General features: G+C 40.6%; 1 protein-coding gene and 1 pseudogene across 1 annotated transcript; one reads left to right on the top strand and one right to left on the bottom strand.

Annotated features, from left to right (window-relative positions):
* Nucleotides 1-46,901: 46,901 nt before the first annotated feature.
* Nucleotides 46,902-47,489, bottom strand: LOC114111709 (histone H2B-like). The gene has a single exon (XM_027963512.3). It carries the CDS (start codon nucleotides 47,487-47,489, stop codon nucleotides 46,902-46,904), a length of 588 nt encoding a protein of 195 aa, XP_027819313.3.
* A 15,058-nt stretch (nucleotides 47,490-62,547) lies between these two features.
* Nucleotides 62,548-140,887, top strand: LOC101103457 (MAGUK p55 subfamily member 7-like; annotated as a pseudogene).
* Nucleotides 140,888-144,179: the final 3,292 nt, after the last annotated feature.

Below are 144,179 nucleotides of genomic sequence, written 5' to 3'. Positions count from 1 at the left end.
AAGTCAAGCTGAGCTGGCAATGTGGCCATGAAACAGTAACAGCCTGTGCCCAATACCCAAGTGGGATGCTTGATAATCTTGCATACAAAATCTTGGTCTATATACTGCAAATAATTGCTCTTTTAGGGATTTTGATATTTAGAAGGGAACTTTATTATGTAATTAAGGTTTATGGCTTTTATCTAGGCAATTCAGAAGGGGTAACTAGCTAAATCATCAATAATTTTGTAATCTGGGTTTCAAGAAATGCTCCATAAGCATTTTAGGGGCCAACTTTGTATAAAATAAAGATAAGCAAAGAAAAGCTCATAATAAAGTTTTAACTTTAAAATTCCAGTCAAACATTTACAGCTTGAGTTAAATGATGGGTGTCAATGAGGTGGACTTCCCAAAGGTCTGGACTGGTGACAGCACTAGCAAAATTTGCTGAATGGAATTATTACCCTGAAAGGAAATAATGAGGAATGATGGCATTTGAGCCTCCTAACTGGGAATGCAAGGTATGATTATTTTCTTGGCCAATATGATAACAGGGTGATCTAAGCAGGTGTACACATTTATTCTGCAGAAGCAAATGCAAACTGGACATCTAGGGTGATTCTAGGGAAGAGATACTGGGTTCAATGAGCCAAGCCATATATATGAATAGCTCTATTCCTGCTTCTGAACTTCCTTCTTTGCTGGAGTCCTAGAGAGCATGCATGTCTAATACCCACAGTATGTCTTATTATACTACAAATCTTTACCTGTAAGGTCCTGCCTCTCACCCTCAGTATCATCTAATTTTCAGTACCACTTTCTTTGTGTTATTATTCCATTTCTGTTGTCTTTCATGTTCCAATACCTGACTGAAACTACATCTTGGACCACTATGTTGTCTCACTGTGCACCTCCTCAGCATTTCACTGTGGTTTTCTTTTTTGCCCCGATAAGCAGCATTTTATGATGAGCTTATTATTTTACAGCTGAAATTTTTGATGTCATTTTCCATCATTCACTGCAATTTTGACTATATCATGTCTCTGCTCTTATGTTTTAGATCAGCATCCTTGATTTGGTATTATAGTGTCCATCTACCTACAACATTGATATTTCCCATCTCGTCTCCCTCCCGACTTATTTCCTCTGGGATAAGTCCACCCAAATATCCAGTCTTGTCTCTTGCTTTTTGTACCACAATGCTCCCTGCCTCCGAAGATCAGTGTCCTATTTCCTTTCTTGAAAGATTAGCTTTCCTTTTTCTTCTAGCCACAGAGCCTTGCTCCACATTATTATATGGTTTACCCTCATCCTTACTCAGCCTCCCATTTCTAGTCACTGGTTATGGATCAGAGTATTCTACTAGTTTCTGATGAGTTTTTAGCCTTCCTCTCCCGTCTTCAGTTTAGATAAAGCAAAATACTCCCTAAGGATATTTTCTTTTTGTTCCAAAGTAAGAATGAACAAACATTCAATAATCTCTCACTCTATAACTGTTCTCCACTTCCCCCACTCCCATCCTCCCAATTCAGGTCTCTCTTTCCCTCTGGTGAGTTCAATCTGTCATATGTTTATTTAACATATTTTCACGTTCAAAGCATTTAAGAAGCTAATTAACCCTTGAAATGCCCTTCTAGGATGTGCATCCGGGCTACAGAGGTAGTTGACATTAAGGCTGGGGGCAAAGCCCAAGAGTTTCTGTTTTCCAAATCACTGTCCCAACTATGTTTTCTTTCACTCTGGTTCTCTACAATTGAAGTGGATACCATCATGAATAAATTACTTAGATTTAATTTACAAGGAAGCTGCCAGAAATTATGTGACCTTCCTGATATCCCAGATTTCTCTAATCAAACCCACGTTAGTCCTCTGTGAGCTGCTTGGGAGCAGCTGGGAATCAAACCACAAAACAAGACTAATGCATAGCATATGTTTTTCTTTCTCTTTCATGCAGAAAGACAGAATTATTCACCCAAATCTGTCATCATAGCAAGTCACTCCCAAGAATATGGTAAGGAGATCATGTATGGGGTTGGGGAGTGAACGTTTAAGTCTGAAAAGAGGTAGGAATATAAGAAAAAGAGGACTACATTAGGGCATAGTTTTGTATTGCTGTGGTCAACCACATTATTACAAAGACACAATGGGATAGGAGAAAGAGCTTCCTTATCCTCAACTCATACCACAGTCCCTTTTTAAAAAAATATACTGTTTTCAGCTATATGGCTTATATGCTATATGAGGCCATTTGGGATATTATTTGGCTTTTAAGGAGCAAAATGAGTTATTATTTGCTGAATCACTTTTATCAGGCTATTATTATGATGTGAACAAGAAGTAAGGCAGGGCTTTTGTATAATGAGGAAAAATTACTAGCAATTAAACAACTTTCTCCTTTCTTCAGTTCAAATGCAAAAGGTAATTGTTTAACCATTACATCTAAATTATGGAGGCCATTGGTGATCATTAATAAATAAAACTGTAAGTGCAACTTCATACTGAGGAGGCCGGCTCAGTCAACACTTCCTTGATGAAGTAAAAAATTCAACAATCTTAAACATAATGAATTCTCTTTAGTTCCTATTGCTCTGTCCTGCAATAGTGAACATTGCTGTTCAGTCTTAGGTGAAATACAGTAATAGTTCTAAGAAAAGCTTTGTAACATCCCCTGTTCATAAACACTATTTGTAGAAGATTAGACTATTTCCTTTTGATAGGTAAAGGATATATTACAGTCCTTATTGAAAGATGCAGGAAATTTACCACAGCGATTTGGGGGCAATTGTTTTAAAGTAACTTTGGTCAAATAGTCAACCCAATATATAAAAAATATGGATTTTTCTTCCTATTAGGCATCAGGTAGTATGGCGGCTCAGCGATAAAGAATCTGCCTTCTACTACAGGAGCCATGAGCTCAGTCCCTGGGTTGGGAAGTTCCTCTAGAGAAGGAAGTAGTATTCTTGCCTGGAAAATTCCATGGATAGAGTAACCTGGCAGGCTACAGTCCACGGGGTTGCAAAGAGTTGGACACGACTGAGCATGAGCATGAGTGAGTGAGTATATATAACAAATACCCTGATCTTATACCACCATCCTCGGGGTTCATTTCATATTAATAATTAGTATAAGAGGAACAACAACTACAACTAACACTCATGTGCTTAAGTATCAAGGCTAATCTTATACTTGGCACATGCTATCTCATTTAACGTTCATTTACCTGCACTTGCAGATTCGGTAACTAAAGCTGAAAAATGACGTGCCTTAGCAAAAATCATTTAGCTAATAAATGGTGGAGCTAGAAAGTAACATCAGAGAGCTCGTTCTCAATAATTTATTTAGTCTGTGTGGGCTTCTGTAATAAAATACCAGGGACTTGGTAGCTTTGACAGAAATTTTTTTGTTACAGTTCTAGAGGCTGGGAAGCCCAAGATCAAGGCACTGCCAGATATGGGCCTGGTGAGGGCTTACTTTCTGGTTCATAGATAGTACCTTTTCTCTGTATCTTCACATGGTGGAAGGGGCAGGGCAGCTCTCTGGGGTCTCTGGGACAATAATCTCATGTCCTTATAAGAGATCATGAGACCCTCATGACTTAACCATCTCTCAAAAGCCTCACATCCTAATACTACTCCCCTCAGGGGCTCTGGTTTCAGTATATGAATTTTGAGTGGACACATTCAGATCATGGCAACTATTATACTACATCACCTCATCCCAGGTTTAGGAATGGGAGAAGATCCAGAGTTTTGTTGTAAAACTTTGCTTGCTAGTAAAACTTTCTGTAAAGCATGTAATTTAATGATTTTCTCTTTAGGACACATAAAAATGTCCCCAAGTAAAACAAACACATAGAGCAACAACATGAAAAATATAATAACAAAATACCACCATTTCAAATTGCCATGAATTTAAATATTTCCTTCTCACGGTTCAAAGCTTCACATCTACCTGGTAATGATGATTGGAAAACAAATGCAGCTTAAGAAATGTTAAGTATTTCCAAAGTATTTCCTTGTTAGGAGAATTCTATTTATAAATTCAAGAAAATAGCAGTGATTTATTTATGGTTCAGTATTTACCTAAGTGAGATGAGTGTGTGCTATCTATCTTCTGTCCCCCTGGGGTGAGCTATCGAAATTTCACTATCAGTGCAAAACAAAGCAAATGGATGTCTTGTACCAATTAATGAAGCAATGACAGCTTTCACTGAATTCCACATTCCTGGAGCACAGAGGTTCCAAGGCTGTTCTCTCATTTCCTCTACCCCTTTTCATTTCCATAAAGGTAGCATTAATTATTTTTTTTTTATTTTACTCAACAAAGCTATTTGTGTGTGTGTGTATTAAATGCATAAATGAATTATTAAGAAAGTAAGGAGCATGCAGAATAGGCAAACAGAAACAGAAACCTAGAGAAGTGAGCTTGCTTTTGCTTGGAGGGCATTCACAAAACCATGAATTTGAGCTTTCAGCTTTACTACAACTTTCTGAGGTTTGGGGGACTACAGATAAAGACCAGAGTCAAGCAGGCGGGACCTCTACTATAAGATGCCTACTCTTATATAAAACTAGGATTCCAAAAAGCTCTGTTCCCAGTACAAAGGAAACTGGAAATGAAGCTACTCCTCCTCACAAACTAAGAGATTCTAAAGAAAATTGCCTGACTCAAAATTTGGTATTGGATGGTGGGGCCAAAATCTCCCCTGAAAATTAAGTTGAAAGTGGCCTTTTGAAAGAAAGGAGGAAGGAAAGAAAGAGGTCTTTTGCTGGTAGTGATTCCATGCAGGTTTTAGTGGGTCAGTTGGTTCTTCATATGGAAAAGATAAGTTTGGATTCTGTGGCCAATTATAAAGTTTGTGTTAGTTGCTCAGTCTTGTCTGACTCTTTGCGACCCTATGGACTGTAGTCCGCCAGGCTCCTTTGTCCATGGGATTTCCCAGGTAAGAATACTAGAGTGGGTAGCCATTCCCTTCTCCAGGGGATCTTCCTGACCCAGGGATCAAATACAGGTCTCCTGCATTGCAGGCAGATTCTTTGCCATCTGAGCTGCCAGGGAAGTCCCATAATAAATGATCTCAAATTCTTTGAAATTCCCTTCATCAAGAAGTAAGGTCTATTTCTCCTTCCACTGAAGTTGAGTGGCCTATATGACTTGTCTGAATAACAGAACAGAAGATGTGCTACTTTCTAGGCTTGGGCCATTTAAAAATGGCAGTCTTCACTTACTACCTCTTGGAAAACTTACCCTGGGGGAAGGTAGACTGCTCATAAAAAGTTTGACTACTCTGAGACTATTATTCTATGAAGAAGCCCAAGCCAACCACCTAGAGAGAGCATATGTAGGTGAAACGTTGATAATATGGGCAGATCCAACCCAAACTCTGTGGACCAAAATATTTTGGGGGGCCATACTGCATGGCATGCGGGATCTTAAGTTACCCCACCAGGGATTGAACCCGTGCTCCCTGCAGTGGAAATGCATAGTCTTAACCACTGGACCACCAGGGAAGTCCCTAGACAAAGTATTTTGAAATGGAATTTGTGATGCTGATCTATTCCTTCATTTAAGAGTGCTTTCTCATCCTGCAAGGCAGCTATCCAGTCATAACAGTCAAGCATGAGAAATAGAACATCCATAAGCTGGGTTTGTGATTAGTGCCTGGGTACCAGAACCTTAGGCAGGCATATATAGATGAAAAATTAAATGTATATTCTAAAAAGTGTAACAAATATTAAATTGGGGCTTATTGAGACCTAGAAGTTCCCATTGTATGGCTACTGATTGCATTTCCAAACTGAACTCACAGCCTACATTCCTTCACCTTTTTCAGCCCAACTTGCATTTTCAACCTCAGACCCACGCTGTTTCATCAGAGTACCCTTTTTTAAAATTTTTTTTTATTTTTTTTAATTTTAAATTTTATTTTATTTTACTTTACAATACTGTATTGGTTTTGCCATACATTCCCAAATATGAATCCCCCTCCCACCTCCTCCCCATAACATCTCTCTGGGTCATCACCGTGCACGAGCCCCAAGCATGCTGTATCCTGTGTCAGACATAGACTGGCAATTCGATTCTTACATGATAGTATACATGTTTCAATGCCATTCTCCAAAATCATCTCACCCTCTCCCTCTCCCTCTGAGTCCAAAAGTCCGCTATACACATCTGTGTCTTTTTTTGCTGTCTTGCATACAGGGTCATCATTGCCATCTTTCTAAATTCCATATATATGTGTTAGAATACTGTATTGGTGTACCCTTTTCTTTACTATTAGTTCCTAACAGATTGCTGAGAAACAGACACAGAACCACGAAGCAGGCAGCAATCTCAACAGTCAATGATAGACTGAGCAGGAAGGCATAAAGAACCCAAAGAATGATTTCTGAGTTGCAAATTTTCCATGAAAGCAGAAAAAATGACTGGCTGCCTCTGAAATATTTGCATTGAAAGAAATGATAAATGAAGCAAAGATTCCATCATTCATAGTTTTAAGTGAAATTTGTTTATACTACTGCTTAGGATTTATTTAACCCCCTTTAAGAAGTGCTAGCTGAATACCCCTCAGTTCAGTTCAGTTCAGTTCAGTTGCTCAGTCGTGTCCGACTCTTTGCGACCCCATGAATCGCAGCACGCCAGGCCTCCCGTGTCCATCACCAACTCCCGGAGTTCACTCAGACTCACATCCATCGACTTGGTGATGCCATCCAGCCATCTCATCCTCTGTCGTCCCCTTCTCCTCCTGCCCTCAATCCCTCCCAGCATCAGAGTCTTTTCCAATGAGTCAACTCTTCGCATGAGGTGGCCCCTCAGAATCCATCAATGAAAAGTGAGGTCACTGTTACCTAACCCACCTCAAAAGTAGAGAAATTTAGACTCCTATAGCTAGACTTCCATTATCATATCATATCACAGTGATAATGTGACCTTGGAGGGAAGGTGGTGATGTCCCTCTATATGTTTGTAATTCGGCTTCACCATTTACCTAAGATAAACTTTCATAGTTTTTGTCCCAAACTTCCCTTACTTCAATATGAAACAAGCTGTCTGGCAAATGAGAATTCATCTCTGCATCTCACTGTGGGTCCACGAGCATTCCCAAAAGACATGGTCTGAGACACAAAAGAAGAATTTGTAAAAATGATGTTTTTAAAATGCTTTGATTAGTAATGAATAAACCCTAAGAGTAAAGTCTAGATGTCCAGTTTCTAGACAGGAAGTTGGGATGATAATAGGAGGGAGGGTAAAAAACACCACAGAATGAGGAGCTCTGAGCAAGACAAACTCTGGTAGCAGCAGGTGCCTGAGACCCTACTCTGAGCCACTCTGAGTGCAGTACTCTGAGACTCTTGCAACCTACAGGATAGAGACTGTTGCTCTCTAGTCACCTACCTTTGAATATGACCAGAGTTATATGCAATACCGTTTTCTGCATGTAACCTTGCCACTTTAGCTCTTACTCAAAACACCATAAATGGAATGTAAGTAAATGAAAGTGATGTCATTAAAAGAATCACTTCTCATATATCTGTACTTTAAATACAATTTTCATTAAATACCTTGCAACACACCAGACTATTTACAGACATGCACATCAGCTAGTAAAACGTCCACTTCCCCTCTTTCTTCTTTGACAAGTTGCACCCCTTAATCTGTATGACTAGAGTCTGAGCAAGGACTGATCTCATTCTTTGAATTACTCAAATGCACCCAGGGCAGTTCCTGTGGGTAATATGCTGATAAATACTTTTGAAGGGATAGAGATTAACTAATAGTTTATACAGTGTTCTTCTTATTATTTTTTTTACAATGGAGAAAAGACAAGCTCTTATTTATTTATTTTTCTTTTGAGTCATTTTTAAGAATTTTATTTATTTTAATTGGAGGCTAATTACTCTACAATACTGTAGTGGTTTTTGCATACATTGACATGAATCAGCCATGGGTGTACATGTGTTCCCCATCCTGAACCCCCCTCCCACCTCCCTCCTCATCCCATCCCTCTGGGTCATCCCAGTGCACCAGCCCTGAGCACCCTGTCTCATGCATCGAACCTGGACTAGTAATCTGTTTCACATATGTCAATATACATGTTTCAATGCGATTCTCTGAGATCATCCTACCCACGCCTTCTCCAACAGAGTCCAAAAGCCTATTCTATACATCTGTGTCTCTTTTGATGTCTCACATATAGCATTATCGTTACCATCTTCTAAATTCCATATATATGCATTAGTATACTGTATTGGTGTTTTTCTTTCTGACTTACTCTGTATAATAGGCTCCAGTTTCATCCACCTCATTAGAACTGATTCAAATGTATTCTTTTTAATGGCTGTGTAATATTCCATTGTGTATATGTACCACTGCTTTCTTATCCATTCGTCTGCCAATGGACATCTAGGTTGCTTCCATGTCCTGGCTATTATAAACAGTGCTGTGATGAACATTGGGGTACACGTGTCTCTTTCAGTTCTGGTTTCCTCAGTGTGTATGCCCAGCAGTGGGATTGCTGGGTCATATGGCAGTTCTATTTCCAGTTTTGTTTTTTTTTTAAGGAATCTCCACACTGTTCTCCATAGTGGCTGTACTAGTTTGCATTCCCACCAACAGTGTAAGAGTGTTCCCTTTTCTCCACACCCTCTCCAGCATCTATTGTTTGTAGATTTTTGGATAGCAGCCATTCTGACCGGCATGAGATGGTACCTCATTGTGGTTTTGATTTGCATTTCTCTGATAATGAGTGATGTTGAACATCTTTTCATGTGTTTGTTAGCCATCTGTATATCTTCTTTGGAGAAATGTCTGTTTAGTTCTTTGGCCCATTTTTTTGATTCAGTCATTTATTTTTTTGGAATTGAGCTGGAGGAGTTGCTTGTACATTTTTGAGATGAAATTATTTGTCAGTTGCTTCGTCTGCTATTATTTTCTCCCATTCTGAAGGCTGTCTTTTCACTTCACTTATAGATTCCTACATTGTGCAAAAGCTTTTAAGTTTAATTAGGTCTCATTTGTTTATTTTTGCTTTTATTTCCATTACTCAGGGAGATGGGTCATAGAGGATCCTGCTGTGATTTATGTCAGAGTGTTTTGCCTATGTTTTCTTCGAATAGTTTTATAGTTTCTGGTCTTACATTTAGATCTTTAATCCATTTGGAGTTTATTTTTGTGTATGGTGTTAGAAAGTGTTCTAGTTTCATTATTTTACAAGTGGTTGACCAGTTTTCCCAACACCATTTGTTAAAGAGACTGTCTTTTTTCCATTGTATATTCTTGCCTCCTTTGTCAAAGATAAGGTGTCCATAGCTGCATCTCTGGCCTTTGTATTTTGTTCCATTGATCTATATTTCTGTCTTTGTGCCAGTACCATACTGTCTTGATGACTGTGGCTTTGTAGTAGATCCTGAAGTCAGGCAGGTTGATTCCTCCAGTTCCATTCTTCTTTTTCAAGATTGCTTTGGCTATTCAAGGTTTTTGGTATTTCCATACAAATTGTGAAATTATTTGTTCTAGTTCTGTGAAAAATACCTTTGGTAGCTTGATAGGGATTGCATATAGATTGCTTTGGGTAGTAAACTCCTTTTCACTATATTAATTCTTCCAATTCATGAACATAGTATATTTTTCCATCTATTTGTGTCCTCTTTGATTTTTTCATCAGTGTTTTATAGTTTTCTATATATAGATAGGACTTTTGTTTCTTTAGGTAGATTTATTCCTAAGTATTTTATTCTTTTCATTGCAATGGTGACTGGAATTGTTTCCTTAATTTCTCTTTCTGTTTTCTCATTGTTAGTGTATAGGAATGCAAGGGATTTCTGTGTGTTGATTTTATATCCTGCAACTTTACTATATTCATTGATTAGCTCTAGTAATTTTCTGGGGGAGTCTTTAGGGTTTTCTATGTAGAAGATCATGTCATCTGCAAACAGTGAGAGTTTTACTTCTTCTTTTCCAATTTGGATTCCTTTTATTTCTTTTTCTGCTATGATTGCTGTGGCCAAAACTTCCAAAACTATGTTGAACAATAGTGGTGAGAGTTGGCACCCTTGTTGTATTCCTGACTTTAAGGGAAATGTTTTCAATTTTTCACCACTGAGGATAATGTTTGCTGTGGGTTTGTCATATATAGCTTTTGTTATGTTGAGGAATGTTCCTTCTATTCCTGCTTTCTGGAGAGTTTTTATCATAAATGGATGTAGAATTTTGTCAAAGGCTTTCTCTGCATCTATTGAGATAATCATACACTTTTTATATTTCAGTTTGTTAATGTAGTATATTATATTGATTGCTTTGTGGATATTATAGAATCCTTGCATCCCTGGGATAAAGCCCATTTGGTCATGATGTATGATCTTTTTAATATGTTGTTGGATTCTGTTTGCAAGAATTTTGTTAAGGGTTTTTGCATCTATGTTCATCAGTGATATTGGTCTGTAGTTTTCTTCTTTTGTGGCATCTTTGTCAGGTTTTGGTATTAGGGTGATGGTGGCCTCATAGGATGAGTTTGGAAGTTTACCTTCCTCTGCAATTTCTGGAAGAGTTTGAGTGGGATAGGTGTTAGCTCTTCTCTAAATTTTTGGTAGAATTCAGCTGTGAAGCTCTCTTGTCCTGGGCTTTTGTTTGCTGGAAGATTTCTGATTACTGTTTCAATTTCTGTGCTTGTGATGGGTCTGTTAAGATTTTCTATTTCTTCCTGGTTCAGTTTTGAAAAGTTATACTTTTCTAAGAATTTGTCCATTTCTTCCAAGTTGTTCATTTTATTGGTATATAGTTGCTGATAGTAGTCTCCTATGATCCTCTGTATTTCTGTGTTGTCTGTTGTGATTTCTCCATTTTCATTTCTAATTTTGTTGATTTGATTCTTCTCCCTTTGTTTCTTGATGAATCTGGCTAATGGTTTGTCAATCTTACTTATCTTCTCAAAGAACCAGCTTTTAGCTTTGTTGATTTTTGCTATGGTCTCTTTGTTTCTTTTGCATTTATTTCTGCCTGAATTTTTAAGATTTCTTTCCTTCTACTAACCCTGGGGTTCTTCATTTCTTCCTTTTCTAGTTGCTTTAGGTGTAGAGTTAGGTTATTTATTTAACTTTTTTCTCTTTTCTTGTGGTAATCCTGTATTGCTCTGAACCTTCCCCTTAGCACTGCTTTTACAGTGTCCCATAGGTTTTGGGTTGTTGTGTTTTCATTTTCATTCCTTTCTATGCATATTTTGATTTCATTTTTTGATTTATTCTGTGATTTGTTGGTTATTCAGAAACGTGTTTGTTAGCCTCCATATGTTGGAATTTTTAAGTTTTTTTTTTTTTTTCCTGTAATTGACATCTAATCTTACTGCATTGTGGTCAGAAAAGATGATTGGAATGATTTCAGTTTTTTTGAATTTACCTAGATTTATGGACCAGGATGTAATTTATCCTGGAGAAGGTTCTGTGTGCACTTGGGAAAAAAGGTTAAATTCATTGTTTGGAGGTGAAATGTCCTATAGATATCAATTAGGTCCAGCTGGTCCATTGTGCCATTCAAAGTTTGTGTTTCCACGTTAATTTTGTGTTTATTTGATCTATCCATAGGTGTGTGAGGGGTATTAAAGTCTCCCACTATTATTGTGTTATTGTTAATTTCCCCTTTCATACTTGTTAACATTTGCCTTATATACTGTGGTGCTCCTACGTTGGGTGCATTTATATTTATAATTGTTATAGCTTCTTCTTGGATTGATCCTTTGATCATTATGTAGTGTCCTTCTTTGTCTCTTTTCACAGCCTTTATTTTAAAGTCTATATTATCTGATATGAGTATTGCTATTCCTGCTTTATTTTGGTCTCCATTTGCATGAAATATCTTTTTCCAGCCCTTCACTTTCAGTCTGTATGTGTAACTTGGTTTGAGGTGGGTCTCTTGTAGACAGCACATATAAGGGTCTTATTTTTGTATCCATTCAGCCACTCTTTGTCTTTTGGTTGAGGCATTCAACCCATTTACATTTAAGGTAATTATTGATAAGTGTGATCCTGTTTCCATTTACTTTGTTGTTTTGGGTTTGAGTTTATACACTCTTTCTGTGTTTCCTGTCTAGAGAAGATCCTTTAGCATTTGTTGAAGAGCTGGTTTGGTGGTGCTGAATTCTCTCAGCTTTTGCTTATCTGTAAAGCTTTTGATTTCTCCTTCATATGTGAATGAGATCCTTGCTGGGTACAGTAATCTGGGTTGTATGTTTTTCTCTTTCATCGCTTTAAGTATGTCCTACCATTCTCTTCTGGCCTGAAGTGTTTCTATTGAAAGATCAGCTGTTATCCTTATGGGATACCCTTGTGTATTATTTGTTGATTTTCCCTTGCTTCTTTTAGTATCTGTTCTTTGTGTTTGATCTTTGTTAATTTGATTAATATGTGTCTTGGGGTGTTTTGCCTTGGGTTTATCCTTTTGGGGACTCTCTGGATTTCTTGGACTTGTGTGACTATTTCCTTCCATATTTTAGGGAAGTTTTCAACTATTATCTCCTCAAGTAATTTCTCATAGCCTTTCTTTTTGTCTTCTTCTTCTGGGAATCCTATGATTCGAATGTTGGGGCGTTTAACATTGTCCCAGAAGTCCCTGAGGTCGTCCTCATTTCTTTTAATCCTTTTTTTCTTTTTTCCTCTCTGCTTCATTTATTTCTGCCATTCTATCTTCTACCTCACTTATCCTATCTTCTGCCTCCATTATTCTACTGTTGGTTCCCTCCAGAGTGTTTTTGATGTCATTTATTGCATTATTCATTATTGGTTGACTCTTTTTTATTTCTTCTAGGTCCTTGTTAAACATTTCTTGCATCTTCTCAATCCTTGTCTCCAGGCTATTTATCTGTAACTCCATTTTGTTTTCAAGATTTTGGATCATTTTTACAATCATTATTCTGAATTCTTTTCAGGTAGACTCCCTATCTCCTCCTCTTTTGTTTGGTTTGGTGGGCATTTACCATGTTCCTTTACCTGCTGAGTATTTCTCTGCCTTTTTATTGCTGTGTTTGGGATGGCCTTTCTTTATTCTGGCAGTTTGTGGTTCCTCTTTATTGTGGAGGTTCCTTGCTGTGGGTGGCATTGGATGAGTGGCTTGTCAAGGTTTCCTAGTTACAGAAGCTTGCATCGGTGTTCTGGTGGGTGGAGCTGGATTTCTTCTCTCTGGAGTGCAATGAAGTGCCCAGTAGTGAGTTTTGAGATGTCTATGGGTTTGCTGTGACTTTGGGCAACTTGTATATTTAAGCTCAGGTCTATGTTCCTGCATTACTGGAGAATTTGCATGGTATGTCTTGCTCTGGAACTTGTTGGCTCTTGGGTGGTGCTTGGTTTCAGTGTAGGTATGAAGGCTTTTGGACGACCTTTTATTGATTAATGTTCCCTGGAGTCAGGAGTTCTCTGGTGTTCTCAGGTTTTGTTCTTAAGCCTCCTGCCTCTGGTTTTCAGTCTTATTCTTACAGTAGCCTCAAGACTTCTCCATCCATACACCATTGATGATAAAACTTCTAGGTTAATGGTGAAAAGATTCTCCACATGGAGGGCCACCCAGAGAGGTTCACAGAATTTCATGGAGAAGAGAAGAGGGAGGAGGAAGATAGAGGTGACCAAGAGGAGAAGAGAGGGAATCAAAAGGGGAGAGAGCAATCTAGCTAGTAAACAATTCCCTATGTGCTCTCCACAGTCTGGAACCCTCATAGAGGTTCACAGAGTTACATAGAGAAGCGAAGAGGGAGGAAGGAGGTGGAGGTGAGCAGGAGGAGAAAAGGGGGAATCAAAAAGAGAGAGATAGATCTAGGCAGTACCGTGTTCCCTAAGTGTTCTCCACAGCCTGGAACACACACAGAGATTCACAGAGTTGGGTAGAGAAGAAAAGGGGGAGGGGGAGAAAAAGGAGAGTCAAGAGTCAAAAGGGGGAGAGAGTAATCAAGCCAGTAATCACACTCCTAAGAAAAAAAATGGGTACTGAAGATTGGATTCTTAAAGGTATAATATTGATAACAAATACCAAAAAGCAAAGATTAAAAATCTAGAGTAGAGGTTAGACTCTCAAAAATACAATATTTTTTTTTAAAAATCACAAAAAGTATAAGAAATATATGTGAAGTTTGCTTTAAAAATAGGGTATTATTTTTTTGCAGGGTAATATTCAAGTATGACCTAAATCAAATCCCTTATGATTAGACCGTGGAAGTGAGAAATAGATTTAAGGGCCTAGATCTGATAGATAGAGTGCCTGATGAACTATGGAATGAAGTTCGTGACATTGTGCAGGAGACAGGGATCAAGACCATCCCCATGGAAAAGAAATGCAAAAAAGCAAAATGGCTGTCTGGGGAGGCCTTACAAATAGCTGTGAAGACAAGAGAGGCAAAAAAACAAAGGAGAAAAGGAAAGATATAGGCATCTAAATGCAGAGTTCCAAAGAATAGCAAGAAGAGATAAGAAAGCCTTCTTCACAGATCAATGCAAAGAAATAGAGGAAAACAACAGAATGGGAAAGACTAGAGATCTCTTCAAGAAAATTAGAGATACCAAGGGAACATTTCATGCAAGGATGGGCTCAATAAAGGACAGAAATGGTATGGACCTAACAGAAGCAGAAGATATTAAGAAGAGGTGGCAAGAATACACGGAAGAACTGTACAAAAAGATCTTCATGACCCAGATAGTCATGATGATGTGATCACTAATGAAGAACCAGACATCTTGGAAAGTGAAGTCAAGTGAGCCTTAGAAAGCATCACTACGAACAAAGCTAGTAGAGGTGATGGAATTCCAGTTGAGCTGTTTCAAATCCTGAAAGATGATGCTGTGAATGTGCTGCACTCAATATGCCAGCAAATTTGGAAAACTCATCAGTGGCCACAGGACTGGAAAAGGTCAGTTTTCATTCCAATCCCAAAGAAAGGCAATGCCAAAGAATGCTCAAACTACTGCACAATTGCACTCATCTCACATGCTAGTAAAGTAATGCTCAAAATTCTCCAAGCCAGGCTTCAGCAATACGTGAACCATCAACTCCCTGATGTTCAAGATGGTTTTAGAATAGGCAGAGGAACCAGAGATTAAATTGCCAACATCCACTGGATCATGGAAAAAGCAAGAGAGTTCCAGAAAAACATCTATTTCTGCTTTATTGACTATGCCAAAGCCTTTGACTGTGTGGATCACAATAAACTGTGGAAAATTCTGAAAGAGATGGGAATACCAGACCACCTGACCTGCCTCTTGAGAAATCTGTATGCAGGTCAGGAAGCAACAGTTAGAACTGGACATGGAGCAACAGACTGGTTCCAAATAGGAAAAGGAGTACATCAAGGCTGTATATTGTCACCCTGCTTATTTAACTTCTATGCAGAGTACATCATGAGAAATGCTGGACTGGAAGAAACACAAGCTGGAATCAAGATTTCCGGGAGAAATATCAATAACCTCAGATATGCAGATGACACCACCCTTATGGCAGAAAGTGAAGAGGAGCTAAAAAGCTTCTTGATGAAAGTGAAAGAGGAGAGCGAAACAGTTGGCCTAAAGCTCAACATTCAGAAAACGAAGATCATGGCATCCGGTCCCATCACTTCATGGGAAATAGATGGGGAAACAGTGGAAACAGTGTCAGACTTTAGTTTTGTGGGCTCCAGAATCACTGCAGATGGTGACTGCAGCCATGAAATTAAAAGATGCTTACTCCCTGGAAGAAAAGTTATGACCAACCTAGATAGCATATTCAAAAGCAGAGACATTACTTTGCCAACTAAAGTCCATCTAGTCAAGGCTATGGTTTTTCCTGTGGTCGTGTATGGATGTGAGAGTTGGACTGTGAAGAAGGCTGAGCACCGAAGAATTGATGCTTTTGAACTGTGGTGTTAGAGAAGACTCTTGAGAGTCCCTTGGACTGCAAGGAGATCCAACCAGTCCATTCTGAAGGAGATCAGTCCTGGGTGTTCAATGGAAGCACCGATGCTAAAGCTGCCCAACTTTACTTTAAGGCGCAGATTGGGTTGGGCAGGTCTGAGCAGCTCAGGTGACCAGGTGCTTGGCGAATGCACTTTCCTCAGGCCGTGAGTGCGTCTTATCACTTCCCCGGTCCCAGCCACTCGGTTTCCTCTGTGGCAGCAGGTGTGCCATCTCTGATGTGCTGTGTGTCTCTTCTGGGGAGCTGATCTCTGGCTGCGACCCTCCCAGTGGATGTCAACCATCCAGAATCCCAGGAAGTCTTGGTTAGCAACTGGAAGCCTGTTCACAGTTTGGTAGGGGATGCTGTCTCTGGGGCCGTTTGCCCCTTTCCAGCTCTGGCTGCCACCCACCTGCCCCCTGCCTGTCAGTCCATAGCTGGGTAGCTCTCCTCTGGTATTTGTTCAGTCCTTTGTTCTGTGAGTGGGCCTGGCAGTGCCTTAGGTTAAGGCTTTTCACGGGATACTTCACTCTCTCTCTCTCTTTTTTTCCTCTCTCTCTGGCTATCCCACAGTTTAGGTTGCTATCTCATGTTAGCTCCCTCAGACTGCCCTCAGGGCATTCAGGCCAGGTTCTTACCCTGAGTAATGCAGCCCACTCCTCCCTGTTCAGCCCCCACTTACTGGTGGCGGATACGAGTGTCTGGGGTACTTCTCTGCTGGGAATTGCCTTTAGGCACGTAATCTGTGAGGTTTATTTATTTATTTTTCCTCCCAGTTATGTTGCCTCTGAGATTCCAAAACTCCCCACAGACCCACCAGTGAGAGGGTTTCCTGGTGTTTTGAAACTTCTCCTCCTTTAAGACTCCCTTCCCGGGATGGATCTCCATCCCTAACTCTTTTGTTTCTCTTTTTATCTTTTATCCTTCTGCTGCTGCTGCTGCTAAGTCACTTCAGTCGTGTCCGACTCTGCAACCCCATGGACTGCAGCCTAGCAGACTCCTCCGTCCATGGGATTTTCCAGGCAAGAGTACTGGAGTGAGTTGCCATTGCCTTCTCCTACCTCCTTTAAAAGACAACAGGCTGCTTTTCTGAGTCCCTGATGTCCTCTGCCAGCGTTCAGAAGTTGTTTTGTGGAATTTGCTCAGTGTTCAAATATTCTTTCAATGAATTTGTGGGGGAGAAAGTGGTCTCCCAGTCCTATTCCTCCACCATCTTAGGACCGCCCTATACAGTGTTCTTAGATTAAGATACTGAGGAGAAATAAACACTGCTTTTTGAAAGGTTTGCTATTCAGTAAAAGATTACAAAGAACATGCTTCACTGACTGACTCTAGACAGATTTTCAAATTGGGCTCAATAAAGGACAGAAATGGTAGGGACCTAACAGAAGCCGAAGATGTTAAGAAGAGGTAGCAAGAATGCAAAGAAGAACTGTACAAAAAAGATCTCCACAACCCAGATAATCACGATGGTGTGGTCACTCACCAAGAGCCAGACATCCTGGAATGTGAAATCAAGTGGGCCTTAGAAAGCATCACTATGAACAAAGCAAGTAGAGGTGATGGAATTCCAGTTGAGCTATTTCAAATCCTGAAATATGATGCTGTGAAAGTGCTGCACTCAATGTGCCAGCAAATTTGGAAAACTCAGCAGTGGCCACAGGACTGGAAAAGGTCAGCTTTCATTCCAATCCCAAAGAAAGGCAATGCCAAAGAATGCTCAAACTACTGCACAATTGCACTCATCTCACACGCTAGAAAAGTAACGCTCAAAATTCTCCAAGCCAGGCTTCAGCAATATGTGAACCGTGAACTTCCAGATGTTCAAGCTGGTTTTAGAAAAGGCAGAGGAACCAGAGATCAAATTGCCAACATCTGCTGGATCATTGAAAAAGCAAGAGAGTTCCAGAAAAACATCTATTTCTGCTTTATTGACTATGCCAAAGCCTTTGTTTGGATCACATTAAACTGTGGAAAATTCTGAAGGAGATGAGAATGCCAACCACCTGACCTGCCTCTTGAGAAACTTGTATGCAGGTCAGGAAGCAACAGTTAGAACTGGACATGGAACAACAGACTGGTTCCGTATAGGAAAAGGAGTACGTCAAGGCTGTGTATTGTCACTCTGCTTATTTAACTTATCTCCAGAGCACATCATGAGAAACGCTGGGCTGGAGGAAGCACAAGCTGGAATCAAGATTGCTGGGAGAAATATCAATAACCTCAGATATGCAGATGACACCACCCTTATGGAAGAAAGTGAAGAGGAGCTAAAAGCCTCTTGATGAAAGTGAAAGTGGAGAGTGAAAGAGTTGGCTTAAAGCTCAACATTCAGAAAACAAAGATCATGGCATCTGGTCCCATCACTTCATGGGAAATAGATGGGAAACAGTGGAAACAGTGTCAGACTATATTTTGGGGGGCTCCCAAATCACTGCATATGGTGATTGCAGCCATGAAATTAAAAGACGCTTGCTCCTTGGAAGGAAAGTTGTGACCAACATAGATAACATATTAAAAAGCAGAGACATTACTTTGTCAACCAAGATCTGTCTAGCCAAGGCTATCATTTTTCCTGTGGTCATGTTTGGATGTGAGAGTTGTACTATGAAGAAAGCTGAGCACCGAAGAATTGATGCTTTTGAACTGTGGTATTGGAGAAGACTCTTGAGAGTCCTTTGAACTGCAAGGAGATCCAACCAGTCCATCCTAAAGGAGATCAGTCCTGGGCGTTCATTAGTAAGACTGATTTTGAAGCTGAACCTCCAATACTTTGGCCACCTGATGCAAAGAGCTGACTCATTGGAAAAGACCCTGATTCTGGGAAAGACTGAGGGCAGGAGGAGAAGGGGACGACAGAGGATGAGATGGTTGGATGGCATCACCAACACAATGGACATGGGTTTGGATGGACTCCGGGAGTTGGTGATGGACAGGGAGGCCTGGCGTGCTGAGGTTCATGGGTTCACAATGAGCTGGACACAACTGAGCAATTGAACTGAACTGTTATTAAATATTTTGTTCTATTCAATGAGGAGGTTTTCTGTTGAATCATTGTGATCTATTAGTATGTCTTCAAAATCACTGAAATACTGTGAGTCTGGGAATTTCTTACATGTACACAATATGTTGTGACATATGGAGAATCTAGGTGACAGGCAATTTGGATAGTGGTCACCCTCACTAATCAGAGGACAGACTTCACATATGCTTAGTTTGGAAGATACTATTGATCCCACTGTGACCTTTCAGTTACACTCACACACAGTTCATAATGGGTTTTCAAGTAGTGTCAATGCATAGAAACATTAACTGAGGTTTTACCACTCCAATGGCCAATGGCTGATGATTAGAAACCTCACTGGCTAAGCTTGTGACTAGCCACCAATGGGACTGTCTGTCCCCTTTAAAGTTGTTCAGCTCTGTTCCTTTGCTATGTCAATTCAGTAAATATTATCACTAATTGTAATGACAGCTATAATAATGATATTTTCCAGGCACTATGCTAAGAAGGAAATGTAGTCCCCATTTTATAAGTGAGGAAACTGACTAATAGAATGCTTAAAATAGGAGTAGAAAAAACTGGAGTCTGAACTCTGTTGTCTTATGCTCTTAATTAAATGAAATATTCCTTCCCCAGTAAATGTAGTTGCTAAGCCAAGGGACTAAGTCTTGGGAGTTAATTAATAATAAAGCAACTAGCTGGATTACATGATCTACTTTACCAAAAAGCCATTGATATTGAATGTATGATAAATGATATTTTGTTGGTCTTAGTTGTAGTAAACATATCTAATTACTCAGATTTGTGATTAGGCTGGTCAGGTCTACAAAAATGAAGAAAAACTTTCAGTGCCATTCTTGTCACTTGAGATCATTGGCTGTGACATGATGTAATTGGACTGGAATCAAAGTCTGAATGTCTGACTGGTACATTCATTGAACTCATTCAATGCTTGTAAATATTTCAAGTAGTTTTCAGTTATCCTGAATGTTTTTTTTTTGCACAGGGCAGGGCTAGTTGGCCCTTTTGCAGACATAGTCGCTGATCTATAAATGGGTTGAGGTGGTGGTTTAGTCGCTAAGTCATGTTCAACTCTTTGTGACACCATGGACTGTAGCTTATCAGGCTCCTCTATCCATGAGATTTCCCACACAAGAATACTGGAGTGGGTTTCCATTTCCTTCTCCAGGGGGGTCTTCCTGACCCAGGGATCATACCCCTCTTTCCTGTACTGCAGGCGGATTCCTTCACTGAGCCACCAGGGACTCTGTATAAATGGGTTAGTTTTAGCCTATGGATAGCTAGGAGAAGACAATGGCAACCTACTCCAGTACTCTTGCCTGGAAAATCCCATGGATGGAGGAGTCTAGTTAATCTCAATCTGTGAAAGGTCTAAATTATATATTTAAAAGATTAGGTGTAGTTTTATTATTTGCAATAACACCTAATAACAAACTAACTGGTAACCAAATGTTTCCAAATGAAGTCAAGTTATAAGAGTTTTAATGACAAGACTCATTCGGAATGAGCAGCACTCATTTGCATGTAAATAATTAATGTGTCAAAGCCCTTAAAAATAGATCAGTCCCTCCTAGGTGAAACATGCCCCTTTGCAATCTTCTTTACACCAATACTTTGCTTAACTAACCATTCATTCAGAGACAGTACAATGGTATTTTGAACAGGAAGTGGGTAGAAATTTAATCACAAGTTGTGAATTACTGGGGCCCAAAATAATGATGATTATTCACATCAATGAATGTAACACTGATACTTTTGAAATCATTTCTGTTTTACCTTGTATATTATTTCAGGGAAAGTTACCTTCCCAATTATATTTTGCTTAGGCTCCTGTTAAACTTAAATTTGCATTCCCTCAGCACACATAAATGGGTAGTCACAGAGATAGTCGAGGAGCATGTAATAGAGAGTTGTATGAAGCCTGTCTGGGATGAATGATTAAGCATGGTTAATCCACAGTTTGAGAATCATCCTTATTAGAGATTTCTTCATTTTTAAAGATATACACAACAAACCTCCCCAAACTAATAAGAATTCTTAGTTCCTAAGAAAAGCCCTATATTTCATGCTAGGAGAACCTAATGACCCCAGAACTGAATAGTGTCCTTAACAGAAAATGGTGCTTTGTCCTTTGCCCTCGTTTTGCCTTTCTGCTGTCTGGAAAGGTGACACCATAGCCAGAGTTTAAGTAATCATTTTAGCCTATAAGCATGAGAGTCACACCCTAGGGATGGTGGACCTAAAAACTGGGAGAAGACCATGACCTGGTAACTTCATGGAACTGCCAGTCCTGCCCTGGATTGTCAACTTTTAGATTTCTCATATGAGAGGATTAAATCTTGTGTCTTTAAACTACTGCTAATTTGGGCTTTCTGCCACTCACACTCATAGCTGTACTTAATCCTAACTGATACAGCATTTAATCAGGTTCTTTCCTTCTAGAAGGAATCCTTTCCATGGACAAAGGGCAGAGAAAGCCTTTTGGAAGAGGATTATTTGTTGGTACTGTTCTTGCCACCAGGTCAGAAGCAGCCCTGTGTCCAAGAACCATCCCCTGGGCTATGGAAATCACTGTGTATATCACTCTGTATGTCAGTCAAGGGCTTCATGCTGACAAAATTTTGTCTCTGTGTTTATCTTTTTTTGTTGGATTGCAACAAGAAATCCCACTATTAATCCTTCCGTACCCATGTACTAACTGCCTGAATGCTAACAATACAAATATGCTCATTCTCTCATGATCGTAGTCAAGATGGGATGAGGGAGGAACAGTGGATTCTCAGCAACATGCTCTGAGTGTGCAAAAGACCCCATGATTGCCTATGTCAGCAGCACACAGAGGAAATGGCCTGTAAGGGAATAGACAATCTGCTTTCTGGAAATTGCTAAACTCCCCTCCACACATCACCATTCTGGAAATGTTGAATTTCAAGTTCAGACTGTACACTATGTTTAATGGGGTTGACAATTGACTGTGCTTAAATGATATTAAGGTACTGCATTGAAACATCAAAAGTTTACAACCCAAAATTGGTCACCTTGGCCAATTTACACAAAAAGGATCAATATAACTAGCTCCCCCTCTTTAAGTGTTAATAAATGCTTTAAGACAACATGTCTGACCATGGGATGCAGATTAAAATCAGATACAGAATTAAGTTCCTTCTACACAGTAGAAGAGTCAGTTTGAAGATCCTGATAATCAGCCAGAGCTGCCCACAAGGCTTGGCTTTATAGCATTTAACAAGAAAGGAAGCTTGTTCCCCACACACCTAATGATTTTTTTCTTTTAATTCAGCCACAGGAAACACAGGGACAATAGTAGGGTTTGAGATTTTTCAGTAATGGTTCACCATTCAGTCTAGGGGAGGAAAAGCTTTGAATTGTGCCTGGTGGATCCCTGCTTCCATCCACCAAGAAACAGCTGCAAAGGAGAGCAGGAAGATCGCTGTGCCTCTTCCCCATTCATATAATCAAGAGCAGGCTGGACTTGGAAAAGTCCCTTTTATATATACTGTAGGGTTCACAACAGGCCTCCCCAGCATATGCTACTTTGGCTCATGGGTTATTTTGAGCTAAAGCCAGTAGAGACCTTATTGGCTTAAGAGAAGCTTCTGCCCCTCAGCTACCTAGAAGAATTTAAATTGGAGATTTTTCCCAGAAAGAGAGTTATTACTAGAGATAGTTTATTTTGTTGTTGTTTAGTCGCTTATACATGTCTAACTCTTTTGCGATCCCATGGCCTATAACCCACCAGGCTCCTGTCCATGGGATTTCCCCAGGCAAGAATGCTGGAGTGGGTTTTCATTTCCTCCTCCAGGGGATCTTCCCTACCCAGTTTGGAATCCTGCTTGGCAGGTGCATTCTTTACCACTGAGTCACCAGGGAAAATCTAATTACCAAATACCTGCTCTTGTCATCCTGTAAATATTCCTCCTGTCCTTGTAAGCCCCAAGCCCCTCTTCCATTTCTCAGCTCAGGATGGTCTGTACACCTCATACTCCCTTTCTGTCTCTGACCCTTTCATGTATGTGGGGTTCCTTTATGTATGAAAATCTATTTAATTTTCTATCAATCTATCTCATGTCAACTGAATTCTTACCTAGCCAGAAAAACCTTGAAGGATAAAGGAAAGTTTTCTTCCTCCCTGACAATACACACAGAAAAGATTACAATCATCCTCAGCAGTAGGCTTGCCTGTCAGGTAGGCATGACCCAAACTAAAGAGCAACTTCTGATGGAAGGACACCTCATATCCAAGAGCTTCCACATATGGCTTATCTACTTCATGGAGGCTGTGGAAAAGTGGAAACAGTGGCTGACTTTATTTTTCTGGGCTCCAAAATCACTGTGGATGGTGATTGCAGCCATGAAATAAAAAGACACTTGCTCCTTGGGAGGAAAGTTATGACCAACCTAGGCAGCATATTAAAAAGCAGAGACATTACTTTGTCAACAAAGGTCCATCTAGTCAAGGCTATGGTTTTTCCAGTAGTCATGTATGGATGTGAGAGTTGGACTATAAAGAAAGCTGAGTGCCAAAGAATTGATGCTTTTGAACTGTGGTGCTGGAGAAGACTCTTGGGAGTCCCTTGGACTGCAAGGCGATCCAACCAGTCAATTCTAAAGGAAATCAGTCCTGAATATTCATTGGAAAGATTGATGCTGAAGCTTAAACTCCAATAATTTGGCCCCCTGATGAGAAGAAATGAGTCATTTGTAAAGACCCTGATGCTGGGAAAGATTGAAGGCAGGAGAAAGGGACTACAGAGGATGAGATGGTTGGATGGCATCACTGACTCAATGGACATAAGTTTAAGTAAACCCCGGGAGTTGGTCATGGACAGGGAGGCCTGGCATGCTGCAGTCCATGGGTTCGCAAAGAGTCAGACACAACTCAGCGACTGAACTAAACTGAACTGATACCCTTCTAGAGCACTTTATTTCCTGTTGCTCTAGCTGCCAAATCCCCTGAGAACCTGGTGCTTCCAGGACCCCTGCAACCCAAGCAGCTGTACCACCTACACACCTGGCCCTTAGAGGGGAAACCCAACTCCTCCAGGGCAGCCTCAGCTGCAAACCCCAGTGGACAACCCACATGCAGAGGTGGAAATGAAACCACAATTGAAACCCAGGGGCAGTATAGCTAAGGAAGAAGATCCCAAACCTTCCCACCAGCTGTACAAGCTGCAGATTTAATCCACATGATCCACTAGACAGATTCTGTGTCTATGGACTATATAAAAGGTCATTGAGAGCTCCCACAAAAGAAAATGCACTAGTTATGATAGCTGTGGACATTGGAGATAAGAACACAGAGAATTAGGACCAGACTGGAACCTGAGCTGCCCCCACAGCAGGTCCAGAGATCAGCACACGGTTAGAGGGGTTTCTGGGGAGGGGAGGTGAGGTGAACTATGATTCCCAGCGAGGGAAAGGACTCTGACAGCAATGACTCAAGAAAAACACTTATTCCTATGTTTTGACTTGTTCTATAGATTCTTTAGGACTTTTTCCTTTTTTTCCCTTTGCCCTGCCCCCTGTTGTAGTTGTCAATTTTATTGCCACCATTAAGTCTAATTAAGCTTTTGAACTTTTTTTTTCTTTCTTTTTTTTTTCCTCAGTCACACTTTTTATTGTTGTTATAACCTGTCTCTACATTGGGCTTTTGCAGTTCTGGGGAGATTTCTTTTTTTTTCCTTTTCTCTCTCTTTTTTTTTAATTTTATTTTTATTTTTTTTTTAAAATTTTAAAATCTTTAATTCTTACATGCGTTCCCAAACATGACCCCCCCACCTCCCTCCCCACAACATCTCTCTGGGTCATCCCCATGCACCAGCCCCAAAAATGCTGCACCCTACGTCAGACATGAACTGGCGATTCAATTCTTACATGATTTAAAATTTTAAACCTATTATTATTTTTTCTACACTTATTCCTTTGTTTGCTTTTCCTACTGTTCTTTTCCCCTTGCAGTTAATCTTTAATATATATAAATCTTTATCTACCTCTATTTAACTTTGCATATCTATATTTCTTTTCTTTCTTTCCTTTCCTCTCTATTTGTTAGTTTTATTTTCATTGCTTTATTCCCCAATGGCACCTTGCTTTAGTTTTGCTGTCTAGTTTGTGCTTTAATAAGGTTTCTTCTGGTAGACATGATTTTTGCTTCCTTTTGTTCACCGGTTCTACCTATACTACTTTCTTTTTGTTGGACTATTTTGATTTTGCTTATGGGTATATATGTATAGGTGTATATTCAGTCACACCTTTTATTGTTGTCATAAACCTCTGCCTTTATGTTGGGCTTTTGCAGTTCTGAGGAAATTTCCTTTTTTTCCCTTTTTTCTTTCTTCTTCCAAGTTTTTTACTTTTCTCTTTTAATCTTTAAATTTTAATCTTTAATTTTTTAAACCTATTATATTTTTCTACATTTATTCTTTTGTTTGCTTTTCCTGCTGCTTTTTTTCCCTTGCAGTTACTCTTTAATGTATATAAATCTTCATCTACCTCTTTAACTTTGCATATTCTATTCTTTCTTTCTTTTCTTTCTTTCCTTTCCTCTGAACATATTTGTTAGTTTTGTTTTCATTGCTTTATTCCCAACTTGGCATCTTGCTTTTTTGTTTGTTTGTTTGTTTGTTTGTTTGTTTCCAGTTTGTGCTTTTCCTAGTTTTGTTCTTAACTGGTAAATATAATTTTGATTTCCTTTGTTTGCTGGGAATTGCTGGGTCAATCTATTGTACTTTATTTTTGTTGGACTGTTTTGACTTTGCTCATGGGTATATATGTATATGTGTATATTCCATTATTTTTGTTATTATTTGCCTAATTTTGTAACTGCCATTTGTGTGGGGTTCATCTTTGGTTTCTCGTTTTTTTACATTTGTTTTAATCTCACTTAATGCCATAACAAACCACTTGTGGAATCTTCATTCTTGACCAGAGATCAAGTGCTGAGCCTTTGGACTGAGAGCACTGATTCCAAGACCCTAGACTACCAGAGAACTAACCATATGGAGTATCAAATAGAACTCACATGAAGGAAACCACTGGAATACAAGACCTGGCATCACCCAACCACCAGTAGCACCCTGTGTGGGACACCTCATCTAAACAACAAATAAAACAAAAATACAAACCCAAACATCAGCAGACAGGATTAGCACCTCACTCAGCCTTGCCCATCAGAGGAAAAACAAACAAACAAAAACTCAGCACAAATCTCACCCTCTATGAAGCTCACACAAACCACTGGACCAACCTTAGGAAGGCAGAAACCACAACGAAGAAAGAATCCAACTTTGAAGCATGGGAAGGAGACCTCAAACACAATAAATTAAAGAAAATAATGAAAAGGCAGAGAAATACTAGACAAGTGAAGGAACAAACTAGAAACACATAAGTCCAAACAAATGAAGAAGAAATAGGCAAACTACCTGAAAAAGAATTCAGAATAATGATAGTAAAGATGATCAAAAACCTTGAAAAGAAAATGGAGAAAATGCAAGAATCAATTAACAAAGAAGACCTAGAAGAATTAAAGAATAAACATGCAGATACAAATAACACAATTACTGAAATTAAAAATACTCTGGAAGAAATTAATAGAATATCTGAAGCAGAAGAATGACTCAGTGAGCTGGAAGATAAAAATGGTGGAAATAACTTCTGAAGAGCAGAATAAAAATAATAAAAAGAACTGAGGACAGTCTCAGAGACTTCTGGGACCATATCAAATACATCAGCATTTGAATTATAGAGGTCTCAGAAGAAGAAGAGAAAAAGAAAGGGTATGAGAAAATTTTTGAAGAGATTATAGTTGAAATTTTCCCAACATAGGAAAGGAAATAGTCAATCAAGTTCAAGAGGCACAAAGAGTCCCATACAGGATAAACCCAAGGAGAAACACGTCAAGACACACACTATTCAAACTAACAAAGACTAAATACAAAAAAGAATATTAAAAGCAGCAAGGTAGAAGGAACAAGTAACATACAAGGGAAACCCCATAAGCTTAATAGCTGATCTTTTAGCAGAACTCTGCAGGCCAGAAGGGAATGGCAGGATATATTTAAAGTACTGAATGGTACAAATCTACAACCAAGATTACTGTAGCCGGCAAGGATCTTATTCAAAATTGATGGAGAAATAAAAAGCTTTTCAGACAAGCAAGAGTTAAGAGAATTCAGTACCACCAAACCAGCTTTACAACAAATGTTAAAGGGACTAATATAGTCAAGAAATCCAAGAGAAGAAAAAAGATCTACAAAATCAACCCCAAAGAATTAAGAAAATGGCAATAAGAACATATATATCAATAATTACTTTAAATATAAATGGATTAAATGCTCCAACCAAAAGACACAGACTGGCTGAATGGATACTAAAACAAGACCCATATATATGCTGTCTATGAGAAACCCTCTTCAGATCTCAAGACACATATAGACTGAAAGTGAGAGGATGGAAAAATATATTCTATGCAAATGGAAAGCAAAAGAAAGCTGGAGTAACAATCCTTATATCAGACAAAATAGATCTTAAAGATTACAAGAAATAAGGAAGGGCACTGCATAATGATCATGGGATCAATCCAAGAGGAAGACATAACAATTGTAAATATCTATGCACCCTACATAGGCGTACCTCAATACATAAGACAAACACTAACAGACATAAAAGGAGAAATTGACAGTAAGACAATAGTAGTAGGAGACTTTAACACCCCACTCACACCAATGGACAGATCATCAAAGGAGAAAATCAATAAAGAAACACAAGTCTTAAATGATACATTCAAGGAGATGGATCTCATTGATATCTTCAGGACATCCCATCCAAATGCAGAAGAATACACCATTCTTCTCAAGTGCACATGGACCATTCTCCAGGATAGACTGCATCTTGAATCACAAATCAAACTTCAGGAAATTTAAGAAAATTGAAATCCTATCCAGCATCTTCTCTGACCACAATGCTATGAGACTAAATATCAATTACAAGAAAAAAACTGTAAGAAACACCAACACATGGAGATTAAAAAATGTGTTTCTAAATAACCAACAGGTTACTGAAGAAATCAAAAGGGAAACAGACACATACACACATACACAAAGATAAACTCAAAATGGATTTAAAGATCTAAATGTAAGACCGGAAACTATAAAACCCTTAGAGGAAAACATAGGCAAGACACTCAATGACATAAATCAAAGCCAAATCCTCTATGACCCACCTCCTAGAGTAATAGAAATAAGAACAAAAGTAAACAAATGGGACCTGATCAAACTTACAAGCTTTTGCACAGCAAAGGAAACTATAAGCAAGGTGAAAAGACAACCCTAGGAATGGGAGAAAATAATAGCAAATGAAACAACTGACAAAGGATTAATTTCCAAAATATACAAGCAGCTAATTCAACTCAATGCCAGAAAAAGAAATAACCCAATCAAGAAGTGGAGAAAAGACCTAAACAGACTTTTCTCCAAAGAAGACATACAGATGGCTAACAAACACATGAAAAGATACTCAACATCACTCATTATCAGAAAAATGTAAACCAAAGTGAGATATCACCTCACACTGGTCAGAATGGCCATCATCAAAAAGTCTACAAACAATAAATGCTGGATAGGGTGTGGAGAAAAGGGAATGCTCTTGCATTGTTGGTGGGAATGTAAATTGATACAGCTACAATGGAAGAAGGTATGGAGAATCCTTAAAAAACTAGGAATAAAACTACCATATGACCTAGCAATCCCACTCCTAGCATATACACGAGGAAACCAAAATTGAAAAAGACGCATATATCCCATTGTTCATTGCAGCACTACCTACAATAGCTAGAACATGGAAGCAAGACAGATGAATGGATAAAGAAGTGGTACATATACACAGTGGAATATTACTTAGCCATAAAAAGGAATGCCTTTGAGTCAGTTCTGGTGAGATGGATGAACCTAGAATCTGTTATATAGAGTGAAGTGAGTCAGAAAGAGAAAGATAAATATCATATTCTAACTCTCATATAGGGAATCTAAAAAAATGGAAGAATTTATTTACAGGGCAGGAATGGAGAAACAGACATAAAGAATAGACTTATGGACATGCGGAGAGGGGAAGAGAGGGTGAGATGTATGGAAAGAGTAACATAGAGACTTATATTCAGTTTAGTTCAGTTCAGTCGCTCAGTCGTGTCCGACTCTTCCACCCCATGAACCACAGCACGCCAGGCCTCCCTGTCCATCACCAACTCCCAGAGTCCACCCAAACCCATGTCCATTGAGTCAGTGATGCCATCCAACTGTCTCATCCTCTGTCATCCCCTTCTCCTCCTGTCCTCAATCTTTCGCAGCATCAGGGTCTTTTCCAATGAGTCAGCTCTTTGCATCAGGTGGCCAAAGTATTGGAGTTTCAGCTTCAACATCATTCCTTCCAATGAACACCCAGGCCTGATCTCCTTTACAATGGACTGGTTGGATCTCCTTGCAGTCCAAGGGACTCTCAAGAGTCTTCTCCAACACCACAGTTCAAAGGCATCAATTCTTTGTCACTCAGATTTCTTTATAGTCCAGCTCTCACATCCATACATGACTACTGGAAAAACCATAGCTTTGACTAGACGGACCTTTGTTGGCAAAGTAATGTCTCTTTTTAATATGCTATCTAGGTTGGTCATAACTTTCCTCCCAAGGAGCAAGTGTCTTTTAATTTCATTGCTGCAATCACCATCTGCAGTGGTTTTGGAGCCCAGAAAAATAGTTAGCCACTGTTTCCACTACCATAAGCAATGGGAATTTGCTGTATAGCTCAGGAAACTCAAACACGGGCTCTGTGTCAACCTAGAGGAGTGGGATGGGGAAGGAGGTGGGACAGGGGTTCAAAAGGGAGGGGATATATGTATGGCTGATTCATGATGAGGTTTGACAGAAAGCAACACAATTCTGTAAAACAATTATCCTTCAATAAAATAATAAAAAGAAAAAAATCATACAGATGTATCTAATCAGTTATTTTCTAATAGAGAATCTTTTGATCTTGAAAACAACAACTTTCATGACCTGCAATTTTATGTCCATTAGAGTGTCCAGGGAAAGCATTTCAAACATCTATCTCCACTGGTATGCCAGTAGTGGACTGGCAGCCTGTGAGTCACAGCTGTTGACTCAAAGTGTGGTCGAGTGACCAGAGCTCAAGAGATAATAGCCTTTCTATGAAAATCAGGCTGGAGATTAAGGGGGAAGGAACTGTGGTACTTGGCCAGTTCTTTTTTGGTTCTTTATTTATATTTAGTTATGGAGATTTAAGGACATGAATCCAGAGCAGGTCATGTCTTCAGGCCCTTACAGCAATGTAGAGGAGAATTATCAGCAATATAAAACCTACAGTATCTCCTTTTACTTCAAGATGTTTGAATGGCCAGGTTCATGTTGAAGTTCACGGCTTTTCTTGTCCATTCCCTTTTCTTTGTGGTCCAGGAAGATTTTTATTTTAATTTCATTTGTGTAAATTTCCTATATATGGAGTGATGAATTTTAATAGTGTGGCTAATTTTCTATTAGTTTCCTTGATAAACAAGTTTCTAGCTCATGACATCTGTTGAGAGAGAACAGTCTGTGGGATTTCAATTCTTTACAGTTTATTATGATTTTCTTTGAAGCTCATTATGACATCCTATTGTGAAATATTTCATTTGAATATTTAAAATAAGCTGTAAGTAACCCTTTTGACTAGGATGATGAAATGTGTGGAGGATATCTCTGTTATGCAAAATGAGACAAAAGCAATATAAGCTACAAAATTCAAAAATTTCAGTGCTCATTCTTTGCAGCCAGTGTTCTTGCCGGGAGAATCCCAGGGAAGGGGAGCCTCGTGGGCTGCTGTGTATGGGGTCGCACAGAGTTGAACACGACTGAAGTAACTTAGCAGCAGCAGCAGCAGCAGCAGCAGCATTCTTCACATAAATCAAAAACAAATTATTATACCTCAGACAGAGCACCACCTCCTGAAGAGTAAAATGGGGGCAAGATTTGATTCCAGAGAGAGTTAATGGACTATTGCAAACATGAATGGGGCCAGTATCACCTCCAGACCTCTCTTTGAGATCAATAGTAAAAGAATTTAAGCAATAGGCCCCCTCGAGAAGTTCATTTCTTCTTCTTATTCTGTAATGTTGAAAATTAAAACTAAGGATTTTGAAGGGAAAAAAAGAGTTTATTATGCAAGCTACATTAAAATCAACCATGAAATCCAGTGCATACCTTACTGTTGCAGCAATTAGAAATTGGTAAACCCATTGGGAAAAAAATTTAAGAAGTGGAAATTCTGTGCAGGTTCAGGTGCATTCACTGAGAAACAAGTGTGAACCATTTGAAAAGAGTGACTTCAGAAAATGGCTTAATGTCTATGTTGCTAATAGCTGCTGCTTCAAATAATCAGTTTTTCTTCCTATGAGTCAGGAATGCATTACCAAGGTAGATTTAGAAAAGGAAGAGGAACAAGAGATCATAATGCCAACATCTGCTGGATCATCGAAAAAGTAAGAGAGGTCCAAAAAAAAAAATCTACTTTTGCTTTATTGACTATGCCAAAGCCTTTGACTGTGTGGATCACAGCAGACTGTGGAGAATTCTTTCAGAGATGGGAACACCAGAACCCCTTGCCTGCCTCCTGAGAAACTTGTATAGAGGTCAAGAAGCAACAAATAGAAATGGACATGAACAATAGACTGGTTCCAAAAAGGAAAAGGAGTACGTCAAGGGTGTGTATTGTCACCCTGCTTATTTAACTTGTATGCAGAGTACATCATGCGAAATGCTGGACTAGATGAAGCACAAGCTGGAATCAAGACTGCCGGGAGAAATATCAATAACCTCAGATATGCAGATGACACCACCATTATGTCAGAAATGGAAGAGAAACTAAAGAGCCTCCTGATGAAAGTGAAAGAGGAGAGTGAAAATGTTGGCTTGAAACTAAACATTCAGAAAATGAAGATCATGGCATCCGGTCCCATCACTTCATGGCAAATAGATGGGGAAAAAGTGGAAACAGTGTCACACTTTATTTTGGGGGGCTCCAAAATTACTGCAGATCATGATTGCAGCCATGAAATTAAAAGATGCTTACTCCTTGGAAGGAAAGTTATGACTAACCTAGACAGCATATTAAAAAGCAGAGACATTACTTTGCCAACAAACGTCCATCTAGTCAAGGCTATGGTTCTTCCAGTAGTCATGTATGGACCTGAGAGTCGCACTTTAAAGAAAGCTGAGCACTGAAAAATTGATGCTTTTGAACTGTGGTGGTGGAGAAGACTCTTGAGACAGCGAGGAGATCCAACCAGGCCATACTAAAGGAAATCAGTCCTGAACATTCATTGGAAGGACAGATGCTAAAGCTGAAACTCCAATACTTTGGCCACCTGATGTGAAGAATTGACTCACTTGAAAAGACCCTGATGCTGGGGAAATTGAAGGTGGGAGGAGAAGGGAACAACAGAGGATGAGATGGTTGGATGGCTTTACCAACTCAATGGCCATGAGTTAGAGTAAGCTCCAGGAGTTGGTGATGGACAGGAAAGCCTGGCATGCTGCAGTCATTGAAGTTGCTCAGCCTTCTTTATAGTCCAACTGTCACATCCATACATGACTACTGGAAAAACCATAGCTTTGACTAGACAGATCTTTGTTGGCAAAGTAATGTCTCTGCTTTTTAATATGCTGTCCAGCTTGGTCATAGCTTTTCTTCCAAGGAACAATCGTCTTTAATTTCATGGTTGCAGTCACAATCTGCAGTGATTTTAGAGCCTTCCACTAAGAAAACTCCCTCACTGTTCCCACTGTTTCCCCATCTATTTGCTGTGAAGTGGTGGGATAGGTGACATGATCTTCGTTTTCTGAATTTTGAATTTTAAACCAACTTTTTCACTCTCCTCTGTCACTTTCATCTAGTCTTTGCTTTCTGCCATGAGGGTGGTGTCATCTGCATATCTCACGTTATTGGTATTTCTCCCAGCAATCTTGATTCCAGCTTGTGCTTCTTCTACACCAGCGTTTCTCATGATGTACTCTGCATATAAGTTATATAAGCAGGGTGACAACATACAACCTTGATGTACTCCTTTCCCAATTTGGAACCAGTCTGTTGTTCCATGTCCAGTTCTAACTGTTGCTTGTTGACCTGCATACAGGTCTCTTAAGAGACAGGTCAGGTGCTCTGGTATTCCCATCTCTTTCAGAATTTTCCAGTTTGTTGTGATCCACACAGTCAAAAGATTTGGCATAGTCGATAAAGCTGAAATAGATGTTTTTCTGGAACACTCTTGCTTTTCCGATGATCCAACAGATGTTGGCAATTTGATATCTGGTTCCTCTGACTTTTCTAAATACAACTTGAACATCTGGAAGTTCAAGGTTCATGTACTGTTGAAGCCTGGATTGGAGAATTCTGAGCATTACTCTGCCAGCATGAGTGCAATTCTGTGGTAATTTAAGCATTCTTTGGCATTGCCTTTCTTTGGGATTGGAATGAAAATTGACCTTTTCCAGTCCTGTGGCCACTGGTGAGTTTTCCAAATTTTCTGGCATATTGAGTGCAGCACTTTCACAGCATCATCTTTTAGGATTTTAAATAGTGCAATTGGAATTCCATCACCTTGACTAGCTTTGTTCATAGTGATGCTTCCCAAGGCCCAGTTGACTTCACATTCCAGGATGTCTGGCTCTAGGTGAGTGATCATGCCATCATGATTACCTAGGTCATGAAGATCCTTTTTGTATGGTTCTTCTGGGTATTCTTGCTACCTCTTCTTAATATCTTTGGCTTCTGTTACTGCTTCTGTTAGGTCTATACCATTTTTGTCCTTTACTGTGCCTATATTTGCATGAAATGTTCCCTTGTTATCTCTAATTTTCTTGAAGAGATCTCTACTCTTTCCCATTCTATTGTTTTCCTCTATTTCTTTGCACTGATCACTAAGGGTGGCTTTCTTAACTCTCCTTGCTATTCCTTGGAACTCTGCATTCAAATGGGTATATCGTTCCTTGTTTCCTTTGTTTTTCACTTCTCTTCTTTTCACAGCTATTTGTAAGGCCTCCTCAAACAGCCATTTTGTTTTTTTGCATTTCTTTTTCTTGGGGATGGTCTTGTTCCCTGTCTCCTGTACAATGTCATGAACTCTGTCCATAGTTCTTCAGGCACTTTGTCTATCAGATCTAATCCCTTGAATCTATTTGTCATTTCTACCATATAAATGTAAGGGATTTGATTTAGATCATAACTGAATGGTCTAATGGTTTTCCCTTCTTTCTTCCATATAAGTCTGAATTTTGCAATAAAGAGTTCATGATCTGAGCCACAGTCAGCTCCTGGCCTAGTTTTTTTGACTGTATAGAGCTTCTCCATCTTTGGCTGCAAAGAATAAAATCAATCTGATTTTGGTGTTGACCATCTGGTGATGTCCATGTGTAGAGTCTTCTCTTATGTTGTTGGAAGAAGGTGTTTGCTATGACAAGTGCAGTCTCTTTGCCAAACTCTATTAGCCTTTGCCCTACTTCATTCTGTACTCCAAGGCCAAATTTGCCTGTTACTCCAGGTGTTTCTTGACTTCCTACTTTTGCATTCCAGTCCCCTATAATGAAAAGGACATCTCTTTTGGGTGTTAGTTCTAGAAGGTCTTGTAGGTCTTCATAGAACCGTTCAACTTCAGCTTCTTCAGCATTACTGGTCAGGGCACAGACTTGGATTACTTTGATATTGAATGGTTGCCTTGGAAAGAAACAGAAATCATTCTGCATCCAAGTACTGCATTTCAGACTCTTTTGTTGACTATGATGGCTACTCCATTTCTTCTCAGGGATTCTTGCCCACAGTAGTAGATATAATGTTCATCTGAGTTAAATTCAACCATCCCGGTCCACTTTAGTTCACTGATTCCTTAAATGTTGACGTTCACACTTGCCATCTCCTATTTGACCACTTCCAATTTGCCTTGATTCACGGACCTAACATTCCAGGTTCCTATGCAATATTGCTCTTTACAGCATCAGACTTCCCTTCCATCACCAGTCATATCGACAACTGGGTGTTGTTTTTGCTTTGGCTCCATCTCTTTATTCTTTCTGGAGTTATTTCTCCACTGATCTCTAGTAGCATATTGGGCACCTACCCACCTGGGGAGTTCATCTTTCAATGTCCTATGTTTTTGCCTTTTCATACCGTTCATGGGGTTCTCAAGGCAAGAATACTGAAGTAGTTTGCCATTCCCTTCTTCAGTGGATCACATTTTGTCTGAACTCTCCGTCATGACCTGTCTGTCTTGGGTGGCCCTACATGGAATGGCTCAGTTTCACTGAGTTGGACAAGGCTGTGGTCCATGTGATCAGGTTGGTTAGTTTTCTGTGATTGTGGTTTCAGTCTGTCTGCCCTCTGATGGAAAAGGATAAGAGGCTTATGGAAACTTCCTGATGGGAGAGGCTGACTGAGGGGGAACCTGGGTCTTGTTCTGATGGGTAGGGCCATGCTCAATAAATCTTTAATCCAATTTTCTGTTGATGAGTGGAGCTGTGTTCCTTCCCTCTTATTTACCTTGGGGCCAAACTATGGTGGAGGTAATGAAGATAATGGCAACCTCCTTCAAAAGGCCCCATGCATGTACTGCTACACTTTACGCCCCCAATCCTGCAGCAGGCCACCACCGACCTACGTCTCCACTGGAGATTCCTGGACACTCCCAGGCAAGTCTGGGTCAGTCTCTTGTGGGGTCACTGCTCCTTTCTCCTGGGTCCTGGTGCGCACAAGTTTCTGTTTGTGCCCTTCAAGAGTCTATTTCCCAGTCCTGTGTAAGTCCTGGCCACTCTATGGTGGGGTTAATGGCAACCTCCTCCAAGAGGGCTTATACCATACCCAAGTCTGCTGCACCCAGGGCCCCTGCCCCTGCGGCAGTCCATTGCTGACCCGTACCTACACAAGAAACACCCAAACCCAGTTCTGTCTCAGTCTATGTGGAGTCTCTGCGTCCTGGTGCACACAAGGTTTGTTTGAGCCCTCTGAATGTGTCTGGTGGAGATGGGGTGTGATTCTAAAGGCGAATTCACCCCTCCTACTGTCTTGCTGGGGCTTCTCTGCCCTTGAACATAGGATATCTCCTCAAAGTCGCTCCAGCACCACCATCTTGCTGGGCTTCTCTGACCTTGGACATGGGGTATCTCCTCAGGGCCGCTCCAGCGCCACACGGCCATGGAAACCAGTATTTGCCAACATGCTCCTGTATTCTTGCCTGGAGAACCCTGCTCCCTGACAGAGAAGCCTGGCAGGCCACAGTCTCCAGGGGCGCAAAGAATAGGACACTACTGAAGTGACCCCGCATGCAGAGGCGCAAGACGTTTTTAGCCTGTGGCAGCTTTGCCCCAGTGAGAGTTGAGGGTGAAGGTGGCACAGCTGCTTGGCTTGTGGGGACCCTGGAAGCACCAAGTGTGCAGGGACACAGACTGCCTCCACCGCAGGAGTTATGGCCCTATCAGAGGCTTTTTTCGAGCCTCTTGTAGCTGGCGATCAGAAGGCCTCTTTGGCCAGACCTTTTCCGTAGCTCCAACCGTTCAGGCACTTAGAGGGCTTCCTTGCCCAGAGACCTCTGTTGTTTGGCACATCAGGCACATATAAGGGCCCCCCTAGCTGAGGTCCTACTCTGGAGATTGGCACATCAGGCGCTTAAAGGGGCACCCTGGGTGGGGTCCTACTCTGTAATTCAGTGTGTCAGGTGCTTGCTGGGCCAGCCTCTCTATTGTTCAGCTGCCAATGCTGGCACTGTGGGGAGAGAGAGGCTATGGTGATGGCTCCATCCCCAAACGTGACTCAGCAGTATCGCCTAGCTTCCATGGCTGCCTGGCTTTCCTCCAAAGGCATTTCCCACCACAGTCTCCTCCCTCACATCCCCTTGACAAGTCTCTCCACAGTCAACAACAGCCCTCACTTTGGGATTGCTCCACAATCCCTAAACTCCAGCTACCAGCCGCTGCACCTTTCAGGGGATCTGCATCCCCGTCTTGGGTATGTATGGTTGCAAGGACTGTCTGATTCTCATTCCATTTAGGCTGCCACAGATCAGCTGTTTCACTCTCAGCCTTAAATGTTTCTCCTCTTCCTCAGACAATTGTCCTGATGTGGGGATCGGACCCTTGCTTCAGTTCCCCCACCTGCCGAGGGCAAGTCGAATCCTACTAACAGTCCTGTTTTTCCCCCTAGTTCCTTCATCCTACCAAGGTTTGGGTGGGTCTATATATTATTTTCTGCTGGTCAATGACTCCTGTCCACTGTCAGCTGGTGTTCTGCATGCACTTCTGTGTCTGAAGGTGTATTCCTGATGTATGCATGGAGAGAGATGTACTCCACATCCACCTATTCCTCTGCCATCTTCTTCTCCTGTATGAATGTTTAAAACAATTTCAAAAACCAGGAAATTAGAAACTTGAAATGTGTGTGAAATTTTTGTTTTGCCGGTTCTGTACTATATATCAGTCCTCATTTATATATTTCAATGTTTGATTAACTAGGATATGTGGAAAATAGTAAATGAACTGGGATATGTGGGGGAAATATACTAGAGGTAGTGGATGGGTGTATCAGTTTCTTCACTCTGTCTATTGCATATCACACATAAACTGCTTCTGAAGAACTCCATAGTACACTTTGGGAGAATGAGGATAAACTGGGAAATGAAATTGCTAGGAAAATAATTCATAACTTACTGAACTCTGTCATGACTAACCTAGAGAAAACACTATAGCTGGGGTCAAGAGGTTGGAATTTTTAGATCCTCCTAGCTTTTCTCTCATTGTTTTGCTTAGAGTCACATCCTTCCCAGATTTCTACATCCAATAACAGTGGTGCTGATAAATTCTTTTTAACTGTAAAATTTTGTATGATTATATTCATGAGTTGCAATATTATATTTGTTCAGGTTTACAGTATAGTGATTCAGTTGTTTTATATATTATACTCTGTTTACATTTATTATTAGATAATTGGTATATTTCTCTGTGCTATACAGCATATCCTTGTTGCTTAAAGTTCAAAATGAATAATTTAAAATATAATGAATTATTAAATTCTAATGAAAACCATTGTAAATTAAAAAGGACTGAAATCTCAGAGTGCTTTCTCTCTTTCCAAGGATGCAGTAAGCTTGAAATCAATCTTTTAAAAAAGAAATAGGAGAATAGAATTATGGACAGGGGGAGAGGGGAGGAGAGGGTGAGATACATGGAAAGAGTAACATGGAAATTTAAATTACCATATGTAAAATAGATAGCCAACAGGAATTTGCTGTATGGCTCAGGAAACTCAAACCATGGCTCTGTATCAACCTAGAGGGGTGGGATGGGGAGGGAGATGGAAGGGAGCCCCAAAAGGGAGGGGATATATGTATACCCTAGGCTGATTCATGTTGAGGTTTGACAGAAAACAGCAAAATTCTATAAAGCAATAATCCTTCAATAAAAAAAATAATTAAAAAAATAAAAAAACATCTCAAAACAAACAAAAATAAAAGGAATAGGAAAATCACCAACTACTTTGAAATTCAGCAATATACTTATAGAAATAAAAATGGCAATGCAGCAAGAAGAAAACACATAGACATTAAATTCAGTAAATACTATCATAAGCAATAGCAGTCAAATACATGAGGTAGAAGAAGTCATCTCATTTCTCTTAACTGCTGAACATCCTCTTCCTCCTTATTTTGATGCAAGGAGCTAGAGGCATGTCCCTCAACAAGAAATGGGTGCATGCATGTGCGCTAAGTCTCTTCAGTTGTGTCCCGCTCTTCATGGCTCTATGAACTGTGGCCCGCCAGGCTCCTCTGTCCCTGGGAATTATCCAGGAAAGAATACTGGAGGGGGTTTCCATGCCCTCCTCCAGGGAACCTTCTCCATCTAGGGACAGAACCTGGGTCTCCTGTGTCTCCTGCATTGCAGGCAGGGTCTTTACTGCCGGCACCACCTGGGAAGACCCAAGAAATGGATGCGTGCATGCGAGGCTGCTTCAGTCGTGTCTGACTCTTTGAGACCCAATGGATTGTAACCCGCTAGGCTCCTCTGTCCATGGGACCTTCCAGCAAGAATACTGGAGTGGGTTGCCATGCCTTTCTCCAGGGCATCTTCCCACTCCAGGGATTGAATCCATGGCTCTTCCATTCCCACATAAGAAGGCAGGATCTTTACCACTAGCACCACCTGGGAAGCCCCAAGAAATGGATGCCTGTACTTAAATCACCATGGTTAAAAGCAGGTGCTTGAATGGAAAAACATCAGGGAAACTATCACCCCATGTTCCCACTCCACTCTAGGCAGAGTGTCACAGGAAGGTGGTTTTGTTCATCTCTCCTTACTCCACCATACGTTTGGCCAATTGCTTTGGCTCATGGGCTGCCAGTCCCTCATTGGCTGCTACTATGGAGATTGTGGCTATGTTCACTGTCACTGGACTATCCCATCATCCCTGCAAGTGTGCAATTCAGTCAGGATTTCTTTTTTTAAACAAAATGTTCTAGATTGCAAACAAAAAATAGGATCAGAGAAATCTGGATAAGGTAATTTCAGAAGATATGGTGCTTGATTCCAGAAATTTACAATTTTCTTATTTTATACTGTGTTTGAGTCCTATTTTACACATGGAAGTGAACTGAGATTGAAGGAATAGAATGGGTAAATGTGATTTTTATATCTGCTAGTGCTGGTGCAGTGGTCAAGAATCTGACTGCCAATGCAGGAGACAAAAGAGACACAGCTTCTATCCCTTGGTCAGAAAGATCCCCTGGAGTAGGAAATGACAACCCAGTTCAGTATTCGTGCTTGGACAATATCAAGGAGATAGGAGCCTGACGGGCTCCTGTCCATGGGGTCAGAAAGAGTCATACATGACGGAGTGAGCACACACACACACACTCACACACTCACTCACACACTCACACACACACACTGCTCTTAGTGAGCCTGCGGGCTACCTTGCTTCAGTGGTGCTCGACTCTTTGCAGACCGTATGGACTGTAGCCCACCAGGCTCCTCTCTCCATGGGATTCTCCAGGAAAGAATACTGGAGAGGGTTACCGTGCTCTCCTCTGGGGATCTTTATGATGCACACATACAAACACACACACACACACGCTCACTCACAGACACATGCTGCTCTTTGTGAGCCTGCGTGCTACCTTGCTTCAGTGGTGCTCAACTCTTTGCAGACCGTATGGACTGGAGCCCACCAGGCTCCTCTCTCCATGGGATTCTCCAGGAAGGAATACTGGAGAGGGTTACCATGCCCTCCTCCTGGGATCTTTATGACTCGTGCACACACACACACACACACTCACACACACACACACTGCTCTTTGTGAGCCTGCGTGCTCGCTTGCTTCAGTGGTGCTCGACACTTTGCAGACCCTATGGACTGGAGCCCACCAGGCGCCTCTCTCCATGGGATTCTCCAGGAAAGGATACTGGAGAGGGTTACCATGCTCTCCTCCGGGGATCTTTATGATGCACACACACACACACACGCTCACTCACAGACACATGCTGCTCTTTGTGAGCCTGCGTGCTACCTTGCTTCAGTGGTGCTCGACTCTTTGCAGACACCATGGACTTTATCCAACCAGGCTTGTCTCTCCATGGGATTCTCCAGGAAAGAATACTGGAGAGGGTTACCATGCTCTCCTCCGGGGATCTTTATGGCGTGGGCTCACACACACACACACAAACACACACTCACACACACACACACACACACTGCTCTTTGTGAGCCTGCATGCTACGTTGCTTCAGTGATGCTCGACTCTTTGCAGATTCTATGGACTGTAGTTCACCAGGCTCCTCTCTCCATGGGATTCTCCAGGAAAGAATACTAGAGAGGGTTACCATGCCCTCTTCCGGGGATCTTTATGATGCACGTGTTCACACACACGCACACACACACTGCTCATTTTAGGCCAGCGTGCTACTTTGCTTCAGTGTTGGTCTACTGTTTGCAGACCCTATGGATTGTAGCCCACCAGGCTCCACTCCCCATGGGATTCTCCAGGAAGAATACTGGAGAGGGTTACCATGACCTCTTCCGGAAATCTTTATGACACGCCCACACACACACACACACACACACACACACACACTGCTCTTTGTGAGCCTGCGTGCTGCCTTGCTTCAGTGGTACTCGACTCTTTGCAGACCCTAGGACTGTTCCCACCAGGCTCCTCTCTCCATGGGATTCTCCAGGAAAGAATACTGGAGAGGGTTACCATGCCCTCCTCCTGGGATCTTTATGACACACACACAGAGACACACACAGACACACACACTCACACACACACAGACACACACACTGCTTTAGTGAGCCAGCATGCTCCCTTGCTTCAGTGGTGCTCGACTTTTTGCAGACCCTATGGACTCTAGCCTACCAGGTTCCTCTCTCCATGGGATTCTCCAGGAAAGGATACTGGAGAGGGTTACCATGCCCTCCTCCGGGGATCTTTATGATGCACGCACACACACACACACACACACACACACACACACACACACACACTGCTCATTGTGAGCCAGCATGCTACCTTGCTTCAGTGTTGGTCGACTGTTTGCAGACCCTATGGACTGTAGTACACCAGGCCACTCTCTCCATTGGATTCTCCAGGAAGAATACTGGAGAGGGTTACCATGACCTCCTCCGGAAATCTTGCCACACACACACACACACACACACACACACACTGCTCTTTGTGAGCCTGCGTGCTGCCTGGCTTCAGTGGTGGTCGACTCTTTGCAGACCCTATGGACTATTCCCACCAGGCTCCTCTCTCCATGGGATTCTCCAGGGAAGAATACTGGAAAGGGTTACCATGCCCTCCTCCAGGGATGTTTATGATGCACTGACACACACTCACAGACACACACACACACACACACACACACACATACACAAACACTGCTCTTATTGAGCCAGCATGCTCCCTTACTTCAGTGGTGCTCGACTCTTTGCAGACCCTATGGCCGTAGCCCAACAGGCTCCTCTCTCCATAGGATTCTCCAGGAAAGAATACTGGAGAGGGTTGCCATGCCCTCCTTCGAGGATCTTTATGATGTACACACACACACACACACACACACAGAATCACACATACACACTGCTCTTCCTGAGCCTGCGTGCTACCTTGCTTCAGTGGTGCCCGACTGTTTGCGGACCTTATGGACTGTAGCCCACCAGGTTCCTCTCTCCATAGGATTCTCCAGGAAAAAATACTGGACAGGGTTACCGTGCCCTCCTCCTGGGATCTTTATGACGTGTGCACACACACACACACACACACACACACACACTGCTTTTTGTGAGCCTGTGTACTACCTTATTTCAGTGGTGCTTGACTCTTTGCAGACCATATGGACTGTAGCCCACCAGGCTCCTCTCTCCATGGGATTCTCCAGGAAAGAATACTGGAGAGCGTTACCATGCCCTCCTCCTGGGATCTTTATGACTCATGCACACACACACACACACACACACACTCACTGTTCTTTGTGAGCCTGGGTTCTACCTTGCTTCAGTGGTGCTCGACTCTTTACAGAGCCTATGGACTATAGCCCACCAGGCTCCTCTCTCCATGGGATTCTCCAGGAAAGAATATTGGAGAGGGTTTCCATGCCCTCCTCCGGGAATCTTTATGATGCACACACACACACACTCACACACTCACGCACACACATACACACACACTGCTCTTTGTGAGCCTCCTGCTACCTTGCTTCAGTGGTGCTTGACTCTTTGCAGACCCTATGGACTGTAGCCCACCATCATCGTCTCTCCATGGGATTTTCCAGGAAAGAATACTGGAAGGGTTACCGTGCCCTCCTCTGGGATCTTTATGACGTGAGCACACACACACATACATACACACACACACACACACACAGACACTGCTCTTTGTGAACCTGCGTGCTACCTTGCTTCAGTGGTGCTCAACTCTTTGCAGACCCTAACACTGTTCCCACCAGGCTCCTCTCTCCGTGGGATTCTCCAGGAAAGAATACTGGAGAGGGTTACCGTGCCCTCCTCTGGGATCTTTATGACGCGAGCACACACACACATACATACACACACACACACTGACACACACACTCTGCTTTTTGCGAGCCTGTGTGCTACCTTGCTTCAGTGGTGCTCGACTTTTTGCAGACCCTATGGACTGTAGCCCACCATGCTCCTCTCTCCATGGGATTCTCCAGGAAAGAATACTGGAGAGGGTTACCGTGCCCTCCTCCTGGGATCTTTATGATGTGCGCACACACACACACACACACACACACTCAAACACACTCATTGTTCTTTGTGAGCCTGGGTTCTACCTTGCTTCAGTGGTGCTCGACTCTTTACAGAGCCTATGGACTTTAGCCCACCAGGCTCCTCTCTCCATGGGATTCTCCAGGAAAGAATATTGGAGAGGGTTTCCATGCCCTCCTCCGGGAATCTTTATGATGCACACACACACACACACACACACACTCTGCTCTTTGTGAGCCTCATGCTACCTTGCTTCAGTGGTGCTTGACTCTTTGCAGACCCTATGGACTGTAACCCACCATCATCGTCTCTCCATGGGATTTTCCAGGAAAGAATACTGGAGAGGGTTACCGTGCCCTCCTCTGGGATCTTTATGACGCGAGCACACACACACACACACACACACACACACACACACACACACACACACACACTGCTCATCGTGAGCCAGCGTGCTACCTTGCTTCAGTGTTGGTCGACTGTTTGCAGACCCTATGGATTGTAGCCCACCAGGCTCCCCTCTCCATGGGATTCTCCAGGAAAGAATACTGGAGAGGGTTACCATGACCTCCTCCGGAAATCTTTAAGACGCGCGCACACACACACACACACACACACACACACACACTGCTCTTTGTGAGCCTGCGTGCTGCCTTGCTTCTGTGGTGGTTGACTCTTTGCAGACCCTATGGACTATTCCCACCAGGCTCCTCTCTCCATGGGATTCTCCAGGGAAGAATACTGGAAAGGGTTACCATGCCCTCCTCCAGGGATCTTTATGATGCACTGACACACTCACAGACACACACACACACACACACACACACACACATACACAAACACTCCTCTTATTGAGCCAGCATGCTCCCTTACTTCAGTGGTGCTCGACTCTTTGCAGACCCTATGGCCGTAGCCCAACAGGCTCCTCTCTCCATAGGATTCTCCAGGAAAGAATACTGGAGAGGGTTGCCATGCCCTCCTTCGAGGATCTTTATGATGTACACACACACGCACACACACACACACACACACACACAGAATCACACATACACACTGCTCTTCCTGAGCCTGCGTGCTACCTTGCTTCAGTGGTGCCCGACTGTTTGCAGACCTTATGGACTGTAGCCCACCAGGTTCCTCTCTCCATAGGATTCTCCAGGAAAAAATACTGGACAGGGTTACTGAGCCCTCCTCCTGGGATCTTTATGACGTGCGCACACACACACACACACATGTACGCACACACACTCACACACACACTCTGGTTTTTGTGAGCCTGTGTACTACCTTATTTCAGTGGTGCTTGACTCTTTGCAGACCATATGGACTGTAGCCCACCAGGCTCCTCTCTCCATGGGATTCTCCAGGAAAGAATACTGGAGAGCGTTACCATGCCCTCCTCCTGGGATCTTTATGACTCATGCACACACACACACACACACACTCACTGTTCTTTGTGAGCCTGGGTTCTACCTTGCTTCAGTGGTGCTCGACTCTTTACAGAGCCTATGGACTTTAGCCCACCAGGCTCCTCTCTCCATGGGATTCTCCAGGAAAGAATATTGGAGAGGGTTTCCATGCCCTCCTCCGGGATCTTTATGATGCACACACACACACACACACACACACACTGCTCTTTGTGAGCCTCGTGCTACCTTGCTTCAGTGGTGCTTGACTCTTTGCAGACCCTATGGACTGTAACCCACCGTGCTCCTCTCTCCATGGGATTTTCCAGGAAAGAATACTGGAAGGGTTACCGTGCCCTCCTCTGGGATCTTTATGACGTGAGCACACACACACATACATACACACACACACACTCACACACAGACACTGCTCTTTGTGAACCTGCGTGCTACCTTGCTTCAGTGGTGCTCAACTCTTTGCAGACCCTAACACTGTTCCCACCAGGCTCCTCTCTCCGTGGGATTCTCCAGGAAAGAATACTGGAGAGGGTTACCGTGCCCTCCTCCTGGGATCTTTATGACGTGCGCACACACACACACACACACACACACACACACACACTCAAACACACTCACTGTTCTTTGTGAGCCTGGGTTCTACCTTGCTTCAGTGGTGCTCGACTCTTTACAGACCCTATGGACTTTAGCCCACCAGGCTCCTCTCTCCATGGGATTCTCCAGGAAAGAATATTTGAGTGGGTTTCCATGCCCTCCTCCGGGAATCTTTATGATGCACACACACACACACACTCACACACTCACACACGCACACACACAAACACACACACTGCTCTTTGTGAGCCTCATGCTACCTTGCTTCAGTGGTGCTTGACTCTTTGCAGACCCTATGGACTGTAGCCCACCGTGCTCCTCTCTCCATGGGATTTTCCAGGAAAGAATACTGGAGAGGGTTACCGTGCCCTCCTCTGGGATCTTTATGACACGAGCACACACACACACACACACACACACACTCACACACACACACTCACACACACACTCTGCTTTTTGTGAGCCTGTGTGCTACCTTGCTGCAGTGGTGCTCAACTCTTTGCAGACCCTATGGACTCTAGCCCACCATACTCCTCTCTCCATGGGATTCTCCAGGAAAGAATACTGGAGAGGGTTACCATGCCCTCCTCTGGGGATCTTTATGACGCATACGCGCTCACACACACACACACTCACACACACACTCACACACACACACTGCTCCTTGTGGGCGTGCGTGCTACCTTGCTTCAGTTGTGCTCCACTGTTTGCAGAGCCTATGGACTGTAACCCACCAGGTTCCTCTCTCCATGGGATTCTCTAGGAAAGAATACTGAAGACATTTACCAAGCCCTCTTCCAAGGATCTTTATGACGTGCACACACACACACACACACAGACTCACACACAGACACTGCTCTTTGTGAGCCTGCATGCTACCTTGCTTCAGTGGTGCTCAACTCTTTGCAGACCCTATGGACTGTAGCCCATCAGGCTCCTCTCTCCATGGGATTCTCCAGGAAAGAATACTGGAGCGGGTTGCCATGCCCTCCTCCGGGGATCTTTATGACGCGAGCACACACACACACACACACACACACACACTCACACATACAACGCTGTTTGTGAGCCTGCGTGCTACCTTGCTTCAGTGGTGCGCGACTCTTTGCAGACCGTATGGACTGTAGCCCACCAGGCTCCTCTTTCCACGGGATTCTCTAGGAAAGAGTACTGGAGTGGGTTTCCATGCCCTCTTCCTGGGATCTTTATGACCCAGGGCTGGAACCTGTCTCTCCTGCGACTCCTGCATTGCAGGCGGAACCTTTATTGCTAATCCGCCTGGGAAGACCACAGTGTTCTTTATCGGTTGCTATAACCCGTATAAATATATCTGGATGATACCTAAATATAGATGGCAGAATGAAATAGAAAAGGCCAATGAGACTTTTACGGAAAGAATTTTGACCATAAAAATCCCTAAAGTCCCCGAGAAACCACGAATAGAAATAACCATTTAGGAAAGTGACGAGTTGCAATACGTTAAGAAAAAAGTACGCGATTTTCCATTGAACAAACGACACAACCGACACATATTGCAGCAGTTAATGAGGTTTTTAATGTTTTCTTTGGGGTATAAATGTTTTAAAATCTAATGCAGGGCCTAAGGGGAGAACCCTTAAGTCTGGTTTGCGATGGTCAGACAGTCCTGGGGCAGTTCATCTGCTGGTGCGGTATCTGGCAACCGCCTTGCTGGCCTCGGACACGGCGTACTTGCCGAGCTCCCCAGGCAACAGAAGACGCACGGCTGTCTGGATGTCTTCGGTCATGATGGTGCAGCGCCTGCTGCAGTGGGCCAGGCGCCCGGCCTCTTCGGCAATCCGCTCGAACATATCTTTCACGAACGAGTCCAGGACGTTCACGGACTCACGGGAAAGACTCAGGCCTGTATGTACTTGCTTCAGCACCCTAGGGAAATAGGTAGCAAAGCTTGAGAAGTTGCCCTGACGGTAGCGACGGCAACTGCAACGGCGGCCCTTAGCTGTCTTCCGCTTTGCCTTTTTTGGTTCCGCATCACACGGGTCTGGATTGGAGGGCCCTGCTTCCGCCATCTCCGTATCAGAGGGCTCAATTTCAGAGGTGCCCATTTCTTTGGTGATCACGTCTTCCTCCGAGGTGTCAGGGGTTGGTTCAGACATGGCAGCGCCACCACTCCCCCAGCTCAGCTGGAAGAAGAGTGAGGGCGTTGAAGGCCGTTGGCCGAATTTATAGGCCCTGCTTTCCCTGACGTCACAGACACTGTCCATATCTGATTGGATGCAAGGCAGGGAGGCCTGTTACTATGGCAGCCCATGTCACGTGACACCAGACGTCGCACCCCCCCTCATTTCCTGCTGCGCCCCTCCCCCACATTTAACCCCTAGTCAGCCAAACTCCCCTGTTGGCTCTGACTGTAAAGTGTCTGTCTACAATGTGGGAGACGTGGGTTCGATCCCTGGGTCGGGAAGATTCCATGGAGAAGGAAATAGCAACCCACTCAAGTATTCTTGCCTGGAAAATCGCATGGACAGAGGAGCCTGGTGTCCATGGGGTCACAAAGAGTCGGGCACCATGGAGCGACTGCACTTTCACTTTCAGCCAAACTCAGTGAAAGTCACCTAAGATGAAAAATGACATAATCAGTTAGAGCTTCCTGAGAGAGATGACAGACCTCCATAACTCCAGCTCTTTCAGGCATCAGGTCACATCTTTCAGATTCAGGTCACTTGGTGGACATTTTACTTCAACACAGAATCTTCTCCTGATTGACCTACAGTGGCATGAGCAGAACGTCCTGGCTTCCTCAGCGGAGTGCTCCTGAAAATCATAGGAGTTAAGTGAACAGCTATTATCTCCAGAATTTACCAAAACCAATGATCAGTATGAAAAGAATGACAAAATCCCATTCTCCAAATACAGAACACAAACAGAAATAGGAATACTTTACACTTACACACTAAAAATATCTAACATTTTTCAAATTATAAATTGTTTTCTTAAACATTATTTAGGTCCCCCAAATACCACACATACTGGAATTGATTAATGGTTTATAGTGGTTATTTCTCAAAAAATGATCACTCTTATTGCTGAGAAGCCACCAGGGTGAGAGAAAATGAATACAAAAAGAGAGAAATAAAACACCTAGAAATAAACATACCTAAGGTGGTGAAAGACCTGTACTTAGAAAAAATAAGACCCTGATCAAAGAAAGTGAAGATACAAACAGAGGGAAAATTTTACCTTGTTTATGGATTGGAAGAATTGATATTGTTAAAATAAACATGCTATCCAAGGCAATCCACATACTCAGTGCAATTGCTATGAAAATACCAGGGCATTTTCTACAGAACTAAAACAGACAATTTTAAAATTTGTATGCAAAGATGAAAGACCATGAATCGCCAAAACCATCTTAAGGAAGAAGATCAGAACTGGAGGAATCAGGTTCCCTGACTTTGAACTGTATCAGAAAGCTACATTAATCCAATCAGTATAGTATTGGCACAGAAACAGACATGTGGAACAGAAGAGAGAGCCCAGAAATAAACATATGTGCTTATGGTCAATTAATCTATAATAAAAAAGACAAGAATATACAGTGGAGAGAAGACAGTTTCTTCAATAAGTGATGCTGGGATAATTGGATAGCTACATGCAATAAAGTAGAATTAGAACATTCTCTAACAGCATATACAAAAATAAACTCAAAATGGACTAAAGACCTAAATATAATACATATATTATGTAGGAAGTCATTTTAAGAAACAAAAACCTTTAGATATTTTAATGAGCTGTGTTTCTTTCACATTTGTAAATTCAGAAATTAAGTGAACATATCAGTTATAAAAAAATTAAAAATACAAAACAATTGGGTTTTAAAGAGATAACTGGGACCTCAAAGGTCTCTGATACAGAGGAGATCTAGGATGGAGAAGGGAAAAGCAGTCTGATGTTGAAGACTGGAAGGGGGAGTAACACTAGTAATTATTCACTTCAGTTGATGATTGAGGAAATAAGAGAGCCTAATGAGCAATTACCGTGCAATGTTGTGGTTCACTGTGAAGGCAAAATAAGGGAAATGGCTTCACAGCTGAGTTAACAATTGCAAGTCTCAACTCATGGATGATGGTGTTGATAGGATAGGCATACCTCATTCAGAAACCTTTTCAACATTACCATTGTTTCTGGATTCACTTATAAAGAGGACCCCAACACAGCATAGAATTTAAGTGCAACAAAAAATTCAGGGAAAAAACTTATTTCACACTGCCTAGAATCAGAAGTTTCTACCCTAACTCATTCAGATGATCTAATGTCATTCTTTTCCAGCCCTTATTCTCTTGTTTTTGAAGTGGCAAACCTTCATGATTTTCAGCTTAACATCATAGGGATGGTGAGGGCATTCAGTCAGAGAAGCTAAAAAGTTCATGTTGACTCCATGTCAGCCAAGAAGGGACTCAAACTGGTAGCCACAGTCACTGAGCCACACTACAGCGAGGTTATCCTGACTAAAGCAATAACGGTCTTTCTGGGGTGTTCGGGTCTGGTGACAGTAGTGTAAGAAGTATGATTATTTATCTCTTTTATTGTTCATTTTATAAAACTAATTAAGATCATTTAAATATTATATAAGTATTAGAAAATGGCCAAATAGTAAAGAATCCACTTGCAATGCAGGAGACTCAGGTTCAATCCCTGGGTCCAGAAGATCCCCTAGAGCAGGAAATGGAGTGGGAACTCCAGTGTTCTTGCCTGGAAAATTCCATGGACAGAAGAGCGAGACAGGCTACAGTCCATGGAGTCATAAAGAGTCGGACACGACTGAGCAACTAATAGTTTCAACACTTTCAAGTATTCTAGAGCTCCTGTACAAAATGCTAGTGATTGGGTCAATTAAACACATTCATTTATTGTCTCATACTTGTGGAGGCTTTAAGTCCAAATCAAAGTTTCATCTGAGTTGGATCTTATGCAAGGTGTGAATGCATAAGGGGCCTCCATTCGTGGCCACTTTCCTTGGCTTGTAAATAGCTGAAATCTCCCTATCATTCTCCAAATTTTCTTCCCGATATGTATGTTATCTATGTCTTATTTTCCCTTTTTCAGTTCAGTTCAGTTCATTGCAGTCACTCAGTCGTGTCTGACTCTTTGCAACCCCATGAACCACAGCACACCAGGCCTCCCTGTCCATCATCAACTTCCAGAGTCCACCCAAACCCATGTCCATTGTGTCAGTGATGCCATCCAACCATCTCATCCTCTGTCGTCCCCTTCTCTTCCTGCTCTTAATCTTTCCTAGCATCAGGGTCTTTTCAAAAAGTCAGCTCTCTGCATCAGGTGGCCAAAGTATTGGAGTTTCACCTTCAACATCAGTCCCTCCAGTGAACACCCAGGACTGATCTCCTTTAGAATGGAGTCGTTGGATCTCCTTGCAGTCCAAGGGACTCTCAAGAGTCTTCTCCAAAACCACAGTTCAAAAGCATCAATTCTTTGGCACTCAGCTTTTTTGATAGTCCAACTCTCACATCCATACGTGACTACTGGAAAAACCATAGCCTTGACTAGACAGACATTTGTTGGCAAAGTAATGTCTATTCTTTTTAATCTGCTAAGTTGGTCATAACTTTCCTTCCAAGGAGCAAGCGTCTTTTAATTTAATTACTATAATCACCATCTGCAGTGATTTTGGAGCCCAGAAAAATAAAGTCAGCCACTGTTTCCCCACCTATTTGCCATGAAGTGATGGGACCGGATGCCATGATCTTAGTTTTCTGAATGTTGAGCTTTAAGCTAACTTTTTCACTCTCCTCTGTCACTTTCATCAAGAGGCTCTTCCCTTTTTATATAGATATAACTCATTTGGATTAAGACCTACTCGGTTTTTCCAGTAGTCATGTATGGATGTGAGAGTTGGACTGTGAAGAAGGCTGAGTGCCGAAGAATTGATGCTTTTGAACTGTGGTTTTGGAGAAGACTCTCGAGAGTCCCTTGGATTGCAAGGAGATCCAACCAGTCCATTCTGAAGGAGATCAACCCTGGGATTTCTTTGGAAGGAGTGATGCTAAAGCTGAAACTCCAGTACTTCGGCCACCTCATGCGAAGAGTTGACTCATTGGAAAGGACTTTGATGCTGGGAGGGATTGGGGGCAGGAGGAAAGGGGGACGACAGAGGATGAGATGGCTGGATGGCATCACGGACTCGATGGACATGAGTCTGAGTGAACTCCGGGAGTTGGTGATGGACAGGGAGGCCTGGCGTGCTGCGATTCATGGAGTAGCAAAGAGTCGGACACAACTGAGTGACTGAACTGAACTGAATGAACATATTTTAACTTGATTACTTGGTAAATACTCTATCTCCAAATATGATCACATATGAATATGAGTGTTTATGGCATAGATACATTAATTTTAGAGGCACAAAATCAACCCATAGGAGGTCTGCATTTTGAACTAATTGTGGGCATATCTCCTGCCTCTTCCATCTTATTAAGAGAACACTGGTGACCACTTACGAGAAACAAGGTGGCCCCACCACAGTCATTGTCACAATTCTGTGAATGTTCAGTAATTTAATTTTAGTATTTTATTTCTTCTTCCCTCTTTGAGGGAGAAGATAGTCTGTCATTCTCAATTGTTACAAAGTATTTTTTACACCTACAGTTGTAATTATTTGCTATTGTGTAGGATATAAGAGCCTGTGAAGTACACCACTTTCAGCCAAACATTGAGATAAAATTCTGATAATCCATGAAATCAAACTTTTCCTGAGCCCTTCAGGAAAGGGACAGGGCTCTACAGGACAGAAAAAACAGAAGACTTTCTTTAAACTGGCAGAACCTCATGAGATAAAGAAAAAGAACTGAGGTCCTCATTTCACTCCAGTCAGAATGGCTGCTATCAAAAAGTCTACAAGCAATAAATGCTGGAGAGGGTGTGGAGAAAAGGGAACCATCTTACACTGTTGGTGGGATGCAAACTCATAGAGCCGCTATGGAGAACAGTGTGGAGATTCCTTAAAAAGCTGGAAATAGAACTGTCATATGACCCAGCAATCCCATTGCTGGGCATACACACCAAGGAAACCAGAATTGAAAGAGACACGTGTACCCCAATGTTCATCACAGCGCTATTTATAACAGCCAGGACATAGAAGCAACCTAGATGTCCATCAGCAGACGGATGGATAAGAAAGCTGTGGTACATATACATAATGTAATATTACTCAGCCATTAAAAAGAATATATTTGAATCAGTTCTAATGAGGTGGATGAAACTGGAGCCTATTATACAGAGTGAAGTAAGCCAGGAAGAAAAACACCAATACAGTATACTAACACATATATATGGAATTTAGAAAGATGGTAATGATAACCCTGTATGCGAGACAGCAAAAGAGACATAGATGTATAGAACAGTCTTTTGGACTCTGTGGGAGAGGGCGAGGGTGGGATGATACGGGAGAATGGCATTGAAACATGTAAATCATCATATGTGAAACAGATCGCCAGCCCAGGTTCGATGCATGATACAGGGTGCTCGGAGCTGGTGCACTGGGATGACCCAGAGGGGTGGGACGGGGAGGGGGGTTCAGGATGGGGAACACATGCACATCTATGGTGGATTCAAGTCAATGTATGGCAAAACCAATACAATATTGTAAAGTAAAATAAATAGATAAAGCTGAAAAGATAAAAAAAAAGATTAGAATTTTTTAAAAAAAGTGAGGTCTTGGGGCAAGATACTAGAGAGCACCTCCCTTAGTAGTACAGGTTTGAAGTGGACAGTACCTATTCCAAAATGGGCAATGAAGGTCTGTATTTTTCAGTCCAATATGGAAGAATTCTGATGGACTATTATACCTCCATGGCTCTCTTTGGTCAATGCAGTAAATGTTTAGGATAAATGAGCCTCATTGTCAAGAATATTATTTAGTATTTTGTGGAAAATTAGAGAAATCTTATGAGAGAATTTTTTTTTTTAATATGATTCCCAAGGAGGCCAGGAAAATCTTCCACTAAAGCAATGTTAAGAAAATATCTCTAGGTGGGATCTTGAGATGATCGTAGAAAACCTGATATAATTTTGGAAATGAAAAGCTAATTTTAGAGCTATTGCATTTTTGAAAAGGGAACTCTAGACCCATAGGAAAGAGACAGTATTTCACAGAATTACTTCATTTCTATTGTGCTTATTGTTGTTGCTTTCAATATCCCTATGTTTACCCATATGACATACAACTATTTTTTCCAAGCAATTCTTATCCATTGCTATTATGTGTGAATTCCTGTAAGAAATCTAACCCACTAGCATATTTTTATTGGGCTAGGTGTGTTTTGCATTTAGTGAATCCAGTAATCAAATACAGGCAATAGGAAACCAGTTTTACAACTGCACCATGTAGGCCATGAAGGCAGAAGTGCATGGGAGACTGACACTTGATATCTAGGAAGAAGGGAGGGACAATGGGGCTCAATGTTGAAGACCAAGAGGGGAAATGAGCATATATAATTGTTCACTTCAGAGGGTGATTGAAGAACACAGCCACCTAATGAATAATCATAATCTAATGGTGTTGGCTATTGCAAATACAAGTTAGGACAGGGTTTTCTGCTTAAATAACAAACTATAAGTTTAAACCCTAGGAAGACAGTTCAAATTTTTTTCAACATAATCTGTATGATAGAATTTATTGTGAAATATACACGAGAGCTGAAACTCATCCAGTTCAAGCTACTGCAGAAATAACTGCAGTATTCCTCTATACAGAGGCATTGTGAAATTCATCAATCTTTAAGAAGTGAAGATAAGCAGAAATCATATAGCGTGGTGGGCCTGATGCTTGAGCAGGTATTTTGTCATGCACCTGAGGGAAATTTGTTTTAAGTAGGAGTAATATATAAGGTTACTGTGCTTGTGGAAGTAAATACCCTGGCTTGTGTAATATATCTGTCTGAAAAATCAGAGTCCTTTACCATATTCTGGTAGGTGAAGGGCATTGCCCAGAGCCACATGGCTACCGAATTAGAACTGACACCAGGATCCAGTTGATTCCGTGAATCTCACTTCAGTGTATGATCCATTAGGCATGGTTTTGCCTTTGAGTGATTCTATCAGAGGATAACAGAAACCATGCGTCTTTTGATGAACCTGCTTAATAGGAAATATCTCAATATAAAAGAATAACCTTCAATGATCTCAAATCTCCATTTGGAAATTAATTCAAGTGAAGAATGTTTAATGAAGTATTTCCCTTAACCATACTCCAATATCATGCAAGGACAGCTTCTTGTGTTTTTCACTCCCCCTAAATGTTTTCCTTAAACCTGCCCCATTTATGATTCTGTGGAAATGCACTTTTCACAATTGAGAAGGATGGATTACAGCTATAATGTCAGATGTTGGAGGACCGAAAAAGAAGAGGACCATGAGGTATATGAGAAAACTCTGTGTCCCTAAGTCAGGAAAAAAAAAAAAAAAGATATTCAGACCAGGTTTGTCTGAGTTCCTTTCACCAAGAAATCTGTACTTACATTCTCCTTGCTGCCTACCTGTGTGTTTCTTTGTCTATATAAATGGCCCTACAAGTGGGAGAGGATGTCTATAATGGTTAGAATTTTCAGTCCACTTTGGTGTGAAAGCTGTGGCATGCAGTAGAAGATTCCACTAAATAGTAGGTGCTCCTCTGTTGGAGAAGACTCTTGAGAGTCCCTTGGACTGCAAGGAGATCCAACCAGTTCATTCTGAAGGAGATCAACCCTGGGATTTCTTTGGAAGGAATGATGCTAAAGCTGAAGCTCCAGTACTTTGGCCACCTCATGTGAAGAATTGACTCACTGGAAAAGACTCTGATGCTGGGAGGGATTGAGGGCAGGAGGAGAAGGGACGACAGAGGATGAGATGGCTGGATGGCATCATGGACTCGATGGACGCGAGTCTGAGTAAACTCCAGGAGATGGTGATGGACAGGGAGGCCTGGCGTGCTGTGATTCATGGGGTCGCAAAGAGTCGGACACGACTGAGTGACTGAACTGAACTGAAAGAGCAAAGACAATCACCATAGTATAGTGAACAAAACAATTATTCCTATGGCCATACCCTGTGTATGGCACCCAAAAACATCTCAAGAAGCTTGTCTTTGATTTCAGTGGCTATTAGATTGAGGAGTATAGCTCATCCCTGAATACTCCTTCCAGTGAGGGGTCCTGTCTGTTTCCCCCTCCTCTTGAGTTGATGAAGCCTGTGATTGATTATTTTGAGCAATGAATAGAATACAGTGGAAATTATATTATACCAATAACAGGGCTGAGTTTTAAGAAGAAAAGTCCTTCTGCCTTGCTGTTTGAGGACATAGGGCTACCATGGAAAGATTAGTCTGTCCTGCTGGACTGCTCCACAAGAAAAGAGGCCCCTTTCAGCACCAGGTGTGTGTGTGAAGGTTATCTGGAACTTTGCAGTGTAGCTTAGGTATCGGATGAAGATCACTGAGTGGTCTTAGGATGCTTTATGTTTTTAAGGGATATTTACATTTCATATTTGGAAATTGTGTAAAAAATTTAAAATCTTCCCATTATAAATTGTAATATAAAAAGTTATGTTAAACAGTATTTTAAATACTCAGATGTGCTTGAAAAGTGGCTCAAATCAATAGACAGTTGACACACACACATAATTCTAAATGATCAATTGACTATACTCATAGTGAAAAACTGGACTTTCTTTCTCATAAGAAAGGAAGGACCAAAGAAAATTCTAATTTTTGTCCTTAGTGGACATGGAACAACGACTAGTTCCAAATAGGAAAAGGAGTACGTCAAGGCTGTATATTGTCACCCTGTTTATTTAACTTCTATGCAGAGCACATCATGAGAAACACTGGAAGAAGCACAAGCTGGAATCAAGATTGCTAGGAGAAATATCAATAACCTCAGATATGCAGATGATACCACCCTTATGACAGAAAGTGAAGAGGAGCTAAAAAGCCTCTTGATGAAAGAGGAGAGTGAAAAAGTTGGCTTAAAGCTCAACATTCAGAAAATGAAGATCATGGAATCTGGTCCCATCACTTCATGGGAAACAGATGGGGAAACAGTGGAAAAAGTGTCAGATTTTATTTTGGGGGGCTCCAAAATCACTGCAGATGGTGATTGCAGCCATGAAATTAAAAGATGCTTACTCCTTGGAAGGAAAGTTATGACCAACCTAGATAGCACATTCAAAAGCAGAGACATTACTTTGCCAACAAAGGTCCGTCTAGTCAAGGCTATGGTTTTTCCAGTGGTCATGTATGGATGTGAGAGTTGGACTCTGAAGAAAGCTGAGTGCCAAAGAATTGATGCTTTTCAACTGTGGTGTTGGTGAAGACTCTTGAAAGTCCCTTGGACTGCAGGGAGATCCAACCAGTCCATTCTAAAGGGGATCAGCCCTGGGTGTTCTTTGGAAGGAATGATACTGAAGCTGAAACTCCAATACTTTGGCCACCTCATGAGAAGACTTGACTCACTGGAAAAGACTCTGATGCTGGGAGGGATTGGGCGCAGGAGGAGAAGGGGATGACAGAGGATGAGATGGCTGGATGGCATCACCGACTTGATGGATGTGAGTCTGAGTGAACTCCGGGAGTTGGTGATGGACAGGGAGGCCTGGTGTGTTGCAGTTCATGGGGTCACAAAGAGTCGGACATGACTGAGTGACTGAACTGAACTAAATTGATGGGTGAGGAATAAAATGTTGCCTAAAGAATTTGTAACCAAAAGAGTGCCCTGATGTATCTTTGGTATTCTAATTAATACTGTCAACATGGCCCAAGTAATTTCTATTTGCAAACTCATATATATGGCAAATGCAAATCTAATTGCGTCTAGAGGAGCTGAACCCTAACTGAGGCTTCTACAAGTATTCCTACAGTTAAAGCCCCCCTAAACAAATATAACTTTTCCTTCCAAAATGACAGCATCAGTATAAATAATAAACCAAATGGAAACCTGTAAAGACTTATAATCAGATACAAAGTACAAAAAATGTACTTAACATATTTAAATAGATGATAAGATAAATAAAACATGAGTAATAAATAGCTAATTATCAAAAAGCAAATAAGCTTTCTAGTACTGAACACTCACAGTGGTTATGAACCACTGGAATAGAAGAGTAAAGGAATTTTAAACATCTGAGACACAAATGGACAGAGAATATATGACCTAGAAGATCGATGAAAGAAATACTACAAAATACTTCATAAAGAGTATAAAAGGATTAAATGGAGGTCAAGAAACATAAGAAATGGACTAAGAAAATACATCTCCTTGGCATACCAGAAGTGACAAACATTCCTTGGATGTTCCTTTACCATAGTTCTTTTGTCATAAATTTTCAGTTTCATCTCTGGTTCAAAGGATTTGTTAACAAATTAGCCACTTGTTATGCACAAATAAATAATAAATAAATAATACAAGTATTTATTAGAGAATAATCTAACTTACTTGCAATACAACTAACATTTAAAAAAGAGAGAGAAATAGAGCAGAGGATACCAAATCAGAGTTGGGAAGGCCGGTGACACAGCACATCTGGAGCTCCAACTGGGAAAAGGTCCCTGGTAGCACTTCCACTCCATGAGTGAGACTTCAAAGATTGCACTGCCAGCTTCCCCCCTTATAATCCAAGGCTGCAAATGAATTATCATCATCAATATGTGAGCAAAACTACAGCTCTGGTATTTTGCAAATGTTTTCCAGTACTGTTTGCTTTGTTCTACCAATCTTGGAATGTTGCTAAATCCAGGGAGTGGTTGGTCAGACCTCCTCCAGGGACTTAAATTCCAAGATCATCTTCTTATCTATTACACAATAGATAATAGATTCTCTTCCACATTCTCAGCAGGTGTGGCTGACACCCACAGCAGTAGTCAGGACAGTGTCCTGGTAGATCAGAAGCAAGGTCAGAGGCCTGTTCTGCTTTGTCTCTGAAGCCTAAACAAGACTTAATATAATTTCCCTAACAATAGTGTCTATTGTTATAAATATGATTTTTCATGTTGTCTCCAATGTCTTTTTTTTTTACAAATTAAGTTCTAAGAATGATGTGGTCTTTCGTGTGCAGGACATTTATGCACTCTCATTGCCCGAGAAAGGGATGGGAAGAAGACAGGTGTGGGCAGAGGAAGAAGTGCATATCTAATGCTGACTCTCCAAAATTATTTTCTGATCCCATACTGAATTCTGAAGGGAAAATGAGCCTTTAAAGTCACTTCACACTGGCCCAACAGAGTCAGAACTTTATACCACCTCCTTGACCAGTCCTTAGAAGTGGGCCGACTCGAGAAGTTCAATGCAGCTCTGTGCAGCTGAGGTACACCTGAAGTGGCTTATGACTAAGGAACAGTCATAAGCTGTGGTGTTCTGAGTGGTCCATCTTTGAATCTATCAAAGCCTTATCATGATACTTAGGCTAGGAATGCAACACTATGTGTGTGGTTGCTTACTCTCACTACTTGCTTTCTGCTTCCATTTGTTTATGAAAGGAGATTTACGGCCATAGTCTTTGGCACGGCACTGTAGACAATGTGTCTTTTGTTTGCTAGTATGATCTATACGATGTGTCCAGCTGTGTTTCCTGAGTCTATGGAAATATAGCCTTCCTAAATTCTGGAAAGTATCAACTGTTTCTCTGTGAATATTATTATTCTAAAATTTAGCCAGGTTACCACTTCTGGCATGCCTACAAGATGTACTTAATACCTCCTTAGCATTAAGTCCATTTCTTAAGTCTCTTGCCATCTCTTTAATCTTTTATACTTCATGTGTCTTTCTATGAGGTAGTCTATATAATTTCTTTCATCTATATTCTAAATCAACAATTCTCCATCCAGCTATGTATCTTCTGCTGCTTAAAATTTCTTGGAAGAAATTTATAAGAATACAATAATGTTAGGGAACTTCAACACCACACTTACAGCAATAGACAGATAATTTAGATGGAAAATCAGTAACAAGACAGCACTGGCTTTCAATGACATGTTAGTCCAGTTGGATGGAATAAATATGTATAGAAATATATTCCATCCAAATTATATTCCATCCAAAAGCAGCAGAATATACATTCTTTTCAAGTGCACATGGAACGTTGTCCAGGATAGACCACATGCTATGCCACAAAAAACCCAAGTCTCAACAAACTTAAGAGAACAGTAATTGTACCAAGCATTTTCTCTAACCACACTGTATGAAATTAGAAAATAATTACATAAAGAAAATGCAAAAACCACAAACACATGGAGAGAAAAGAATATGATAGGAAAAAAACCAATGGATCAGTGAAGAAATCAAAGAGGAAGTTAGAAAATACCTGGAGACAAATGAAAATAAACACAGATCTTTCCAAAACCTATGGGATGCAGCAAAAGCAGTTCTAAGAGCAAAGCTTATAGCCATACAGGCCTACCTCAAAAACCAAGGAACATCTCCAATAAAGAACCTAACCTACCATCTAAAGGAATTAGAGAGAGAACAACCCAAGCCCAGGGTCAGCAGAAGGAAGGAAATAATAAAGATCAAAGAGGAAATCAATACAATAGAGACAGGAGAGAAGCAGTAATTTGAAAGGAGCCTAGGTCAGACCCACCTACTGATCTTGGAGTGTCTCTTGGAGAGGTAGGAGAAATCTGGAGCTCACTCTGGGGGCATAGATACTGGTGGAAGCAATTTTGGAAAGCTTTTTCTGCCCCATGGACACTGGTGCTGGCAAGTATCATTTTGACATCTTCCTCCTGGCTTATAAGTCTCAGGACCAAGCCTTGCTCCTGACCACCAGCCTATGGGCACCAGGATTGGATGTCTCACATCAGGTAACTAGCCAGGCAGAGACACAGGCCCATCCACCAGCATCCAGTGTGCCTTATGATGCCCTGAGCCCACAGGTGCCACTGGATACAACCCTGCCCACCAGAGTGCCTAGGATCTGCCCCACACATGAGAACACAGGCGCTAAACCTGGGACACCCAGGGCCCTGCAGCCAGAGCCCCAGGACCCAGCTCTGCCCACCATGGAGCTGCTAGTAGCCCTAGGACAGCCTGGGACTCAGTCCCACCCACCAGCAGGTCAGCACCAGCTCTGTGATACCTTGGACTCCTCAGCCAGCTGTGCCAGGACCCAGCCCCACTTGCCAGTGAACCAGTGTTAGTTTTTGGATACACTAGACCTTGCAGCCAGCTCTATCAGGAAAGGGCCCCATCCAACAGAAGGTCGAATCTAGATCTAGGCTGCTTTTGGATCCTATCCAGCAGCTGCTTGAGTACCTTTGTGTGTGAGACAGCCCCAAGGACTTGTCATTGAACAGATATTGATGTGCCATGGATGAGACGCACAGTCAGGGTTGCTGTCCAATCTGGGTTACGAAAACTGTTACCAAACCAAACTCGGGTCTGCAAGCCTGCACACAGTTAAGCCAATCTACTGACCGCAATAGATTTTCTTTTAAATGTGGTGAGAAATAGAAGGTGAAAAATTGGAATTGGATAAATCTGAGCATATAGGAATACTAAGTTCAGAATTCAGGGATCCGGGGAAGTAAACTGATATTTTTGTACTATTTTTGGTTTCTCATTTATGTATATTAAATAATTCTGAATATGGGATATGTTGAAAGAAGTTTGATTGAGGTAATTGTGATTTTTCTTATCAGTTTTTTCACTTTACTTTTTCATCATTTCCCACATATAAATTCTGAATTACTGTACCCTGGATTACTTTACTGTACTCTTAGAGAATAAAAGAGGTATATAAAATGATAATGACCCTAGAAATCACCAGAAAGGCTGAAACAGGAATTATTTCTTCAACTTTCAAATTCAGCTATTTCTGCAAAGTGTTTCAATTAACACTTATGCTTTACAAGGATTTCTATAATACAGACAATGTCGAAGAAAGTTTGAATGGGGTATGCTTGTCAAATTAATACTATTTTCCTAAGGTTGGAACGTATAGTTTGTAATTTAAGCTGTAAAGTCCTTGCTCTAATTTGAATTTTCAGTAGCTAACACTGTTAGATCATGATTACTCTTTAGGTGTCCGCGTTCCTCAGTCGCCCTCTAAAGTGAATAATTACATATTCTCATTTCCCCTCCAGGTCTTTAACATCGAACCCCACTTTCCCTCCCTCCTTCCTAGATGTCGTGTGTGTCACTCGCCCTTGCATTTCTGCTTCATGGCCCATATGGTGCAGTTGTAACACTCGTTTATTAATGCCTGTATTTGGTTATTGGATTCACTAGATGGAAAACACACCTAGCACAATAAAAAAGTATCCTAGTTCATTCACAGGAATTCACACATGGTTTATATTTCTGACCAGCATGCCAGAAAAGTTCCGAAAAATATTTGTATATCATGTGGGCAGACACTGAGATACTGAAGGAGCAACAATGAACACAACAGAAATTATGTCATTTTGTAAAACACTAGTTTTCTTATGGGTCCACAGTCCTGTTTTGAATCTGTGATGGCTCTGCAGTGAGCTTTTCACTCCCAAAACTATATTCTGCTTGTTTAAGACCATGTCAAGGTCCCATCCAGAAAAATTTAATTGCAGTTGATTTGATGGAAGTTTCTCCTGATATCATTGTGAACCATATCATTTTTTCTCATTCTTTCTTCAAATTTTTCTAGGGGATGTCCCCGGTGGTCCAGTGGCAGAGACTCTGCACTCCCAGTGAGGGGTCCTGGGTTCAATCCCAGATTGGGGAACTGAATCCTATATGCCACAACTAAGACGTGGTGCAGCCAAATAAATGAAGATAAAAAATGATTTTTCTAATATTCTACAAACATAATAAATAACCCTGATAAGGGGACTCATTTAGCCTAAATCTGTACTCCAATGACCCCAAGGAGCTGTGGAGTGTGTAGCTGTAGGCCTGGGAGTCCTAGATGCAGTATTCACTTGCTGGTGGGGGGAAACATGGCCTGGGGGGTGTCCTGAAGCTGGTCTCAGCCCATAGGTAGGTACAGCCAAATTCTAGTTCTCAGCACTGGCTGAGCAGCCCAAGTTATCCTCGGGGTCCCGGGGCAGGCACCAGCCAGCTTTGTTGTGGGACGGGTCCTGATATGGCAGGATGAATGGCTCTAATGGTTCTGGGGCTGGTGTCTCCCCACTGGTGAGTGGTGGTACCACCCTGACAGGTAGAGGTGGGTCCTGGGGTCTCTGGCTGCAGCACCCATGGGTCACAGAGCTTGTGTTCTTGGCCTGCTTGTGGGGAGGGTGAGGCCCAGGGATTCCCAGGACTAGCACAAACTCACTGATAGATGGAGATGGGTCCTGGGAACATGGGCTGCATAGCCCTGAATGTCCTGGAGCTGGTGTTTCAACCTATCGGTAAGCTGGACTAGGGTCCAGAGTATCATGGGATGGTAGCTACCCCTTGATGGGTGAGGTTGGTGCTGCAGCTGGTTCTGGACCACTGGTATGTGGGGCCAGGTCCTGGGGTGGCCAAAGCTGGTTCCAGCGTAACTGCAGGCTTCAGGGGTCTCAAGGTGGGTCTGTATCTCTGCCTGGGTTTTTGCTTGGCCTAAGGAATCCCAGTACTGGTTCTGATAGGCTTGTTGGTCAGGTCTGGGTTATAGCATGAATAAGCTAGAAGGATTACAAAATGGCACTCTAGCACCAGGGTCCACGTGGTAGAACCAGCTCCCCCAAATGGCTGCCACCTATGTCTATATCCCCATGATGAGCTCCAGTTGCCTTCTACCTCTCCAGGAGGCTCTCCAAGATCAGCAGATGGGTTTAACCCAGGCTTCTTTCAAATTGCTGCTTCTGTCCTAGGTTCCCAAGCTTGTTAAGATTTTCTGTGCACCTTGTAAGGGTAGAGTCTCTATTTCCCACAGCCCTCTGGCTCTCCTGAAATTAAGCCTCACTGACCTACAAAGCCAAGCATTCTGGGGGCTCATCTTCCTGGTACAGGGCCCCCAGTCTGGAAAGACTTATGTGGGGCTTGGACCACTTATTCTTTGAGGAAAGCTTCTTCAATTGCTGTTATATTCCCATTATTAGGTTGCCCACCTTAGAGTATGGGTTGACCATGTCTCCACCTCCTTAATCATGTACAAAGTTTAATATTGTTTTCTTAATAATACTTAGATTCTAAAAATACTCCAAAGGCTAGAACTGATGAACCCCTATGGGTGGAAAATATATATGCACCTAATTCTCTAAGAAACCTCCTTAGGGACAGAAAACATAAATAAAGTGTAAAATAATTTAAAAACAAAATCTTTTCAATAATCTTTGGTAATACATGCAAAAATATTTATACACATAAGAATGTAAAATCATATAGAAATGAGCCAAACAAATTATAGAAATTGATCCAACAAGGACTTAAACAACAACTCAAGAAATGGAGGTGATCAATGAGCTACCATCTGCCAAATGGCAATCTTCCAAGGGTGCATCTGCTTAAACTTTCAAGGAAGAGTTAATTTTGCTTCTAACAAAATATTAATAGTTCCACAATGTGAAGGAAAGCATATTTTATTTCAAGAGATATAATATGATGCCACTCAAGATAGATCTTCAAGGTGGGGTGTTTGACAAAATGTGGTCCACTTGAGAAGGAAAGATCATGTCATCTGGTCCCATCATTTCATGGGAAATAGATGGGGAAACAGTAGAAACAGTGCCAGACTTTATTTTTTAGGGCTCCAAAATCACTGCAGATGGTGATTGCAGCCATGAAATTAAAAGACGCTCACTCCTTGGAAGAAAAGTTATGACCAACCTAGATAGCATATTCAAAAGCAGAGACATTACTTTGCCGACTAAGGTCCATCTAGTCAAGGCTATGGTTTTTCCTGTGGTCATGTATGGATGTGAGAGTTGGACTGTGAAGAAGGCTGAGTGCCGAAGAATTGATGCATTTGAACTGTGGTGTTGGAGAAGACTCTTGAGAGTCCCTTGGACTGCAAGGAGATCCAACCAGTCCCTTCTGAAGGAGATCACCCTGGGATTTCTTTGGAAGGAATGATGCTAAAGCTGAAGCTCCAGTACTTTGGACACCTCATGTGAAGGGTTGACTCATTGGAAAAGACTCTGATGCTGGGAGGGATTGGGGGCAGGAGGAGAAGGGGACGACCCAGGATGAGATGGCTGGATGGCATCACTGACTCGATGGACGTGAGTCTGAGTGATCTCCGGGAGATGGTGATGGACAGGGAGGCCTGGTGTACTGCGATTCATGGGGTCGCAAAGAGTCGGACACGACTGAGCAACTGAACTGAACTGAGAAGGAAATGGCAAACCACTTCAGCACTCTTCCTTTGAGAACCCCACTAACAGGATGAAAAGGCAAAAAGATATTACACTGACACTAACAGGATGAAAAGGCAAAAAGATATTACACTGAAAGATGAAACCCGCAGGTCAGTAGAGATCTAATATACTACTGGAGAACAGCAGAAAAATAGCTCCAGAAGGAATGAAGAGGCTGAGCCAAAGTGGAAATGACACCCAGTTGTGGATGTGGCTGGTGGTGAAAGTAAAAGTCCGATGCTGTAAAAACCAATATTGCATAGGAACCTGAAAAGTTAGGTCCATGAATCTAGGTAAATTGTAAGTGGTCAAACAGGAGATGCCAAGAGTGAACATATTCATTTAGGAATTAGTGAATTAAAATGGACAAGAATGGGTGAATTTAATTCAGATGACCATTATATCTACTACTGTGGGTCATCTAAATTAAATGGAGTAGCCCTCATAGTCAACAAAAGAGTCTGAAATGCAGTACTTGTGTGTAATTTCAAAAACAACAGTGATCTCGGTTCATTCCAAGACAAACCATTCAATATCAGTCATCTCAGTCTATGCTCCAACTACTAATGCCTAAGAAGCTGAAGTTGAACGGTTTTATAATGATCTACAAGACCTTTTATAACTAACCCCCCAAAAATATGTCCTTTTCATCATAGGGGACTGGAATGCAAAAGTAGGAAGTCAAGAGATACCTGGAGTATTAGGCAAGTTTGGCCTTGGAGTACAAAATGAAGCAGGGAAAAGGCTAACAGAGTTTTGCCAAGAGAAGCCTTTAGCTTCTCTTTTTTTCTCAGCTATTTGTAAGGCCTCGTCAGACAATCATTTAGCCTTTTTGCATTTCGTTTTCTTGGAGATGGTCTTGATCCCTGCCTCCTGTTCAATGTCACAAACTTCCATTCATAGTTCTTCAGGCATTCTGTCTATCAGATTTTTCCCTTGAATTTATTTGTCACTTCTACTGTATACTTGTAAGGGATTTGATTTAGGTCATACCTGAATGGTCTAGTGGTTTTCCCTATTTTCTTCAATTTAAGTCTGCATTTGGCAATAAGGAGTTCATGATCTGAGCCACAGTCAGCTCCCGGTCTTGCTTTTGCTGACTGTATAGAGCTTCTCTATCTTTGACTGCAAAGAATATAATCAATCTGATTTTGGTATTGGCCATCTGATGATGTCCATGTGTAGAGTCTTTGCTTGTGTTGTTGGAAGAGGGTGATTGGTATGACCAGTGCATTTTCTTGGCAAAACTCTGTTAGCTTTTGACCTGCTTCATTTTGTACTCCAAGGCCAAATTTGCCTGTTACTCCATGTAGCCCTTACTTTTGCATTCCAGTGCATTAAAAGCAGAGACATCACAGTGTCAGCAAAGGTCAGTCTAGTCAAAGCTACGGATTTTCTAGTAGTCATGTATGGATGTTAGATTTGGACCATAAAGAAGTCTGAACACCAAAGAATTGATGCTTTTGAACTGTGCTGCTGGAGAAAACTCTTGAGATTCCTTTGGACTGTAAGATCAAACCAGTCAATTGTACATGAAATCAACACTGAATGTTCATTGGAAGGACTGATGCTGAAATTGAAGTTCCAATACTTTGGCCACCTGATCTGAAGAGCCGACTCATTGATAAAAACCCTGATGCCGGGAAAGATTGAAGGCAAAAGGAGAAGGAGGTGGCAGAGGATGGAGATGGTTAGATGGCATCACCAACTCCATGGACATGAATTTGAGCATACTCTAGCAGACAGTAGAGGACAGATGAGCCTACCATGCTATTGTCCATGGGTCACAAGGAATCAGACTCAACTTAGCAACTGAACAACAACTCTAAGACCTGTGATTGTGTCACCTCATTGATATTTGAGTAGAAGTGACCCCCCAAGCCCTTTTATGCTTAGGAACATTTATGCTATTGCAGAGATCATAGTTGTTTTCACTTCCTGTAAACCCATTTATTATTCAAGAATGTCACCTCTTAGAAGGGAGTGGTAAGGTAATACTCCAGGTTGCAAATAGCAACAGCATAATCCCCTTTAGTCAGAAAATATGTGAATATTAATACATCACAGTATGGATGCTTATACACTTAAATGCTAACATGTCTAATTGATAGGATTATAGGTGATTGGTTCTTATAAATTTCAAGTGATAAATGTATCATTTTAGGGCCGTGATCTGGGCTCATCTATTTATATGTATTCCTGATTATATTCATCAGCTAGGCTTGCCATAACAAAATACTGTAGACTAGATGACATAAACAACAAAAGTTAATTTTCTCACAGTTCTGGAGGATAGAAGTGCCAAAATCAAGATCTAGCAGTGTCAGTTTCTGGTGAAACCTCTCTTTCTGTATTACTAGTGATCATCTTCTTGTTGGGTCTTCACAGGTAGGGGAAAGATCTGGTATCTCTTCCTCTTCCCATATGGCCACAGTCCTATCCAATTATTCTCCTCCCCCATCTCAATTAATTTCCTAAATACCCTATCTCCAGATCCAGTCACACTTGGGGTTAGGGCTTCAACATATTAATTTTTTGGAGGGGAGCCAATTAGGTTCATAGCACCTGTGCTCACCACAAATACCAAAAATACTTGGTTCATAAAACAGTGAATTCTGTTCAGGACAAGAACCAGACCAGAAGTTCTGTGCTGCAGCTCATTAACAGGCATTAGATATCCGAGCTGATGCCCAATGAAACATGTGATGTGCTTAGCAAAGTGGATGTTAGCAAGAGACTCTTGTCCCTCCCCATCCAACCCCAGCCTTTCATGTCCCCTGACCTTAGTTGAAAAATACTTTCCAAAAAGCAAGAAGAGTGCATCTAAAATTCCAGCCCTTATACACCTTAGAACATCAAGTCAGACCCTTTGTTTTCATTTCCTCATTTCTGAGACAAAGGGGCTAGTCTATGTGACCTCTTCTCCCAAGGCTCTCTATCTTTATAATTCCAACTTTCAGGAAAAGCACTTAGCATCCCTGTTGGGAGGCACATATCCTGAATGACATCCTGCAAACTGAGATGGAACTTTGAGACCAAAAAAAAAAACAAAAAAACCAAAGGGAGCAATGCCATGGAGTGCAATTATGAAGTTCACTGTGGGTAAATCACATACAAGCACAAAGGATAGAGTCAACAGATAATTCAGAGGCATTCGAGGTTGTACTGCACACTGACTGCCAAAAAGGGTACAAAAGAATTGAAAGGGGCCAAGGCCAAAAGTAGAATCTGACTGCCAAGACAGAAGCACAGGTGCAGCACCTGGAATCGGGGTTCCTCCCCTCAGGGGTTTCATGACCATTAACCATTTGTGTCAGCAAAAGTACTCTTGCAGGTCTCACATCAGATGAAGGCAAGGGCAAAAGTTGATAGGGTATTCATCTGGCTTGGACTCACTCCTTGTAAATTAGGCTAAAGTTTAGTCATGTAGAAAGGGAGAAGCTAGCACTGTGAGGACTAAAATGGAGCTGACAAAATGGAGTTGGTGTGGTTCAGCCATACAATCCCCAAGTTAGGACCCACTTGATCTGGACAGAAGGGGCCTTTCCTGTCAGCCAAATCTGCTAAAATAGCTTTCCTGCACTCATTTTATTTGGCTGAAAAGTACCCTTGTGTACTTTCTTTCCTTAGAAGACCACCAGAAATGAACCACAGGAGCCCATGATAAACATATTGGTTATATTATTAATTTGCTGCTTCATTAGAAATGAAAATAAATTGTGAGAAGATGCAAGACCATGCAACTTAATGATTATACACAATAGAGGCAATCATTGTAGAAAGTGAAAAGCAGCTTATCCTATGGGGTAGTACAGACTACACACACAAAGATCATCAATTGTGAGATTATTGACAGCATCTGCCTACTGGAATTTATGCACCAATGGAAGTTTTAAGATGAGGGGAGGGGATATTGACTAGCCCTGACCTCTTAGCCAGGGATTATGGGTGAGAAGACATCAGAAGATACCTAAAATCTCTACAAAGATTTGCCAAAAGCAAGACACTTAATGTTGAAATTTGCTCTTGCGAGGAGGACCCCATTTTATGATGTTTGAGGACACTCGTTCTCCTGCAGGATAGCTGAGGGAAAATCAAACACAAAAAAAATTATGAGGGTATTTTCCCAAGATTAACCTCAATTTCTTCCAAAAGAGCTCATTGCCAAATCATTGGAGGCTGCCATAAGAAAGAAAGTGTTGGTCACTCAGTCATGTACAACTGTTTGCAGTCGCATGGCCTGCAGCCCTCCAGGCTCTTCTGAACATGGGATTTCCCAGGCAAGAATACTGGAATGGATTGCCATTCCCTTCTCCAGGTGATCTTCCCAAACCAGGGATCGAACCTGAGTCTCCCCACTGCAGGCAGATTCTTTACTCTCTGAGCCACCAGGGAGGCTGCCATACCTTCTTTAAATTTAGAATGCCAAGGCACTAACCAGAAATCCTCAGTGAGTTATGTGTATGTGCAATGTAATGAACAAAATGTTTGATAGACTCAACTGTAGATTTTTTCCCCCCATTTGAGAGGTAGATATATGCTATTTTCAATTTTTTTCCACAGATTGCTCTGAGACTGAGGGGCAAGTGAGGCATTTTCTTCAGAATTATATATCACTATTGCACCCATGGAAAAGAAATGCAAAAAGCAAAATGGCTGTCTGGGGAGGCCTAACAAACAGCTATGAAAAGAAGAGAAGTGAAAAGCAAAGGAGAAAAGGAAAGATATAAGCATCTGAATGCAGAATTCCAAAGAATAGCAAGAAGAGATAAGAAAGCCTTCCTCAGTGATCAATGCAAAGAAATAGAGGAAAACAACAGAATGGGAAAGACTAGAGATCTCTTCAAGAAAATTAGAGATACCAAGGGAACATATCATGCAAAGATGGGCTCGATAAAGGACAGAAATGGTCTGGACCTAACAGAAGCAGAAGATATTAAGAAGAGGTGGCAAGAATACACAGAAGAACTGTACAAAAAAGATCTTCATGACCAAGACAGATAATCACAATGGTATGATCACTCATCTAGAGCCAGACATCCTGGAATGTGAAGTCAACTGGGCCTTAGAAAGCATCACTATGAACAAAGCTAGTGGAGGTGATGGAATTCCGTGGAGCTATTTCAAATCCTGAAAGATGATGCTGTGAAAGTGCTGCACTCAATATGCCAGCAAATTTGGAAAATTCAGCAGTGGCCACAGGACTGGAAAAGGTCAGTTTTCATTCCAATCCCAAAGAAAGGCAATGCCGAAGAATGCTCAAACTACCGCACAATTGCACTCATCTCACATGCTAGTAAAGTAATGCTCAAAATTCTCCAAGCCAAGCTTCAGCAATACATGAACCATGAAATTCCAGATGTTCAAGCTGGTTTTAGAAAAGGAAGAAAACAAGAGATCAAATTGCCAACATCTGCTGGATCATGGAAAAGCAAGAGAGTTCCAGAAAGACATCTCTTTCTGCTTCATTGTCTATGCCAAAGCCTTTGACTGTGTGGATCACAATAAACTGTGGAAAATTCTGAAAGAGATGAGATCTCACCAGACCACCTAACCAGATCACCTGACCTGCTTCTTGAGAAGCCTATATGCAGGTCAGGAAGCAACAGTTAGAACTGGACATGGAACAACAGACTGGTTCCAAATAGGAAAAGGAGTACGTCAAGGCTGTATATTGTCACCCTGCTTATTTAACTTATATGCAGAGTACATCATGAGAAATGCTGGGCTGAAAGAAGCACAAGCTGGAATCAAGATTGCAGGGAGAAATATCAATAACCTCAGATATGCAGATGACACCCCCTTTATGGCAGAAAGTGAAGAGGAACTAAAAAGCCTCTTGATGAAAGTAAAAGAGGAGAGTGAAAAAGCTGGCTTAAAGCTCAACATTCAGAAAACGAAGATCATGGCATCCGGTCCCATCACTTCATGGGAAATAGATGGGGAAACAGTGGAAACAGTGTCAGATTTTATTTTTGGGGGCTCCAAAATCACTGCAGATGGTGACTGCAGCCATGAAATTAAAAGACGTTTACTCCTTGGAAGAAAAGTTATAACCAACCTAGATAGCATATTCAAAAGCAGAGACATTACTTTGCCAACAAATGTCTGTCTAGTCAAGGCTATGGTTTTTCAGTGATCATGTATGAACGTGAAAGTTGGACTGTGAAGAAAGCTGAGTGCTGAAGAATTGATGCTTTTGAACTGTGGTATTGGAGAAGACTCCTGAGAGTCCCTTGGACTGCAAGGAGATCCAACCAGTCCACTCTAAAGGATATCAGCCCTGGGTGTTCTTTGGAAGGAATGATGCTAAGGCTGAAACTCCAGTACTTTGGCCACCTCATTCGAAGAGTTGACTCATTGGAAAAGATGCTGGGTGGGATTGGGGGCATGAAGAAAAGGGGATGACAGAGGATGAGATGGCTGGATGGCATGACCAACTCGATGGAGTTGAGTTTGAGTGAACTCTGGGAGTTGGTGATGGATGGGGGGCCTGGCGTGCTGCGATTCATGGGGTCGCAAAGAGTTGGCCACGAATGAGCGACTGAACTGAACTGAACTGCTTGCCATGAAATTAAAATACACTTACTCCTTGGAAGGAAAATTATGACCAACCTAGAGAGCATATTTAAAAGCAGAGATATTACTTTGCCAACAAAGATCTGTCTAGTCAAGGCTTTGGTATGGATGTGAGAGTTGGTCTGTGAAGAAAGCTGAGTGCCGAAGAATTGATGCTTTTGAACTGTGATGTTGGAGAAGACTCTTGAGAGTCCCTTGGACTGCAAGGAGATCCAATGAGTCCATCCTAAAGGAGATCAGTCCTGGGTGTTCTTTGGAAGGACTGATGTTGAAGCTGAACCTCCAATACTTTGGCCACCTGATGTGAAGAGCTGACTCATTTGAAAAGAACCTGATGCTGGGAAAGATTGAGGGTAAGAGGAGAAGCGGATGACGGAGGATGAGATGGCTGGATGGCATCACCGACTCGATGGACATGGGTTTGGATGGACTCCGGGAGTTGGTGATGGACAGGGAGTCCTGACTTGCTGCGGTTCATGGGGCCGCAAAGAGTCAGATACGGAGGCAGAATGGATCTGTGGAAAACAGTAAAGTTCTCTCCACCCTTTCTTCCTCTGGCGATACCAGGAGTCAGTGCCTTGCTGATCCCTCATTCTCTCCCCATTCCAGTCATCCTTTCTGTGAACTTTGATGTTGGTTCCGTTCAGTTCAGTCACTCAGTCGTGTCTGACTCTTTGCGACCCCATGAATTGCAGGTCGCCAGACCTCCCTGTCCATCACCAAGTCCCGGAGTTCACTCAAACTCATGTCCATCGAGTTGGTGATGCCATCCAGCCATCTCATCCTATGTCGTTTCCTTCTCCTGCCCTCAATCTTTCCCAGCATCAGGTTCTTTTCAAATGAGTCAGCTCTTCACATCAGGTGGCCAAAGTATTGGAATTTCAGCATTAGCATCAGTCCTTTGATGTTGGTTGCTGCTGCTGCTGCTAAGTTGCTTAGCTGGACACAGTAACTTATTCATTATATTCACATATGTGTCATCTTTTCTAGAAATAGTTATGATTTATGCTAAAGCCTAAAACCAAAGAATTTTTGAATAAGATAAAAAATGGTTTATCTTCAGTCTTTTATATATTAAGCTAATTCACATTCTGATGATGTTCAAGTTTATATTTTGTGGGCACCACTGAGTAACCCATTGATATCATTAGCCTTGTGTCATGAGAGGATGAGGTTTGTGTTATAGAATTAAGCAGATTAGCATAGCTCAGTAAATGTTTCTGTAGAATAAAAAAGATAAAAAGAAACCCAGAATCTTCTGGGATGGTGGCATTTCAGGTTTATGATTCTCAAGCTTAGCAAGCTTTGCAATCACAACAGAAGCTTGCTATCATCACAGATTTGTAGGTCCTGTCAACAGAGAATCTGATTCAAAGGATCTGTTAAGGGAATCCCAGCCATCTACTTTCTCAATGAACCCTCATATGATGCCAGTGCAGCTGACCCACAGATCATTTTGGTCTAGGAGGTTGCCTACATCTTTAGTTCATTCTGTGAAATATTAATACTTTAAGAAAATTCTTAAAAGGAAAAGTCTTTGTAGGTTTCTTCAAAATAAGCTTATTTTCTTTAGAACCAGTTCCGGCCCATCTCTTTGACGTTTCTTTCTGTAAATAGTTATGAGGTTGGCTATAATAAGGTTTGTTCTGTTGGGCAGATAGAAATCATCTAGGGATATATGGGCCCCAAACACAGCAACTACCCACTGTTGTAGAGAGAAACTTAGGAAAGTTATGATGCTAGCTCACTCTTCCTCTCCTCACTCCTTTCTGCTGGGGAGGGTAAGAAAGAGTAAGAACATAAATGAATCACAAGGGTAGGAAGGCAGACTGATAGTGATGAATGACAAGTACTTTCTGGATTACAAAGTTCAAAGATACAAAGGATTCTAACCTCTGCAGTCTCTGTACCAACCCTGTCTATATTTGGTCTCCTCCATGAGCCTTCTCCTGGCTCTAGCCTTTGTTTCTTTTCAGCTTCTGCTTTCAACCATCACCATCATATATTGCTAGAGAGTCTGCATATATGTATTCCATTTAATCATTAAATGAATGCAGATAAAGTTAATTTGTATCAGGACCCAGAAAATGGATGCCACCCTTGTAGGCTGGCCCATGTCACAAATCTAAATGTAGGTCAACCTGTGCTTAGAGAAAACCCCTCACTGTCAAGGAAATCTAACACCAATCATAATTGTTCAACTCAGCTTTCGCTGGCTAACCTTCCCCTAGAAAACAGAATTTATCAGCATTGTAAGAAAATCCTATACCTCCTAGCCAATCATACCCTGTTTCTTGGAGGGTTCTTCTAACACTCTAGAAAACTCACTCTTGCCCCTACACTCCCTGGGAAGAGTGCTCCACTTATGTGCTTATGAGGCACCACAGTCCTCACATCCATGGATTGTTTTCCCTTGAATTAAAGGACATTAAACTAGTTACTAAAGTGTTTTTGTTTTTTCATTTGATAACCTGAATGAGATGAAAACTATTTTATGTCTTTTTTTCCAAATGGGAATAATGAGAAAAGAAAGGCAAGAAAATTGAGCCAAATATCTAAAATATGAACTCTACAAGGACAGTTTTAGTTTTCATCTTTCACAACTGAATTTGGAGCTTCAAGAACAATGTTTGTAACATAACAGTCTCTCAATAAATATTATACCTATACGTATTTTTTAAATTTAAATTTATTTATTTTAATTGGAGGCTAATTACTTTACAATATTGTATTGGTTTTGCCATACATCAACATGAATCCGTGACGGATGTACACATGTTCCCCATCCTGAACCCACCTCCCACCTCCCTCCCCGTAGTCATCCCAGTGCACCAGCCCTGAGCATTCTGTATCCTGCATCGAACCTGGACTGGCGATTCATTTCTTATATGATATTGTACATGTTTCAATGCCATTCTCCCAAATCATCCCACCCTCACCCTCTCCCACAGAGTCCAAAAGACTGTTCTATACATCTGTGTCTCTTTTGCTGTCTCGCATACAGGGTCATCATTACCATCTTTCTAAATTCCATATATATGCATTAGTATACTGTATTGGTGTTTTTCTTTCTGGCTTACTTCACTCTCTATAATAGGCTCCAGTTTCATCCACCTCATTAGAACTGATTCAAATGTATTCTTTTTAATGGCTGAGTAATACTCCATTGTGTATATGTACCACAGCTTTCTTATCCATTCATCTGCTGATGGACATCTAGGTTGCTTCCATGTCCTGGCTATTATAAACAGTGCTGCGATGAACATTGGGGTACATGTGTCTCTTTAAATTCTGGTTTCCTCAGTGTGTATGCCCAGCAATGGGATTGCTGAGTCATAAGGCAGTTCTATTTCCAGTTTTTTCAGGAATCTCCACACTGTTCTCCATAGTGGCTGTACTAGTTTGCATTCCCACCAACAGTGTAAGAGGGTTCCCTTTTCTCCACACCCTCTCCAGCATTTATTACTTGTAGACTTTTGTATCGCAGCCATTCTGACTGGGATGAAATGGTGCCTCACACGTATGTTTATCTAGAGTTTCAATTATTTATTTTAAAAAAGAACTGTTAGAGGAAACACTGACTGAAACCACCCACCCTGGCAGGCACCATAGTAACTATTTGCATGAGTTATTTTACAACAGGAGGTTCTGGTAAAGAACATTGAACTAACAAGCCACCACCAATTGGAAGAATTTGGGAAAGGTCAAAAGGAAACGCCTCATGTCCTACTGACCTCTGAAAATCCTCCTCACTGGAATCCATCCTAGCTGAGCTATGTGTGCACCACCAGGAAGGACCCCGAGTCAGAATGATTGGCCAGAGGCAACCCGGAAACTAACCCTATCACCATAAAACCTGAAACTGTGAGCAGCCACGTGGCAGAGCAGTCCTTCTGGATTCCCTTACCCTCCTGCTTTCCACCTGGGCGCCCATTTCCAAAAAAAGTCTCTCACTTTGTCAGCAACGTGTGTCACCTTGGACAATTCATTTACAAATGTTAGACTAGAGTCCAATCGTGGGCCCTGGAAAGGGTCCCTCTTCGTGCAACAGAACCATAAATACATTCAGACTAGGTTAGGCAAAAAGGATTTAGGCTAAGAAATACAGGAAATCCCGCAGGCCCCAAATGACAGGAAATACAGCCAGATCACATGGGTCTTAGAAAGTGCTGAGATAGATGGTATGTTTCTTCTGTCTCTGCAGCCCTGGAGTCTCTCATATGTCTGCTCCCAGTTTTCTTTCTTCAGATAGAAGCTTCACTGCAAAGTTTATAGCTCCTTTTCCCTCTTCTCATAAGCTTGCACATTCGTTTGGTTGGCCATAATAGTGACTCTGGCTTTAACTTCATAGATACCAGGGAAAACAATTTATCTTGCCAATTGTCATGGACAGTTGGCCTAGATTTCCAGCCTGGACCCTATTAGCTGTGATCAAAAGATAGAGCCACATGAGCTACCCCTTCTGACCAGTGTTTGGATCAGATTCCCTAAAGAAGTTATATAGGCAAGGAGGATATGACTGACATCTCTAGACTAGGTCAGGAGCCAGAGACACAGAAAAGAACTGTGCTATATGCCAGAGGCAACTAGGGCAGAGGTCAGGCCACTTTCTCTATAAAGTGCCAGGTGGTAAATATTTTAGTGTTTTAGGACCAGACAATCTGTTCGGGCAATTACTTAACTCGGTGATTATAGTGCAAAAGAAACCATAGAAAGTAAGTGAAAGAATGGGTGTGGTGGTTTTCCAATATAATATAAATTCAAAAATAATCAGCAAGCTGGCCTTGGCCTGAGGGTTGTACCTTGAAGACCCTTCCTCTTAGACAAGGGTCTCACTAGAAAATATGTTAATTGTGTGAATTCCCATTTATCTAGCTTCTGGTTCTCTGGACCAATGACATTTTTCTGTTTTTTTAACTGATATCTTCCTTTTTCATTTTTTTTTTTTTTGAGCAATCAGTGATCTACAATGGTCTAATTGTTAAGATGCCGAACCTCCTGTTAAACAGAGAATGTAAGTGTTTTGCTCTACTACAAGAAGGGTACTTTAGGGATGTCCCTGGTGGTCCAATGGCTATACCTCCATGTTCCCAATACAAGGAGGCCTGGGTTTGATCCCTGGTCATGAGGCAGGAGATAGATGGGCCCCAGACTAGGCATTTACAACTGGCCTCCTGTTTACATTTCTTGGGGCAGGAAAAAATGTGGGCTTCAGACTGGACACTTACAACTGGCCTTCTGTTTATATTTCCTGAAACAGAGGTTAGGTGGGCTTCAGGTTAGATATCTGCAACCAGCCTTCTGTTTTCTCTCTGAAATAAAAGAAACAACTGAAACAGGCTTACTAGCCAGGCGTTGTCTCCTTAAGATAACAGTTACAGCAGGAACAGAGAGGGGCTAAAACTTATCACTAAAGAATCAGAAGGTCATATATTCCCTGTCCTTGGGGCAAGAGAGACATTTCACATGTGCAGAAAGGCTCCTTGGCGGTCAAAAGGAGAGGGGACCACCCCATAATATGTGATGCTGATATGTAATCCCATAGGCCTCTGATCTGGAATCCATCTTCGAAAAAATTGTACATGCATGTCGAGCAGGTTCCTAGGGTAGGTCAGGTGTGGAAAAGAAACCAGATAATTGGCTGAAGGAAAAACAAAGATCTGGAACAACTGCCCTATATCAATGACTAAATCACCTATTTACTGCACTCCTCCTCACTAGGGGTGCACCCCCACTCTTCCTCTCTGGGTGTGTATCTCTGCCTTGCTTCTATCTTAACTAAACATACCGTTTCTCTGTGTGTGCTCCCACTTGTTGTTATGTTATGTCTCTAATAATACACTTTGTACCTGCGTTTACAGTTTTTGCCTCCATGATATATGCATTTTTCACTGGGGACAAAGATCCAGGGAAAAATGACTTCTAGCCTCTAGCCCTTGCTGGTCTGGTGGCGAGGACTGTTGGTTCTCATCCAGGCTATCCAGGTTCAATTCCTGGGCAGGGAATTAAGATCTCGCTTCACACCACTGCTCACTGCTGCCTTTCCAAGATCAATCAGGCAACTAGATCCTGCATGCTGCAATGAAGATCAAAGATCCCCCATACTGCAACCAAGATCTAGAGCAGCAAGAAAGAGAGAAAAGAAGGCACTTTAAGGATCAAGTCATACTCACCTGAGTTACTTAAGTGAGAGTGAGTGATTGTGCTAGGATGGTATAATTAACCAAGTTCAAAGACTGGTTAAATGAGAATTGTTTCATTTTGATAGAAACAATTGTTGTGTTCCTCCTCCCGCCCTTGCCAACCCTGGACCAACATTTTAACTGGGAAAGATTTTAGCAGGTGCTGTTGTCTCTCTCTTTACAGGATACCTTTTCTTAAGCTCCTTAATATAGTATGAGAAAGAAAACATGGGTCCAAAAAATGAGAGGAACTGGAACCAATGTGTGCTACCATCAACTGCATGGATTGTTTGTCAAGTAGAGAGGCAGAGAGTTTTAAATGTACTTTTATTTTAAAGAGTCTGTGTTTGTAGATGCAGCCCATGTGGCTGGGGCTAAGCTTGTAATAACTTCACAAGTGCTATGAAGAAACCCCAATTTCTCTCTGAAAGTGGTTTTGTCATACTGTAATATAAAAGGATAAGGAAGTAATTTGACCGTGTGTGGTTGGGTGGATGTTGTTGCCTGCAGTTTATTATATTTAGGTAATGCTTAACTGCACACTTGATAGACATTATTTTTATGTTGTGGCTCCTGGACTGTTTTATACTCCCTGGTCATTATGCTAAGAAATGAGGCTCACTTACCTTTCCGAGTTAAAGTCCCCTGCTCTTACCCTATGTCCTAATAAATGATTCTGGCAGTGTTAACTATAAAGCTAAGCTCCCTCTTTCTCAACTAAAAAGAGTAAGAGTCTACTCTGAACAGACTTTGGGGCCCTGAAAATGGACAGATTTGTTAAGAAGATAGCCAGGTGCTAGTCAAGTCAACACATTAATTAAGGGCTGTTAGAGCTGTGCTCAAAGTGTGGGGCAATCATCCAGCCACTGTGGGGAGGAGAAGGCAATGAGGAGAGCCGTGGTAAGCACTAGCTCCTAATCATCCACTTCTTCAAAGCCAGGGTTGAAGAGTTAGGCCACCCTCTTCCACATAGCTCCTCCTGTAACAGAGTAGGACCCTATGGGGCCTTTCCAGTACAGACCCCTCCCCCATATCCTCTGCTTTAGCTCTTCTCTGAGGTACCTAGCTAAAAGATTTTGATGTACTTTTCCAAGTTGTTTTACAGATGCTAAAATCCCCACCCAAACGAAGTCATTAACTACTTGATGATCATTAGCATATAGCTCCCAGACCTCCTGGAGCCTGAGGATTGATAATGTTAACCCCTGTGACACAGTCCTATGACCTCACTGTCAATCAGTCAGAGAATTGTGCATGAGCGGATCACATACTCTGCAACTCCCATCCCTTACTTGGCCTTTTAAAGTACATTCTGGGCCAGGTCTTGGTGCTGGGAACCGAAGTAAGATGTCTTCCCCTAGTTAGAGTTTGCATGGATGGGCATACTTCTGCCATCAGCTTTTAGGACCCCAGGGTGAGCTACTGGGGCCATCCCCCACCCCCATCTCCCTGGGAGACAGTCCAACACCAGCAGATTCTGCTCACACTAAAGGATGAACCACAAATATTTGAAGGTAGAAGCTATTCACTACTCTACTACTCTTGGGTGAGTCATAGCCAGTGAAGTATCTACCAGTGCAGCAGAGAATTCAGAGTATTTTTGCTGCCTTGATGCCTAATACTTTCAAGCAGAAATGGCAACAGCTTGTTGCATACCAGCCAATCCAGGCTTTTCCTGAGACGACAGGAAAACAAATCAGCTGGGTTTCAGTGGAACTTGGCACATTCAGCTGATGCAATATACACTCCAGCAAAATAAGGCAGTAGATAGACGGGCCTCAGACTGAACAGCTGGAGTTTGTCTCCTGTGGACAGATACTCCAAGATGAAGATAATAGCAGGAGGGAGGAGAAGCTGAGCCCGGCCCAGATAAGAGTTAAAGAGATCACACATTTCTCATTCTTGAGGTCAAGGAGACCTTCCCAACTACACATGTGCAGAAAGGGACCTTGGGGTCAAAAAAAGGAGGGGGCTCCACTCCATAGGAAGTGATGTCAACCTACCCATGGGGCTCTTCACTAGAAACTATCTGGTTGAAAGATGAACATGCACACTGGGGAAGACCCAGAGTAAAACCAAATATGGACTCCAAGCCAGGCAGACAAGATGATTGGCCAGAGGAAGCCATAAAGAAATGTGCAACATAAATGATTCAAACTACCGTGAGCACGTGGTTCTCTCTGAGTCTGCCCATGTGAGTCTATTCACACATACTGTTTTTCCTCCTAATAAACACTTTACTTGTTTCACTACATTCCATCTCTATGTGGAAATTCATTTCTACAAAGCCATTAGGCCAGGTCCTTGTCACTGGCTATTGGTCCCTGGCAGTCTTAGAAGCTAGGACTCAGTGCTCTCACTGCTTCAGCCTGACTTCAATCTCTGGCCAAGAACCAAAATCCTGCTTTAAGCTGTGGCAGGCTGGGGCCACTCAAGATCAAAAACACACTTGTGTCTTTTACCCTTTCACCCCATCCACCATCTGCTTAGGTCTTCTCTGTCCCTCTCCTGCTACCACATAAAGATGATATAAAAGTGTCTCTTCGGCTATTTGCAGAAATAAGTTAGTAAATAAATAAATACTTCCTTGAAACCCATGGGGAGTTTTTGAGCACTAGCTGTCCCAGACTCCCTGTTTGGCACCTTTCAATAAACATTGCACCCTCCTTCACCATACCCTGGTGATAGTAGATCAGCTTTACAAAGTGCAGGTGAGCAGACCTGAGTTTGGTTCAGTAACAATTCCATAGGCAGTGTCATGCTTCCCTGGCTTCTCTTTTCAACCATCCCCCATCTTGGTAATGAGCTATGTCATGGGTAACTTATTCCAAGGAAAAAAAGATTAAGATAAATGATAGAACTAAACTTTTCAAGCCACAGACAAAAGAGTCACTGCAATCTGATTCTCACATGTTAGATGGTATAGGATGACATTTTGTGTACCTAGTCAGAATAGTACCTTTTTACTAAACTGCTTAGCTTCTTGCTCTTTGTTTTTAGTAACCTCAAACTTACAGAAAAAGTTGTAATTACAGTACAAATAATGTTTTTGTCTTGAACCATTTAACAGTCAGTGGATGCCCCATCATCCCATAGTACTAGTTCAGTGTATATTTCCTACAAAGTCATTCTCCCATGTAGCCACAATATTACCACCCAAACCAGGACATTCATTACTACCATCACTCTGTAGGGAGCAGTTTGCCACCCTAAAATATGTCTTTTGGCATGTTGTTTTAAGCATGGTATTTTCTAGGGATGTTCTTTTATTTATTTATTTATTTATTTTCTTTCCATGGGGTATGCAGGATCTTAATTTCCTGACCAGGGATTGAACCTGTGCCCCTTACAGTAAGTAGAAGCATAGAGTTTTAACTACTGGACTGCCAAGGAAGTCACTAACCTGGTTATTTTCTAAGAAGCAGCAGACATGGAAGTTGCTCAGTTTTTCTGGGCTTTCCCATGTATGCATGCTATTAAACTGATTTTCTCCCATTTACCTATTGCATCAAGAGTTGACTCATTGGAAAAGACTCTGATGCTGGGAGGGATTGGGGGCAGGAGGAGAAGGGGACGACCGAGGATGGCTGGATGGCATCATGGACTCGATGGATGCGAGTCTGAGTGAACTCCAGGAGATGGTGATGGACAGGGAGGCCTGGCGTGCTGCGATTCATGGGGTCGCAAAGGGTCAGACACTACTGAGCGACAGAATTGAACTGAACTGAACTGAACTGAACTGTCCATTTAATTCTTAGACCAGTCAGAAGAATCAAGAAGGGTAGAGGAAAATTTCTTCCTCTTTGACAGCTTCCTAAGAGCTCATTCAAGTTTTGCCAGTTGTCCTAATAATGTCTTGTAAATCAAGAGGATCCAGTTCAAAATAGAGACTTAGATTTAGTTTTCACAACTCTTTCTCTGCCTTGAGTCTGGGAAGTTGCCTTAGTTTGACTTTCTAGACCTTGACACTATCAAAGATTACAGGCCAAGTTATTCTGTCATTTGTCTCCCAGCCTGGGTTGTCTTATGTTATATTCTAATGAGGATCAGGTTACAGGCCTTTGGCAGGAATATTACAGAAGTGATGACACATTCTTCTCACTACATCCTATCGCATGCCATGTAATTTCTATTTGTTCCATTATTAGTGGTGTTCACTTTGATAACTTGATTAACTTAATATCTGCCAGGCCTCCCTATTGTAAATTTAATCTTCTTTCCTTTAGCATATTATAACATTTTTTAGAAAGTTATTTTAGATTTACAGCAAATATATATTATAGGCCAATCTCATGCATCTGTCTCTCACTTTCCCCTAATGTAAGCATCTTGAATTACCATGTTAATATTTTATGAGAGGGTACATGGAAGCCACGTAGATATTCATTCCTTATCAAACTTTCAATTCATTCAGTTTTAAAATTTATGTCATCATAGGCTCAGGACTTCCTATTTTATTGAAAGGAGAATAATCCATTACTATTACTATTGATTTCTATTGAGGTGAAAGTCATATGATATAAATTTTGCTATTATAAAGTCAGCAGGTCAGTGGAATTTAGTACATTCACAGTGCTGTGTAATCATTATCTTTACCTAGTTCCAAAACACTCCCATAATCTCCAGATAAAATCTTGTACTATTATCCACAGTGGCTGAAATATTTTCCACTTCCAACAGCAGTGTGTAAGGGTTTTGATTTCTCCACATCGTCACCAACACTGGCTATTTTCTGTTGCTTTGATTCTAGCTAACTTAGTGGGTATAAAGTAATATTTCATTGAAATTTTCATGTGTGTTTCCCTAATGACTAATGACATTGAGTATCTTTGCATATGCTTGTTGACTATTTGAATATCTTCTTTACAGACCTGTCTATTAAAGTTTTTTTTTTTTACCTGTTTTCAAATTGAATTGTATTCTTTTGAGGTTGAGTTCTTTATATTTTCTATAAGAAAAGTCTGTGTGAGTTCTTTATATATTCTGGATAACAGGCCCTTACCAGATATTATAATTTGCAAATATTATCCCCTTTTCTTGATTTTACTTTCTTGATAATGTCCTTTGATGCAAAAAAGTTTTTAATTTTGAAGAATTCTATTATCAAACACAACATCATGAAGATTTACCCCTATGTTCACTTCTAACAGTTTTATTCTTTTAGATGTTTAATTAAATTGTTGATCCATTTTGGGTTAATGTTTGTATTGTTGCATGGTAGGGGTTCAACATTATTCCTTAGCTTGTGGATATCCAATTGTTTCAGCACCATTTCTTAAAAAGACTATCCTTTCCTCCACTGAATGGTCTTGGTACCCTTGCTGAAAATCAGTTGGCCATAAGGGTATGGTTTTATTGCAGGATTTTCAATTCTATTCCATTGGCCTATATATCAATGACAATGCCAGCACCACAGTATTTTGATAGCTGTAGATTTGTAGTTAAGCTTTGAAACTGGGAATTATGAGTACTTTCATTTTGTTCTCCTTTTACAATTTTGTTAGTGTGTTTTTGGCTATTTAAATTCCATATAGATTTAAGACAGTTTTTTTTTTTTCCATTTGTGGGGAGGGGGGAGGCCTTTGATAATCTGGTAGGGAACACACACAATCTATAGATTGATTTGAGGAATATTGCCATCTTAACAATATCAAGTTTTCCAATTCATGGACATAGAATGTATTTCCACTTATTTACACCTTCTTTAATCTCTTTCAATTATATTATATAGTTTCTAGTGTACAAGTCTTGCTCCTACTTGGTTAAATTTATTCCTAGGTAATTTATTCTTTTGGAAAAGGGTAGTGTTAGTCATTCAGTCATGTCCGACTCTTTGTGACTCCATGGACTGTAGCCCACCAGGCTCCTCAATCCATGGAATTCTCCAGGCAAGAATACTGGAGTGGGTAGCAATTCCTATCTCCAGGGGATCTTCTCAACCCAGGGATCAAACCTAGATGTTGCAGGCAGATTCTTTACCATGTGAGCCTTCAGGGAAGCCTTTTCTTTTGGATATTACCATAAACAGAGTTGTTTTCTACAGTTCCTTTTCAGATTATTCATTGCTATTGTATATAAAAAAATAATTATCTTTGATGTGTTTATCTTATATTTTACAACATTTTTGAATTCTTTTATTAGCACAAAAAGTTCTTTTGGTGGGTTCATTGGCATGTTCTATATATATAGATACGTGTCATCCATAAATTTAGTATTTACTTTGATGCTTACATTGTCCCAGATTTGGCTAGTGAGAGAGTCATTCAAACTGGCTCCTCTGTCTTTTGGATATATCCTCATTATCCTTTAGGCACCCTCTTACTTTCTACCTTACACTGTTTTATAATCATTTTGTATTTTCCTTGCACTAGCCTCCAAATCATCCATTTCTCCAAAGAGTCATTGTTCCTTTTAGTGAAGAAGGGTATTGATGAGTGAAGATCTGAGTGGTAGATGTGCTCATTGTCACTTTTTCCAGGCCTTTTGCATGAATAGAACTAGGGGACATGTGTATTATTTACTGTACATACATATATACACAGGTTAACATCTACATTTAATTTCATCAAATTATGTATATTTATAGCTATAAGTCAGAGAAGGCAATGGCACCCCTCTCCAGTACTCTTGCCTGGAAAGTCACATGGATGGAGGAGCCTGGTAGGCTGTAGTCCATGGGGTCGCTAAGAGTCGAACACGACTGAGCGACTTCACTCTCACTTTTCACTTTCATGCATTGGAGAAGGAAATGGCAACCCACTCCAGTGTTCTTGCCTGGAGAATCCCAGAGACAGGGGAGCCTGGTGGGCTGCCGTCTATGGGGTCGCACAGAGTCAGACATGACTGAAACAACTTAGCAGCGTAGCGCAGGGTAGCTATAAGTTGACACCAATAACTCTAATTCCAATCCCCCATCACAGGGTTCATTCTAGTTTTTCCTTTCCCATATTTTAAGTTTTCTCAGATACTGAGAAACCTTGCTTTCATTATTCTTAGTGCATTTGATTATTTGACAAATCCTCCTACATGTAACTTCCCATTGTTGATGTCACACCCTCCCCTGAGCAAATATTCATGTCTTACTTAGGCTCTGAACTCCATGCTACACAGCTGTCACTGTCCCCAATGTGGATTCCTTCTAATCCTGCTTGTGCTCCCCCAGACCTTACCAGGCCATCCCCAACATGGGCTCAGGCTCTGACACTTCTCCCTGTTGTTGTTGTTGTTGTTTAGTCACTCAGTCATGACTGACTCCTCCAACCCCATGGACTGTAGCCCCCAGCCCCCTCTGTCTATGAAATTCTCTAGGCAAGAATATTAGAGTAGGTTGCCATTCTCTTCTCCAGGGGATCTTCCCGACCCAGGGATAGAACCTGTGTCTCCTGCTTGGCAGATGGATCCTTTTCTGCTGAGCCACCAGGGAAGCCTGGACACTCCTCCTAGGCTACCTCTTTCTGGGCTGTCCCTCTGCAGGACACCCTCTTCACTCTTGTTTTTTTTTTTGTTTGTTTGTTTTCTCACCCTTACTTGGTCACCCATATGTGTGGATGCTTCCCTCACCCTGTTTTGCCTCCAACACCTTTCTCTGCCCATTAGCCCATTAGCTATGCATGTCTCTCACAGTATGGACACCTACCTAGCTTGGCCTCTTCAAATGACTTTAGGACCAAATAGTTCTGGAAATAAAGGGAAGGGAAATGTAAGTAGACTGGTTTGTTTGTTGCTTTGCTGAAGCAAACAAACTGAACAATTAAGATGCTCTTTTTTTTTTAATGACTCTTGTTAATATAACCTATGTTGAAAGTGGGGATGGGACTATTTAGTCTCATTTACCACCCAACGTTGAGTTCCTTAGTTAGCATGTCTGACAAAGAGTTATCTAATTGCTGCCTGAACACTTTATAACTATTATACTAGAAAACAGCTACACAACATACACTATATTTCGGCTTCCCTGGTAGCTTAGATAGTTAAAGACTATGAGAACCAGGTTCGACCCATGGGTCTGGAAGATCCCCTGGAGAAGCAAATGGCTACCCACTCCAGTATTCTTGCCTGGAGAATTTCATGCACAGATGAGCCTGGTGGGCTACAGTCCTGGGAGTCGCAAAGAGTTGGACATGACTTTCACTTTCACTTTTCATATGCATATTTAACAGGCAAATTCAACTGTGAACATAGATCAGAATGGAAGAATAGAGGTGAGGAGGGAGAGGGAGAGTGAGGGAAAAGAAGAAAAGAGAAACAGAGGAGAAAAAAAACACCACGAAAACAGGGCAGTTGATTTTAATTACCTTTGCACTCAATAGGTACATGCCTTAGTCATCATAGCATTCCTATAATTTTAGCCACTATTAGCCCCATTTTATATGTGAGAAAATTGAGACTTGAAGAGACTAAATCATGCCCCAGGTCATAAAGTTAGTGTGTATGCAGAGCTGAAGTTCTAACCTGTATGTCTGACTCAAGAGACATGCATTCCTGCACCCAGGGATGTGAAGGCTACTTCCTGCTATGGCAGCCCATTCCAGCCTTGAGTCACCTTGACTATTAGAATGCTTTGTCCTTTAATAGAATTGAAAATCTGTCTCCTTGAAGTTTTTCCACCCATTGGTCTTGGTTTCGTTCTTTTGGGATGTGTAAAACAATTCTAATTGCTCTTCCACATGACAGCCCTTAAAGTATTTGTAGACAGCTATCATATCCCCTGAGTTTTCTACTCTCTAGGTTGGACAATTCTAGTTCCTTCAACCATTTCTTTTATGAATGAGAAAATGACTTTCCTCTAGCTTGTTATACTGCACTAATCTTCCAAGGTAAGAAGGATTCGATTCATGCCCCAAACATATTCCATTGAATCCAGGGCAAAAGGAGACTTAGACATTTACTTCTGAAGTTAGGTTCTGAGACATGTGTGCTAAATTATCTTTTTCACTTGAGTCTTTCTGTATATAAGGCCAGGTCATTGATCTAGATCCAATTCTTCTGTTGAAGAAGGTCCAAGAATTTCCATGAAAGAATACTACTAACTGTCACTCAGTTCAGTTCAGTCACGTCTGACTCTTTGTGACCCCATGAACTGCAGCACTAGGAAAGCATAATATTATAGCTAATTCAGTTCATTTCAAAATTATTGATACCTGGATATATGATAAAGGGCTAATATCCAGAATATATAAAGAGCTCTTATAACTCAACAACATAAAGACAAACAACTCATGAAAAAGTGGACAAAGGATTTGAATAGACATTTCTTCAAAGAAGATATGCAACTGGCTAATAAACAAATGAAAAGATGCTCAACATTATTAGTGGTCAGGGAACTGCAAATCCAAACCATAATGAGTTATTATTTCACACTCAACAGGGTGGCTAGAATTTTTTCAAAAGGTGTTAGTGAGGATGTGGAGAAATTGGAACCCATGTACATTGCTGGTAGGAATGTAAAATGATTCAGCCACTGGAAAATGGTTCAGTGGTTGCTCAAAACATTAAACGTGGAAATACCATATGACTCAGCAATTATACTCCCATATACCCAAAGGAGGGGCTTTCCATGCAGTGCTGGTGGTAAAGAACCCACCTGGCAATTCAGGACACATGATAGATGCTGGTTCAATCCCTGGATCAGGAAGATCCCCTGGAGTAGGGCATGGCAACCCATGCCAGTATTCTTGCCTGGAGAATCCCATGGACAGAGGAGCCTTGGTGGCTCCATAGGGTCGCAAAGAGTCAGACATGACTGAAGCGACTTAGCATGCATACACTCATACCCAAAAGAATTGAAAACAAAACAAAACAAAAAAACCCTCATACACAAATGTTCGTAGCATGACTATTACATTCACATGAAATATCCAGAATGGATAAATCCACAGAGTCAGAACACAGGTTAGTGTTTGCTATGGCTTCTGGGAGATGGGAATGGGGAATTACTACTTAATGAGTATGGATTTTCCCTTTAGAGTGATGAAAATGTTTTGGAACTAAATAGAATTGATAGTCATACAACACTGTGAATGTACTAAATACCACTTAATTTTATATTTTAAAATGGTCAGTTTTATGCTATGTGAATGTCACCTCAATAAACACAATTACCTGGAGCCCTCTCTCTGGCAGGTTAAGAGGATGGTGGTGGGGGGTGGCACCCACAGTGGTTTTTTTTTTAAATTTTTTTGCCTATTTCTGTCATTCAAGGCTGAGTTACTTATTTCAATAGACATTCTTAAGAAATAAATGAAGCCGAAAAGAAATCATGCTGGCCTAGGAATACAGTAACTGTACATTATCAGAGCCAAGGCATCTGTTTTCTAGCCAGATTATTCTTAAAACTATGCTAATTCAATAAAATAATGATGATTATAATGAAATGACCACAAACATCAGGCTAGGTAGATGAGTATATTTATCACTAAATATATAGTTGTTAAGTCAGGGCATTTTTCTATTATGTACTGTTTCGGATGGAACCAATCCTTATTTCCTGGAAGAAAATAACTTTTTAAAAATTTATTTATTTAATTTGAGGGTAATTACTTTATATATTGTACTGGATTTGGCCATACATTGACATGAATCAGCCGTGGGTATATATGTGTTTCCCATCCTGAAGTAAGTAAGTAAAGTAAAGTAAAGTAAAGTCACTTTTCCGACTCTTTGTGACCCTGTGGACTGCAGCCCACCAGGCTCCTCAGTCCATGGGATTCTCCAGGCAAAAATACTGGAGTGGGTTGCCATTTCCTTCTCCAGGGGATCTTCCCAACCCAGGGATCGAACCTGGGTCTCCCACATTGGAGGCAGACGTTTTAACCTCTGAGCCATCAGGGAAGCCCCATCCTGAACCCCTTCCCAACTCCCTCCCATCCCATCCCTCAGGGTTATCCCAGTGCACCAGCCCTGAGCACCCTGTCTTTTGCATTGAACCTGGACTGGCGATCTATTACATATATGATAATAAACATGTTTCAATGCTATTCTCTCAAATCATCCCACCCTCGCCTTCTCCCACAGAGTCCAAAAGTCTGTTCTTTATATCTATGTCTCCCTTGCTGTCTTGCATATAGGGTCATCGTTGCTGCGGCTGCTGCTAAATCGCTTCAGTTGCGTCCGACTCTGTGCGACCCCAGAGATGGCAGCCCACCAGGCTCCCCTGTCCCTGGGATTCTCCAGGCAAGAACAGTGGAGTGGATTGCCATTTCCTTCTTCAGTGCATGAAAATGAAGTTGTTCAATCGTGTCTGTCTCTTAGCGACCCCATGGACTACAGCCTACCAGGCTCCTCCGCCCATGAATTTTCCAGGCGAGAGTACTGGAGTGGGGTGTCATTGCCTTCTCTGAGGGCCATTGTTACCATCTTTCTAAATTCCATGTATATGCATTAATATACTGTATTGATGTTTTTCTTTCTGACTTACTTCACTCTGTATAATAAACTCCAGTTTCATCCACCTTATTAGAATGGATTCAAATGCATTCTTTCTAATGGCCGAGTAATATTCCATTGTGTATATGTACCACAGCTTTCTTATCCATTCATCTGCCAATGGACATCTAGGTTGCTTCCATGTCCTGGCTATTGTAATCAGTGCTGCGATGAACATGGGAATACATGTGTCTCTTTCAATTCTGGTTTCCTCAGTGTGTATGCCCAGCAGTGGGATTGCTGGGTCATGTGGGAGTTGTATTTCTAGGTTTTTAAGGAATCTCCACACTGTTCTCCATAGTGGCTGTACTAGTTTGCATTCCCACCAACAATGTAAGAGGATTCCCTTTTCTCCACACCGTCTCCAGCATTTATTGTTTGTAGGCTTTTGGATAGCAGCCATTCTGACCAGCGTGAGATGGTACCTCATTGTGGTTTTGATTTGCATTTCTCTGATAATGAGTGATGTTGAGCATCTTTTCACATGTTTGTTAGTCATCTGTATGTCTTCTTTGGAGAAATGTCCATTTAGTTCTTTGGCCCATTTTTTGATTGGGTCATTTATTTTTCTGGAATTGAGCTGCAGGAGCTGCTTGTGTATTTTTGAGATTAATTCTTTGTCAGTTGCTTCATTTGCTATTATTTTCTCCCATTCTGAAGGCTGTCTTTTCACCTTGCTTATAGTTTTCTTTGTTGTACAAAAGCTTTTAAGTTTAATTAGGTCCCATTTTTTTAATTTTTGCTTTTATTTCCATTACTCAGGGAGATGGGTCATAGAGAATCCTGATGTGATTTATGTCAGAGAGTGTTTTGCCTAAGTTTTCCTCAAGGAGTTTTATAGTTTCTGGTCTTACATTTAGATCTTTAATCCATTTTCAGTTTATTTTTGTGTATGGTGTTATAAAGTGTTCTAGTTTCATTCTTTTACAAGTGGTTGACCAGTTTTCCCAGCATCATTTGTTAAAGAGATTCTCTTTTCTCCCATTGTATATTCTTGCCTCCTTTGTCAAAGATAAGGTGTCCATAGGTGTGCGGATTTATCCCTGGGCTTTCTATTTTGTTCCATTGATCTATATTTCTGTCTTTGTGCCAGTACCATACTGTCTTGGTGACTGTAGCTTTGCAGTATAGTCTGAAGTCAGGCAGGTTGATTCCTCCAGTTCCATTCTTCTTTCTCAAGATTGCTTCAGCTATTTGAGGTTTTTGGTATCTCCATACAAATTGTGAAATTATTTGTTCTAGTTCTGTGAAAAATACCATTGGTAGCTTGATAGAGATTGCATTGAATCTATAGATTGCTTTGGGTAGTATACTCATTTTCACTATATCGATTCTTCCAATCCATGAACTTGGACTATTTCTCCATCTATTTGTGTCATCTTAGATTTCTTTCATCAGTTTTATAGTTTTCTATATATAGGTCGTTTGTTTCTTTAGGTAGATTTATTCCTAAGTATTTTATTCTTTTCATTGCAATGGTCACTGGAATTGTTTCCTTAATTTCTGTTTCTGTTTTCTCATTGTTAGTATATAGGAATGAAAGGGACTTCTGTGTGTTAATTTTATATCCTGCCAGTTTACTATATTCATTGATTAGCTCTAGTAATTTTCTGGTCAAGTCTTTAGGGTTTTCTACGTAGAGGATCATGTCATCTTCAAACAGTGAGAGTTTTACTACTTCTTTTCCAATCTCGATTCCTTTTATTTCTTTTTCTGCTCTGATTGCTGCGGCTCAAACCTCCAAAACTATGTTAAATAGTAATGGTGAGAGTGGGCATCCTTGTCTTATTCCTGACTTTAGAGGAAATGCTTTCAATTTTTTACTATTGAGGATGATGATTGCTGTGGATTTATTATATATATAGTTTTTATTATGTTGAGGTATGTTCTTTCTATGCCTGCTTTCTGGAGGGTTTTTATTATAAATGGATGTTGAATTTTGTCAAAGGCTTTCTCTGCATCTATTCAGATAGTCATATAGGTTTATCTTTCAATTTGTTAATATGGTATACCACATTGACTGATTTGTGAATATTGAAGAATCCTTGTATCACTGGAATAAAGCCCACTTGGTCATGGTGTATGATCTTTGAAAAACGTTGTTGGATTCTGTTTGCTAGAATTTTGTTAAGGATTTTTGCATCTATGTTCATCAGTGATATTGGTCTGTAGTTTTCTTTTTTTATGGCATCTTTGTCTGGTTTTGGTATTAGGGTGATGGTGGCCTCATAGAATTAGTTTGGCAGTTAACCTTCCTCTGCAATTTTCTGGAAGAGTTTGAGTAGGATAGGTGTTAGCTCTTCTCTAAATTTTGGTAGAATTCAGCTGTGAAGCTGTCTGGTCTTGGGATTTTGTTTGTTGGAAGATTCCTGATTACTGTTTCAATTTCTGTGCTTGTGATGGGTCTGTTAAGATTTTCTATTTCTTCCTGGTTCAGTTTTGGGAAGTTAAACTTTTCTAAGAATTCATGCATTTATTCCAAGTTGCCCATTTTATTGGCATATGGATGCTGAGAGTAGTCTCTTATGACCCTTTGTATTTCTGTGTTGTCTGTTGTGATTTCTCCATTTTCATTTCTAATTTTGTTGATTTGATTCTTCTCCCTTTGTTTCTTGATGAGTCTGGCTGATGGTATGTCTATCTTATTTATCTTCTTAAAGAACCAGCCTTTAGCTTTGTTGACTTTTGCTATGGTCTCTTTTGTTTCTTTTGCATTTATTTCTACCCTAATTTTAAAGATTTTTTTCCTTCTACTAACCCTGGGGTTCTTCATTTCTTCTTTTTCTAGTTGCTTTAGGTATGGAGTTAGGTTATTTATTTGATTTTTCTCTTGTTTCTTGAGGTAAGCTTGTATTGCTCTGAACCTTCCCCTTAGCACTGCTTTTACTGAATTCCATAGGTTTTGGGTTGTTTTGTTTTCATTTTCATTCATTTCTATGCATATTTTGATTTCTTTTTTTACTTCCTCTGTGATTTGTTGGTTATTCAGAAGTGTGTTGTTTAGCCTCCATATATTTGTATTTCTAATAGTGTTTTTTTCTTCCTTAGTTGACATCTAATCTTTCTTCATTGTGATCAGAAAAGATGCTTGAGATTATTTCAATTTTTTTAATTTACCAAGGCTAGATTTATGGACCAGGATGTGATCTATCCTGGAGAAGGTTCTGGGTGCACTTGAGAAAAAGGTGAAATTGATTATTTTGGGGTGAAATGTCTTATAGATATCAATTAGGTCTAACTGGTCCATTTTGTCATTTAAAGTTTGTGTTTCCTTGCAAATTTTCTGTTTAATTGATCTGTCCATAGGTGTGAGTGGGGTATTAAAGTCTCCTACTATTATTGTGTTACTGTTAATTTGTCCTTTTATACTTGTTAGCATTTGCCTTACATATTGTGGTACTCCTATGTTGGGTGCATATGCAATTGCATTTATAATTGTTATATCTTGTTCTTGGATTGATCCTTTGATCATTATGTAGTATCTTTGTCTCTTTTCACAGCCTTTATTTCAAAGTCTAGTTTATCTGATATGAGTATTGCTACTCCTGCTTTCTTTTGGTCTCCATTTGCATGAAATTTATTTTTCCAGCCCTTCACTTTCAGTCTGTATGTGTCTTTTGTTTTGAGATGGGTCTCTTGTAGACAGCATATATAGAGGTCTTGTTTTTGTATCCATTCAGCCAGTCTTTGTCTTTTGGTTGAGGCATTCAAACTATTTACATTTAAGGTAATTATTGATAAGTATGATCCCATTGCCATTTACTTTGTTGTTTTGGGTTCGAGTTTATACACCTTTTCTGTGCTTCCTGTCTAGAGAAGATCCTTTAGCATTTGTTGAAGAGCTGGATTGGCAGTGCTGAATTCTCTCATCTTTTGCTTGTCTGTAAAACTTTTGTCTGTCATATTTAAATGAGATCCTTGCTGAGTACAGAAATTGATTTTAACTAGAACTATTGCATTTTAAATTTCCATGCAGTGCAGGACTAACTTAGTATTCATAAACATTTGCCATACATGTTTCACTTGCAAGGTGCTTTCTTTCCAATCTCAATAGTCTGTTAGAGAGTAGTGAAAAGGGATCGTCAGAGACAAAAATCTCAAACTGCCTCTAAAAGAGCCATATTTTACCACTGCTCCACATTCATTGAGTAAACCTCACATATATTTCACTGTTAATGAGGCCAAATCTCCAAGGGCTTCTACTTGTCCCCGTGGGGAAGTTAGACACTTGAGGAAGCTGCATCAACTTACAGACCACAAGGGTGCCATTTGGCAAATTACAGCTTCCACGTTCTGGGAACCAAGAGAAAAATAATATAGTTTCCTAGACTGTCAAAGTTCTTCTCACATGTAGTTGGGAAAAGCAATTAAAATTCTGAGTAAAACCTACATATACTATTCTGATATACTGAGTTAAACAGGCAAAATTAGATTGCTGTCTTGGAAATTAGTGGATAAAATATTCACTGCTTTCTCTGAGTGCTAAAGCTAGGGTAGGTAACTGCATTTTATTGCTAAAGTGTCAGGAAGAAACATTTTTTTTTATCTTAAAGTTGGAAGTTTGCATAGGAATTCTTTTAAGTATAACATTACCTACAGCAAAGCCACAGTTTCATCCACAGAGTCCATCATCAACATTTCTCCAGTCCATCATGTTTCCCTGGTTACATAGTGCATGTTATATGGTATCCTACAAAGAAGGATGACAATGACCTGCATGGGTAATTTGCTATCTGAGTCAATCATTTTGTAAGGGGCATCAGAAGAACTTACAGTAACTATTAAGTCAGTTAGTAAATAAGAAGAATAAGCTATTATACCTAAATTGATTTTTCTCTTCTTTCTTTTCCTTCCCTTCAATTGTCTATAAGCACATTCTTTGTGATTATACATCACTACAGATTGACATTGAGTAACCAAAGCAATTTCACCACCAAATCCATCATCCGGCACATTATCACCACATTTCACATATGGGAGCAATGGATACAGAAATCATTAAATAAAATGGTGTTGCTCTAAAGAAAGGTTAAATTTATTTATTTTTAAGAAGTCTCATTTTGAAGAGAAAACAGATTCAGCTAACAATAATACATTTTCCCATCCCTTCTGATGAGGGTTTGACCCTCAAATGTTTTTGTTTGATTATTTGTCAATGACCCTTATATGACTGTAGAAAGCTGTAGTTAGGATGGATTTGCTACTACATTTCCCATCTATAATCTATTAATTATGCTTTCCTAACTCACTATCTTATTGGAGAGATGAATAAATAGCATTCCTCTAGAGGCCAGATATTCTTTGGAGTTACTTGTGCAGTCCATATTCTAACTCCCATTCTGTAGGTTTGAGGTAACTATTCTAGTTACTATTGTTTTGTACGAAATCACTTCAAAATATCAGGTTGAAAATCTCAACAATTACGTTATCACCTCTGATAGTTTCTGTGGGTCAGGAAGTCAGGAAGGATTTATATGGGACATTCTAGCTTGGAGTCACTCATGTGATTGCAGCCAGACAGTGGCTAGAGCCAGAGAGTGGTGGGCTGGAGCAGAGGATGTTGGCCAGGCATCTCTCTCTCTCTTCTTGCAATTTCAGTACTTCTCCACATGGAGAGTTAACCTAGGCTAATTTTGGTTTCCTAACAGTATGGCAGCCTTGTAGCTGTTAGACTGCTTTATGGAGTGTCTAATGATTCAGCAATCCCACTTGGTATATATTTGATAAAAAGAAAAGGCACTAATTTGGAAAGATACACGCATGCTGATATTCATAGCAACATTATTTACAATTGCCAAGATATGGGTGCAACCCAAGTGACCATCAACAGATGACTAGATAAACAAGATGTGGTGGAATACACAATGGAATACTACTCAGCCATTAAAAAAGAATGAAATTTTGCCATGTGCAACAACATGGATGAACTTGGAGAGTATTATGCTAAGTAAAATAAGTCAGATAGAGAAAGACAAATACTGTATGAGATCACTTATATGTGAAATCTAAAAAATACAATAAACTAGTGAAGCAGAATCATAGATAAAAGGACTAGTGGTTACCAGCGGGGAGAGGGATGTGTCAAGGGACAATATAGGGATGTTAAAAAAATAAAAGGATTATTATGCGATCTTATGAAATCATGTGTGTGAAACTTTTGAAAATTGTTAAGTGCCATACAACTTGAAGAAACTTTCATTCAATTAAAAAAATTAAATAAAATAAGAATGATTTTTAATGAATAAGAATGATTAAATAAAACAAGAAAAAAAATGGCATTATCTTTTAAGAATCTAGCCTCAGAAATCTTACTGGACTATTTCTGCTTTGTTACTTGTTGCAAGCAAGTCACAAACTCAGGCAGATTTATGGAGGGAGAGGAACTAGACTGTACATCTTGATGGAGAAGTGGCAATTTTCTAAAGAGAATGAGGATTGGGAGCTCTCATTGCAATCATCTTTGGAAAATACTATCTACTAAACCTCCTTTGATCACAACTTTTCTTCTCTTTTATTCTTCTCTAAGTACTTGGTCTTTTCATACTATTCATGGAAATGCAAAAGGGCAAAATTGTTGTCTGAGGAGACCTTACAAATAGCTGAGAAAAGACGAGAAACAAAAGGCAAAGGAGAAAAGGAAAGGCATATCCATTTGAATGCAAAACTCCAAAGAATAGCAAGGAGAGATAAGAAAACCTTCCTCAGTGATCAATGCAAAGAAATAGAGGAAAGCAATAGAATGGGAAAGACTAGAGATCTCATCAAGAAAATTAGAGATACCAAGGGAATATTTCTTGCAAAGATGGGCACAATAAAGGACAGAAATTGTATGGACCTTGCAAAAACAGAAGATAATAAGAAGAGGTGGCAAGAATACACAGAACAACTATACAAAAAAGATCTTCATGACCCAGATAACCACAATGGTGTGATCACTCACCTAGAGCCAGACATCCTGAATGTGAAGTCAAGTGGGCCTTAGGCAGCATCTCTATGAACAAAGCTAGTGGAGGTGATGGAATTCCAGTTGAACTATTTCAAATCCTAAAAGATGATGCTGTGAAAGTGCTGCACTCAATATGCCAGCAAATTTGGAAAACTCAGCAGTGGCCACAGGACTGGAAAAGGTCAGTTTTCATCCCAATCCCAAGACAGGCAATGCCAAAGAATATTCAAACTACCACACAATTGCACTCATCTCACACGCTAGCAAAGTAATGCTCAAAATCCTCCAAAAGTAATGCCAGGCTTCAACAGTACATGAACCGTTAACTTTCTGATATTCAAGCTGGATTTAGAAAAGATAGAAGAACCAGAGATCAAGCTACCAACATCCATTGGATCATAGAAAAGGCAAGAGAGTTTCAGAAAAACATCCACTTCTGCTTTAATGATTATGCCAAAGCCTTTGACTGTGTGGATCACAAACTGTGGAAAATTCTTAAAGAGATAGGAATACCAGACCTCCTTACCTGCCTCCTGAGAAAGAGGGATGGGATGGGGAGGGAGGAGGAAGGGGGACTCAGGATGGGGAACACATGTACACCCATGGCTGATTCATGTCAATGTATGGCAAAACCACTACAATATTGTAAAGTAAATAGTCTCCAATTAAAATAAATTAATTTTAAAAATAAATAAATAAAATAAAAAAGAAGCAAAAGTTAGAACTGAACATGGAACAACAGCTGCTGCTGCTGCTAAGTCGCTTCAGTCATGTCCGACTCTGTGCGACCCCATAGACAGCAGCCCACCAGGCTCCCCCGTCCCTGGGATTCTCCAGGCAAGAACACTGGAGTGGGTTGCCATTTCCTTCTCCAAAGCATGAAAGTGAAAAGTCAAAGTGAAGTTGTTCAGTCGTGTCTGACTCTTAGCGACCCCATGGACTGCAGCCTACTAGGCTCCTCCATCCATGGGATTTTCCAGGCAAGAGTACTGGAGTGGATGGAACAACAGAGTGGTTACAAATTGGGAAAGGAGTATGTCAAGGCTGTATATTGTCACCCTGCTTATTTAACTCATATGCAGAGTACATCATGCAAAATGCCTGGCTGGATGAAGCACAAGCTGGAATCAGGATTGCCGAGAGAAATATCAATAACCTCAGATATGCAGATGACACCACCCTTATGGCAGAAAGTGTAGAGGAACTAAAGAGCCTCTTCATGAAAGTGAAAGAGGAGAGTGAAAAAGTTGGCTTAAAGCTCAACATTCAGAAAACGAAGATCATGGCATCCGGTCTCATCACTTCATGGCAAATAGATGGGGAAACAATGGAAACAGTGAGACTTTATTTTTTCAGGCTCCAAAGTCATTGTAGTTGGTAACTGCAGTCATGAAATTAAAAGACGCTTACTCCTTGGAAGAAAAGCTATGACCAACCTAGACAGCATATTACAAAGCAGAGACATTACTTTGCTGACAAAGGTCCATCTAGTCAAACTATGGTTTTTCCAGTAGTCATATATGGATGTGAGAGTTGGACCATAAAGAAACCTGAGAGCCAAAGAATTGATGCTTTTGAACTGTGGTGTTGGAGAAGACTCTTGAGAGTCCCTTGGACTGCAAGGAGATCCAACCAGTCCATCCTAAAGCATATCAGTCCTGAATATTCATTGGAGGGACTGATGCTAAAGCTGAGACTCCAATTTTTTGGCCACCTGATGCGAAGAACCAACTCTTTTGAAAAGACCCTGATGTTGGGAAAGATTGAAGGTGGTAGGCGAAGGGGACACAGAGGATGAGACGGTTGGATGGCATCACTGACTCAATGGAAATGAGTTTGAGTCAGTCCTGGGAGTTGGTGATGGACAGGGAGACCTGGCGTGGTGCAGTCCATGGGGTCACAACGAGTCGGACATGACCTAGCAAAGGAACTGAACTGAACCCAAAGAAGAGAAAGTCACCTTGCTATTTGGAGCAACAGTTTGTCCTCTTCACCATGTTATTTGCCATATTTTCCTGGTAACATTTAGTTTCTCTTTCTCTTTCTCAATGGGAAAAGAAGGGAGAAATACATTATATATGCTATAAATAAATAAATATATATATATGTAAGTTAGAATTTATAAAATAAGATTATTTCCACCTACTTAATACACTATTTAACTGCTTTGATTAAAACTTCAGGGTGGGACGAATTGAGAGAATAGCATGGAAACAAATACATTACCATATGTAAAATAGATAGTAAGTGGGAATTTGCTCTCTGACACAGGGAGCTCAACCTAGTGCTCTGTGACAACCAAGAGGGGTGAAATGGGGAGGGAGATGGGAGGGGAGTTCAGGAGGAAGGGAACATATGTATACCTGTGGCTGATTCATGTTGATGTATGGCAGAAACCAACACAATATTGTAAAGCAATTATCCTCTAATTTAAAACAAACAAACAAACTACAGGTTCCTTGATTTATAGAAAAGTTCCCTCATTTTGCTTTTAGCTATTCAGCATAATGCTTTTAGCTATTTTTTCTTTTTTTTCAGAATACTGGCCAGGATGATTTTCCAAAGCTGAATTTTTAAAAGGCCAGTATTTCATGCATAAAACACAGCATTAGGCATTAAAAAATAGATTGGCAGAAAAAAAATTATATTTTCTCCTGTGTCCAAGACTTATGGTTGGAATATATGAGATTAAGATCATCCTCATCACCATCCATCATTCTCTGTTATTTCTTGAGCAATTAGTACCCACCAGGTTCCATGCTAGGTGCTGCCTACTTTTGTTACAGCAGAACTCAGCCCAAGATATCCTGTTGTTCACAATGCCCTGTCAGCCACAAGCTTCTTTGTGTTTCAGATCTCATGCAGTGTACTTTCACTACAGCTTTCCAAGAACAGATGCTATTATAAAGATCCCTCAAAGGCAAATCAGAAGAATCAGTCTTTATACTGTAGTGTATAGTGGCACATTCAGGATTCTAGAACTGGCCATGGGAAGCTCTGTTTGGGGTGAATCAAACTTATCTGGAGCCTTGGTTTCATGGCCCTATTTTTTTTTTTTTTTGCCACTTTTTTGTATATTTTGTATAGGCAATTTGTGTAAAATGCTCCTCTTTCCTCATGTGACATTTGTTTCAAAGACCATTTCTCTCTGTGGTATAACATAGTGACCAGCATGATGGTGTGATGTACATCTGTTTGGGTACTGATCTGAACACTGTGAACCTTTTGCAGAGAGTTTATCCCAAAGCAATGGCTTTTGCCATCAGACATTTATCTGTTCTTCCTGGGTAGCTCTGCAAGAGATGATGCTATCATGATAAAGAAAATATATCCATAAGCACAAGTCACTTAGCAGGATGACAGGTGTTATCTGGGCCTTGTTCTCTGTCTTTGGGGGTTTTGATGATCAGACCAAAGCAAAGTGAAAAGTGAAGTTGCTCAGTCGTGTCTGACTCTTTATGACCCCATGGACTGTAGCCTATCAGGCTCCTCCGTCCATGGGATTTTCCAGGCAAGAGTGCTGGAGTGGATTGTCATTTACTTCTCCAGGGGATCTTCCCGCTTCAGGAATTGAACCCGGGTCTTCCACATTGCAGGCAGACACTTTACCGTCTGAGCCACCAGGGAAGCCAAGCAAAGTGAAGCTTGAGAAATTCAACTGAGCAACTGCTACAGAATTTCCTGCCTGAACCAGTTTTTCAGTCATCAACCTTTGGAATCTTAGTTCTTTTGTTTTTGTCACCAAAAAGTATTATAGTGTGGAGAGTTATATTCAATTTTTAAAAGTATTAAAAAAAAAGATCACAGATCTTATGAGTTACAATCTTTGAATGTCAACTTAGGCTATTGCTGAAAAGAAGATAAGCAATAGAATTCAAGAATCTAGTCAGAATCAGTTCTAGCAAATGTACACTTCACCAACCCTCAACACTACCCACCTCCAACTCTTGGTATGACTACATAGAGGTGGGGATAAAATTGCACATATAACTAAACTTTTGAAAAATTTCCTACATATCAGCTCACTTATGGGAATCAACATCTTTAATAAGTCCATGAACATGACAGCAAAGTCACACCTATTGTTGACTCTGACATAAAGAGCTAAATAGAATAACCAATGAGTATCAGTTGCACAATGAATTATGTTGGAAATATTGTTGTGAATTCTCTGAGTCTTACATGGACTAACAACTCTTTTGAATTAAGTACAATATTGTACCTCTAGGGTTAGCATCGGAGAAGGCAATGGCAATCCACTTCAGAATTCTTGCCTGGAGAATCTCATGGAGAGGGGAGCCTGGTGGGATGCTGTCTATGGGGCCGCAAAGAGTTGGACACAACTGAAGCGACTTAGCAGCAGCAGGGTTAGCATAACATATACGATTTCTTTCAAAATAGACTACCATTACTGCAGATGATTCTGGATATTCCATGAAAAGTAGATTACTTCTGCCTGAAGTTAGAGCTTTACCTACTGATTGTTAAGACCTGTTGGATTTCATATGGTTGATTTCTGGGACTCTTGATGAATACTCTTTCCTACACACTCTCTGACAACCCCAATAATTTTAGGCAAATAGTGGCAGTACCAGTTCATGTTTTTCATCTTGAATTTTAGGTTATATGTAAGATATGGGGCTCAGCTTGGTGTTTAATTATACTCTTTACTTAAGCAACCAACCTAATATCCACAATATCAAAGCATAGTGGCGAATCACAAACTGGACTCATTTTAATGTATTATAGTCTACGTCAGAGATCTAGCCAGTAGAGTTTATGGGTAAGGAATCAAACAGACCACTGCAGAATGAGAAAATAAAAATTCTGCCGCTTTAGGGACAAAAAGAATTGGAACTATAGAAGACATATTGGGTAAGATGCAAAGACATATAGGACTCTTAACAGATTTATTTCTTCTACAGTCTGAAGTAGGCAAGGAAGAGAAAAAAGATCTGATCCAACATCACAGTACCTGAGGGCAGGTGTAGTACTTGAGGGTTGTTAAGGTAGAGCTTGTTGGTGACATTTTGAAAATTATTTAAGATAAAAATAAATTAAAATTGAAGTAACTTCAAAAGAATGCAATTAGAGCAACATTAACATTTGTTCTTATTTCCCTCTCTCAATCTAAAGTGTTTTATTTTATTACAGACAAAAATTCAATGCAATAAGAGAATCACTTAATTCTATCTAGTATCATTTATTACACAGAGGATTTGGCTACCTTTCCTTATCCAGGAATTATTGCCTCACTGTGTACCACCACTACACAGTGGATAGGATGGCAGATGTTACCATGGCAGCTTGGGATTTGCAGAAATTTCTCACAAAAGAGAAAAATGGGTTAGAGATTCAGGGGAGGAAGTGTTTCATATACTTTTTGTATCTGAAAAATCAATGATGTTCCACAAAAACACAGAAGAATGGCAAGTAGGATTTCAAGTTAAAGATGGCAGATTGCAAAAAATATAGCCTTTGATACCTCCGAAAAGCTAAAGGGATATTTTAAAAGGCATAAACATCCCCTGGAGAAGGGAAAGGCTACCCACTCCAGTATTCTAGCCTAGAGAATTCCATGGACTATACCCATGGTGTCGCAAAATGTTGGCACAACTGAGCGACTTTCACTTTCACTTTCTTTCTATGGTCAAAAGTAAACATGAACGGTTCCCAGAGCAGTAAATTTTGAGAAGCTGGAAAGCTTATGAGTAAGTAATACTTGATCTAGAAACCCCAAGAAAAGCTAATCCTAAACTGACAATGGAGAAAGAGAAACAATGAACTTGCATGATCAAATTTTACATTAAAAAAACAGATCTAATAAATCCCCTTTTCTTCTCCATGTACTGGAAAACCAGTCTTTCCATACTTTGACAGAAGATTAGGAATTTATATTCTGTAGAGGGTAAAATAGAGGCTCTGGGCAGGGGTCACCTGTCACAATTGATGGTTGCATACTATACTGAAAACAAAAGCATTAGTTAGATATTGAGATCCCCAGTGCTCTCTTGCCACTTATTTCTCATGACATCATTATCCAGGCAGCAAATCTGAAGTGCTTTTGGTGAATCTAACCAACATAACAGGAAGACCTAAGAAATACTGAAATGAAGGCTTCTCTAAAGAAATGATTCAGCCAGAATACCCTACAATGAAACATGCAGGCTCAGAGTTTATAGCTGGCTTTTCAATTTCTCATCCTTCAACATAAACAGAGAGCAAATGATGACTGGAGATTTGAGGAAAGTCTCATATGAATGATAGAGACCAAAACAACCAACAAACCCATATACAAAAGTTGAACAAAAGGAACTGGGGAAAAATAGACTATGCAGTTGAGATATTAAAAAAAAAAAGATCCATGAAACAATAACAAATCTTAAACACATATCCCATTTATAGATTAAGAAAGATATCTCAGGAATTTAAAAACATAGCAAAAATGAAAACGATCAAAAGAGTAGAATGCTTTAAAGACAATGTCACTAGAACTCTTTAGAATATAGAGCAAAAAGACAAAGTGATAGGAAAGGGAGAGAAAGGATAAGTGGAATTAGAGAATCACATGAACCTGGGCAAACTCTGAGAGATGATGAGGGGCAGGGAGGCCTGGAATGCTGTAGTACATGGGGTTGCAGAGCCGGACACAACTGGGTGACTGAAACAGTATAAGAAGTCCAACATTAAAATACTAATGAGTTTCAGAAAAATAACAGAGAAAATGTAGTGAAGAAAATCAAAGTAATTATTCAAGAAAAAAATCCCATTTCCAAAGACATCAATCCACAGATACTTAGGACAAGAAGAAGATCTTACTTGCTTTCAGAGAGAATAAACTGGATTTGGAATGGCAAAATTTTTCTCAGTTGCAGTATTGGAAACCAGAAGGCAATAGAACAAAGTTTCAATATGTTACAAAGAAAATATTTTCAACCTGGAATGCTATACATAACCAAACAAATGTGAAAACACATTTTCAAACTTGAAAAATCTCAAAAAATACCTCTCTTTCCATGTACATTTTTCCAGAAAATAACTGGGACATATCTTCTACCAAAATGGAGGAATAAACCAAGAAGGAGGAAGGCTGGTAATAAAAGTTACATGGGTTCCAACTTAGAAGAGAGGCGTAGGGAATTCCTAGGATGATGGTGACAGGCAGACTCAGCACACTCTACTCTAAAGGCCATAGGAGATGTGTTGGCCAAGAACATGAAATTAATAGAAAACTTGATGTATCCAAATGTATTAAAGGACATTTTTATACACACATATATATATACACAAAAGCTAAGGGGGAAAAAGATAACTATTAAGTTTGATTTATCAAATGATGTAACTAGGGAAGGATGGGAAGATAGGAAGAGAGTATGCATCTATGTCTGTGAGAGGCTGAGGATGATGAAAAAGTTGTCTAATTTTCAATAGCAGGATGCTAGTAGATTACATCAAAAACTAAAATCTAACAAAGAAACAATATAGTCATATCATTTAGACCTGCAACATCCAACAAAATAGGAACTGTCCGTATGTGGATATGGAGCACCTGAAGTATGGCTAGACCAATTGAGGAATTGAATTTTTAAACTGATTTAATTTTTACCAATTAAAATTTAAAGATCTTAATAAACTCAATTCAGTTATTAGAAAGCTTCTAAGTGTATCTAGAATAACATGGGTATGTGAATTTCCTTTTTCAAACTATAGGGAGCTTAAACACAGATCAAACATTTCTAATGAAAATTTAACATCCAAACAGAGATGTGCTGTAAATGTAAACTATGTATTGGATTTCAGAAGCTTAGTATGGAAAAAATGTAAACTTTTTTTCTACATTGAATACATCTTGAAAGATAATATTTTGGCCATAGTGGGTTAAATGAAAAATTTTTAACTTTTTAAATGCTTCTACTAGAACATTTACAACTGACATATGGGTTCTAATATTTTTACTGGCCAATGCTGATTTCGATTGATGGCATTAAATAGAAAGAAAAGAGCACTAAAATAAATGAAAGTTATCTCCTGGTAAAGGATCTGCCTGCAATGTAGGAGACCTGTGTTCAATCCCTGGGTCGGGAAAAATCCCCTGAAGAAGGAAATGGCAACCCACTACAGTCTTCTTCCCTGGAGAATCCTATGGGCAGAGGAGCCTGATGGGCTACAGTCCATAGGGTCACAAAGAGTCGGACATGACGGAGCAACTAACACTTTTACTTCACTATCTCCACAGAGCAAGATACAGGATATAGGGAAGGTCAAGGGACCACTGTTTTTCATATGTCATAGAATTATATTATAAAATTATGATTTTATTACTACAGAACTCTGTTGCATATTTGACTCTTTAATCTTTGTGTATGTATAATGTTGACAAAGAAAAAAACAAGAAGGAAAAAGCAATTTCTCAATATTTTTGCAGCTTCACAGGACTACACCTATTTTCATTTCCACTTGATGTTATTCTCTGGAGCCAGGGAAATATTGGAAATGTTTTCAAAAGAAGCAGGATGGCAAGAAACTACCCGTACTGACAGGCTATGTGTCCACTCTGCCTTCTCAGTGTGTGCTTCAGCTAGCAAACTGCTTTCTGTAATATTTTTTTCACCATAGGAATGAGATGAGGCTTAGGAACTAAAGGTATAAAAACATAATAAAAATTCAATTTTCTGGAGCATTCAAGCTGTATAAATAAACAAAACCCCATGATGATTTATCATTAAGGTCTGAAACGTCCTTTATCATCTCCTCTAGTGTACCTACAGTCTACAGTCCTGTTCTGGGAAACCATGGCATATTCTTAAAAATCAACTACTGTTGCTAATCAGGAAAGCAGCCAGCAACACAGACTCCGCTGCTCATGTGAAAAATAAGGTTGGATCTGAATTGTTTCTGGTCAGCTTCAATACTGCAGTAATTAGATGCAGCCAAATAAAAATCAGACATAAAAAAAAAGAAATGATTTTCTTGATCTTTCTTTAGTCTTATTAGGCGTTAGAACTCCCAAGAGAGAGAGGTGACAATTTGCAGTTCAGTTAACAGGCAGGACGATGCATTTGAAATAGCAGTCCCCTAGAGAATTATCAAGCACAGACGGTAAGGGGAACTGAAAAAATTCATCAGGGAAAATGGGGGAAAACATAAAAAAAATCTCTTCTTGACTCTTCTCTACTTGCCAAACCTAGTTCCCATTGGAAAGTACCATTAAAAGAAAGAGAAAGGCTTATCCTTACATTTTAGTGTGTATTTGCATTTGAAATAGATTTTATCTAAATCCCATTTACATTTTTTTAATCATTTTCATATTTGACCTCTGTACATTCAGAGCATTTTAGTTCTTAAGAGGGACAAGAAAAACTTAGAGGTTCTAAATGAGAACTAAGGAGATTACTAACAGAGTCAAAATGGTAAAGGCTATTCAGGCTAGAGAAACAGCGACAGAGGGGCAACTGAATGTTGGTTTTCAAAGAAACAATCAACTTGGGAATGCTGCAAACCAGGAACAGAGAAGCTATCAGAGAGATTTCTGATCAGCGAAGGTCATTAGCATTTGGAATATTTCACTACAGAGGTTGTGCAATTTCTTTCTTTTATAGCCTTCAGCAACATGATGAGTGTGCACTTTATAGAAGATTTCACATGGCTTTTGGGTTTCTCTGGTGACTCAGATGGTAGAGAGTCTGCCTGCAATGAAGGAGACCTGGGTTAGAACCATCCCCTGGAGAAGAGAATGGCAACCCACTCCAGTATTTTTGCCTGGAGAATTCCATGGACAGAGGAGCCTGGTGGGCTACAGTCCTTTGGGTCACAAAGAATCAGACATGACTGAGTGACTAACACAGTTTTTAGTAAGTTAGGGAAATTAATTATATGGCTTTTCTTAAGGTCTTTTTCAGGACTTCCCTGGTGGCTCAGACAGTTAAGCGTCTGTCTACAATGTGGGAGACCCGGGTTCAATCACTGGGTCAGGAAGATCCCCTGGAGAAGGAAATGGCAATCCACTCCAGTACTATTGCCTGGAAAATCCCATGGACAGAGGAGCCTGGTAGGCTACAGTCTGTAGGGTCGCAAAGAGTCAGGCACGACTGAGCGACTTGACTTTCTTTCACAAGAGTTTCTAAGTGTTTCCCCATTTTAAATTATTTATTGAATACCTATCATAGGCCAAATACTGTCCTAGGCTCTGGAGAAGACAACAGTGAACAAGAAAAACCGTCTCCATACCCCTGAAGCTAATTTAATGATTCCACCATGCTCTACGAAGGAGCTGGGCTATGTAATCTCTGATATTCTTTGAATTTGAAAATTCAAGAATAGATTGGCAAGATCATTTCTTGTCAATGGCAGAGGGAGAAGCATAATCCACAGTCAGTTCTGAAGCTAACCAATAGGTAGATTTTTTATTCACTGTAATACTATGTTTTGGGCTGAATTGTCTCTCCCTTCCCTCAAAATTCATTAGGCAAGGTTCTAACCCCCAGTACCTCAGGATGCAACCTTATTTGGAGATAAGATCTTTAAAGAGGTAATTAAGTTAAAATGAGCCCAGTAGAATGGGGTCCTATTCCAATATGACTTTTGGCCTTCTAAGAAGAGGAGGAAACACCAGGGATGCACATGCATAGAGGAGAGGCAGCAAGAAGGCGGCCTTCAATAAGCCAAGGAGAGAGCTGCAGAGGAAACCAACACTACCAGGACCTAGAACTCGGACTTCTAGTCTCCAGAACTTCAAGAAAATTAATTTCTATTGCTTTAGCCACCCACTCTCTTGTGTTTTGTCATGGGAGCCCTAACAAACTACTATGTAGTTCTTATTCTTGTAAGGGTGCTATGAGAATTAAATTAGTTAATCCACGTGAAATGCCCCAAATTAAGGCTGGCACCTAGTTAACACTTGTGATGAGAAAAAGAACTTTTGAGAAAAAAACCAAACAAACAACTTTTGTTTTTCTGACTTGCTGCACAGGAATTTTACAGTAGGCAATCCTGTTCACACCCAGAGTCTGGACATTTAGATAAGGACTTGAGTTTAGGATGGATGCCATAAGTCCCCTCTTTGCTTTTCCTGTGCTTTAAAATAACCACACTTAAAGCTAAGCCTGCAAAAAGATAGTGAGCTCTGCCCCCAAGCACCTTATAAGTAATAGGTACTTGCTGCCTTGCTCTCTATCGCCTACTGGCTGTGACCTGAGTTGGAAGACTGCCCTTCCCCTGGCTCATTGTGCTGCCAACAACCCCCAACCCCGGATCTGCAAGCAATAATAAATCTTGTGATTTGACTTGCTTTGTGTTGACTTCCTTTGTGTTTGTATTGATTGAAACTGTGCCTTCAATCAAACTGACCCCATGGGTTTCAGGTCTCCAAAGTGAGAGGTAGGATGCAGAAGGCGCTCCCTGGAGCCCCCATGTGATAGCTGGTGCCTCCTCATCCAGCAGGTCACAATCTGCATATTCTTCATGCAATACACCAGCTCTGACTTCTCAACATAACTGTATGTTAGCTACTGCGTGGAACAACAAAAGGGGACTATCTTTGTTGTTGAGGATAATTCAAAGCCACCTGCACATTGGCCTCTGACCTTACTTGGGACAGGAGTCATGCCCCTTCCTGTTCATTTTGCTAAAGACCTGGATGAAAATAGACCCCAGATTCTATCCTGAAGGGAATTCCAGATTCTAGGGATCCTAATAGGTATGTTGTGATTGACTCTCTGATGGGTATAGGAAGACATACTTAACATTTCCTTAAGAAGAAGATTATTTCACTAAGAAATTTGCTGTTTTTCTCCTAGGGTTGCGAATCATTCCTGTAAACGTTGGTTTAACTTTATTATGCACCATCACAACCTATCAGTTTGTAATAACACAAGTTTTATAGATTCTATATATCAGACACTGTTGAATATAAAAATGTAATGATTTGAGCACATGAGAATTAATTTTTTCTAGCTCTATTAGATTAGAAATGTACTGGGCTAAGCAAAAAATAGGTTGGAGTTTTACAGGAGAGTATTCATTTTAATGAATGAGTATTGCTTATTATTCAGGAGCAAGTGATGCACACATTCAACTAACCTAATGAAGATGCTTTATACCTACTGTATTTAGCATTACTGATCCCTTATAACAGAGAAGGCAATGGCACCCCACTCCAGTACTCTTGCCTGGAAAATTCCATGGACAGAGGAGCCTGGTAGGCTGCAGTCCATGGGGTTGCTAAGAGTTGGACACAACTGGGAGACTTCACTTTCACTTTTCAGTTTCATGCATTGGAGAAGGAAATGGCAACCCACTCCAGTGTTGTTGCCTGGAGCATCCCAGGGATGGGGGAGCCTGGTGGGCTGCCGTCTATGGGGTCGCACAGAGTCAGACATGACTGAAGTGACTTAGCAGCAGCAGATCCCTTATAATGCTTCCTTTCTAAAAACCATTATAATGGTTGCTTCATACCCCTCTAGAAGTCTGAGAATGGGATAGCAAGCCCTGTTCTGGTTTGAATAGCATAAAATGGTTGGCTGTCACCAAGTCTCCCTTTGGTCTTTAACCTGCCAAAGTATCTCAAAGATATCATTGCTGGTAGAACTCTCTGTTTAACTGCAAATAGACAACCTGGGCAAGTTATCATCACATTGGGTAACTTATTATCATTTCACCTCTATAAATCTCAATTTCCTTACATGGACATGGACATGGTTTCACTTAACCATGGATAAGCACACACTAATCTTTGTTGGGCACTGATCTATGTAGTGAACTTTGTGCGCAATTTGCTGCATACATGAGCTCAACTAAATCCTCGAAATGATACCTTGAAGTAGATTTTATTATACTACTATATATAATTCATGTTCTACAGAAGAATACACTACCATTGATCCTTGTCTAAGGTGGATTTGAATGGTGTGGGTCCACTCATATGCAGATTTTTTTCAACAGTAAACACTACAGAACTACAAGATTTGCAGCTGGTTGAATCTATAGATGTGAAAGAATGGTAGATATGGATGGCCAACTCTGTTATAGGCAGATTAACCCCCTGTGTTGTTCAAGAGTCAATTGTAATGCTTTCAGATATAAAGAACAGACTTTCGGACTGTGTGGGAGAAGGCAAGGGTGGGATGATTTGAGAGTATAGCATTGAAACATGTATACTACCACATGTAAAATAGATGACCAGAGCAAGTTTGATGCATGAGGCAGGGCACTCAAAGATGGTGCACCGGGACAACCCAGAGGGATGAGGTGGGGATGGAGGTGGGAGAGGGGCTCAGGACGGGAGGGACACATGTACATCCATGGCTAATTCATGCTGATGTATGGCCAAAACCACCACAATATAAAGTAATTAGCCTCCAATTAAAATAAATAAATTAGTTTTAAAAAAGAGTGAACTGTAATACTTAAAGAGGTTAATGAACATGCCTGAGGTTCACACAGCGAGCAAATAGCACAGCTCCAGGAGTAGAATTCAATTCTTAGCTCAAAGCTTACCTCTTCAGTCTTCTTGACTCCTCTAAAGTAGTCAGCACCCTCCATGAGTAATTCTCTGTATCATCTCCCATCATTGTTTTTTTCCTTTCTTTATAGCATTGACCATCATCTAAAATCTGTATTCTTTTTTTTTCTTTGTCTTCCCCCCACCCCCAGTGGAATGTAAGCTCCAAGAGAGCAGGGAGCTTGCCTGTTTCCTGTCCCCAGTGTCTGTAACAGTGCCCGACACAGAGCAGGATGGAATATTTGTTGAATGAATTGATGCTTGCTTAAAGAGGAAGCTGTGTTGTAAACCGGAAAACTCAAGTTTAATGGCGAAGCATTGTCATTATTACCTGAGTTTGGTTAATCATAAGAGCTGGGCCTGGGAAAATCTAGAGAATGTATTAGAGAAAGGGGTCAGGTGCCATACCATAGTGGGTGATCCAAGTAGGATTTTGCAGGCAGGGTCAAGAGGCCTCCTAAGAGAAGTGCTGAGAAAAAATATTTGACAATATTTCAATTTTACCCATGAAATGTGCAAAGCATTCTTAGAAGTACTTTTACTTTGGTGAAAAATGTAATTATGGGACAAACCATAACCTCTCTGAACCTCAGAAACCATTTAATTAGGGGAAAATACCTGCCCTGCAGAAGTTCACAGAATCAATATAAAGATCAAATGAGATAATGCATACAAAAGTGCTTTGTAAAATTTAAAGTCTTGTGATACAATGTAAGGTGGTATTAGGGTGCTAATTTGATCTACTTGTTTCCATTTCAAATGGTTAACATACAATTTATTTCCTGGAAAGTCTTTCCATAATAATATGATTATGGAAACTCTCCAAACGCTATAGGCTTATTGCATCAAACTCAGAGCTAGAAACCATGGTCTTTGCAAAGTACAAGTGCAAGAGACCTTGGTATCTTTGTGTGCATTTAGTCACTCAGTCGTGTCTGACTTTTTGCAACCCCATGGACTGGAGCCTGCCACTCTCCTCTGTCCATGGAGATTCTCCAGGCAAGAATACTGGAGTGGGTTGCCATGCCCTTCTCCAGGGGATCTTCTTGACCCAGGAATTGAACCTGGGTCTCCTGCATTAGAGGTGGATTCTTTATCAGCTGAGCTACCAGGGGATCTGAAAAGACTGTGGGGTGGATAGCCTAGAGTGGAACGCAGACTTACTTTTCATTGTAAGTTTTTTACTGTTTTTTTTTTTTCTTACTGTTATAGATTTTATTTAAAAAATTAACCATTTACAAAATACCTAAAAGGAAACAAATGAAACCAAAGAGGAGCAGATTTTACAGTACCACAATACATCTCTTTGGCTTGAGGATTACTTGGAGATAAAGGCAAGCAAAATCCATCTGATTCAGGAAAAGCTTACTGCCTCAACATGAAAAGGGAGCCTGGACCAGGAAGACAGACTGCACTAGAGGTACCTTCTTACCTATGAAACTTATCTGCACAACAGAGTAAACTTTGTCTTCCAAACATCTTTTCTGCCTTCCTGTGAATGGCTTTCCTCTCCTTTGCATCCCCAGACCCCAATAACCTGTCCTTAGCTCAGGATGTTATGTAAGCCTCAATTGCCTAGCTGCTCTTTGGGTCTCATTTTTATGGGCCTTCTGTATATATAAAATGTGTTTGTTTCTCTCTTGTTAATTGGTCTTATATCAATTTAACTACTAGACCAGCCAAAGAACCTAGAGGAGAAGAAGGAAAATTTTTTCCACACCTTCAAAACAAAGAAGAAATAAGATTACATATGAATATGATCATGGTTATCTAAACCAAAAAGCTTTCGACTGAAAGGAGGTATCAACTCTATGTTTTCATCTGAGTGCTTCCTCCATGCTCGTTTTCGCCCTGGTGGGTATAGTACTGGTTGTAGGGCAGCTGCCTCATTCATTTCCCCTTCTCTGAAAATGACTCTGAATATAAAGTAATCATTCTGTCTCCTTCTACCCAAAGCTGATTGCATTTAGTGGTAGATATTAAAACTGAGACACACTGCTCTAGGAGGATTCAAGAAATATGCCTCATATTTCTATGTAGCTAACAATTCCTGGACAGCTTGAGTTGTTCTTCACTAATTCCAGGAAACATTCTAGTGACATTTCAATGAACTCACCCTCTTCAGTGTACACTATTTAAACTAGCTTCAGGTCAGTGGGAGTATTGTTTGTTTCTAAAGTTCCCCAGGTGATCCCAATATTAAAATTCAATACAATATGGAGAGCAGACTTGAGAATTTCTTGAGCAGACAAACCATCTAAGCCACATAAACAAAACTGAATCTATCTTACTTCATGAACATAAATGAAACTTAAGCTATTTATTGTAAATGTCTCTGACAATCATAAAAGAAACTCAAGTCATCTTAAAAATGGTATGAGATAATCACTTCTAACCAATTCTCCCTCCCCTGTCTGGAAACCTCCAATGTAGTAACCAATCATTATAAAGGATAAACAACTTGCTCACTTTCACTTTATGAGCCATTCTGTAACTTCATGCCCCTGAGCTTCATACCAGTCTTTTAACTTGAAAGCTGTCAGTTTGTGAAATATTCTTATATGTATAATAAATTCTTACTAAATACTATGTATCGATTTGGTAGTTCTAATTTAGTTCTTTCTGGATTTTGGACACCAATATGCGTTCAAGGCTGAGAACAGTTATATTACTCCAATGTTAGGCAAGTTTAGCTTGCATGTGGCTCACTTGAAGATCTGGTTAAATTGAACATCCTCACTCAGTAGGTCTGTCTGTGGTGGGGCCCAAGATACTTTGCTTCCAATAATTCCTCAGATGATGTCAATGCTACTACTTTAGGATGACATTTGAGTAGCAAAGCTCTGCATGGTTTCTGTGGCTTGAAACCAAAAGAACCTTAATTTAATACAGTATCTTTTCTCAGATTGCAACCCCGTTCTGTAAGGCCTTCCTGCTTTTCAGATCCTGCTCATCATTTGAGTCAATTATAACCCATTTCCTTGATGAAGTCTTCCTTAAATCATTACAGCTTCCTCTCTCCTTGTTGATGGCCCATTGATCATACAGCTTCCATTACATAATATGACATTCGATTGTCTTGGACATCCCACTTACAAATGGTAGCCCATATACAACTATTTCCTGTGTAAATCTCATCTCTCCAATATGTGTGTATATGTGTACAATAATATAAATGTAAAACGCATAAATATTATATATATATACACACTCAACCCACCATGACCTCTAGTCCAGTAGTGAGAACTGGGCAGATGTTTAATTAATATTTGTAGAATTGAAGGTGTATGAAAAAGGAAAGTGTAACCATCACCACTGCATGATCAGTCACTTCAGTCATGTCTGACTCTCTGTGACTCTATTGACTATAGCCTGTCAGGCTCCTCTGTCCATGTAACTCTGCAGGCAAGCATACAGGAGGGGGTAGTCATGCCCTCCTCCAGGGGATCTTCTTGATCCAGAGACTGAACCTGTGTGTCCTGTATCTCCTGCACTGCAGGCAGATTCTTTTACTGATGGGTCACTGGGGAAGCCTCCAACCATCACCATTACCTAGCCAAAAAAAAAGCAGAAGAGATCATAAACCAAAATAGTAGAGTGACCCAATGTGGCTTATAGCCCTGGATCCCAGAGGACAGATATTGAATACATTTACATAGAGTTTGGGTGAGGTTAGTGGTTCATTGCCTAGGAAATGAAGATGGATCTAGCCATGAATATGCTCAGGTCATGTGTGCAGAGCCCCAGTGCCTCACGTATCCCAGAGGTCCTTTGACAAGGGCGTTGAATCAGCCAGTCCCTGGCTCAGTGGTTTGCTTTAAACCAAAAGAGGAAGAGGAGGAGAAGGGAAAGATCAGAGAATGCTGGAGTTAAAAGCTATTACAGAGATAATCTTTTTCCAACCTTCTCATTTTAAAGATGAGGAGGCTGAAGCTCATAAATACCCAGGTTAGAGATGAACAAATCTTACCCTAGAACTCAGGTCTCTGTAGGACAATGCTATCCCATAGTTTGAACTGATCTGGCAAAAATTCTTAATCTATATAAGAACCTCTGCATGCATGCTAAATTGCTTCAGTTGTATCTGATTCTTTGTGACCCCGTGGACTATAGCCTTATGGAGAAGGCAATGGCAACCCACTCCAGTACTCTTGCCTGGAAAATCCCATCCTGCCAGGCTCCTCTGTCCATGGGATTCTCTAGGCAAGAATACTTGAGTGGGTTATCATACCCTCCTTCAGGGGAATCTTCCCGACCCAGGGATCCAACCCACATCTCATATCTCTTGCATTGGCAGGCAGGTTCTTTACCACTAGCACCACCTGGGAAGCCCATAAGAATCCCTAGTGTCATACTATCCCCTGTGTTGTTTTTGTTAGGGATGGGAAACTTTGGCATCTTAGTGAAAGAGGCATGATATGCAAAGGTTGCCAGGCCCTGCAATGTTTGGATAAGAGAGGGCTGCACAAATAAATGTGGTCTATTGAATACTACCTTCTTTCTCCTGAGTCCAATTCTCTTTGGTAGCAGTGGAGCCCCATGATCTTAAATGGATTTAATTCAACATAACTCTTTTGCTATCCTCTATTTTGGTATGAGTCGATTATAGGTATTCCCAAGGATGAAATGTTATATAAATGAAAAATGAAATGAGCAAACTCTTCTTGAATGTTGACTCCTTTCTTCTGGGGACCCCTACAGACTCTTCACCATGCTCTTTGCAGTGTAAAGTTAAGTGGGGTTTAACTAAAATGGGTTCAGTTCAGTTCAGTTCAGTTCATTCGCTCAGTCGTGTCCGACTCTTTGCAACCCCATGAATCACAGCACACCAGGCCTCCCTGTCCATCACCATCTCCTGGAGTTCACTCAGACTCACGTCCATCGAGTCCGTGATGCCATCTAGCCATCTCATCCTCAGTCGTCCCCTTCTCCTGCCCCCAATTCCTCCCAGGATCAGAGTCTTTTCCAACGAGTCAACTCTTCGCATGAAGTGGCCAAAGTATTGGAGCTTCAGCTTTAGCATCATTCCTTCCAAAGAAATCACAGGGCTGATCTCCTTCAGAATGGACTGGTTGGATTTCCTTGCAGTCCAAGGGACTCTCAAGAGTCTTCTCCAAACACCACAGTTCAAAAGCATTAATTTTTCGGCACTCAGCCTTCCTCACAGTCCAACTTTCACATCCATACATGACCACCGGAAAAACCATAGCCTTGACTAGATGGACCTTAGTCGGCAAAGTAATGTCTCTGCTTTTGAATATGCTATCTAGATTGGTCATAACTTTTCTTCCAAGGAGTAAGCGTCTTTTAATTTCATGGCTGCAGTCACCATCTGCAGTGATTTTGGAGCCCCCAAAAATAAAGTCTGACACTGTTTCTACTGTTTTCCCATCTATTTCCCACGAAGTGATGAGGCTAGATGCCATGATCTTCGTTTTCTGAATGTTGAGCTTTAAGCCAACTTTTTCACTCTCCTCTTTCACTTTTATCAAGAGGCTTTTTAGCTCCTCTTCACTTTCTGCCATAGGGGTGGTGTCATCTGCGTATCTGAGGTTATTGATATTTCTCCAAGCAATCTTGATTCCAGCTTGTGTTTCTTCCAGTCCAGCGTTTCTCATGATGTACTCTGCGTATAAGTTAAATAAGCAGAGTGACAATATACAGCCTTGATGTACTCCTTTTCCTATTTGGAACCATGGGTACCAAAGCCTGATTCCACGTTATGACTCAAAGAAATCTCAGAGCAACTGATTCTACCCCCTCGTGAAATAGGTATATAAAGCCCTTCTAGAAAATCTGTCTGTGGTTAACAAAAACAAAAAAGTAACACAAAAAAATTTTATCTGTAGATTCATTTCCAAGTGTGGAGTAGAAATAACACCTGATAATTAAGAGATGGTCATCTTATTTGAGAGCCACACTTTAGCAGGAAAAAAAATAAAAGGGCAATCAAGAATGACCCAAAGAGAAATAAAATTCTGGTTTTCCAATAGACATGAGTCGAAGGATAAAAGGTCAACAAACTTTCTTTTCCTACACTTGCATTTGTCTTGTTCTCATTTTAACCTATGCATTGCTGTGTTCCCACTTAACCCCTGGATAAGTAGGACAGATGTTGATTAATATATCAATGATTTCCATGGAAAAAAGAATCATTACAGCAATAGTTAATGCAATTTCCCTAAAAATAAGACTTGGTCTCTTAAAAAAAAAAAAAAGATGGAACTCAAGGTTTAAAACCCAGAATAATCTTACATTCTGTCTTTATAAAACAAAACAAAATAAAACCAAACAAAAACACTTGCTGTCCTCTAGAATTGTTATTTATGTAATAAACACATCTTTGTCACAGTGAGGCATGTTATAGAATAAACTCACTGGGTCATCTCCATTTTGAAGCCACCATAATTTGATGCTGCACAGAGAAGTAATTAGGTGAATTTGAAAGCATAGTCTTAGGGGAGGAAAATAGGGCAGAATATATTCCAAGAAGGGATTGCAGGCTGCCTTAGCCACCACTATTACACACAAAAGAATCTAAAAATAAAGATGGAGAACAGGCTGTTGAGGACTCTGTACTCAGTAGCTTGTAGCTTGCCTTGTCAGTCTAGTGTTTCTGCTTTCAAATTCTGGAAACTCTCTACCCTCAGACTGGGGAAATACTTTGTCAAAAGCTCAATTCTCAGTTTCCACAGCCGAGACAGACTGTAAACTTAGCTTTATAGGGGAATGAGGCTTTCATCTTTTTCTTTCTTCTTTTTTTTTTTTTTTAAATTGCCTTCTCCAGTGTCCCTTATGCCCACACTCCTAACTCAAATTTGGAATGTGTAAATGGAAGGATAAAAAAAAAAATTCCACTGGAAGGTTCACCTTCCCAAAGTAAAATAAGATCTTAAGTGTATGGAAACAGGTCCTGAATTCAGGTCCTGAAATCAAATAGAGCTGAATCTGTGTCCCGTCATCTACTGTGTGCCACTTGGAGTAAGCACCTGGTTCAGCTCCCCATTTAGCTCCTGTCTAACCCCATGGAGCGGAGAAGGCAATGCACCCCACTCCAGTACTCTTGCCTGGAAAATCCCATGGAAGGAGGAGCATGGTAGGCTGCAGTCCATGGGGTCGCTAAGAGTCGGACACGACTGAGCAACTTCACTTTCACTTTTCAGTTTCATGCATTGGAGAAGGAAATGGCAACCCACTCCAGTGTTCTTGCCTGGAGAATCCCAGGGACGGGGGAGCCTGGTGGGCTACCGTCTAGGGGGTCGCACAGAGTTGGACACGACTGAAGCGGCTTAGCAGCAGCAGCAGGAATCCCACAGAGAACAGGGCCTGGTCTATAAGTAAAAACTTGCAAGTGCCTTTTTGCTGAAAACGATTAACTTTATTGGCACAGAGCCTGCAGTTCCTACAACAGCAGGAGGGCAGAGGCTGTGGAGAACCAGGTCATTGCCATTAAGTGGCCTCATCTGTACTTGTAGTTCCCGAGGCTGGGGAAAATTCAAATTTGGGAAACAATTCTTTACAGCTCTCTCTCCTCTTTGAGGCTGTGTCTAAGGGTCTTATTTTTTTTTTTTTCTTCATAGCCGTGATGATGCTTTCCTACAGAGCCTGGATCAGAGTGGGCCCTCAACACATGAATGAATGGAGCATAGCATCCAAGGCAGGGAACCAGGATCATCTGAGACTCGGGCTTTGGTACCCAAGTTCTCCAGACATAACAACTGAGAAGTGTGGGGCAGTCATGGTGGGGAAATACTCCAGGAGGTCAGAACAGGATCAACTTGGATGATAAAAATGCAGGTGCATCATGCCACTGACTACTAATGCATGTGCTCCTAAGTCAAGTGGATTTTAATGCCCATGGGACAAAGTTCAATGTGTTATAGGGAACATGAGGAAGAGACACGAGGCCTTCTTGAGGATCCACTACCACCTTGGATTCTCTGCAGCATTATTTTCCTGTTTGGCACACTCCTCCCTCCTGGTGCATTTTCATCAAGACTCCAGAAAGCTTTCCTGTTTGCATCACTTCCTTGTCCAGGAGAATGGCTTGGTTGACCTGCAGAACTCACCCTGACTGCAGAGTCTCTGGACTCCTCTGAGGAAGATAATGGTGTTTCAAAGGACAGGTGCTGAATCAATCTTGGCATGCCAGGCTAGAATCAGCAAGAACAGCCATCAAGGATGGGACTATGCAGGATTCTTTTTTTTTTTTTTTTTTTACGGTTTTGCGCACCTGCTACTAACCACTTATTCACCTGCTCAGCGTCTTGGCAGGATTTTTTTTTTTTTTTAATGAGACATTCACTAGGTGTATTTGGCAAATGATCTGTAGAAGCTATTTATTCTCTGCCTCCAAGGACTCTCAGGCTCCCATCAAATCATCCAGGCCTTTGCTGTTCCCTTCCTTATTTCTTGCCACCTGGTGTCCTGTCAGGCCAATTTTTGACTGCGGTGGTTTTTATCTGCAGAGTTGTGCCTGGCAGAATCACCTCTCCTGGCAAAGCTATGCTCTAGAGACAGTGACAGACATTTGGGCAATGGACGGCAGGGCCATGGCCCTGGGCTTGAGTGTCCTGCAAAACTGCTGTGTACATACAACTGACCTGCAACACAGCACGCCTGGGGCTGTCTTCAGCAGTAGCAATCCTGCATGAGTTGTCCCTCCAGGCCACCCGTCGCCCACACTGCTTGTGTACATGCCAAGTCTCTTCAGTTGTGTCCAACTTTGTGCAACCCTATGGACTACAAGCTTGCCAGGTTCCTCTGTCCATGGGATTCTCCAGGCAAGAATACTGGAGTGGGTTGCCATGCCCTCCTCCAGGGGAGCTTCCCTACCCAGGGACTGAACCCATGTCTCCTGTGGCTCCTGCATTGCAGGCGGATTCTTTACTGCTGAGCCACCTGGGAAGCCTGTTTCTCCCTCCTCCCCCACTACACCCAGCATAATGTAGAGGTTAGGAACCTGGGCCCCCCTATCAGGCTGTTTGACTCCAAATTCTAGTTCCATCCCTTATTACCTCTGGGACCTTAGGCAAGACTCTTAACTTCCCTCAGCCTGAGTTTTTCTCTGTTGGTATCCTGTGAGGAAATCACACTGTCTCCCCTCCTTGACTACTGTGGGGGATTAAATTAAATAATTCCAGTAAAGCATTTGGCACAGTGTCTGGCAAATCAGAAGTGCTCTACAAATGTTAACTCTTCTTTTAAAATTCATGGAAGTGTTTTTAGAACTATGGGGATTTCACTTCTGTTGCTTTGAGTTTGTACTTCCCTGTGGGGTTTTCTTGGCCTTAGTCTCTGAGGGATGGAGCATTTCAGGCGGAGGTTTGGGAGGAGTGAGGCAATGCTACTGGAAGGTACTTTGAGACCTGAAATAAAATTCCCCAAGCTGGAGGCATAATGTTGGGGGATTAGGCAGTTTACAAGCTAGGAAATGATGGTCTCTGGGCTCTGCCAGCATCTCCTGTAGTCTGAGTACTCTGTTCTGCCTAAGGCCTCCCCTGGCTGTTCAAGCATCTGCTTAGACTGTATTTGTTTGTCTAACTGCCAGATCCCGGGGCACTCAGATGCTTATGTTCGTCTTGAAGCTGCTTTAGTATTTACTAGCTTAAACAAACAAACAAACAAACAAACAAACAAACAAACAAAACTCCTCAGAATTGAAATATGATAACCAACAGTAAAATAAGGGTAATGATCCAAAATCAGGCAGGTGAAATCAGGAGGCCATCACACTTATAACTGTGGACCCAAACAACCATTTAGAAGTTCAGGCAGCAATAGAAAATTCTTTAGAATGAGCCAATTAACTTTGCAGCACATTGTAATTTTTGACATGCCTTTAGCATAGCTTTGTCAGCACTACCGAATACAAAGCTTTTAAAGGCTGGCTTTTGTGGAGAATGGGTTGATGTATCACTACCTTTCTTGGGAGTGAATCAGAAGCTCTCTCTTACTTTGGTCACTGTTTCTGAAAAATGTATTAAGAATGAAGAAATGAAGAATTAAGAATGAAGAAAAATGTATTACCATGAAGACAATTAGTTTTATATGCATATTGTCACCCTGCTGATTTAACTTAGATGCATTATATAAGCATATAAGCTATAACTATATAGCATTTCATACATCATGCAAAATGCTGGGCTGGATGAAACACAAGCCGAAATCAAGATTGCTGGGAGAAATATCAATAACCTCAGATAAGCAGATGACACCACCCTTATGGCAGAAAGCAAAGAACTAAAGAGCCTCTTGATGAAAGTGGAAAAAAAAAACAAAAAAACAAAAAGAGGAGAGTGAAAAAGTTGCCTTAAAGCTCAATATTCAGAAAACTAAGGTCATGACATGCGGTCCCATTATTTTATGGCAAATAGATGGGGAAACAATGGAAACACTGAGAGACTTTATCTTGGGGGGCTCCAAAATCACTGCAGATGGTGACTGCAGCCATGGAGTTAAAAGACACTTGCTCCTTGGAAGAAAAGCTATGACCAACCTAGAAAGCATATTAAAAAGCAAAGACATTATCAACAAAGGTCCATTTAGTAAAAGCTATGGTTTTTCCAGCAGTCATGTATGGATGTGAGAGTTGGACTATAAAGAAAGCTGAGCACCAAAGAATTGATGCTTTGAACTGTGGTATTGAAGAAGACTCTTGAGATTCCCTTGGACTGCAAGGAGATCCAACCAGTCCATCCTAAAGGAAATCAGTCCTGAATATTCATTGGAAGAACTGATGCTGAAGCTGAAACTCCAATACTTTGGCCACCTCATGTGAAGAACTGACTCATTGGAAAAGACCCTGATGTTGGGAAAGATTGAAGGTGGTAGGAGAAGGGGACGACAGAGGATGAGATGGTTGGATGGCATCACGAACCCGATGGACATGTGTTTGAGTAGGCTCCAGGAGTTGGTGATGGACAGGGAAGCCTGGCATGCTGCAGTCCATGGGGATGCAAAGAGTTGGACATGACTGAGCAACTGAAGTGACTGACTGACTTAAAATTATGACTTCCCTTTTCATACTCAATGATCTACAAATTTTCCACAGTCAAAGATATTTTCTGGATCACTCTTTGACACCTAAGAGGCTCTAACGTATGTCCCTACATCACAAAGCCTTTGAGAGGGCGTGTGTGCATGCTAAGTTGCTTCAGTTGTGTCTGACTCTTTGCGACCCCATGGACTGTAGCCCTCCAGCCTCCTCTGTCCATGGGATTCTTCAGGTAAGAATACAGGAGTAGTTTGCCATTCCTTCCTCCAGGGGATCTTCCTGATCCAGGCATCAAACTGGCATCTCTTATGTGTCCTGCATTGGTAGGCGGGTTCTTTACTGCTAGCTCCACCTGGGAAGCTCCTTTGAGGTGGCAGCATCCTCTAAAGCAGAATGGCCTAAGAGTTAAGAGAAGAGAGAGTTGGTACACCAAGCCTATAACTGCCTTAGGAAGCCCTACAGACCTCCAGATGAACCCATGAGGGAGTGATGCTACTTTTGCAACACTGGAGACACAGTTACTAACACCAAAAAGAGATGTTCAAGAGTGCTAGACACAAAGAGGGGATCAGAATTTTTTGGAAGGGGGTTAGAAATTAAACAGCATGAGTCTGAATGGTCCTTAAGAGAAGAATGAATCTAGGAGGCCCTTGTTTACTTGCTAAGCCATGTCTGACTTTTATGACCGCATGGACTGTAGCCCGCCTGGCTCCTCTGTTCATGAGATTCTTCAGGCAAGAATACCTGAATGGGTTGGTATTCCCTCCTCCAGGGGATCTTCCTGACTCAGGGATCAAACCTGCATCTCCCGCATTGGCAGGCAGATTCTTTTACCACTAAGCCGCCTTCCTTGGGTCTGGTGTTTTATTCAACCGGCAATCAAGAAGTAGGCTAAGCTTGGCAAGCATCCAGCTTCATCAGTCTGATGACGACTATGTTGTCTTCAGCGGCTTCAACATAGCCCTTAGCAAGATCCGTATAGATTTTGGTTCCTACAGTTGCATATACAAGAAGGTGAGCTTAGGGTTTTTTTGTTTTTGTTTTTTGCTATCATTTTAATTCTAAATCTTGACCTTCACCCTGTCTGGAAACTTAATGTCACATGGTCCAAGCCTCTGTATTTTATAGATGGGGAAATGCAGTGGAGAGGAGGGGTGATTTGCTCAAGGTCGCACAGCTAGTGTGCAGGGGGCCTGGGGTACAATCCAGTGTCCTAACTCCCTATTCAGTGTTCTCTGAAAGTGAAGTGAAGTGAAGTAGCTAAGTCGTGTCCGACTCTTTGCGACCCCGTGGACTGTAGCCCTTCAGGCTCCTCCGTCCATGGGATTCTCCAAGTATCCCCCAAAGTAAGCTTTTCTTGCCTCACCAACCCAGACTCTTGTTTAGATCTATGCAAACAAAGCATGTGGTAATGATTTTGAGGAGCTATCAAGAGTCCTGAATACACTGCAGTGTGGAAATGAAGTCTACAGCATTTTGATAAAGTTGCCACTTTTGTTCTTCCACTAAGGATTTGCCTCTGGAAACCTCTCAAGGAGTTAAAATTCTCTACAGTTGTCAGTAATTGTGTGTATGCATAAATAGGCAGAGCAATTCAATAGAGGAGTTAAATAAGTGATTAAGAGATATCTTGAAATCAATGAGAAATTGTCTTAGCTTAGCATAAAAGAAGGCATTTTGTTGTTGTTATTGTCGTTGTCAAGAGAAGCTTATTTTCCCTACGTCTTTTGATGCTTTATTAATTGTGATAAGGATGGTTAAAAATTATATTTTCCTCTTAGGAATGGCATATATTTAGAAAATTTCAGCTTGCCTGACGGTCAGTGATTTTAAGAATATTACACACAATATTGAGATCTATATTTTTTTCTCCTCATAACCTTGGTATGAATTCCAAGTCCAGTAATATCTAGTTCACTGGGATGTTAGTAGAGTATGTCCCTGGAAAAATCTCAAATATCCTATGCTTTGTAAATAAAAAAGAAAGCAAATAAAGTGTAGACCCTTAAGAAATCATACGTTTTTTAAGCTTGGCAGGAGAGAACAGTTCTCACACTTCAGCCCAGGGCTTGTGAAAACACAGATTGCTGGGCACCTCTCCTGGAGTTTCTGATCTACCAAGTTCCCAGGTGATGCTGATGCTGCTGATTCAAGGACTACACTGTGAGAATCACTAGTTAAAAAGCAAAATCCAGGAGAGGGGCCCAGCAATCTGTGTTTTCACAAGCCCTGGGGATATATGCATATGTATGGGTGAGTCACTTCACTGCTCACCTGAAACTATCACAACATTTTTAATTGGCTACATCCCAATACAAAACGTTTTTTGTGTTAAAAAAATTAAATATTAAATTTTTTTTCAAAAAGGAGAAAAAAAATAAACTAAACCTTCTACTTTACAGCATCCCTAGAGAATTACACTGTGCTTAGAGAGCTGATGGAAATATATGGCCTGGAGTCAAAGAAATGGGGTCCCAGTGGGCAGTGAACTCAGGCTCATGACCTAGGCCACAAACCCAAGCAGTGGGTTACGAGCAGAGACCACACTTTGAGTATGATTGGTGGAGAGACTGCAGAGGTGAAAAGCTTCTCAGGGAGCTCCTAGCCCAGTAAAGGGCATGAGTACAGAAACAGGTGGTTTATAATACAGTGTGATAAACTTTAGATATGGACTATATTATAAAGGTGGGCTTCCCTGGTAGCTCAGTGGTAAAGAATCTGCCTTCATTGCAGGACATGGGTTGAATCCCTGGGTTGGGAAGAGCCTCTAGAGAAGGAAATACCAAACCATTTCAGTATTCCTGCCTGGGAAATCTCATGGACAGAGGATCCTGGAAGGCAACAGTCCATGGGGTTGCAAAGAGTCAGACATGACTTAGTGACTAAACAGCAACAATATAAAGATAGTATGAAGAGAATCATACCTACTATTGAGTATTTTCTGTATATCACAGTGAATGCATGGTGCATGCTGTTGTGTCTGACTCTTTGCCACCCCATGGACTGTAGCCCACCAGGCTCCTCTGTCCATGGAATTCTTCAGGCAAGAATACTGGAGTGGATTGCAATTTCCTTCTCCAGGGGATCTTTCTGAGCCAGGGTAGGAACCCAAGTCTCCTGCATTGGCAGGTGGATTCTTTATCATTGCTCAACCTGGGAAACCCATATCAGAGTATATATCCTCTAAATTGTATTAGGTATTTTCCACAAATAAGCTAATTCAGTCCTCAACAATCCAAAGGTAAGCACCATTAGTATCAGCATTTTAGAGATGAGGAGACTAAAGCCCAGAGAGGTTAAGTAACTTGCTCGAGGAAAGGACAGATAGTAAGGAGCAGAGGTAGGCTTAGAATTAAAATCCAGTCCTGTACTCTTATTCACTATGCTACATCCTCAGAAAAGACTACAATCAACTCTTAGGTTGAGAGAGAGGGATGGAGAGAGAGAAAAAAAGAGCAATGTGGGGAGGAGAAAGAGAGAGAAAGGGAGGGGAGAGAGAAGGAAAGAAATGATTAGGCAACAGATTCTAAAGATGACATCTGAGCTATGTATTGATGAAAAATAGAAAATAGCATACATTTGTATTGGGGGGCATTCTAGATATAGACTGTGATGACTTGGAAAATACTCCTTGATTGGGATTAACAGATGAAGAAGATAAAGGGTGGGGGTTGATAGAGAAGAATAAACAGACATTTCAAAAGGTCTAGTGCAGCCTAGCAAGCAGAATGTTTCCTTGGTGCTACCAAACAGACCACCACAAAAGTACCTGGGGCAGTGTCAAGGCCCTACTGAGATGGAAGGCACTACCAGACTGGAGCCGTCAGCTACATAATCTCTAGAGTCAGTCTGAGTTAATTTGCATCTCTTCCATTTATAAGCTATGAGGTCTCGGTCAATTTCCCCAACTACTTTGGGTATTCATTGTTCCTCTCGATCATTTGCTGGTCAGAGCATCTTCTCAGATTGCTGTTGTAATGCCTAAGTGAGGCAATACACATAGTCTCCACAGTACTGGACAAGCAGTAAATTCTTAATAAATTGTAATTTTATAAAACAGTAATTTCTAATATACCACATGTCAAGCATCATTCTAATATGGTGGTTTACAAAATGTGGTTCCCCAGACCAGCGGATTCAGAATCATTTGGAAACTTGTTAGAAGGGTGCTGTCTCTGGCCCCATCCCAGAGCCATTGAATCTGAAAGTCAGGGGATGGGAATCAGCACTCTGTTTTAGCAAGTCCCTCCAGGTGATTGTGATGCCCACAAAAGATTGAGAATCATTGTTGTAAGCATTTCATGTGAATTGACTTCATTACTTTCTCATGGCAACCCAATGAGGTAGGTACTATTTTCTCTATTTTAAACATGAAGAAACTGAGGCATCAAAAAGGAAAGTAAGTGACAAAGGTGAGATAGCCAATAAGAAGTGGAAACAAAGTTTTTAACCTCATTTTAAAATTTTCAAAATTTCAAAAAATTTCTTCAGACAAGCCTTTCTGTCTCTTTTTACTTCCTCCCCTTTTCTGATATCATAGCCTGTTCCCATGTCTTTGTGCCTTTAGTGTTCTGCGCTAAAGCAAAACTACCACCTATTGCTTTATCTACACCTTTCTTGGCCCCAGTTGCTCTCGAACATCCATAATGCTTGGCATGAGGCTAGTCAGAGATGAAGGGGTGGGTGTACTGGCCATACCACTGGAGTGATTCTTTGTGTATTGCTTGCTGAGGTAGAGAAGTCTGACATAGAAAACCCCATTGTCAGCAGTGTCAACTTAGATTACAAAGGACAGTGACTGTTTGGGGAACCATTAGACAAATTATTTTGACCTGCTCTAACAATTTAAATATCTTTCATTTTATTTTGCAAATAAAAAAATTTGAATTTCATCACTTGACCACACCATGAAACCATCTCTGGGCAGAAAGTACAATCCCGAGTGACCTTGAGCGATCAGATTTTTATCAATATGCTCTTAATCAGCAAGCATATTAAAGTCTGAATAGCATGAACTCTGCAGCCTGAAATGGTAATGGTGCCTGTTCTCCTTTCCTTAGTAAGCATACCTAACCTTCTTTATTTCTTAGCCACTTTGACGGATTCTTTTCAGGGCTGGCCAATATGTCATTAAAAAACACAGAATAAGCACTTTGAGCCAGATCTGAAGATTCTGATCATTTTGACCCCTACTAAAACTGGCTCCTCTTGAACAATTATAACAAATACTCTGCTAACTTTGGCTCTTAAATATTCAGATGGCAGCCATGCCTTATCTCTATACAAAAGGAAAAGGGAAAACCTAATGATCATCAGGGAGTGGATGTTTGTCAGAGTTTCTTGCTGATTATGACCTTTCTGGAGAGAAAGTTAAAATATGTAAGTATGTAGGAAAATATCCGATATTGTCATAGCACTACAAAGGAAGATGGAGATTATAGTTAAAAGAAAGCAATTCCTAAAGAACCATATTATATTCTAAAATGTATTTTTGTACCTTAAATAAATATTTCAAAATATCCTACAAGCTCCCTCTTGACAGATTTTTAGAAAGAGGTGTGGTAGTCATTAGTTCTTGTTGTAAACACTTTTTTTTTATTGAGGGGAAATTCATGTAACAAAATTAATCATTTAAAGTGAATAATTCAGTGGCATTTAGTACATTTCAGTGTTGTGCAACCATGACCTCTATCTAGTTTGAAAACACTTTCATCACCTCAAAAGGAAACCCTTTACCAATTAAGTCATTATTCTCCACTCTCTTATCCCCCAAGCATCTGACAACAATCGATCTGCTTTCTATATCTTGTGAATTTATTTATCCTTGATATTTCATAAAAATGGAATAATACATATAAAAGGAACAACATAATAGGTGACCCTTTGTGTCTGGCTTATTTCACTTTGCATGTTTTCAAGGTTCATCCATGTTGCCTCATGTATCAGTACTTTATTCCTTTTTTATGGCTAAATAATATTTCATTATATATATTTACCAGAATTTGTTTACCCATCATCTGATGGATATTCGGCTTATTGTGAACGGTGCTGCTGTGAATTCATGTGTATTGTATTTGAATATCTGTTTTAAATTCTTTGGAGTATGAAACCCAAGAGTGAAATTGCTGGGTGATGTGGTAATCCTATATTTAACTTGTTGAGGAACAACAGTAGCTAAGTCAGTTTATGTTCCCACCTGGAGTGTATGAGGGCTCCAATTTCTCCAAATCCCCACCAACACTAGTTATTTTCCAATAATTTTTTTTTAGCTATCTTGGTGGTGGTTTAGTCACTAAGTTGTGTCCGACTCTGTCACCCCATGGACTGTAGCCTGCCGGTTCCTCTGTCCATGGGATTCTCTAGGCAAGAATGTTGGAGTGGGTTGCCATTTCCTTCTCCAGGGGATCTTCCTGACCCAGGGACTGAACCCAAGTCTCCTGCATTGCAGGCAGATTCTTTACCAGCTTAGCTACGAGGGAAGCCCTTTAGCTATCTTAGTGGGTGTGAAATAGTAACTCATTGTGGTTTGTTTTGCATTCCCTAGTGACTAATGTTGTTGAGTATCTTTTCACGTTTTTGTTGGCCATTTGTATATCTTCTTTGTAAATGTGTCTACTAAAGTCCTTAGCCCATTTTTGAACTGAGTAGTCTCTTTTATTGTTGAGTTTTGATATATATATATATATATATATATATATATATATACACTACATACTAGACTCAACAGATACATGATTTGCAATTTTTTTCTCATTCTGTAGATTGTCTTTTGATCACAATAATTTCATTCTCCTCTTTTAAATCATGTTATTGTACTACATTTCTCCTTGATAAGAGAAGTAATGTGTGGAAGAGCTTCTAGGTGGAATTTCTAGGAGGTAGTGTGCTATATGATGTAAGTAAACCCTAGTGAATGTCCCAGAAATAGGTAACACTCTAGATCACTTCTGTCAGCTTGAGTTCTGGAATGAAGACGACCTGTAGTACAGTCTACCAGTTAAGATCAGTTCAGTTCAGTTCAGTCCTTAGTTGTGTCTGACTCTTTGTGACCCCATGGGTTGCACCACGCCAGGCTTCCCTGTCCATCACCAACCCCCGGAGTTTACTCAAACTCATGTCCATTGAGTTGGTGATGCCATGTAACCATCTCATCCTCTGTTGACCCCTTCTCCTTCTGCCTTCAATCTTTCCCAGCATCAGGCTCTTTTCCAATGAGTCAGTTCTTTGCATCAGATCACCAAAGAGTTTAGGCTTCAGTATTAGTCCTTCCAATAAATATTCAGGACTGATTTCCTTTAGGATGACCTGGTTGGACCTCATTGCTGTCCAAGGGACTCTCAAGAGTCTTCTCCAACTCCACAGTTCAAAAACATCAGTTCGTTGGTGCTAAGCTTTCTGTCCAACTCTCACATACATACATGACTACTGGAAAAACCATTGCTTTGACTAGATGGGCCTTTGTTGGCAAGGTAATGTCTCTGTTTTTTAATATGCTGTCTAGGTTGGTCATAGATTTTCTTTCAAGGAGTAAATGTCTTTTAATTTCATGGCTGCAGTCACCATCTGCAGTGATTTTGGAGCCCCCCAAAATAAAGTCTGTCACTGTTTCCCCATCTATTTGCCATGAAGTAATTTACATATAAGCAAAAAAGCTTTGTTTTAGTTTTAAATTTTCTTAAAGTTGCTTATTGAAGAGACAATTTTATGCCTCCATTAAGTATTCTTGACACTCTTGTCAATTATTAGTTGACTTAGTTCTCATCTTAAACTGAATCTCCCGACCCATGCAAACTACATTACAGAATTGGGGGCCTATGTAGATTTTATGCAGTTTTGCAAAGAAGGTGAGGATAGCTCAACAATTTCAGAAATTATTGTTCCTAGAATATGTCTTGTGGTAGAGAAGGACTGTACAGTATGGCCTCACAGGCTGTGTGCTACAACTGAATGACACTTCCAGGACTAGGGTCATGGGGTCCTCAAAATATGACCAATGGACCAAATCCAGCCACCACCTCCTTTTGTAAATAGTTTTATTTAAGCACATCCATATTTACTGATGCATGGCCTACAAGCTAAAAATATTTACTATGTGTTCCTTTATAAGAAAAACAAACAAAAAAGCCATCCTCTGACTTGAATAACATACAACAGACCTTGTCTTTAGGCCTTGTGGCCTTGTGAGAGTTGCTACATGTGCGGAAACTGACTTGAAATTGACTACCCTTACCTCTGTTGCTGCTGCTAAGTTGCTTCAGTCCTGTCTGACTCTGCGACCCCATAGACAGCAGCCCACCAGGCTCCCCCGTCCCTGGGATTCTCCAGGCAAGAACACTGGAGTGGGTTGCCATTGCCTTCTCTACCCTTACCTCTAAACAATAGAAATACAACAGGCTTTTTTTTGCCCCTTTTACTTGCACTTGGGGAGCATGCAGATCAGTGACCATAGTTTCTATAACCATTAAGGGAAGAGGGTGTGGGTGGGACAGGAGTTCACAGACACACAGAACAAAGATGAGTGACTCACACTTGTTAGATTCCTCACACCATATTGTCAGCAACAGTTCTAAGTCACTATGAAAAACTGAGATAAATGGAAAGTCTTTTCATCCATGCAGGTTCTTGCTGCTTTATCTTCTGTTTTATGCTATTGTTGTTGTTCAGTCACTCAGTCATGTCCAATTGTTTGGGAACCCATGGACTGCAGCACTCCTGGCTTCCCTGTCCTTCACCATCTTGCGGAGCTTGCTCAAACTCATGTCCATCGAGTTGGAGATGCCATCCAACCATCTCACCTTCTGTCGTCCCCTTCTCCTGCCCTCAATCTTTCCCAGCATCAGGGTCTTTTCCAATGAGTCGGCTCTTTGCATCAGGTGGCCAAAGTATTGGAGCTTCAGTTTCAGAACAGTCCTTCCAATGAATATTCAGGGTTGATTTCCTTTAGGATTGACTACCTTGATCTCCTTGAAGTCCAAAGGATTCTCATGAATCTTCTCCAACATCATAGTTCAAAAGCATCAATTCTTTGGTGCTCAGACTTCTTAAGGGTCCAACTCTCACATCCGTACATGACTACTGGAAAAACCATAGCTTTGACTAGATGGGCCTTTGTCGGTAAAGTAATATCTCTGCTCTTGAATATGTTGTCTAGGTTTTTCATACCTTTTCTCCCAAGGAGCAAGTGTCTTTTAATTTCATGGCTGCAGTCACCATCTTCAGTGATTTTGGAGCCCAAGCTAATAGTCTCTCACTGTTTCCACTGTTTCCCCATCTATTTGCCATGAAGTGATGGGACTAGATGCCATGTTCTTAGTTTTCTGAATGTTGAGTTTTAAGCCAACTTTTTCGTTCTCCTCTTTCACTTTCATCAAAAGGTTCTTCAGCTCTTCTTCGCTTTCTGCAATAAGTGTGGTGTCATCTGAATATCTGAGGTTATTGATATTTCTCCTGGCAATCTTGATTCCAGCTTGTTCTTCATTCAGCCTGGCATTTCTTATGATGCACTCTGCATACAAGTTAAATAAGCAGGGTGACAATATACAGCCTTGACATACTCCTTTCCCAATTTGGAATCAGTTCCAACTGCTGTACTACATCTTGACCTGCATACCGGCTTCACAGGAGGCAGGTAAGGTAGTCTGGGATTCCCATCTCTTTAAGAATTTTTCAGTTTGTTGTGATCCACACAGCAAAGTCAAAGGCTTTAGCATAGACAGTGAAGCAGAAGTAAATATTTTTCTGGAATTCTCTTGCTTTTGAATAGATGGTTTTCTATATCTGTTGTACTTAAACTTAACATTTTAAAATTATACACACGTATCCATTAATCTGGAGAAGGCAATGGCACCCCATTCCAGTACTCTTGCCTGGAAAACCCCATGAACGGAGGAACCTGGTGGGCTACAGTCTGTGGGGTCACTAAGAGTCGGACATGACTGAGCGACTTCACTTTTACTTTTCACTTTCATGCTTTGGAGAAGGAAATGGCAACCCACTCCAGTGTTCTCGCCTGGAGAATCCCAGGGACGGGGGAGCCTGGTGGGCTGCCATCGATAGGGTCACACAGAGTCGGACAGGACTGAAGCTATTTAGCAGCAGCAGCATCCATTAATCACATTACTGGACTACAGTAAAAAAAAGCAGATTTATCAATCTATACTGATGGCTAATAGTCTTATGAGGATGTACGGTATAAAAATATTTACTTGGAAAGTTGCACCTGATTACTTTTTCTAGGTGGTGAACTTGTTGAAGACAAAGACTATATCTTATACTGCTTTCACCTAAAGAGGATTAAGTGCTAGGCTGCTCAATAAAAGTTTGTGAATATGGAATAAAAATAACATAGTCTAACTGGGCAATCAAGCAAGATTGAATGTTTTCATTAATTCATTGCTTTAAGGAGGGAAAATTTCAGAAAATTTTCTACTTCTTATAATTTTATGTGTTCTCTTATAGAAATAAATGTAAGTGAAATAGTAATAAACTCAAATAAGTGCAACTAGAATGGTGTATTTGCTGTTAAAAGCACACATAAGGCCTATTACGGTAGACTATATCCATGATCTGTAGTCATAGCCATATTCATAAAGAGCTCAGGGACTTAAGCATGCTTGAACTGCCCCAGACTAACAAGGCAACTCTGTGCTCTATTTCTTACAAATGGCCTGTCAAAAAAAGAAAAAGTCAGAGCCTGTCAATAGCAGAAAACTCAAGGTCCAATTACTCAGAAAGATGACGCTTTTTTATAAACTCAAATATGCTTTAGAACCAAATGTGAATTGTGATTCCAGTCTACAAAGTTGATTCATGAAAGGCAGTAAAGCTAGCATAATGCCAACTATATACTACATAGGGAGCCCCAGCTCTGCCTTGGTTCCTGACTCATTTGCAAAAGGTACAAAGCCAAAAGATTAATTCAATAATTCTTCCCACCATATGCCAGACACTATTGAAAGCATTATAAGTACAATGTTGAATACTATAAGCAAAGTCCATGCCCTCAGGGAGTCTGTATTCTACCTACTGGGGAAAGACATATTAAGTAATTAATTTGTTTCAATATAATAATCATATAATAAGTGATAAAGTACTGGGTGCTATGAAAGCATAGATGAATAATATTGAAATGACAGTGAGAGATCACGTCAGACCTCCCAGAAAAATTACACTAATATCTAATAGATGGATTGAAGTTGACTCAGCATAGAGGGAAGTGGGGAGCTGAGAAGAGTAGAGGTGAAGAATATTCCAAGGAAAGGGAACAACAAATGCAAAGGTACCAAGATGGAAGCAGCTACAGAGGGGAAATTAGAATTTTAGACAGAATAGATGAGTTTTCAGAAAAATGTATATTCACAAAAAATAACTTGAGAAATAGCCTGACTTAGTAGTCATGTATGGATGTGAGAGTTGGACTGTGAAGAAGTCTGAGCACTGAAGAATTGATGCTTTTGAACTGTGGTGTTGGAGAAAGCTCTTGAGAGTCCCTTGGACTGCAAGGAGATCCAACCAGTCCATTCTAAAGGACATCAACCCAGGGATTTCTTTGGAGGGAATGATGCTAAAGCTGAAGCTCCAGTACTTTGGCCACCTCATGGGAAGAGTTGACTCATTGGAGAAGACTCTGATGCTGGGAGGAATTGGGGGCAGGAGGAGAAGGGGACGACCGAGGATGAGATGGCTGGATGGCATCACGGACTCGATGGACGTGACTCTGAGTGAACTCCAGGAGATGGTGATGGACAGGGAGGCCTGGTGTGCTGTGATTCATGGGGCTGCAAAGAGTCGGACACGACTGAGTGACTGAACTGAACTGAACTGAACTACATAAAATTAGGCTTAAGAGGTAGGTAGAGGCGATGTCATGAATAGTTGTGTGCTGAACATTTTGAACCACATTAATAATTTTAGAGCAATAAGATGTCATAAAAGGATTTTGAGCAAGATAATAGCATGATCAGATTTAGGTTTTCTTTAAAAATACCACCAGTCCCAGGAGTAGAGACAGAGTGAAGACAGGTTGCCCAGTTGAGATACAATTCACTTCTTTCCTTGGCCATGTTTTCATTTGTAGGGGGCATTGTGCAGTGTAATAACTACTACTGATGATAACTAGTAGCTTCACATGTAGTACATTCACATGTAGAAGAATGAAACCCCTACCCTATACCACTTACAAAAACTAACTCTAAGTAGACTAAATGTGAAATGAAAGACTGAAAAAACATAAAACTCCTAAAAAATGATAGGAAAAAAAGCTGCTTGACATGGGTTTGGCAATGATTTTTTGGATATGATATCTATGAGCAAAAGCCACAAAATAGAAAATACATATAGTGAGACTATATCAAACTAAAAAACTTCTATACAGCAACAGAAATGACCAACAAAATGGAAAAGCAACTAACTGAACAGGAGGAGATATTTGCAAATGATATATCTATTAAAGGGTTGATGTTCAAAATATATAAAGAACTTGCACAACTCAATTTCCAAAAAACCAGAAACATGAAAAGAGGATAAATATCCCTAATTATTAGAGAAATGCAAATCAAAACCTCAATAAGATATCACCTCACATCTGTCAGAATGAAAGTGAAAGTCGCTTAGTCGCATCCGACTCTTTGTGACCCCATGGACTATACAGTCCATGGAGTTCTCTAGGCCAGAATATTGGAGTGGGTAGCCTTTTCCTTCTCCAGGGGATCTTCCCAACCCAGGGATTGAATCCAGGTCTCTTACATTGCAGGCAGATTGTTTACCAGCTGAGCCACAAGGGAAGCCGAAGAATATTTGAGTGGGTAGCCTATCCCTTCTCCAGGGGATCTTCCCAACTCAGGAACTGAACCAGGGTCTCCTGCATTTCACATGGATTCTTTACCAACTGAGCTATCAGGGAAGCCATCTGTCAGAATGGCTATTATCAAAAAGATAAGTGTTGGCAAAGATATGGAGTAAAAGGAACACTTGGGCACTGTTGGTGGGATTGTAAATTGGTTTGGCTCCTATGGAGAACAGAATGGAGTTTCCTCAAAAAATTAAAAATAGAACTATCATATGATTCAGCAATTCCATTTCTGGGAATATGTCTGAAGGAAACAAAAGCACTGTGTGGAAAGATATGTGCACCATCATGGTAAAATAATTATTTAAAATATCTAACCCATGGAAACAACTTAAGTATTCCTCAATGGATGAATGGATAAAGAAGTTGTAGTATGTATATTCAATGGAAACATTGTCCAACTCTTAAAAATGAAGAAATCCTGTCATTTGTGACAGCGTGGATGGAACTTAAGGGCGTTATGCTATGTGAAAAATACTGTACGTGAAATATAAAAAAATTTCTTAAAAAAAGAGAGGAAGAAGGAAAAAACAAACTCATAGAAAAATAGACTAGATTTGTAGGTTATCAGAAATATGGATGGTGAAAGGGTAGGGGAATTGGATGAAGGCAGTGAAAAGGTACAGACTTCCAGTTATAAGATAAATACATTCTGGCAATGTAATGTGCAACCTAATGACTGTAGTTAACACTGCTGCTGCTGCTGCTGCTGCTAAGTCACTTCAGTCATGTCTGACTCTGTGCAACCCCACAGACAGCAGCCCACCAGTATCCTCTGTCTCTGGGACTCTCCAGGCAAGAATACTGGAGTGGGTTGTCATTTCCTTCTCCAATGCATGCATGCATGCTAAGTCGCTTCAGTCGTGTCCGACTCTGTGCGACCCCATGGACAGCAGCCCACCAGGCTCCTCTGTTCACAGGATTTTCCAGGCAAGAATACTGGAGTGGGTTGCCATTTCCTTCTCCAGTTAACACTGTTACAGGGTATATGAAAAATTTTAAGATAGTATATCCTAAGAGTTCTCATCACAAAAAGAAAAATTTCTTTTTTTTTCTTTTTAAAAATTTTGTATCTATATGAGGGCTTCCCCAGTGGCTCAGATGGTAAAGAATCCATCTGCCAATGCAGGAGACATTGGGTTCAATCCCTGATCCAGGAAGATCACACACGCTACAGAGCAACTAATAAGCCCACGTGCCACAACTATTGAGCCTGTGCCCCAGAGCCCAGGAGCCACAACTACTGAGTCCGTGTGCCAAAGCTACTGCAGCCTGTGTGCCCTAGAGCCCATGGTCCCCAACAAGAGGAGCCACCACAATGAGAAGCTCACACACGGCAACTAGAGAGTAGTCCGTGCTTGCCGCAACTAGAGAAAAGCCTACACGTGCAATGAAGACCCAGTATTGCCAAAAATAAATAAATAAAAACCTCTTGTTAAAAAATTCTGTATCTATATGAGATGATGAATGTTAACTGAACATTGTAGTAATCATTTCACAATATATGTAAGTCAAATCATGATGCCATGTACTTTAAACTTATACAGTGCTATATCACAATTATACCTCAATAAAAATCAGGGGAAAAAATGAGAGCTAAAAGATAAGTACCGTAAAAGTAAGCTAAATAAAAGAAAGTGTTAGTTGCTCAGTTGTGTCTGACTCTTTGCAACCTCATGTAACCCGCCAGGGTCCTCCTTCCATGGAGTTTACCAGGCAAGAATACTGAAGTGGATAGCCAGGCCCTCCTCCAGGGGATCTTCCTGATCCAGGGGATCAAACCCGGTCTCCTGCATTGCAGGAAGATTCTTTACCATCTGAGCCACCAGGGAAGTCAAGCTAGGAAAAGAGGGAGGCAAAAAGTATCGTAGGCAGAGGAAACAATGTGTGCAAAGATTGGTATTTCAGAAAGAGCAGCATCCACGGTAGATACGATTCATAGCCTCAATATCTTTTCTTACCCAGAATATGATTTCAATTTTGTTCAGATATCCAAATCGATCTCTGGATAATCAGGAGAATTTTGATTAGTTTAAACTAGTGTGTGGCATTTCCTTGGTGACTATTATTTGTTTAGCCCAATACAATTTAAAGGGAAATATGTAGTCCATGCTTCAAGGAGAGATTTTCCTTTCTCTTTCTTGCTGGATGTGATTTAAACAACAACAACAACAACAACAACAACTTATAACCCTTATTTCCCTTACTACACCAGCCTTAACATGACAAACTGTGGGGAGCTTAACACAAAACTGAAATAAACTGAACTATTTCATAGTAGTAATTGAGTGACTTGATTTCTATCATATCTAGAGCCTTCTATTCTTTGGACTTCTAGTTTCAATTCATATTCTCATTACTTGAGCTAGTTTGAGTACGTGTTTTCTGTCTAAAGTCACAAGTATTCTAACTGATAGAGTATTTGACAGGGTAGAAACAATTCAGTATAACAAGACTATGAAGTGAAACAAAATACAGCTGGAGGAGCAGGCAGAGGCTAAGTCTGTGGGCCTTGTTTCTGCAGGCAATACACACTAAGTTCAGGGCATCTATATAGAAAGAGTTCTTCCACCAAAGGCACACAGTGAGGGAGAGAAAGATATAGCAGACTTACGCCATTTAGAACTTTGTTCTTATAAACACCAAAGCTCAGTCCATTTAGTTACTTTATTGTGGTTACATTACATGCATTTTATTTTTATTCTATATCAGAGATAAGTTATATATTTTGTGAGGGTTGAGTAAGTGCCTTTTGAGTACAGTAAGGGATATGGAAATAATACTGGAGAGCTTGATACTGTTTAGGGGTCACAGTCAAATCCTAAAGGCCTTTAAAAAATTATTCCAGGATGAAAAAAAAAAATGTAATAAGGTAGGAAGAACTGATCTAGAGGATCAAAACTTTCCAATTACATGAAGAACAGATCAAATAAAATGAAAAACCAAAGTTTAGAAGAAAACTGTTAGCTGAAAAAGGTCAATATAATACAAAATAAATTAGGCAAGATCAGACATTTCCTGATTAAATTTTTAAAATTCATGTCTTATGAATATCTAGCTATGTAAAACATTACCCTATTTACATTACTGATATTTTCAGGAGAAAGAATCAAGAAATACCTAACACTGACAAGATAAAAATAGGTATATATATGGCAGAAACCAACACAATATTGTAAAGCAATTATCCTCCATTTAAAACTAAATTTTAAAAAAGCACTTTAATCTAAAAAAATTTTTTTTAAACACAAAGGTAAATTTGTAAGATGCTTAATTTCTTCCAAATATCTGAACAAAAAACAAAGAAAAATATAGTACATTAAATCAACAGCATAAAGATATGAAAATATTAAAGCAAAAAGAGGCTATTGAGGATAAAGCAAATATAAATGAGTTAACTCCTCTAATAAAGTTTCCGACTGAATTGACAAGAAAATACTATTTGCAACTTATGAGAGACATCTAAAGTACCTTAGAAGTTAAAACTAGTTTTTAAATGAGCAAAGATATAATAGAAAAATATAATAAAATGTATAGGTGGTGATGAATAATAATCAAAGAATAATTCAATAAATGAGGCAGAGTCACTTTACATTGAAAAACTAGGATATGGTCAGTGAATAGCCTTACATAGTAATTAACAGTGTGGCCAGATTCTGCACTACTATTTTCACATGCATTAACTAATTTAATTTTCAGAACAACACAATGTGGTAGACATGGTAATTATTCCCACTTTACAGATGAAAAAACTGAGTACAGGGAAGTTCAATGAATTGTTCAAAGTACTCACTGTTAAGAGCACATCTGGGATTTGGACCCAGGTCTTTATGACTTGAAGAGCACTGAGACACTACCTTATTGTATCTGAAAGGTTAATCCTTGCTTACTAAAAATGCAAACTCCAGGAGTCACCTCAGATGTATTCTAGAGCTCTGAAATTTGAATTTTAACAAGTACTCCAGTCTATTCTTATGCATGCTAAAATTTGAGAGCTGCTGCACTACATGTGCTATGTCCAAGAAAATGAGACAAACACAATTTAAGTGGAAATCTCTAATCTGCCTTTTCTGTCTTAGATTAAGTAGAAAGAACAATAAATGATTTAAATATTAATCAGGCTGTCATAACAAACTAAAACTACAGAGAATATATATTACTTTCAACCACTCTTTTTACATTTACAAAACTGATCATACATTATATTCTAAAAGAAAACAAATCTAAAATCTGTGATGATAAAGACCACAGTATTTGATCACAATCTGCTAAAACTAAAATTTAACAACAATTGAAAGGAAAAGACACAACTAGTTATAATTAAAAGCAAAACACATTCCTAAATAACTACAGATTGTCCCTAACTTATAATGTTCAGACTTAAGATATTTTGACTTTACAGTGGTGTAAAAGCAGTACACACTGAGTAGAAACTGTACTTCAAATTTTATATTTTGATCTTTTCCTGAGCTAGTGATATGTGGTATGATATGCTTTCATGATGCTGGGCAATGGCAGCCAGCCCCAGGTCCCAGTCAGTCATGAGATCATGAGGATACACAACTGACACAGTTACAAAGCATACACGGTTCTGTTTTTCACTTTCAATATACTATTGAATAAGTTACAAGAGATATTAAATACTTCATTATAAAAGAGGCTTTGCGTTAGATTATTTTGAACAAATGTAGGCTAATGTAAGTGTTCTAACCACACTGAAGGTAGGCTAGGTTAAGTGATGATGTTCTGGAACTCAGGTGCCTTAGATGCATTTTTGACTTAACAATATTTTAAACTTATAATGGGTTTAGTGAGATGTAGCCGCATGGTAAGTTGAGGAAGATCTGTATTTAATCAACTAAGAAAATCCATAGATACAACTATAGAACTACAATGAGAATAATAAACATAAAAATGTTTGAGTCCACCCACCAAAATGAGAAAGATAGAAAATAACAAGTGTTGGGCTCGTGAGTTTTGCGCCTGCCATGGCAGCACTGAACCCGCAGGCTGCTGATTGTCCTTAGCAGTGGCTGCGGTCGCAGCCTCCGTACTTCCGCCCGGCCTGCAGACACCGGAGAGGTGCTCCTGCCGTGGCCATAATGCACGGGGACACACAGACCTTCCAGGGGAGTGAGTTGGCAGCACCCGGCTGGCCTCAGCATCACGCCTGCTCTGTCCACAGGCTCAGGGAGCAACACAGGTCTGTATGAGCTGTTGGTGGCTCTGCCAGCCCAGATGCAGCCACACGTGGATAGCCAGGAAGACCTGACCTTCCTCTGGGATGTGTTTGGTGAAAAAAGCCTGCATTGACTAGTCAAGATTCATGAGAAACTTCACTACTACGAGAAACAGAACCCCATGCCCATCCTCCAGGGAGTGGCAGGCTTGGCCGATGATCTGGCGGAGGAGCTTCAGAACAAGCCAATAAACAGTGAGATCTGAGAGCTGCTGAGAAGCTACTGTCAAAACCCAAGGTGAAGGCTTTGCTCTCTGTGCATGAGACTGTGGCTCAGAAGAAATCCTGTATTGCCTCCTATGCCCGATGACACTGATGATGAGGAAGACTCGGTGAAAATCATCTGCCCCACCAAAAATAGAGAACCACTGAGAGCCACTATTAAAAAGGATGAACAGACTGGGGCCATCATAGTGGCCAGGATCATGAGAGGAGGAGCTGCAGACAGAAGTGGTCTTATTCACATTGGCGATGAATTTAGGGAAGTGAATGGGATACCTGTTGAGGGTAATAATCCAGGAAATCATCCCGATCTTGGCTCAGTCTCAGGATGCAATAACGTTTAAGATTATACACAGCATTAAAGAAGAGAGGCCATTGAAGGAAGGCAAGATGTTTATCAAAGCCCTCTTTGACAATGACCCTAATGAGGATAAAGCAATTCCATGTAAGGAAGCCGGGCTTTCTTTCAAAAAGGGAGATATTCTTCAGATTATGAGCCAAGATGATGCAACGTGGTGGCAAGGAAAGCGTGAAGGAGATGCCAACCCCAGAGCAGGACTGAATCCCTCTAAACATTTCCAGGAAAGGAGACTGGCTCTGAGGCGACCAGAAATATTAGTCCAGCCCCTGACAGTTTCCAGTAGGAAATCATCTCCTTTTAGAAGAACTTTCCATCTTAGTAGGAAAGATAAGAAAACAAATTAGTCCATGTATGAGTTCAAGAAGAGTGACCAGTATGACACAGCTGATGTGCCCCCTTATGAGGAAGTAACACCATATCACAGGTAGACAAACGAGAAATACAGACTTGGTTGGTATTGGTTGGTCCTGTTGGAGTAGGTTTGAATGAAGTGAAACAAAAGCTGCTGATCAGTGACACACAGCAATACGATGTGACAGTGCCCTATACTATCAGACCAAGAAGAAGCTAGGAGAGTGATGGTGTTGAATATATTTTCATTTCCAAGCATTTGTTTGAGATGAAATAACAAGTTTATTGAGTATGGTGAATATAAAAACAGCTATTACAGCACAAATATAGACTCAGTTCGGTCTGTCCTGGCTAAAAACAAAGTTTGTTGGATGTTCAGCCTCATACAATGAAGCACTTAAGGATACTAGAGTTTAAGCTGTATGTGATATCTATAAAGCCTCTGTCAATAGGGCGTTTGAGGGAGACAAGAAAAAATGCAAAGATTATCTCAGGCAGAGACAACCAAGGTGCTGTGAAGCCCTTTATGGAAGACAACTTTTAAGAAATGATTAAATCTGCTCAGATAATGGAGAGTCAGTATGGTCATTTTTGGGACAAAACTACAGTAAATGATCTATTTCTGCTCTATTGAATATGCCAAAGCCATTGACTGTGGGGATCACAATAAACTGTGGAAAATTCTGAGAGAGATGGGAATACCAGACCACCTGACCTGCCTCTTGAGAAACCTATATGCAAGTCAGAAAGCAAGTTAGAACTGGACATGGAACAACAGACTGGTTCCAAATAGGAAAAGGAGTACGTCAAGGCTGTATATTGTCACCCTGCTTATTTAACTTATATGCAGAGTACATCATGAGAAATGCTGGACTGGAAGAAGCACAAGCTGGAATCAAGATTGCCGGGAGAAATATCAATAACCTCAGATATGCAGATAACACCACCCTTATGGCAGAAAGTGAAGAGGAACTAAAAAGCCTCTTGATGAAAGTGAAAGTGGAGAGTGAAAAAGTTGGCTTAAAGCTCAACATTCAGAAAACGAAGATCATGGCATCTGGCCCTGTCACTTCATGGGAAATGGATGGGGAAACAGTGGAAACAGTGTCAGACTATTTTTCTGGGCTCCTGGGTCCTGGGTGTTCTTTGGAAGGAATGATGCTGAAGCTGAAACTCCAGTACTGTGGCCACCTGATGTGAAGAGTTGACTCATTGGAAAAGACTCTGATGCTGGGAAAGATTGAAGGTGGGAGGAGAAGGGGACGACAGAGGATGAGATGTCAAATGGCATCATCAACTCGATGGACATGAATCTGAGTGAACTCTGGGAGTTAGTGATGGACAGGGAGGCCTGGTATGCTGCAGTCTATGGGGTCGCAAAGAGTTGGACATGACTGAGCGACTGAACTGATAGTAAATGATGATCTCGCTGTGGGCTTCAATGAGCTGAAAACAACTTTTGAGAAATTGGAGACAGATACTCATTGGGTTCCAGTGAGCTGGTTACATTAGTAACTAAGGGAAGTTTTCCTAATTATCTTTTTTTTTCATTTTTTTGTGGCGTGCATGATTAAATCAGTTACCATTTTGGTGGTAGGGTTTTTAAAATCTATATCACTGTTAGAGATGTACAATCTTGGTTAAAACTGAATGTTTGTTTTGTATCTTTTTACAGTCTTATTTCAAACACAGTGTTTGAGTATAAGATCCAGAATTAAAATGTACTCAGTACTATATTCTGAGCAGAACTTTGAACCTTCTGTCTTGAATACAGAGCTCTTACCTCCAAGAGGCGGTTGAGCTTTTTATAGAGAGAGTTAGCTAGAGAATGTTCATGGGTGTCCAGTGCTTCCGCTGGTCTCAGACATGGTCGCTGCCTTTGCATTTGCATGCTAGCCATGGAAGATGCTATGTTTACAGCCTTGAGCAACTCCAGACAAGACAGTTTAGGTGTAGTTTGGGTGGATCATCATAGATGCACGTGGACCGGCATTAAGGTGGAGTCCTCTTACTATCCTAAAAGTGTGACCGTTTCTCTTACATAGACACAGTATAGTCACAGTGTGTGCACTCAAGAATCTCTCTTTAAAGGAATTATTGAAAATCTGCCTTAGTGAGTGGCCTTCATGTTATAGTTTGAGAAGGTTTTGTGAGTACATATACCAGTGACTCAACAAATGCTTAATAAGGGAAGGTAGGCTTTGAAAATTATTATATATGAAACTAAAAACCTTTCCTTATGGCTTAATCATAGTGAGAATGGTAATTACACACCCTAAAGCACTGATTTCAGAGGACAATTTTATTTATACATTCTCAGACATTTCTTTCTGGACTCACCTGGTTTTGCATTTTCCCAGTAGATTACAAGAGTGAATCCTATTCTAAATGTAGGTTTTACATGTTACTGATACAGTTAAAGAAAATGTGATCATTTTCCCAAATATGTGCAGTTGATCACCATATTTAAATTGCACTATAAGATGTATTTTAGAAAACTGTTCATGTAATGTTAACTTATGTCTTTGTCATCAAAATATTTCTTAACATTGGCCACATACCATCCTAATCTTGCTGTTTTTAAAGAAGTTTAAGAAAGACTCTTCAAAAAAATAATTAATTTTTATTTTAATTGGAGGCTAATTACTTTACAGTATTGTAGTGGATTTTGCCAGACATTGACATGCATCAGCCATGGGTGTATGATATTGTAAATATGTAGATGGGATCTCTCACTTTTCTTTGATACTAGTGATCTTCAGCAAGTAAATTATATAGCCCAAGATACTAGAAATGTGCATGGTTGTATAAGAGAATGTGTGTCCCATTCTTGCATGCAGTAAGACCCTGCCACTCAGAATCATTGCATCTGTGACTTTCAAACAGAAAAAATTTTTTTTTTTGATTTCTAAAGAGTTTAGATGTCCTGTTTAAAGAAAAATAAGTGTAGTGAAATTTTATATGTTTATCAAGTATTTAAAAGGCATATTTTTAAAAATTATCAAATGAGGCTATTCATAAAACAGATTGTATATAAAGATGTTGTAACTTAAAATTGTAGCTTTTTAAGTCAGGGTCAACATTCCATGTAAATATTTTGACCTTTGTACTCAGATCCACACGTGTGCTCTGTGCACATCTGATAGCATGAGTCACCGGATTTCCTTCATGTGTGTGAGATTTCATGCCTGATACACACTCGCAGCTAAATAGTCAGATAACCAATGTTACCTGACGGCCTCATCCAGACAGCAAGTTCTAAGTTAATTAAGTAAACAGCAACCAATTCAATTTAATAAGGGTTTGGGGGTTGCCAAGTCTAATACTGAAGCCATACTTCATGGTTGTGTGGCTGGTCTAAGAAAGTACAAGTCTTCCTTGGATGGTTTGTGTAGGATATTCTTTTTGAACACTGATTGAAATTTCCAATAAATTGATTTCCTAGGGAATGAATTATAATTTAGGTAGTCCGAATTCTTTGTTCAGAAATAGAACATGGTTTGTTTTTGTGTTTTGCCTCAATTATTTACTGTGGAGGTAGAGATCATGTGATAAAAATGGAATCCCTTTTGGTGGCAGGGGTGGTGATGGAAGTGTTATAAAAATAGAATTGTCCAGTCTCTCTCACTTTTTACAGTAGAGCTGAACAATATTTTTTTAAATAATGAAAAGGGGAAATTCAGCAATTTGAAAAATCTTTCATCAGTAGTACACATATGCAGCCTTGCTAGTGACGTCCACATGGCCACCTTGATACTTCTTAGAAAGAGATTCAGTTCTCTTTAATTTAGTAAGGCAGGGCTAGTAGCTCCATAGGCTTGGTGATAAATGTTGCAAAGGGCTCTTGATCCTATACTTGGTGTACCCCTGGATCCCTCTTGAGGGAGGAGAGACTGGTTCTTTAGGCAGCCTGCTCCCAAGACAATGTGAGCCACTATTTGAGAGAACAGGAATATTTACTTTTTTTTAAGTCCAAATATTTAATATCCAAAGTTAAGAAGATAAGTCTGTATTCCCATCATTAACAAACTGGACTCTGGTTTAAGGTAAAATTGAAATACCATTTATTACCATTATTTTACTTACCAGTGTAGACATTCAGTTCAGTTCAGTTGCTCAGTCGTGTCTGACTCTTTGCGACCCCATGAATCGCAGCACACCAGGCATCCCTGTCCATCACCAACTCCTGGAGTTCACTCAGACTCACGTCCATCGAGTCAGTGATGCCATCCAGCCATCTCATCCTCTGTCGTCCCCTTTTCCTCCTGGCCCCAATTCCTCCCAGCATCAGAGTCTTTTCCAATGAGTCAACTCTTCGCATGAAGTGGCCAAACTATTGGAGCTTCAGCTTTAGCATAATTCCTTCCAAAGAACACCCAGGGCTGATCTCCTTCAGAATGGACTGGTTGGATCTCCTTGCAGTCCAAGGGACCCTCAAGAGTCTTCTCCAATACCACAGTTCAAAAGCATCAATTCTTCGGTGCTCAGCCTTCTTCACAGTCTAACTCTCACATCCACACATGACCACAGGAATGTGTAGTCATTATTGATATCTTTAAGGCTGATCTTCCTGGTATCATGTAATGACTGAATGTATCTAACTTGTAATAATTTAAAGTTGACAAGCATATAAAGGAAAACTATGTTGTTAAAAGTTTCCTGAAGATATAGATTATTATTTATTTTCTTTTTGACTAGTAAGAGTTTACAATTAAAAGTAATGGGAAAACATTGAGTGTAATAAAGTATCTTCAAATTAAAAAAACAAACAAACAAATGCTGACAAACTATAGAGCAAGTGAAACTGTCACTCATTGCTAATGGGAGTGAAATGGGTATAATCACATCAGAAAATGGTTTGGTAGTATTTACTTATGCTAAAATTATATGCATGCTCTATGATACGGCAGTTCCTCTCTTAGATTAATAACTAAAACACTGTGCTCACGTGCTCATCCATACTCAGTTGTGTCGACTTTTTGCTGTCCCATAAACTGTAGCCTGCC

Source organism: Ovis aries, chromosome X (assembly GCF_016772045.2).
Source record: "Ovis aries strain OAR_USU_Benz2616 breed Rambouillet chromosome X, ARS-UI_Ramb_v3.0, whole genome shotgun sequence".
In the NCBI taxonomy this organism is placed as follows: Eukaryota; Metazoa; Chordata; class Mammalia; order Artiodactyla; family Bovidae; genus Ovis; species Ovis aries.
The sequence above is the reverse complement of the archived record's forward strand: the minus strand, read 5'-3'. Positions and strand labels throughout refer to the sequence as shown.

Excerpts from the sequence above, each read along its gene's own strand:
- LOC114111709 (XM_027963512.3), bottom strand. The coding sequence starts at position 47,489 with ATGGACAGTGTCTGTGACGTCAGGGAAAGCAGGGCCTATAAATTCGGC.